We start from the raw sequence: 121,896 nt of genomic DNA, 5'->3' as shown, positions 1-121,896 counted from the left end.
GCTTGAAAGAAATCATGTCGAATGTTCTTTTTGTAAATACAGTTTTATTTTGTTTTCAATTAAGTTGATAAAATACTACTTTACTTATTTTTAAAAGTTAAGGTCGTATATTATGTGTTTTTTTTAAATTTATATCTGTAATGTGTGATAACTAAAATATTGAAAAAATGCAATACAACTTTAATATAGTATTTTTGTACCTACTACCAATATTTGAGACTTGTTTTGTAGGCGAAACTATTTCATGGTGAGGTTGTCTGTTTATTATTTGTAAAATTTTATTAAAAGAAACATTATTATCGGTTCAGTTAAAGTTGTGTGAACACCACAAACACTCCAGATATGAATCAACGATGTACTTTTTTACATACTGATTGCACTTAAAAACAACTCCATTTTTAAAATCTTGTAATAATCAATGCCAATGCTGCGAGCTCCTTTTGCACTGGATTAACTGGATTTTTCATGTCAATACAACTTTTAACATTTTTATTATGATAATACGATAGAACGTTATAGGGATATATATTTTATGGTCATGTTATTTCTTACAGCTGTACTAATAAATCCTTGTAAACTAAAATTGTAAGTGTCATCGAAATGGTTATTTATGATTTCACCGTTCAAAGAAACATGAAATTCAAATTGAACGAATTCTGGAGACCCTTTTGTCGTACCTACTTGTAGTACCAGATATATTGTGTGATCCCAAATAAGAAGTTAAAAGCCTTTTAACGTACGGCGTCGCTGGACAATGACTTTGTCGGGGCGTTATTATTATGTTTTATTCTCCCTCTCGATGCCTTATTATTTTATACCTTTTCTTTATAGGACGGTGTTTTCAATAATAAATATAATGTTTCTTACTTGATTGAACACTTCGGAGGGGCACTGTTTTTAGGGTTCCGTACCAAGGTGGTTGAGACAGAACACTGACGGTGCGACTTTGTCCATCCATCAGTCGATTATTTCACGAACTATTAATGCTATTGATATACCTACCATTAGGAATAGTTGTATTATTATCATCAATACCATGGGAGCCCATAATCACCACGCATTCGGGAATAAGTAGACGGGTTGGAGATGTAAGTAGATGTATTATTATTGAAAGGAAAATCGGGCGGTTTAACTTTTAAGGCCGAATGACGTTAGAACATATGAATAGCTTTACTTGTAAATTCTGAAACAGGTAAATCGTGTAAAATCTTAAAAAAGTAGAATACCATGATATATAAATTGGCTCGCCGTTACCAATAATTTACGGTATTAACATATTAAATGAATGGTTTTAAATATGTTGGTGTTGCTATAATGTGTATATATATAATATGTTGTGTTCCGTTGTATTTGTTGTACAATAAAGGGGAATTTATTTACAGACGCTGAAGTTTTACAGGTTTACTTTAATACTTTTTCTTAGCTCTACTGCACGTTCTCCGTTATATTCTCTTATTCGTCTCGTACAAGACCCGCGGGAAGTGGAGGGGTGGTTATAACTGGCTTCTTATCTACCGTCAACACACGGCATAAGTTTGTTTACAATCTGACAGTGTTGAACCGATTTTAATCATACTTCCATCATCAAAAAGCAACATAAGCTACATTGTAATACTTTTTCTTTTGGAGGAAGTACGGAACCCTCAGTGCAGTAAGACATTGCGTTACTTATAACATACTATTATGATATTCCTGTGATATCTAACAACTTCGGATGTTATATTCAATGGGCCTTATTGAAAGAAGTTGTATATCTAGTAATTAGGTGAACATTGTTTTTTCCCCATCTGTCATCAGTTCATCATCACATTTGAAAGAAGAAGACAAAACATTGCGTAGCTATGCAATTGCCTTTAAAACGCTTTTTATAAGTAAAGGGGTATACTAGGGCTATACGTAAGTATTATATTTTATTGGATTTATGACTCTAAAACTACCGACATTAGGCCCTTATTACTTTGACGGTACAGATTTTGATATATGAAAGCGATTGCTCGATTGCGAAGGAGCAAATCTTGGACTTAGGCTATCCAGTTCTTAATTAAAAAAAAGGATGTGAAACAACAAAAATGATACAATGTTCAAACATGTCATTAAAGGGTTACTGTTAAATTCCTAATATCAAAAGTTTACGAAGATGGCGTGATAAGAGGATGTGATAAAAGGATGTGATAAATTGATGCTCATTTTATAATAAAGTGTGCGGCGTGGGGGCTGGAAAGCGGGGTTTATGGCTAATATGGCACTACGAGCTCACGGCGTAGACTTAGTTGCATTTTGCATAAAATCGATAGTCTTATAGGGCGCTTGTAATAATGAATGCGTCTGCTGTGGGATCATACAAAGTTATCTTCATATATATGTAGATATTATCTATGTTCTTCTTCGACATAACCATGATAGTATGTGTGTACCTATCTTTACCTACTTGTTATTGAATATCATAAAAAGGTAAGATTTTTTTTATTTGGTCAAATTCAAAATTCATTTATTTCAAGTAGGCCTAATATAAGCACTTTTGAATCGTCAAGTCTGTCTGATTGTAGTGACTCTACCACCGGTTTGGAAGGCAGATTCTACCGAGAAGAAGCCGGCAATAACTCAGCAGTTGCTCTTTTCCAACATCAACATTTTACGTTTTAACATTCATTTTTCTATCTTGTGAGGGATGAAAGCGGAGCCGGATGCTTCCAAGCAACCTTGTCAATCTGGTCATATGTGTTATTATCATCAACAGCCTATGCGGGCAGACGCATTCATCATCGCAGTAGATGGAAGTAGTATCACAGAAGACGGTGCTGCCCGTTTCCTGTTAAATTGTCTTATTCGTCTCGTACGAGACCCGCGGGAAGAAGAGCAATGGTGACAACTGGATTCTGCCGTCTCCACATGGCATAGGTTATGTGTTCGTAATCATTAAACTCTGAAATCATTGACCCGATTTTAATCATTCTTCCATCATTAAAAACCTACATAAGCTAATTATTATAAAAATTAAGCTTAATTTGCTATACTCCGAGAAAAGCAGGAGAATCTATGTGGTGTAATTTATAATTTCTTCAATACTTATACTCCACACCAAACAGATCTACGCACGCTTCGCTCCGAAACCGGAGCATCCTTTAGGAGATGTTGACTTTACAATCAATATTTCTTAATTTTACATTGGATGGATTTTCGCAAAGTAACGTCCAAACATAAGCTGCATTTTATTTTATTATAATAAGATTTTAGCCTCAAATAGTGATATTTGTAAAGCAAATCTAAATTATAAGTCGTACAGAAATGCTTTGTGCCTATTTCAAAAATAACGGTGTTTGGTACATTTAAAAATAAGTCCGACGAACCATATACCTTCTAATACTAGTTCTATATAAAGGAAATATTTATTTGTAATAAGTAAACTTATAACTATTGTACTTATTATTGTTATTCAAGCTATATTTTATTTTAGTAATAATAAGCTATCAGATTTAAATTGATATTTGTAAAACAAGCCAGAAGAAAACAATCTAACGTGCTTCGTTATGAGAAAATCCTTCCTGTATTCCACTTTCTCGTCCATTGTGTGTACCATTTATAATTTGCATGAGGCACCATCATCTCAAGCGATGTACGTCCACTACAAACGCAGCAACTGTTGCCGCCACTGCTGCTTATTGCCAGCACAGTCTAATTTTCTAACTGGTGGTAGAGAGATTTTACGAGTGTTTAAATAGTAGTTGAAATAACTAACATAACGTTACTAATATTATTATAAAGTGTTAACATGTTTATTTTTTTGTTATTAAGTTGTCTATGTTCGCCTCAACCGATAATAATATTGGTCAAATTAGTCAAGACAGACGTCATGATCACAATGAAAAGGGTTAACACCTTATTCCACCACGCTACCCCGGTGCGGATTGGCGGACTACGCCTACGAGAACATTATGGAGAACTGTCAGTTTCCTAATGATCTTTTCCTTCACCCTTGAAGCACAACTCTTTTATAAGACTTTGTATAGGTACTTCACGGTCTGGTGCCGCTGCTATATACCCCTGCAACAGGTTTATTGTGGTCTAAAGATAAATAATAATTTGGTTTTAAAAATTTTTGAAATTATAAATTCCCATATTGCCCCCCCAAACATCGAACCCCTCACAAACCACACAGCTCACCGATGCGCCATCGTGGTCATCAAAAAATTATAATAATATTTAGGAATATCTAGATAGCCAAACAATTTAAGTAAATAAGCGGTATAAATGGAGCAGTTTGTAGATTCAGGGGGTGTAATTTCATAGTGCTAAATTGTGTATGCACAACTGCGTAATCGAATGGTTTGCCCCGACTGGGATCCCCTCGAGGCGGGATCGCAAGGAGCGCTGCCATTATGGCATCAAGTACTACAATATCTGTTCTCGTTATTTACTGGATTGGATTCTCTGCAGCGTTTTCATACTAAATGTATTCAATTATTCTTTGCAATTTTCACAGTAATGCACTAAATATTCTACTTCCTAGGATAACTTTCTAGTATTTATTATAAAGTATAAAATCAAGGAGAAACGGTTGCGATTCTCGCGATTTATTTATTTTTATTTGCCTGCATGAATTTCTACAAAGTTACAAAATAAGATTGTGCGGATAATCATCAGCACGGAACACAGGGCACGGATCTCTCATAATTATAAGAAGGGTTTAGGCCGTAGTTCACAATACCGGCCAAATGCGAATTGGTAGACTTTGCACGCCCTTGTGAACAATATAGAAAACTCTCATGCATGCAGGTTTCCTTACGATATTTTCCTTCACCGTTAAAGCAAGTGATATTTAATTTCCTTAATTAAAAAACGCACATAACTCCGAAAAATTAGAGGTTCGTGTTGGGGATCGAAATCGGTCCGCCCAAAACGAAGCCGAAGCATTACCTTCTCGGCTATCGCCGCTTTATCGTTTGTGTCTTTTAAGTTATTAAAATATAAGTTGCTTCAATGGTTACGAAAAACATCGTGAGGAAACCTGCATGCTTGGAATTGTCCATAATGTACTCAAAGGCATGTGAAGTCCACCAATCCGCACTAGACCAGCGTGGTGGATTACGGCCTAAACCCGTCACATTGTGGGAGGAGACCCATGCTCTGTATTCGGCAGGTAATGGGTTTATTTGATTATGTTGATGAAAGATGATGTATGTTTTAATGTCACGTTGTGTGTGTTATTCTGATGCCTCAATTAATAAACTATCTTTTAACTGTTTTTGAATTAAAAGCGGGTAAAATCACGGGTATAGATAAGAATATTTAAATGGCCAAAGCATGAGAGCACAGAAAAATAATAATGGGAGGTCATTTATAAGGATAATATAAAGGACATTTAATTATGACTCTCATTAAAACGGTTCAGCAAAAGTTACATTTAAATATTATATTTGGCTTAATTTATGAGATTTGGTTTTGCCACAGAATGTTTTTTTTATTTTTATTACTCAGACATGTAGGTATATTGTGAAGAACTTTGTCTTGACAATATACATGTATAAGTTAAGCCAAATATAATATTTAAACGTAACTTTTGTTGAACCGGTTTAATGAGATAATCTATTTGTAAACGAAATTTAAGTATCAAAAAATTTATTTTAATTTATTTTTAACCCCGAATAACCAACTTTACTAGTTCTAACATTTCTAATTTGGTTTTAAAAATCCTACACGAAATTTTTGAACGAATGCACCTCAAAGAGTATATGAGTTTGAAAGGTATCAGAAGCTGCCTACTCGTATGTTGGGCACAGAAAATAGTCCAATGAAAAAAAATTCGTTGCAAGCGAGTGTAGGTAGGCGTCCTTTCTACCGACGGAAGCTGTCATCACGTGTAGCCAGTAGACTGAGAGATGTAGAAAAATAATTAAGAGTCTTATTACGTATTCCAAATGAAAATATTTATGAATTAATTTATTTCATTGCTATGTATATGTACGTATTGTTTATTAAGGCAACCATCTAAATACATTTGATGCTTAGGTACTAAATTTTATAAATGATAAAAAAATTACTTTTAGCTTAGTTTCAAACTTGAAACAAAACTTGACTTAACAATTATTAATTGTAAAGTCAACATCTCCTGAGGATGCTCCGGTTTCGGAGCGAAACGTGCGAGGTGCGTGGAGGGTACATTGCCGAGGATCTGTTTGGTGTGGAGTATACGGATTGAAGAAATTATAAATTACACCATACAGATTCTCCTGCTGTTCGTGCAAATTAGCTTAATTTTCATAATATATTATTGATTTCCGCAAAGTTACCGCCTGCTTCTATCCAATATTTTAGCTAATTGAAAATTTAATGCATTAAAAATAACTCTTAAGTATGTGCAGTATACGCAGTTTGATGGCCAAAATTCAGAAGTGCATTATTTCTTGCTTCAGGTCACATTTAAGGAATTACGAAATTTCGACTTTTGGTAGGTTAGTTATGTTGACCACTTCTTATAAACATATATTCTTAACTTATTCTAGCTAACTATTCTTTGTACTTTCCTACAGGGACCATCGTGGGCAGGATTTTTCTCAGATCTACTAAAATTTATTTTGTTTATATATTTGCAACAAGTCACTTGTCAAATAAAATAATGTTATCTAGGCAAGATTTTTCCAATTTATACTGACAAATGTTAATAATAAGTTTCATAAAGTTTCACAAATAATCCCTCTTACAAAAATAAATTATTTCATGTATTTATAAAGTATGAAATCTTACTACAGTGTCTGGGTCTATATTATGAAAATAACTCTACGACGCCTCTTCCAAATTTAAAAACTGGCAGAGTTATATCCAAGCCCGTCAGTTATCCCGCCTTAGTATAAGTGCATCAAGACTTCACCGTACTCAGCGTCCAGATTCCTCCGCCTATTATTTTATGCAAAACGAGACTCCACTAGGAATAAATGTGTAATAATTTTGGAAACAATAGAGTTTTGTAGCTCGACGTCTCATATTTTCTGGCGTTGCAGCGGGATCACCGAGATGCAACTGGATAAGGCATGAAAGTTGTAAAGTGTTAGTTTCCATTACTTTAAATAGGTCACCGGAATAATGTTTGCGTACTGTAATATAGCGCCCTGAGGCTGTTTGTCATTGCTTTCTTTAAATGAGTTCAAATGTATACGACATTTTAAAATGATAGTGTTCATTTTTGTATTTCACCAACTACCGGTGATTTAACGAACAAAAATATTTATTTTGCATATTGTCAAGGATTTCACTACATTGCAGATTTCTAGGTAGCGTAATTTACATGTAGAATACTTCATTTTGTACGGTATACCATAACATAATGATTGCCCTGAAATTCATCGTTTTGTTGTAATTTTTTGTATTCTTCTGAATTTTATACGACATTTTAAAATGATAGTGTTCATTTTTGTATTTCACCAACTACCGGTGATTTAACGAACAAAAATATTTATTTTGCATATTGTCAAGGATTTCACTACATTGCAGATTTCTAGGTAGCGTAATTTACATGTAGAATACTTCATTTTGTACGGTATACCATAACATAATGATTGCCCTGAAATTCATCGTTTTGTTGTAATTTTTTGTATTCTTCTGAATTTTATACAGAAGATTATAGTTGTAATTTTTTTTTTTAGTTTAGTAGGAATAAAAAACAGTTAGTTTTTAATAAAAAAAGTTATTTATTTTATATTTTTACAGAAACAACTAACGATAACTATAGTTACGTAGTTAACAAGTGCTTGATTTTTTTAAGACAAATAGTTTTTAATATCTAGACTGAAATTGTTATCCACATCGTAGTATTGGATATTATGCTGGGTGACACCTATACGGTAGAAGGGATCATGATACATTGCGATCATATCATCAAGCATATTATAGTTTGTAATAATGACTTTCGAACTAAGCTCTTATAGTCAAAAGTTAATAGTCGCCCATAAAGAGCCGCCATTAACACATGCGGAAATTTAAACAAATTTTTCATTAGTTTTTAAGAGACTTAATTTAATGACACTCTAGGTTAGAAATTAAAATAATAAGCAGGCTATATTTGTGTATTTACTTGACTTGATAGATAAAATATTATAGGTCTATGCATTTTATACATTTTTGCTAGGTTTCATTACACAATCTATTTGTTAGAAATAATCTATATCTAACATAATTAAATAATTATTGTCCTCTAAATGTAACATAGTAATGTCTTGATCGGATAATTTTTGTTATTAATATAAAAAAAAAGTTGTAATACATGTTTCACCATAAGTGGCCTCATCACACTCATGCAATTCCAATGCAATTTTCCCCATGCTTTCTTAAGGTATTAACAATCCGTGGTATCACACCTGATTATACTTAGCAGCGTTAACGTCTGCGTCCTTCTTGCGACTAATTACAAGTCGTGACTGTTCGAAATAGAGTTTTTGATTGGTCGCATGCTTGACGCATGCTTGAACGCCGCAAATAAGGACGCAGTTTGTTTGTTGCGGTGTGGGCGACGACTGACAGATTGAAATCGTTTTACTCATACCAAGATGCAGCAGCACACCGTCCGATTGAGAGACATATCTTCCATGTTGTCTTTTAATAATCATATTGATTAAAGACCACTTGAATCTTTTATTTCGGCGTATTCAAAACTAATGCTTTTGTATGAAGGCGATGATTTGTATGTGATATACGCAAGATAAAGGTAAGATTTTGCTTGCAGTATCACACCTCGAACGCTATCCAAATACACTCGCGTCTATTACAGGAATATGCAATTTAACGATAAACGTGCACAGGCATAGACGCTGAAACTTACTTATTACTAAACACATACTCATCTGGCGAACACACTGCGAATGTGGTTCATATGTATACGCGTCTGTACTGTATGGTACCTCTCAAATCTACAATTCACAGTAAGCTTGCGCAGATTAGATAACGCTCATATAGTTTACTTCACCCTCTTTATACCACTCAATTATAAAGTACACTGCGTATTTAGCGCTTCTGACGCATTTTATCAAGATTCAATCGCAGCCAGTAAACTTTGCACACGTTTTACAGCGCAGACAGCGCACCTTCGTGCAACACGCATCATTGTATAAATTCGTAGTGTGAATACGCAGTAAATCGCGCATGGTGTGTAGATTGACTAGACATCACATCGCATCTCTTTCGCAGGCACTCGCCAGATTTGTACGGATCTGCACAGATCACAGAAAGTATCTGTGCACAAGTACTATGGGTACGAGTAGTTGGTACATAAACATGATTTTTATATTTTAATTAGTCTTACAACGGCCGCCTAATCTGTGTAACCGGTGTTTACTATTCTCCGGTTAAATAAGATCATGGATAACTGCTCCGGGCATTAACCTCACCGATAGATATCCGAATAGGTGCTTATAAAAATTCAATGCGCAGTATTCAATATTTTTCACTTTAATTACTAATCTAGTCAACAGTGCACATTTTGACAATCGCGTAAAGGTACTCTAGATTGGACAGATTACTGCGGCTGCCGATATAAGACAATTCAAAAATCATCGTATGTTTTTAACCATAGATCAATGAACTCGTAGTGCGCGTAATTTAAAAATATAAAAGTTAAAACTGATCGTGGATTCTATGTTGCACTATTTGTTTTTTATCTGTACCTAAATATAAACAACTCGGCAAATAAACGGAGAGCATACCTATTTAAACTATGCATGGAGGCATATCACGAGAGTATCACGAAGGTATTTGTTTTGTAGATACCTATTTATTTAGGTAAGATGAAGAAACAATTTGTAACGTTTATTTTAGCTACGCTTGATTTTTTCTAGCAAATTCTAATACTAGTACAATATTATGGCTGAGAAACATTATTTTCTTGTTATTAAAGATGATTATAATGATATCACTGATCATAGAAAGCAATAAAAATTGGGTAAGGGTAATAGGCGGAACTTGGATAACTCATAAATTCATCAGAATAATTTAAAATATCTAAATATTCTTTTAACATAAAATGTAAATAATTAATGTTTAAAATATTTCTATTAAAGGTATTATTTATGATAAGCAACATTTTAATATATGTAATATTTACATCTGATAATACTATTAGTAGCAGAATTTTGATATTATTACAGATATGGCACAATTACTATCGTAAAATCTATCAGTCTTTTATACAGATACATTCAGATAAGAATAAATTAGCCTCTACTTTTAATAGATTCTAACAATTACAACAAATTTTATACACTTTAACATCTAGAAATTTATTTTAATAATTCATAGAATTAAAAAAGAAATTTTTGATCTTTTTTGTTTATGAGAATACGGCCGAATTTATGTTTAATGTACTGCCTCGTTCCTCTAGTGGTAAGTATAGTCGACGAGAGATAATAAGATCCTTGGCTCGATTACTGGTGTTAGGAACTTTGAGTTGCCCTCCACAGTGCCTTGTTGAAGACGAGACCCATGGGTGCCGGTTATAGTTTTAACGTATCACCAGAAATAAAACCTAGAAAAATCCCGCAGCGTGCTAATATTATTTAGAAATTAGATCTTGGTCTTTCATATTAAAACAATGGTTCAGAAAAAGTCCTGCGGTTGCATTCGCGTTAAATTAAAAATGATACATTAATCTTTTCAATTCCATTTCCAAAGTATGAGAAACCCTATATTGTGGCGATAAAATAATGAACTTACTTTAAAAATAAGTCAAATTTAATAAACGCAAGTAATTTGCAATTCGTACATTAACCACATACTACAATTTGCTCTTTGGAAATCGTTTCAAGTTATAATCGTCTAGGAAATTCCATTTGACTTGCATTCAAAGTTACACATAGCACATAGGTGTACAAGTTAGCTTTTACTTTACCGAAATGCTCGGTTGCGAACTGGGATACGAGAAAAGTTATATTCGACGTTAACGCTTCCTCAGCACATTGGGCCTGTGGATTCTTGGCCGAACGATCGACCTCTACTGCAGCCAATGTAACTTTCAAACGTGTGTTCACAAATTTAATGAGTAAGATCGATTTTAATCGAGCAAGATACCTATATATATATATATACATATATAGCCCCTCTGATAGACTATTTTCACTTAATTGACTACACATTATCTATTTTTAACTTTTTTACACTGTAACAACTGCTATTTTTACTTCCACTGTTTATTTATTCGTTCATTTCAATAGTCAATTGGCACTACAAAACTCCAGTGAAGTTCTTAACGACATGTCAGCTAATGAACGCCATTGCAAGTAGATATGACGGATGAATGAAGCCTCGAATTGTTGATGACCTGGAAGACTGGGTCGATTCATAATCTGTAACAAATAAAAGTGTCTATTTTTAAAAGAACAATATTAACGCTATTCCAAATAATTTAATTAACACTAATATAAATTTGCAAGTGAAGAGTATCAAAATTTTCAAAAATGGATAAATATTCACCATTTATTTTAAACTATTTTACTTTAAACTTGCAATAAATCACAGCTAAGCTAGCAATGTTAAGCACAACGACATCAATTCTGTCTATCTAATAAATATTTCATTTGATTTGATTATTCGGAGTATCAATATCTAAAACTTCCTAACATTGTTTCAGTGTTTAATAGATTACTTCTTTGTACCTTTATTACAGTTTCAGTGATTTCTTACATACAGGTAGGTATGAGTATTAATTGACTGTTGGTATTTTGATTGAATTAGTTACTAAATTATTACCTACAAAATGTTTTAAGAGCTTGAAATTCAAATGTTTAACTGCAAAATACCCTATTAACAGAAATATGTATTACGTATACATGCTTTGCGAGCATGAAAATTGTTGTTTCTTTTTATCCTATGTTTATTATTTAAGATTTTGGATTACAAAGATGAGTTGAGAAAGTTGTAGGGTGCGAATAATCCATACACAATATTATCCATACATAATATTTGTTTAATTAAATAATAAAAATGTACCTAAATCTTTCCATTCTTCAACCTCATAGTCTCCAATAACTCTATTTTCCGCCGAACTATCCCTCCAACGATTTTTTTGTTTACCTAAAAGAAATTACATAAAACAATAAGTACACGGTAACATCCCGTTATAACAATTTGGAACAAAAGAGGATTTTCAGCCTGAACACAATCGTAAAGAATGTAGAGGAAACCCGAAATCTGTAACAATAAAAACGTACATTGGAAGTCAAAGAGCAAACAAAATCGTTTTTCCCACAATAATATTACTAACGACCCAATTGTACGGAAGCACTGGTTGGGGAAAGCAATAAATACAGAATTCACCGAAGACCTTTCTCGATCGGGTACAGGTCGACGATGAATGTATAAACAGCACGTGGGGCAACAGAAGTTTTGACTGCTATTGCCCTTCTGATCGTGGTTTACGTGGCTATATTGAATTTTCAAATTTTCCAATAAGCATTTCTACAAGGGGAATTGAGATGAACATGAAAAATTAATTTCAAATCTGATCCCAAAAGGGTTTCATTGGATCCTAACCCTGTTTTGACATTAATTATTCACGAGTTTCTCAATCTTATTTTTATCTTATTGAGCTGCGTGATAATAATAATATTTTACTGTGATTAGATAAATGGTTTATTCAGATAGTTACCTTTTTTCCTCTGTGGAAATGTCGGGACATAATTAACAGTGGTGCTCGTTGTGGAGGGCGCTGGTATTTCTGAACAAATCAAATTAAATAGCTCTGTAATAATTCACTGACTTTTCTATAATGTTTTAATATATTAGTAAAATGCTGTGTTAAATTAATTGTTTCATTACTAGTTAACGAAGCTATTAACAAATTATAATTACGAATTAAGCTCTTTCCTCTTTATCGACATAATAAATATATTGTGTATATAATAAACTGCTAGTATTAATTCAAATAATCAAATTTAAACCAAGAATTTAGATCATTTTCAACATAAGCTCTTTACGGAAAACTTTGCAGTGTTCTTACCATCTAGTCGTATGAGCCCATCTGTCTCTCCCAGAGAGTTTTTGGCTACGCAGCGATAGGAAGAGAAGTCTCTGGACGATACTTTGCGTATAGTAAGCTTCATTTTCCGGCAATAACTGTCATCGTTTAACGCTGTAGTGTACTTATTTCCTGTAAACCAAACGCTCGATTAGTAATAAATAATTAAGTGAGATTTTCGATTATTATTTACTACTTAATTAATTACAATTAATATTTCACCTTGAAAACTATAACTTAGTCTGAAAAAATATCATAAAATTCCTATGCATATTTATCATCGTAGCAAGAGCTGAAAAGTTAAATATATTTGCGCAATATTTTACTGGCCGACATTCATAGCATAATTATTTTGTGAATTTAAGTCCGGGATTATGACATTTCGTAGTGAGTTGCAAATTGAATCATATGATGCTTGCTATGTTGAGTGCTTTTTAGGTGTGCAATCTGATTACGATGTATATTCGCGGGATTATACAAGTCTGTAAACCTACTTATTATCGAGACCATAAGCTTTTAGGGTACCGTAATCAAAGCCCCTTTAAAACTGTAATTATTATCTATCTCTAATAGCTCTTTTATTCAAAAATTATCAAGGTCTGCAAGCTAAATTTACCAAAATTATAGATTAACTACAAATTATTCAGCTACCTATATCATACTATAGGTAGCATACTATGGGTGTATTAAAATATTAATAAAGAATTTAATATAATACTCGATTTCGAATACAACAAAGACAATATACCTAAGAATTAAAAACACAATTATCAACAATATCGAGATTTCTAAGCTAGGAGCCGCAACCATTTCATCGGCTTTGCCATTTATTTACAACGTATATCATTTTATAAACTCATCATAAATTCGACTCAAATTAGAGCATCGTAATGTGAGCTTAGATAATGTAAAATGAAGTAAACGATTTTTTTGAGTCAGTTGCTTACTGCAGAGAAGGAGAAAACCCCAGCAGTTGCTCTTTTCCAACATGAACATTTTACGATTTCAATTTAACTATTCTATCTTGTGATAAATAAAACAAAGCCTGGTCGTCAACCAACTTTGTCATTAAGAAATGAATTTATTTAGTATACTAAATGACTTGTTACTAACCGGATATAATCATATCACCGCGATCTGTAGTCCAGTAGTTGATGGAGGAGGGGTAGGCCTCGGTGTGACACTCCAACGTTACGTCCTGCCCTACATATGCAGCCTCCAACTGATTCGGGATCGATAGCATTGGCGGAACTGAAACACAAGTGTCTATATCTACCTATAACGTTAAAAAACGTTTAAATTTAATGTTAGCATTATTTTTATTTACTGCATTTGACTCTATGTTAGCATTTTCGACTGTCGGCCAAAAGTTCCTGGGTTTGATTCCTAGGTCGTGCTAAAGAATGTTTACCGACATTAAATTCTCAGTATCTACCAGCTCAACGTTTGGAAATTATATCTTCGTGCCTTGAAGAATACGTTAAGCCGTCAGTGTCGTAGTTGTCGCACGTGATAATAATAACTTAAAGTTAATAACTTTAAATACTTGAAGCGTTGATAGCCTAGTGGGTAAGGCTTCGGTTTTTCTTTCGTGGAAACCGAGTCTGAGCTCAGGCACACACCCCTGACTTTTCTGAGTTATGTGCGTTTTTAATTTGAGCAATTTTAATATCACTTGCTTTAAACGGTAAAGGAAAACTTTCTTCTCATTCTGAGAGGAGACCCGTGCCTCCTATTGGGCCGGTAATGCGTTCTATCTTCTCATTCTGAGACCCGTGCCCCGTATTGGGCCGGTAATGCATTCTATCTTCTCATTCTGAGACCCGTGCCCCGTATTGGGCCGGTAATGCGTTCTATCTTCTCATTCTGAGACCCGTGCCCCGTATTGGGCCGGTAATGCGTTCTATCTTCTCATTCTGAGACCCGTGCCCCGTATTGGGCCGGTAATGCGTTCTATCTTCTCATTCTGAGACCCGTGCCCCGTATTGGGCCGGTAATGCGTTCTATCTTCTCATTCTGAGACCCGTGCCCGTATTGGGCCGGTAATGGGTTGATGATAATGATGATGATGAAAAACTTTAAGGGGTTAGGCCCAGTAGAACATTTCTAAACTCTGAAAGATGTCGTTGATCGTTATATTTATTTATTTGAGAATAACAGCTGCATAATTTCTACTATAATGAAACATAATAATCAATGATAAATGAGAATTATACCCACGCCAAAAATTTATCTACATCATAATTTATCCGTATTTTACTTAAGCGAACCCCTGAACATGAGCCGTTAATGTAAATAATGCCTATCTACATTTATAATCAGCGACATACAAATGTCCATATTACTGTGCGCATTTCATCACAGCCGTTATAATGAAATTTGGCGACGAATTCATAAGAAAATCTCATTGGTTAATCGAGCGTAAATTACGTGAACATTTTACGTGTCTTATAAGAAATGCAGAGCGAATGTGCCGAGATACGGAATGTGAATTAGGGGTAAGGAAATCGTCTCATTGCCTTTTGGGAGGCGGAGGCGACGAAGCGGGAGCGGTACGGTGAACAGATAGCCTGTAGCCATTATCGCGTCCAGGCCGTATTCACGTCAGCGTAATGCTCTAATTGGGCGCAATTATGGCCGCTCTAGTGGAAGCCTCTGTCAGGTAGACGCGCTCTGTCCTCGTAAATACTCGTTAACGACGCCCGTTCCAAGAAAAATAATTTTTCTGCACCCTGACTACCGAACGAAAACGATGTGAAAATGGGCACGTACTTACGATGCATTTTAAAGAATTTAAGGCAAAGTTAACAGGGTGAAAGAAATTTGCCGGTGAAGACTGCTATGTCTTTATTAATTAAAGTATAGTAGGTGATTTAAACATTAATTATATTTATGTTTACCGGTATAATTTAATTCGCATGTGTTCTTTAAGATCTTGTTTTAATAATTTTGTAGTTTTTTGGGTCCAAATTGATTTAATTTCTATTATCTTAAGTATTTTATTTTTCCTACGCTATTATTAGCGTTTATAATTCTTAAAATTTCTAATTAGAGCCAAACTGTAGTCAAAGTTACTGTGACGACAAAAAGTATAAAGATTGTGAATTACTTGACTAAGGAATATAATGCATATTAATCAGGATAAAAATGTAGAAGGCTTTCACGCCCACTCACGGAATATACAGCTCACACAGCTATGCCATTTTCCCAAGAAGTAGACTAATTTACACGTGTTACATCCAATTTGGAAGTTTAATTGACATTGAGTACGTTAGTTCACAAAGTAACATGAGATAACGAAAACAATTGACATATTATACATACATTTATGCGACGTAAATTCAGCTAAATTCAACGTTGTTTCCTGTTTGCCTTAATTATCATTCATTGTAACTGAATATCATTTTAATTTAGGGGATCATGTCACAATGCGACAATATTTGTGATAAACTATTTTGTTATCGATAACTGGGGATATAATTAGACACTGTATTGAAATGTAGTGCCTTGTCAGTTATGTAGTATTTGGAAATATAATTTTAATAAAATCGAACAATTTTCAAACTCATGATATTAAATATGATTTATTGCTACACATATTTAATTTGTTAAGCTGGTGCAATGTAGTTTCACATTTCGTATAATTAGTGATGAGGTGATTCTCATAGCATCAAGTGCTCTATTTCAATTCAGTCGTATTGGATATTGGACAGCAGCAGCATAAGCAGGCGTTACTTTGCGAAAATCCATAATATATTATGAAAATTAAGCTTAATTTGCTATACTCCGCAAACAGCGGGATAATCTGTATGGTGTATTGATGTAGTTTATAATTTCTTCAACCCATATACTCCACACCAAACAGATCCTTGGCAATGTACCCTCTACGTACGTTTCGCTCCGAAACCGGAGCATCCTCAGGAGAAATTGACTTTACAATAAATTGAATGAAGTAAACAATTACATTACAATTATTCATTTATTACACCATGCAGAATCTCCTGCTGTTCGCGGAGTAAAGCAAATTAAGCTTAATTTTATATGATTTCAGCCCTTGAATGTTCTGCTGAACCTTTGGAACTGGTTTAAAGTTTGTAACATATTTAGAAAGACAGACCACATAAGGTTTCCGGAATCAGACGGGACTAATCTTAAATCATATATCAAATTTCGATCGATACGAGTACAAAGACGAAACGATAAAATGTTCTACGCTCACACCAAATTAACAACCCAAATCCTTTGATTGTAATTACCAAGAGATCAACGTAAACAAACATTTGCTACCCCATTTTCATTTCGGCAAACACGTTAATCTTTCGAAGGGTTTAATGATTACATATTTGACGGTTATTATTAATCGTTATTAATTAATTTTGAAATAATTATAGCGTCTATAATATATATTTAACATAAATTTTAGCTTAGCTTATAAAACAATTATGATCATGAATGAAGAATTTACCTCGTGGACCTCCTTACAGATTTTTTATAATTCAAGATTTAAAAACAGTAAACTTACATTGTACCATGAGGACGACTCTTTTGCTGATCGAGGGTGGAACGCCATTAGAAGCGATGCATAAATATGCTCCCATATGAAGACGTGATACTTTGGATATTGTAAGGTTTTCCCCATCCACAACGTTGACTGAAAACAAAAAATTATTTAACTTTCTTTTCCGAAGACAAAGTAGTAGCTAGCGAGATTATATTATTTTCCAATTCAATCTTGTAAATATTTAGGCTATGCGATGACTGTGCAATTTGATTGTATTGTACGAAACAATTGGTACAAGTTGTCATCTCGGGAGAAGGTCGCTCGATATCTCGAACCAATGGCTTCAGGCATTTGGTAGTAGCATGGAAATTTCAAACTCGCTTCTTTCAAGAATTCGAATTATTCGAAACGATCTTAAGGTATTTCTTTTGTTTCATCGAACATTCATAGTTTTTCGCTCGTCTTTTCGAGTGGTACGTAGAGATACGTAGTTTTCGATTTATCTGCTTTTATCGGTCGTTTCCTATTCTTTGTGTTAGGCTCTTTCGAATTTGCTGACATAATGATCAGTGTTGACTGTAAAACGTTTGCTACAAATGTTTTAAAATAAAAAGTTTCTTTCTAGTTTAGAATGAATGCAATTTTTACAGTTTTTTTAATTATTATTACGCCAATATCACGTCACATGGTAAAGTTTTTTTGTAGTATTTATTTATTTACCAAACCCACCTAAATTCCCTGGATCACCTGGTTACAGGTCAGGGCATACAAGGAGCACGTTCTGCAATGAGCCGCCCCGTGTCCAACAATCTGAGGCGTAGGTGTTAAGTCTCATGTGGTTTTAACATGCCCTTCAGATTTTAACATAGCGTTGCAATAATGATCCTTCGCGACAGAAATAAGCTCGGCGGTGATACTTCCTAAGATTGGTTGATTTTACTAGTAAAAATAATATGAGTTTATTTACCCCATTCGCTGTTACAGTTAAACTCTTGGCCATCTTCACGCCTCCACATGACATAGGGCTCGGGATAGCCGGTCGCTCGACACACCATAGTGACATTTGTGCCTTCACGAACTACCATATCCGTAGAGGTCATATTGTCAATAATCATAGGTGGAACTAAAAAGAAAATTATTATTTCAGCTACACATATATAGCCACATCGCGTCTTACAAAATTAATCTGATTCAAATCCTAGTTAATTCAAGAAACAGTCTATAAAATCCAGTATATCTCTAGGTATATTATAAGGGAATCCAAGCATAAAAAGATTGAAAATGTTCTAAAGACCAAACTTACGGGGTTACGAAGATTAAAATACTTTCGAGACATAAAGAAACTACCATGTCCTTTGGCGGAAGACGCAAAAAAGTGTTCCAGAACTCTCAGAGATCTAGATATGAAATGAAATTTCAAGACTTAACCGCAATAAAGAATCAGACTTGTTTCCGTAGCTATCTATTTATGGCAGTTGGCATTCGCCAAGTCTTTGCAGTGTTTGCGTGTCAGAATGATATTACGGTCGACAATATTTTACCTAGAGTTGTAAGTATTTTAGACGACATCAATAAAGTAGTATATTGTAGATAATCGCACCATAACTGTCTTTCGCAGTCGCATACATGTATTTTTAAACAGATAGCGAGCGGGCTGGTCACCTGATGTTAAGTTATTATCACTGCCATTGAACATCAACCATTGAACCTGCCAATTTGTGGAAGGCTTTTAAGGGATTTTTTTTTTGTGCCTGATTGAGATATTTAAACTTTATGGAAACATCACAGATAGTTATAATATTTTGCTTATGCATGAATAAAATGTTCAGGTAAAGCGGAGGTTGCGGAATACCAGCCATTCGATCGATCAACGAATACGGAAGGCCACTATTCTTCTCTTCAAACATGATTTCGACGACCTCCTGGCGCAGCATTGAGCGCTGTGGGCGGGTGCCCGACAGTCATCCATTTTGTAGTATATAATTTCTGCATTTTCTCCGTTCTTGCATGGTGGAACCTTGTACTTTGGTTAGTTACAACCCTAGCTACAAAGACGTATAACTTGGCGATCTAGCATTCCGGTACGATATCGCGTAGTAACAGATTAGCGGTATGGGTTTCGTATAAATGCCATTCCCCTTACAAGTTAGCCCGCTACCATCTTAGACTGCATCTTAACTTACCAACAGGTGACATTGCAGTCAAGGGCTAACTTGTAATCGATTGAAAATATGATAACTAGTAATATAACTCAAATCTTGAATAGCCAAAAATATAGGCTTATCTGACGGGGTGAATATTTGTCGTGCATGCCTTCCCTGTACAAAGTAATTAAAAAAAAAAAAAACATTTAAGTAAACTGATACAAACCTACAACTTGTAGATAGCCCTTTCTGGAGCGCATTGGATCTGTATTGACCTGACACATATACCACCCTCGGTCCACCTCTTGTACGTTTTTGATGTGAAGGTACCAGGAGCGGTGATCGTTATACGACAGACTGATGCGCGGGTTCTGAGTTATTATGTTGTGGTGAATACTGAGGATAGTTTGAGTGTCAACCCGTACCCATGCCACCTATATAAAATAAAAAAAACAGTAAACCCAATTTCGACAAAATATAACACTTTGGTAAACATTTAACGGGACCTTAATATGTTTATAGGAAACCAGTGAAATCATGTAGAAAATCATTGTAGACAATCCTCCAAATCATTAGCATTAATCTACCCTTAACCAGCCCACAACAGAGCATGGTTCTCCTCTCAGAATGTGTGAGGTCGACTAAGCTCTTCTCGTTCCGATAGAAAATTCCCTAAAGTGGACCGATAAAGGCTTGACAATTTTAATGACAATGATGATGATAATTTTCTTCATCATATGAATTTTCTTCATAATGAGAGGACTTCACACATCTTTGGGAAAATGATGGATGAATTTTCAGGGCATGCAGGTTCCCTCAATATGTTTTCCATAAAATAAACAAAACGAAATTTTAATTGCTTAAATAATAACGCACAAAACTCCGAAAAGTTACAGATCTTCTGAATATGGGTACATATTTATATATCGCACTAGTATTCTGCTGTCGTTAAGATAACAAATACAAACTCAGTTTAGGCAAAGCTGTAACAGAGGTTTACCAGAGTGGAGTGAAGCTACGCTAAGCTACTTTAAATAGAAAAGTTGATGGTGGTTGATCTTTTCCAAAAACTTTGTCTTTTCAATATTTATTGGATAATTTCGGGTTGCCCCACCCAACTAAAGAGACTACGATCTAGAACGTGAGAGGCTCGCACCACTGGAAAACCAACTGCTGTAAATACTAAATAGTTAAAAAATTAGTTGACTTAAAACTAATAACAGGTTTCCACAGACAGGTTTTTATATAAACAAGGGTACCTGGTAGAACCCAGCAAAAATGCAGCCAACTTTAACTACAAATTAAGTTTACCTAACATGCAACAGTTTATCTAATAGGTAGCGACGTACATTATTCATATTACCATAAAAAAAAACAGTAATTGTAAACATAATTAAGAATGCGAGAGACACTGATTACGAAATAATTGAATCTGTTCTTAGTTTCTTAAATGCATACTTCATTGAGCGATGTTAGGCAGCCTCCTGGTAAGTAATGATATGGTCGAAAGTGGAGTGCACTTGGCTAAACAGTACCTGGTCCCTCTTGACTTGAACAACAATGGTACAATATTGTTTATGCAATGGTACAATATTGTTTTGCAATTGGTACAATATTGTTTATGGGAAAACATAAGCTGGAAGAACATTGCAGAACTTTGCGGTGCGCATAAGTAACGTAGCAGAACGCCAAGTAGATACGTGTGCATGGAATATAATACGTAATGGTGCCGATCTTACAAGATGTCATTGTTATCATAAATAAAATGGACTTGGGATACCATGGATTTGCCTTACCATCGCATAAAACAGTTAAATTTTCAAATGTCAGTTTAAATAGTATACTTTGGCGTACCTAAAATAAATATAAGTTTTGAACAAGAGCGACGACTATTTTAAAATAATATCTATTTTTTTTGAGCGATAGTTTTTATTTTTAGCCCACGGAGCGTATCAACGTACACCTACGCCTGCATTAACAATTTTAGTTTCTTAGATTAGCAAGACTTAAAAGGGAAAAATAAAAATATATTTTTTATTAAACTGCGGTATTAGGAAATAAAAATTAACTTTAAAAACAATATTCAACCTCGCCCAGGAGGTTTTAATATTACCTATTTGCTTTCGCTCCATTGTTCACGTTTATCATAATGTTATGCGTATTAGCATCGTAATGTTGTTTTTATTAAAACTTTCTCACAACACAAGCCAACGCGAATGCGAATGGATAAGAAAATTAACTTACAGAAAGGGCTTTTAGGTATTTTTTTAAATTAAAAATCTTATTTTGTACCACGTGGCTACAACGTATACGAAACTTAAATCTATTAAATAAAATATTAACATGTAACACATATAATATTAAAATATTATATGTGTACTATTGAAATAATAACACATATAACTGGTCAAATAATATAAAAAAATCTTTTGGACGTCACTCTATAACCGATGCTGAACCCAAAACTGTTATTATTTAATTCGTGTCTGTCTATCTGTCTGCCGCGCGTCACGCTGAAATTGCTGAATGAATTGAAATGAAACTTCACACAATTTTTATCCCGAAATTTCGTTTAGTTCCCTTGGGAGAGGGGAAGAAAGTGTTTGATATAAATCAACTAACAATGCGATTTCGATTCTTCCTTTGGCGAATACTATTCTGTGTTAGTGAAAGGAGCTGAGGCTGTTGGATACCAAATTATCTTTCAAATTTCCACGGACGGGCACCCATCCATTTACTGACTTGGGTCAACGTTGCTTAACGATCGCTATCGACTAATATTTAGTGCTGCTGCTAAGCCACACATTAATGCAGTAATTTTTTATAGGGAATTCAAGTATCTCCATCTTCTGTATATCTATAAAAGCGAAAAGTCACTGACTGATTAACTGATTCAGCTGAAGGTAGGAAATTTGAAAGGTAGGTTTCTTTTAGGCCGTAAGATGTTCGTTCGACATTCGTTCTTATCTAAGAAACCATTTTGAGAAATTACCCCACTAAGTTCAAAGTTTGTATGAAAATCCTATATTTTTGTAGTTAGATACGTAGAAATCGGCAGTTAGGTTATTGGCTGTAAATAATAAAAATCTATACAGTATTTTATGTTGGAAAAATCTCCCCTTGAAAACGGTAAAATAGTCTACAAACCTGAAATTTAGAAAATAGGTTTCTTTTAAAGTATTGACAACAATTCAGAAAATATTCATCTCTTTGAATTTTGATCTTCGAACTTTTTTACTTTTGAAAGGGGCAAAACAGAGGATGGTCGTTTGTATGAACTATGTTTAGGTTAAAAATACATATATCAACCTTTTTTTTCGATTTCACATTTTCAGGGTGGTAAAATAGGCGGTGAAAGTTTCTCCTATTTTTTCATTACTACGATTAAGTCTACAGACCATCAATTTAGAAAATAGGTTTCAATTCATGCATATATATCAGTTAAGAAAATGTTTTATCCAAAACTAAAAGAAGAAAGTTAAACGGTTGCAAGTTTGCATGAAAGTCCTATGTTTTTGAAGTTACAGACGTAAAATTGGCATTTAAGTTAACACATAAATAAATGGGCATATAAGTTAGGGATGCACGTACAACAGACGAGAATTTTTAAAAGCGGAAACTGGCTCAGGAGCACGAAAAAAAATTAATAACCTTTTTTTAGGACTTTTATGTCAGAATTTTTTTAAACTTTGCTTTTATAAATCAAATGTAGATAATAGGATAAACTCTAGAGTATGTATTTCTGTCTGATTGTAACCTGATATAACGTATAAATCATGCTACTGATTATTAGGTTCTGCTGAAGATTAACGTAGGCGGTTCCGGAATTTCTTCTAATTTCATAGCAAATCCAAATTTCATCGGGCGAAGTCTCTGGCGACAACTAGTAGTATATAAACAAAGATTAGCCACTAAAAAAAATACTCCTTTGGTAAAATTACGTATATCGTTCAAAAGTATAGGTACTGCTGTTCTGTGTTCTTAGGGTACTGGTTATTAACGCGCTGGCAACATTCCCGTAACTGGTGAAGCGTCTATTGTGTATGGAAATATACCAAACATGTCACGGGTAGCGGAGACCGGCGGAACGTTGCGCGATTCGGCCAACCATACATTTATTCACTTTCAAAATTCTCGCGATGCAATTGGTCCTTGTTGTTGAGGAATGCTCATGCTCATAAACCTATTTTTAGATTTTCGACCATGCCTGGAAATGATATAAATAAAAGGCATAAAGCGAATTCTTATAATATATTTTAAATACCACAAAACCCCATTTATATTCCGCACTATTATTCGAAATTCAGGACACACAATGAGGTAATTCAATAATGTCTTTGTTCCATGCCACAGCTCCACAATGCCGTGCGAGCGTGGACTTATTTACTCGTCAAAGAATATTAAATCGTCTTCTAAAACTCTGTTCTGCTTTTACCACTTAAATCCGAGTACCCACTCTACATGCCACTCCAATTTCGCTAACTACCCGTCCTGCATGATTAATAACTGGTGAATCGTGCATTCTGAGTAAAGTGATATTAAGTTGGCTTGTTAAAACTTCTTGCAGAACAAATGGAGTTGTGTAGAATTGATGTTACATACCTTTTATAGAGACTAACACCCACGTTCTCTTATATTATTATAAACTTTTACTGTAATAGTGATATTTGTAAGTAAAATCTTTAGGAATGCTATGCTTTTGTGAATTAAAAGAATACTATAATATTCTTGATTCATAATACTACATTATTTTTAGATAGAACTTCGTATAGCAAATAGAGTTGTCATTAAAAATATCACCTGATTCCGCGGTGAATTAAAACATCGTGAGGAAACCTACAATCCTGGGAGTTCTACATAATATTCTCAAAGGTATGTGGAGTCAATCCGCACTGGGCCAGCGTGGTGGACTACGGCGTTAACCCCTTTTCATTGTGGTAGGAGATCCATGCCTTGTAGTGGGCAGAAAGGTTTTAATTAAAACCTATGTTGACTTCTTTTATAGTTAGAATAATTACAAATATCTATTTATAACTTTCTATTTACTATCATCATATCGACCCATTACCGGTCGGTAAATAATCTTTTTAAAAGATGCGTTGATCGAATGTTTTGACCATAGTCCAGATTTCAAATTGAGGACTTTGAGTGTTCATAATAAAGTTAAATAATTCAAATCGAAGTTCACTTATTGAAAAATTCCTAGTATGTTTACAAAACACGATTCATGCTGGAATTTAAAGTTAATTAATTAAAGCTAACATTGTTATCGGCTCCGAAACATTGTAAATAAACTCATTATTACTCAATTAATGTTCATAACGAAATTAGTTTATAATACCTTGTATCCTCTTAGATCCTCGACGACGCACGCTAAGAGCGCGTCCCTTCCCACCGTTACCGTGACGTTTGGGACCGGCTCCACGAAACGGGGAAACAGGGACTCTGAAACAAACAATTAAGTTAGAGTATAATCATTATCAATCCATTACCGGTCCACTCCACTGCAAGGCTAGCATGGACATTTTTGTCCCCGGTATTCTTCAGAATACAATTTCATCTTCTCCCACAGCTTTATCAACTCTCCGAGCATTGGCGCTTAAATGGAAATAATATGCGTGTAATAATAAACGTGGGCACTAAACAACCTCTCCCTACTATGGCAAACTGACACGTTGATTCCTTGTCAGGGAATATAATCGGGGGACATAATTGTTGTCTCCTTCCTATAGTAATTGTGCTGGTCTCCTCTCAGGCTGAAAATGGTTTAGGTTGTATCACAAGGCCAAGTGCGTAGGGTAGACTTCAACACGCCTTTGAGAACGATGTTTTCCTTAACTGTTAAAGCTAGTGTTATTTAATTACTTGAATTAGATTATACACACACTCCGAAAAGTAAGGGCCCGAATTCGACCCCCTGAATGGGAGGCCGAAGTATTTACCACTTGGCTAGCCTCCCTCTTTAAGTTTAAGTTATACCTATATAACTTTTACGTGCTAGCGTAAAATTATTTTTTGTGCGAATTGAATAAAAACTATGGGTAACCAAATCGCTTGTCGTATTTCCCTAAATATGTTTAGTCGCATCGCTGTTGCTTCACCAGTCGCATCGCGCGTCTTGTGGCCAGCACGTTAATCAATAACTACCGACTAGTATCCGGTATAATTTCGGGTTACGGTTTTATTATAACTCTTTTGTTATATTTTCCGATTCGGTACGTGTGTGGCCAGCTTTAGTGATAAAATATTCTGTAGTCTAGTGTTTGCGTTTGCCGCTATTTGTTCTATTTGAAACTCGGAAAGTAAAAGCCGATCAAAGGCTCTGTACAAAGTTCTCTGCTAGCTTTATTTGTACTAGAATTATTATGGACGTTTTTAAAAATAGGTTCTATCGCTATTGAATACCAACTTGGACTTAAGAGAAATGTATTTTTTGAATCGTTATATAAACTAACTAGCTATTGCCCGCGACTTCATCTGCGTTTTTTTTTGTTTTTAGAAAGACATGTGGCATTCAATTTAGGTGTAAATCTAATGAAATTTTTAAGTTGTGTATTCTTATATAAAAAAGGACTGGAGTAGTTTTTAAAAATAAATTTTTCAATTCACATAATAAACAATATTTATAAAGAACTGTCTAATCAGTCTCAGCTCCTTCTATCACTTACAAATAATATTGATCGTTGAGGGAAGAATCGAAATCGCATTATTAGTTGATTCATATGCTAAAGTTAACGAAGAGCATTTCTGACAACTTTTATTTAGTCCCAGCACTGAGGGCCCTATAAATGTTTACTTTATGTACTTAGGATAGCTAAGCCTTAAATGACGGGTTTGCTGCCGTCCCCACAGGAGTTCTGTCCTCTATCTCCAATCACATTCATCAGATCTACACGAAATTTGGGCAAAATTAAACACAAATTATAACCTCTAACGTACAAAAGTAGTTATTTAAATCGGTTATCATTTTACGGCGTTACGATGTAAAATCGTCAAACACTTTCGCCCCCTCTCCCAAAAGAATGAGCTTAATTTCGGGATAAAAAACATCCTATATTATTTAATACTTTCAGGATTCGGTGTACAAAGTTTCGTGATGATCGGTTTATTAGTTTTTGCGTGAAAGCGTAACAAACAAACTTACATTCACATTTATAATATTAGTAGGGGTAGGGATAGGGATAGGGATAGGGATAGGGATAGGGATAGGGATAGGGATAGGGATAGGGATTGTTGTTAGATTGTCCCACACTAAACCAACGCCTCGCGTTGTATGGAAAATACCAATCTAGTACTTTTTTGGCATACCTAACACTATTTATCGATATAATAAACGTTATGTTCAATTAGTCATAAATATGTGGCTGATTTTATTATATTATATAAATTTTATATATATTCCGGTAAATGTGCTCATAAACGTAACAAACTTGTTCCTCCGGCGTTACATTCCACCTCCATTCAATCTTTCTATTCTAGTACAGAACAGTGAGACGCCGTGCCGGGAAGTGGCCAGCCAATAGTTCATTCGTTCGGTCAAATAGTTGGCGCACTTAGAAAAGGGCTACGGGCTCATAGAAAGGCGGGTGTCGGCTATTTCAAAGAATCTGATCCCACTGTACAACTGCTAACGCCTTTTCGGGCCGGTGATTATTTTGTATGGACAAAATAATTTGATTAACTTATGTTAATTTTCCGTAACATTAATATCACTTTGTTTTTTAACTTCTAGCTATTGGATTTTATAGTACTATAAAAAACTCATTGGTAATGGAATTTATGCATCATTATTATTTTCGACAAGAATGTCGTCGATCTCTCTTTTCGTATAGAAATACTCGCTATTTTTTATTAATACAACAAACAAGTTCCTATGGTTCTGTCCCATCACATAAATTATATTACGGAGAGCAGTTACATAACGTTCTTATGCAGCCACAGCACTCAGGAAATTCGCTGTGTTACCGTAGGTAATTTAATAATTTAACTGAAAATAGCAAAATAGGTTTCTATCTGGTTTGTAGAGCATTGCCAAGTTCTGTTTGCCGTGCGCCCCTTACACGAAGTGGTTCAATGTTTTTAAAGTTCACGTTGCCCATTGTATACGGCAATGCTTATTTATTTATTCATCTGTTTTCTTTGAAGGGGTACGTACCTGGTTAATATAACAATGTGCAGTATTTGTAGCCAAATGTGTTTCTCATATTTATTATCGACTTGCAGAAGGTATTTTTTGGCAGGAGACCTGGCAGAGATCTTTACTTAGCGATAAGGCCGCCTTTTGTATCCTGCTTCATTCATTGAAGTGTTTGTTCTTTTTTTTGGTGGTGTACAAATAAAGAGTATAAATAAATAAATATTTTTACGGTCCGAGTAATTGAGAAATAAATCCGAAAATCATTAATTTTGAATTCCGCATGGAGTTATCTCCAGACAAACGAGTACGAGTATACTTGCGGTTGAGGCAAAAATACGCTAAGACATATTCATAATGATCTTAATTTAACGATCACGATGAGGTATACGTATTACGTGGTATGATACCTCGAGTCAAATAGCACAAAATCAAAAGATTGTAAGTGAAAGGGGAACGACCCTTAGCAATGACGAACACGACATAGAGATTGAGAGAGTATGATACCATAATGTCATGTAATAATAAGTATGACTGATCGTGAAGTTCTCTCAAAAAGTGAACCCTACTCGCAGTTGAATAAACGGAACCCTCGCGGTACAACGGCTGTCGGTCATTATTATTTCTCTAACTACTAACGTCATGAAAAATAAAAAAAGTCTCTAATTATTAGTATAGTTTTTTTGAAATATTGGCAATAAAACTCTGCAAACAAAGTTAGTGTTGCGGTTTTTAACAATAGGGATTATTTTTTTAATGTAATGTTAATTTAATGTTTTCGGTCAATAAGTTATGTTTGTTTAGTTTTAGTTCTCTTGCTAAGTTCCGTTTGTAAATATGACAACTCAACCAAACTTCATGCTTGTTTTGATTTACAGATGCTGAAGTTTTCCGTAAAATTTACATAAACCAATAATACATTCGGTTTACATTTTTATTTTTTCTTCAAATACGAAATCTTTGTATATTGCCTGTACGAAATCCGTGCTCAAGCTTGGCTTGGACTTACGTATCATTTTTTTTATTATTCGTTAGTCTTTGGAGGATATTTAAGCAATAGGAGTGAGGTAATATTTAATGTGTATTCCACATTTGAAGCATCACAACGTCAGACTTCGAATCTTATCAGCAATTTCGGCATAGCATTGACAACAATGTGCTTTATTACATTAAAGCTAAGATATTTCTTACTTTCCTAGATAAGTAAATATATCGCCCCGGCTTGACATGAGTAACCATTTAAGCATATGCAAAAAGCACGTCTTGCAACGTGCCGCTCTGTGTCCATCGCATCTAAAACGCAGTCTGTGATAGCCTCTTCATGCTGAAATGACTGAGCGCGTTTTGATGACATGTGGTGCTTAGGTAAATGAAGTGACTGTATTTTTTGCTTTCGCATTGACAATTTAAATAGAGATACATTGAAGAGATGTACACTCGAATAGTAAACGGAGAAGAAGGCGCAGGCAGGTACAGCTGGTGAAGAATAAATTATATTTTTGAGCGATATGAATTCTGGTGAATTATTTAACAAAATCCATCAAGTATTGTTGAGATTAGTTATCGCTTTCAAACAGACAGATTTAACAGGCAGATACGCCATAAGCTGTGATGGTGATTATTTGAAATTTCATTTGTATTCATAGAATAAACGTGGCAATTGCGTCGTGTAATGTAGGTCATATCGTTGGTTTTGAATATGGTTGCATCGAAAGGTTCATACAGGATGCCTATCGACCTAGTTCGAATCCACTTAATAACTTCGCGAAAAGCTCTCCCGGACAATAGATTCGAATGTTTTATCCGTAATGCAAATAAGTATGTTAGGCTTTTGAATCTGGAATATCTACAAAGTTAATGAGAATTTAAAAAACGGAAACAGGCGATGCTTGATATTATATTATTATTATTATTATTTAATAAATTTATAATTGACTAGCTGTTGCCCGCGACTTCGTCTGCGTTTGATTTTTTTTTTGATGTGGCATTAAATTTAGTTGCAGTTCTAAAAAAAATTAAAGTATTCAGTATCGCTAAGCCTTAAATGAGGGGTTTCCTGCAGTCCACTGAGGAGTTCTGTCCTCTATCTCCAACCACTATTCGGGCAAAATTAAACACATATTTTAGGTTTGCACAGATGGCTGGCCCTGTACGGTTTTGTCGAGTCCATACACCTTTGAGAAATACCAATATAATAAACGTATCAGAGACAAGGAAAACAACTCCTGGCAGAAGTTCTGCGCCAACATCGAATCTTACGACGGTGCTGCCAAAATCAGGAAAATTCTGGCCCGAGACAATAACCGTACACTTGGGTCATTGAAAAAACATGATGGAACATACACAAAGAACGACAAAGAGATGAGCGAAACACTGATTGAGACCCACTTTCCAGGCTGCAAAATAGTAAATGCACCAGACTGGAACAACTACGGAGTAAGAGATCTCAGCGAAGAAGACTGGACCCTCGCAAAAAAAATAGTCACACCAGAAAGACTAACATGGGCCATTAATACTTTCCACTCATTCAAGACGGGAGGAAATGACAACATCTTTCCAGCACTCCTACAATGGGGCCGGACCCAACTGACACCCTGGCTAATAGCTATATACAAGGCATGTATAGCCTACAGATACATACCACTGGCTTGGAGAGAAGTCAAAGTAATTTTCCTCCCAAAACCAGGAAAAAGTGACTACACCCTCCCGAAATCCTTCAGACCAATAAGTTTGACGTCGTTTCTCTTGAAAACGCTGGAAAGACTGGGGGACCGATTCCTAAGAGATGGCGCACTGAGGGACCTACCTTCACACCCAAATCAACACGCCTACAACACAGGCAAATCAACCAAAACCGCGCTACACTCATTTGTAACCAAAATAGAACGCGACTTAGGAAACAAGATATCAACATTAGGAACCTTCATCGATATCGAAGGAGCCTTTGATAAAACAACCTTTATTAGCATAGATAAAGCTCTATCACGCTACAACGTACACCCAACACTGCGTAGTTGGATAGGAGCGCTACTGGAGCACAGAATAATACAAGTGGATATAAACGGAATTACAAAGGGAATAGTAGCCAGAGGTTGTCCACAAGGAGGAGTGCTATCACCAATCCTCTGGAACCTGGTTGTCGACGACCTTATAACAAAACTCAACACAGGTGGATTTTACACTATAGGGTACGCAGATAACATTGCAATTCTCATCAGCGGTAAACTAGAATATACGCTATGCGAAATCCTGCAAAGAGCTCTGCGACTAATTGAAAGGTGGTGTCAGGAAACGATCTTTCAGTAAACCCTAAGAAAACAGAGCTGGTTCTCTTCACTAACAAAAGGAAACCGGATATACCAAAATTACCCACCCTGTTTAATACGTGCCTCACCCTGTCTAATGAAGTGAAATACCTAGGAGTTACCTTGGACAGCAAGCTCAGTTGGAAAAGGCACATAGAAGACAAAACAAACCAAGCAACTATTATATTACACCAATGCAAACGCATGCTAGGTAAAACCTGGGGACTAAAACCTAAAATAATGAATTGGCTGTACCATATGGTAAGTAGTAAGGAGTACTCTGGCATATGCTGCACTCATATGGTGGCCAAGAACAGAACTCATAACTACCCAGCAAGAACTACAAAAATTTCAACGACAAGCGTGTCTAGCCATCACTGGCGGCATGAGCACGACACCAACAACGGTGCTTGAAACCATACTAGGCATCCCGCCGCTCCACTTATATATAAAAAAAAAGGCTACACTTGCAGCCCTGAGACTCAAAACCCCAGGACTCTGGAAGAACACCAGCACAGCATACACCAAAATCCTGGAAGAGGCGTACAAAAGGCAACGCCTTGGAAACACTCGCTGCCTCTAATGACATCACCCTAAGGTGGGTCAAAGGGCATGACGGGAACCCAGGCAACGTAGCGGCGGACTCACTAGCTCGCCAAGCCACAACACTGAAGGTAGTAGGGCCAGAACCGATCGTACCGATTCCGTTCAGTGAGTACAAAACATGGCTACATGAACAAATACAAAGGGAGCATTCCCAACTTTGGGCCAATGCAATAGATTGTAAACAAACCAAAATAGCTTTCCCTAACCTAAACCAACATCTAACTAACAAACTACTCCGCCTGGATAGAAGCAAACTTAGGAAGATGGTGGGACTCATAACAGGGCATAGCTCCTTAAACAGACATCTTTCCATTATAGGTGACACCGACAGCCCTCTTTGCAGAGCATGCATGGAGGCGAATGAAACACCTACGCACGTGATGCTGGAGTGCACGGGTGTGACAGAGCAACGCGAGATCTACCTAGGATCACCAGCCACTATCCCAGAAGTCCTCAGCAACCTAGGCGGCATGCTGGGATTCTGGGACGAGCTTGGATGGCTGGAGTAGCGAGCAACAATGGGAAATTTCACGAACAACAAGCGAAGCGCTTACGTGCGGAAACTGCCCAGAGAGAAGAAGAAGAAGATGACACCTTTGAGAACATCATGGAGAACTCTCATACGCATACAGGTTTCCTCGCGTTTTTTTCCTTCACCGTTGAAGCATGTGATATTTTAATAGCTTAAAGGTGCGTACTAGGGATGTCGAAGTCCTACCCATTAAGCTATCACAGCGTCCAGTTTCAGTTAACATTATTACTAGCATGACCAAGGGTTAAAAGAACTGTCAAAGGACAGTACCAATTCTCCGTACCATTACTGACAATTTTTTGACAGTAAGACTAGTAGGTACCAAAATGTGTTTAAAAAAAAAGGAAGGTAATTAATGAAAGTAACCTCTACATTTTCCTGTATTAAGAGATATTGCCTGTGCCCAACAGTGGGATTTTATTAGGCTGATGATGACGGTGTAATTATTAAGACATAATTATTAAATATGGCCAAAGGGTACCACTAGGACCAAAGGATAAGGACACATGATCCTGTACTGGTAGATAAGCAGCAGCCGCGTTTTTATATATATCAACCCATTGCCGGCCCACTACAGGGCACGGGTTTCCTCCCCACAATGAGAAGGTGTTAAGGCCGAAGTCCACCACGCTGGCCCAGTGCGGATTGGTATTATATATTGCCTTTCTTTTCATTGTACATATGGGTAAACGTATAACTGAAAAACATTACCCACCCTATGTTGCAGTTGGTAAAAAGGGTGTACGACGATACATCAGCCAAAATACGGCACGTCCCTTAGGGCTTTTATAATTGAGTAAACGTCAATGCTAATGTGATACACATGTCGATATGAACGATGTATGAAACCCTGCAACAATCTATTTAGGCTAAACAACCTGAGACACGGAAAAATACCCGCGAATGATTGATGAGTGAGCGCGAATAGAACAAATCCATCGCAGGCCCATCAATCTTGGTGTTCCTACAGCCTTCTTGCGAGCGACGGTTTCGTCTCTAATGAAAGAAGAGCTTACTCAGTATATATATAAACAATCGCGAAATGTTGTTTCTAATATACAGCTCATGATAGATGGCCTGCGGTTCGGACTTTATTGGGTTTATTTATAATGTCTCCATCCCTGGTTATTGATATCTAGCTTAATACCATCGTACCGTATATTTTGTCAAGTAAATAAAGATTTACTTGACAAAATATACGCTACGATGAGGTTCAGTAGCTACAGTGATTAGTCCATAAAAAAATCTTGTCTATAGTAATGTGTAGAAATAATTTTAAGATGAGAGAAAAAACCTGCGGTATATAGTACCTACCTAGTTTGGTTGGTTATTTTTCTTGAAAATGTAAGCTTAATCTTTGTACAAAATTCTATGAAGATTAATTTAGCTTTGATGGAACTGTAAACATTTATAAGGGTTGATTTGTTCGATTGGCGCAGTGGGCAGCGATCCTGCTCTCGGAGTCCAAGGCTGTAGGTTCGATTCTCAGAACTGGAGAATGTTTGTGTGATGAACATGAATGTTTTAGTGTCTAAAATATTCATCAGTAATCTCAGTACCCATAACACAAACTATGCTTACTTTGAGGCTAGATGGTGTTGTGTGTATAGTCGTAGTATATTAATTTATTATTTATATTAATTCATCCAGTTCCACTATACAAATTCATTCTCTATCACACCTCTCCTGGCAGAGATTTTCTAAATATCCTTCCGTGCAACCTTATATCCCTTAAGTTAATTTGTTATCTGTCTTCAGCAATTTAGACTTTAGGCGATGAACCGTCTGTCAGTCAGACAGGGAACGGATTATATTGTACCTTTGTTAAATTATAAGTAGGTAGGTAAGTAGGTATACCAATATAATATTTAACTACTAACAGTTATATTTGTATGCTCTTAATAATTATTCTTGACAAATTAATATGGACCCCTTCATTTTTGGATCACATCACTAAAAGGTTTTACGCGGCATCGCACCAGAACGCTGAATCATTAAGCGGTACGTCTTTGTCGGTACAGCGGTAAATAGCCACGGCCAACCAGACCAGACAAAATAAATTACTGGAACTATAAATTCTCATATTATTCCTGTCATGTAATGAACCCAGGACCTCCCACTTCCCAGGACCTCTCAGGAACTCAGAAGTCAGGAGGTTCACAAATGTACTTGTAACTCCATTTCTGTCAAAATTATTTTCGAACAAAATCGTGCCGTGCTCGTGTGTGCTTATTGTTTAATAGAAAGGAGGAGTTTCTAATACTCACTTAACGAATATCCAGAACCGTAAAGGGTTGTTAATTAAAATCTACCTACTTACTCAGTCATTTATGTTCGTGTTTAACTGTTAATTATATATTAATGATACGGATGCCGGTAGCGAGATTACACGAGTCAAAGTGATTATGTAAGAATATTAAAAGCTGAAAATTGTTTGCACGGCGGCTGGCCTAGCATTTCTCGATGTCTGTATTTACCTAATTGGGCCAGCACAGTGCACTGTGACAAAAGTCCACGTTGTCTAACCAAGTAAATTAGATATCCAGGACCGCGTCGTCGCTCCGGCTATTCGCATTCGTTTTGCTTACCTCTTTACCCTAAATTAACTACCCTTGCTCATAATTGAAAAACCCGTCAAAGACCCATTACCCTATTAAATTTCGTCCAGTTTCGTCCAATTAAATTTTAAAAAGGTTACCTAACCCTTAAATAATATGCTCTGAAATTTTACATACAATATAACGTCCTGCTTAAAACCGTGTTCATTTTAATGTGCTCACTCGTGATTTATGATACCTATAAATAAGTTTTTTTTGTAATAAAACGTCATTACATTTTATTACAAAAAAATACATTTAACTGATGCGCTGGGTCGTATGAACATATCATTACAGTAAGCAGGGGTGGGTCAAAACTTTGTTATACTAAACTTGAAATAATTACACAATAATTTAAAATAAAAATTAGTTTTTGAATCAGAGCTGAAAAATCGGTACCAACACTTTAAATTAAAATTGCTTGCGGTTCAAGGATTTCTCTCATTTTTGTTTGATACTAATAATATTATTTGAAAATGAAGGTTCTTTGCTATAACAGAAATCGTTAACGCTATTTGTGTTAATCAATAGTAAAATTTATTTGATGAGACGGGATGGCTATTAACACCCGTAAGTTTAGTGTATATTTAGAGAGAAGACTTATCTTGTTTTAAGTCTCTTCGGATAGAAGACTGAAGCACCCAGTTCATGCACTTGCATTTATACAAACCTAGCCGTACCCACAGTTTAAACCGCGGTTTAAAGTCGTTTGGTTGCTTTGTTAAGACATGAAGGTAGGACGATATTTGGTGTGAAAAATACAAATGTTCTCAGGGAGTTTGATGTTTTTCCAGAACCATAAGTAGCTTATATTTCTCTTCGCCCTTTCAACTAACTCTATGCCAAATATCTAGTAGATTGGTTTGATTGACAAACATACTTTATCATTTACAACATTAGTTAGTATCATTATATAGAGATGCTACTAGAAACTACCGACAAAACTTGATGTAAGTAAACTTATCTTTTTGACGTGACAACGTCTTATAATTCGATGGAGGCGGCTGCACGCACGAAAAAAACATGACTCATGCGGCGTTACCTTACTCTGAGGCGTTCCATTTAAGGCTTGAAGTGCAAGTGCAAGCGAGAGCGCGGAACGAGCGACATAGAGGCACAATCTGCCTCCGCGTTCGGCAGCGTTCGACATCTGTCTCTCTCCTACTTGCGTGGTTTATGCAACCGCATGGACACTTGCTATATAACAATACATTTACATGTTTTCGTCAAGTATGAAGTGCAGTGAAAAGTGAAAGAGGTGTCAATTGTATATAGTAAAAAAAAATTACATAATTGTATTCAAGCTTACAAATAAAGGTAACTTGATCAATTCAATTGTGATTTCCATTTACTTCCTTCTCTATATACATACAAAATATGTATGTATCTATCAAACAAATAAAATTAAAATTTCTTTTGAATTCCATCAGTATTTTCTTATGAAGTTGTCACGTTCAACTATCGTCAGTAAACCGACTTTACAGACAATCGTATTTTTTTTCGTAACCTTATCTTATGTTATACGTGTATAACGTGTACATTATATTATATTTGTATAATATATAGGATAATAGTGTAAGATGTATGGCTGCGGTGACCATTTATATACAACAGTACGCAACACGATGTGAATCCAACTTATAGATTGCACGATCTTACTTGGCCAACCTATGCAGTAGCCATACTGCATAGGTTGGCTAATTTACATGAGACTTGATCAAGCAAACTTGGCTTTGTGTACGGGCCAATGTTTGTGTGATGTTTTTACTTGGAGCCACAATCGATTTTCGATTCTATCGACTTGACCATGTTGAATCCAGGTTGAACCAAGGCTTGAACCTTTCTTTTAAATGCCTGTATGAGTTTCTTCGTTCATTGCTAAAAGTTAATGGTCAATCATTGACCGCCGATTTCCGCAGTGGGCAATGCCCCCTGTTTACTGCGACACAGGCTGTGGGTTCCATTCCCACAACTGAAAAATGTGTGATAAACATGGATTTGTTTCAGTGTCTGGATGTTTATCTGTATATTATAAGTAGTTATGCAAGTATTTATAAATAATTCATAAAAATAATACATAGATGGCGATGTGTGTTAATTGTCGATATATATTTATTTATTATTTATATTTAAAAAAAACTTTAAAAAAAAGACGAATTTTTATTCTTTCAGTTTTTTTACACCACGATGTTTGGAATCCTATATGTCAGTGAAAAACTGATTACAACTGTATTTACCACCAGCTTATGAACGTCCCACTGCTGGGCACAGACCGCCTCATAGGAACCTCCTTACTCACAAAGTTCCAATGCGGGTTGGTTGGCTAACGACATCATTCTCCCTCCTAAACAAATATTGCAAATAAACTCTCCTGCCAACAATAAGTATGCAACCGTCATTACGAATGTTTGCTCAAGTTAGCAGTATGGTCATACTACTAACTTGAGCAAATCTTATCCTCAAGCACACTGGACATACTGGAAGATCTGCAGCCTGCGAACGTGTATATTTTGAAATCGAATCATCTGTTTTCCATTCCAGAATAGCGTTCTAAAAATAAAACCGATTCTGGCAAATTCGAACTGGCGAGTCGCATGCGGCTCTCAGCGGCCTCTGCGTGGGTAAATTCATGAGTATCGATTTTATGCAAAATGCACACAAGATTCACTTGAATGTCTATAGGTTATATTCGTAGCACCTATGGACCGAGCAATTACACGGGAATACGCTATCTGGCTTGTAAATGGCTGCAAATGGCGTAGAAATGTAAAGTGCTTTAGGGTGAAATTGTAATCATTCTGGTCGTTTACAAACGTGACACCGACTTATTAGCGTAATGACGTTTTTTAATGTATAAACATTATATTACAAATGTGAGTGAGGAATATTATTTTTAATTAGTGAGCCTTGCAGATATTTGGTTGCCTGAAAAGTCAGTAAGCCAATAAATGATTAAGATAACATGCCTATCTTTGATTTATTTATATTGTTTTCTAGTGTGATCAAAATATAGATTCTAATTTAATAGAGATAAAATCAGTTTTGTTGTTAAATTTTTAAAACTATAATGTAGTGAGATGAATTTTTATTTAACTAACGTTTGCAAAGCAGTGGCTCTTATTATATAGAGCCAATAGTCTAAGTAATACAAGGGCCCATGCACTTCTTCTATTGTAGATTTGTAGCATCTGGGCCCTGATTTCTTAAGACATGAGAAATAATCTTGATGCTATCGTGTGACGTCATAAATTATGTCCGATGTCTATAAAAGTACGTGATCTGCATAATGGATTAACGGATATAGAAAATTCACGAATGCCATGCAAGTATCAAATTTGAAACAGTCATGGCATTGACGGCCGATTGGCGCAGTGGGCAGCGAACTTATTTCTGAGGCCGTGGGTTTTATTCCAAAAACTGGAAAATGTTTGTGTGATGAACATGAATGTTTTTCATTGTCTAGGTGTTAATATGTATATTATAAGTATTAATATACATTATTCATTAAAAATATTCATCAGTCATCTTAGTGCCCATAACACAAGCTACCCTTATTTTGGGACTAGATAGCGATATGTGGATATTCGTAGTATATTTATTATTATTATATATTTATTCACCAGGTGCATACGTCACTTCATATTGCCATAATAACTCAGATGATAGGTCCTATATCTTTGTACAGTAACGTCCAAGTTAAGTCTTATATTAATAGTCAAAGAACCTATACCAAAAAAATACTAGTAACATAATAAATGAATGCTAAGAACTTATACTATTATTAGAGTAGTTTTTAGAGTAAGACAGTCTTGTAAGAGAATTAAGATTCATTACTGTCAACTTCTATAATGTACTTCTATAAATCGATCTATAGTTCAATACTGTCTAATTTCACTTCCTAGATCACTTAGTATTGCTTAAGCACCGTAATGCTGCCTTTATCACGTTTTACATACAACCTAGTATAAGCATAACATGCACGTAGCTAGATATATTATGTATACGTATAGAACCATGCTTTGTTGGAATTGTAAACATTAACACGTAGATAATTAGTGTACATACGTTTGTTTACGGTTAAACATAACGCATAGTATTATGTATTATGATCAACCGAGATTGTGTGCTTAAATTACTGTTATGAATTAGTCTAGGTAATTACCTAATCGTCTGGTACTTTGATATATTTTACTAAATTCAATAGTTTTGTGTTTGAGCCATCAAAGCTTTGTCAGTATCCGGAACTGAAAAATAGGTTCAAATGTACTTTGGCGATCCCGCGAAGCTTTTCTGACCAGTTCTTGACACTAACGCATGATAGTAATTGTCAAGTCCGCCAACCCACATTGGAGCAGTGTAGAGGGTCTTAGGCTTTAAATTCATCTCCACTAAAGGAGAAGAGGGCAGTGTCCAGCAATTGGATATCAAAAGTAACCTAACCAGTGTGATGATAAGAATGAATAAAGGTTTAAACATATATCGGGAATGCAGACTAAATCTAGACGACCAGGGGATCATATTTAGTTCGTAAATTACTTAAAGTTAGAATAGGTGCAAAGAAATTTGTTCCCTGGTATTACTGAACTAAAAATAAAATATGAAATCCCAAAATAAATAAATAAATCACTGCACAAAGAAAGAAATACGAAAAAGACTTTATATAATTAGACTCACACTGAAAGGTATTTGAATTAGAGGACCTTTTTGAAGGCAGGATTTTCATATAACGGAGTGAACATCAAAGTCAATGTTAAATATATAAATAATCAAAGGTGATCGCTCAAGCTAACATTAAAGATTAAGTAGTTAAGTATAGAACTTTTTTAAACCATGTGTTTATTTTTATTTGTTCTCTCCTCTAGACATATTTTATAATTTTGATCTGGTCGGGTGGGAGGCCTCGACTGCGGTTAGTTGCTACTCTATCGACAGAGACTTACCGCCATGCGATTTAGCGTTCTGGTACGATGCCGTGCCAAAAATAAATACTTATGGGCTTAAATTAATAAGGAGCAAACCCCAAATAAATAACTGGCGGACTGTGTAACTCTTACAACCAGGTGAGAGATTACGCATCAGGTGGTTTTATACCGACATGAAATTAAGAACAGGATTTCGAGTTCGTTAATCAGCATTAATCAACCGACACTGGAGAACATGAGAAAAGCCAATCTTTTAAAAGGCTATTTTTCTATATTCATTTCTACTGTCGATATTTCACCTATGTAGTAAATTTTATCACGCTCGCACCCATAAAAACGAAATATTAAACTGGAGTCCGTATAAAGCTTATAAAAATATCTGCATGACAGCTTGGCGTTATATTACGGCAATAAATCAGGGACATCGCGACAGCGGCGCGTAGCGAAGTCTGACGGCCCGGTGCCACCTTGTAGGCGACACCAATCAGATGCATAAATATTACCTTTACCTACAGTCTACACCTACGGGCGCCTACCTCTCACGGCACGACACGGTGATTCGAATCTACAAATGTCAACTGTTGGATAACATGCACTGGATTCAAGTTATCGCTCAGTGCATTGCAGCAATTTGTTTACCGGGAATGCTAATGCAATCAAACTATTTAATGAATTAAACTCCCGTAGCTGTTTATGGTGAAGTGAATTTTAGATATTTGTCGAGCGAAATATGCTGGGGACTTACTACGTACCATCACTTAAAGCAATAACCTGATACTGGTGAGTTTTTTTCAGGATTATAATCACTATAAGCTGTAATTACTGCCTGCGTTCACCGCACGGGTTCATAAAAAAATCCTATGGAAAGCGTTTGTTTTCCTGCAACAAAAAGTAGCCAATGTTACTCTGCGTCCTTTCAACTAACTCTATGCCAAAAATGTAGTGTATTAGTTGCTTAGTTAGGGCGTGGAGGTAGGACAAACAAACACACTTTCGCATTTATAATATTCGTAAGGTTTTTTAGGATGTAAAGGTAAACTGCCTTTTAAAATACTACTGTTGCGGAAGTCCCCAGAACTATACTTCGTATTAAAGTTACTGCAGATCGAAGTTTAAATAAAATGAATAACTACACATCGCCATAGTCTCAAAGTAAGCGTAGCTCGTGTAATCGGTACCTACTAAGATAACTTATGAATGTTTGAATGTATAATAATACATAAATATTTACAATATACGGATACGGACCCAAACACTGAAAAACATTCATTTTCATCACACAAACATTTTACAGTTGTGGGAATCGAACCCAAAGCCTCAGACTCAGAAAGTAGGGTTGCTACCCACTGCTCGATTCGGCCGTTAGTTAACCTCACTTAGCTACTCATTGATATCAGAATGTATGCGCTAAAATTAAAATAGTAAAATTGTGTTTAATCTTGAGACGAAGCCAAAATATGGGTGACTGTATTTCGCAGCTAACAATAATTATTAATAAATATAAAATGAACTGCCTTGCTGGTCTAGTAAGTTGCATGTTCCTTTACGGATCTCGGGGAGCTAGAAAGATTTTCCGTCAATAAATTTTGATTTATAGGCTGTTGCAGTGGCGTGCACTTCATACATGCACAAAAGCACTGCATACCCAAATATTTTTATATAACTGGTATTGGAGGGGATTTTTCCCAATTTATGCCATCTACCTGCTTTTTGCATACCCTGGTCGAAAACCCTATGCACGCCACTGGGCTGTTGTTACTAGGAAGTTAACTTTATGACTCCCCCGAAAACACGTTCAGTCTAAATTCGTTTTCTTTGAGGGAAATAATTTGGGCCGAACCCTTCCCTCCCCTTCTTTAAGGGATTAAGGGAAGAGTAGGTCGGTGTCCAATACCATAATTTATTGACCTGACAATAATGATGATTATTTAAATCATAGAATCAAGCTCGCCGAGTTGTTTTTACGTAACATCTAAAATACCAATTCTATCTTTCGAAAAACTTAAACAAAGCTCTATATACGTTTGCAGGAAATACAAGCCGTAAAGGTTTTTTATCAACAGCAAAAAAGAATATCGTCGAGGGCAGCACTCGTATTGTAAACAAGCAGTAAAACTTTAAAGCGCTGTGTACACCGGCAGCGCTAGTGTTTGACAATGGTTTCCGGCTCATATCGTCAAATTGGAACCGTACGTGCCCTGCCGTGCTGAATTACACGATGGAGAGAGCGGTGTTGTGTTGTGAGAGTGAGATTCACTTATAACATTTGCTACGTAACAATACCAGACACAATGTTGCATTTCAACCGTGAATAAAATACAATTGTGGGGCGGAAACCGCACATCGAAAAATCAGTGAGCGTCGCGTGAAATGCTACCGGTGCCGGCATCGGCATAGACGTCAAGAAATATGGCCAAACGTTGCGCACATACGAAATATATGGCACAATAGAACGCGGCCGTGTCGCGCCGTGCCGGGCGCTGTGACTTTTTGTTCATAACAACTGCTTATTTTGATAATCTTCGAGGCAATTCTTGTGGAGTTTTTGAACCCGAAACATTTATTTCGCGCATAGTCATCCAAAGTACAACATTGTTAGGGTTTTCTCTCATATATCATTATCATCATCCTTAGCCTTTACCGCTGCTGGGCCCAAGCCTGATGAAGTTAAATTTTCTAGGCGTCTAAACAAAATCTAAAATACAAAACAAAATAGTTCAACTCGCAAAAATATTATCTGGTAAAGCAGGTAGCTGTCAAAGATGAGAGAAAAGTCGGCCTGACTTTAAATAGCTTACAGACAATTCAGGGGACAAGTTAGAGTGGACGGGGTATTTAGTGGTAGAATTGCGAGTGAGATAGTGACATGTGAGTATAGCACTATTTAGACCTCTACTCTTCTTCTAATGCACATATAAAGTTTATAAGTGCCTCATTTTACTAACAAACTATTTGTTTTGGTTTCTCACAAAAACAGTTGTGATAGTTGCTATTAAATCAAACGGATACCTAACTTATTATTTCACGACAAAAGTTTTTTCAGTGTTTTTTTTTTTAATATTTTATTATAGTTTGTTTGCATTCCGTGACTTCGTTAAGCGTAGTGCCATTGGGGCTGACTTACGAAGCAACTGCTGTTAACTTAAGGGAGAAAACTTTGCTCGCAATATTCTCAAAGACGAAAAGACCGAGCAATGCAAATAAGGAAGCTTTATGTACATTGGGATTTCGTTATAAAAATATTGAACTTTTCCCGGAACTTATAAAAATTAGTTGGAAACTCGCTGAATATGTTTGCTGCACCACAACAAAGATGTCAACTAAACGAAATGCATAATATATTATCTTAAAGAAAGTTTAAAATGAACGGAAGATAGCTTATTTTAAAGAATTTTCTAGTTTAAGACAAAGGCGTTGCTAGTTATGTTTTCGTTATAGCTTTTCGGCAAATAGATTGAACTTCTGTCCCTATTAAATAATTTTTTTTTTGCAGTATTGAACCTACAAACAATTGTATCTAAGTGAAATGGCCAAAGCTCTGATTCGTCGCCCACAAAATATATTTTGTAACGTAAATTGTTATTGTTCATATGAGTATTTTTGAATTTTTTTTTTCGGCCTTTCCTTATAGACTACCTAACTTTTAAATCATATGTTATGAATATTAATATGTAATATAATCAAAATACAATTTGAAAATTCTAAAGTTCAAGCTAGAAAAGACACGATGCAAATGAAATCAGCAAATCATTCACAGCGATATTTTTTTTTAAATTCATTTAAAAAAAACTATCAGTCATTGGCATGACAGTTTCGAAATAATGGCTTATTATCTCCTAATTAACTTTCAATGGATCCAGTTGGTAAATTGGATTTCAAAATAACGACGCAATTGTATAGTGAAATCTACCCTTTTAAACTATTATTTGCTGAGCCGTTATTTGACGTAATTAATTTTAAATTGGTTTTAAAATCAATTATAATGTATTTAATACTATCGGATGCCCGGGATTTTGTGTGGTTTTCCATAGAAGCAATATAATTTGAATTGTCTGTTTTACACACGTTTATGTAGATTACTACATTGGTACTATTGATTTATGGAGAATGCAGTTTTTTCTTGGATTCGTAAACAAAATTATGTAAGGAAAATGGTCTTCGCGAGTTCGTTATTGGACAATAAATTGAGAGACTACGATTTTAATCAAGATATCCTTCGTTTGATACTTGGTTAGAAAAAAACCAATTAAAATCATTATTTGGAAAATGTTGTATGCCTCTTAACACCCTTTTAAATCTTAACGTTACGTGGTGGTGTTATAATAATAATAATATAAAATGCATATTTATTATAATCTTACAATGGCATCCTCTTAGACCGATAACCAGTTTAAATTTAAAAAATATATTTATAAAAATGTATAGTTTACTGCAACTACTGATAAATATGATCTCAATTCGCGTACGAGCTACGGAATAAGGACCATATAGCGACAACTCCATATACAGGACCGGACCGTCTACGAAATAAATTCTCAAAGCGACGTATATGAATGAAACACGTATTGCGGGTTAATTTGACGTAGAATGACAAATTTGCTAATTGACAATAATAAAGACTAAATTTGTACTTTTATAAACAAATTAAAATAAAAGACAAAAGACAAGACAAATAAAAATACCATTTGATCGCACGACTGGAGTAGGGACGTGACAAATAGCCTGTTGTTCACTAAATCAATGTTGGAGGAATTTAAAATCAAAAGTAATTTGCGTACGCGGAAACATGGAATGAGATGAATGTTGAGGAAAGTACGCCAGAAAATTCAAAAGGAAAGCAATGTGAAACGGGCGGAGGAAAATTGGCTTCATTAAATACAAGGGCGTTACAGCATATCTACTAGAGATGTTACGGATGTCTTATTGGATCGGATTCGAAATAGTAGATTCTATCAATGTTGAACTCATTTTTGCGATTTCCATCAAATGAACAGTTTAGTAAGGATAATAATAGAAGGACTCCAATCATAATCAAAATAATGAATATAAAACTATCATTTTCATAGGTGCATTTAAAAATAATTAAAATAAAAGCATTTTGTTACAAAAGTATCCTTTTTAAGATATAAGGTGACTTATACGGTCGTGTTATTGTCCCCCAATAAGTTATGATTCTTTAAAGATACTAAACTTCGAGGTCATAGGCATTTTGACGGATATGTTTATAACTTCGAAGTTTAGTATCGGTTTATTTTAATCTGGCTGTAGCGGTTTATTCAAATTAATTTTATTACTTTGTATAAGGTAATAATACTCGTAAATATATTTTATGAACATACCCTTTTAACTATTGGCTGTGATTTCGTCCACGCCTGTTTTGATATTTCAATAATCCTGCTGCGATTATATAACTTATAAGTATGGTTTATAAAATAATAGTAAAATTTTAGTACTCACAGACGTGATGCGTTTCCTTAAAGATTCAAAAAGATACAGACCTACTTGGATAAATATTCAAAAAACCGAATATAACATAATCACGGGTACGTATGTGTTATTAGTGCTGTAATTTCAAATAAATTGACGGACAAATTATAGTCAAACTAATTAGGTATGTGTGTTATTACTTAGAGTTAGTTGTCATTATTTAAAGTAATGGTTTCAAGTTAGGTAAGCGTTATGAAAAACATTAGGTTGATGGTGTACATAATATAAAAACACGTAAATGTAACAAAGGGTAACGTTAATATAGTTGAAATGTATTTTTTTAAAGCTTATATTTTTATTCTTAGGTCTTGAACTCTTTAACTCATTAAAATTTAAATAAATGCTTAAAATATTCATATTTGATTAACTCCAATGAAATAACTTCCTTGTGCGTAGTGCGAACATTCTAGGCCATATAAATAAACGTGGCACTTTATAATAACTTTGGGATTGTAATATAATGTTTTTTCATGTCATTTGACAATACACTGCTTAGCTATTCCAAAAGTTTTTCTACGTTTATTTGCAACATCCGGTAACAGGTATTTCTATCATCATCATCATATGTTAAAGAAATATTATAAAGTAGGTAAATAATTGAACTTTTGATAACTCTAACTTGATGAGACCCGGATATTTATTTTAAAATGATTAGCAATTTAACAAATTTTCCGATATTTCTTTTTTAATTAATAAATAGTTTTCAATAATTAAAATTATATTTAATTCACACCCAATTTTCATAACGTTGTTCCGGTGGGTATTTTGATATAAATACGAGTGCTTTTTCGATATACTTCAGTCCTATGTGGACTCAAATGATGCAAAGATACCTCCCGGAGTTTTAGTCTTTATCTCATATCAACTCATTAGCGGCCCACTACAGAGCACGAGTCTCCTTCCACAATAAGAAAGGTTCAGGCCCTACTCTACCGGACAAGTGTAGATCGGGAGACTTATGGTGGATTATATAGCATTTAAGAGAAAATGTGACTGCAATAATTTGAACAATAGAAGCAAAAATAAACTTGCAGTGCAATATACTAGACTACATAAAACAAGTAATTCATTTAAAGGAAATTGTATACAATTTTACAATAAATTACCAGATATATTGGAGATGTCTCTGAAAAAGTTCAAAGTTTGTATTAAATATAAGCTTATAGAAAAGTCCTATTATAGTATTAAGGACTACGTCAACGATAAAAATGCTTGGGTGTAAATTATTGCTCTAACCAGGTTGCTTCTTTAATTAGTTTTTAAAGGACAATGTGAGATGGTGATAACAAAAAAAAAATAACATCCGGCTAAGTTTGTTGTGGGTTTCTTCTTAGACCAGGGCGCGTTTGGAACCCTCGAAGCTTTAGTTTTAAGTTGACGAATTTATTTATCGCCATCAACTCACTCCTATGTCATATTTTACATGTAATGTACGCATCAAAAGTGCCATCTATGTGCCTATTTGAATTAAGAAATATATATTTGATAATATTTGACTTGACTTTGACTTTACATACACAAGTTTTTTTGTACTTTTAGCTTGCGAGTTCACTTACTTTTCTCTTAAGATTCGATAGTTTGTCGAACTAAAATTTTTAATTCAGTATAAAAAGTTAGGTTCTGTGGTTGCGTAAGACATTTTGCTATACCTTGATGAAGTTATTGTTTGGCTCATTAGTGAATTTGTTACTCACTCTAGTACCTAAGATGCCGTTTTATACACAGATTGCCGTTTGATAAACAGGTATGACTGTATTAGCAGCTGCGTAGAACTTCTGATTTTCCGTGAGATCAAGAAGTTTTATTTTAAGCTTTTTTAAAATGTATATTTTTCTTCAAATCAGTTCTTTACCTAAGATGGCCACAAAGAAACTAAAGAGAACTTAGTTAACTGTATACACAATTTGTTCAGCAACAATTTCCATCAGTTATTTTCTTAGTCTTACTGTTTTTTGTAATAATAACCGAAACACTGATTTTTGTGTCTCAACTTTGGACTTTCACACACCTTTCAGACCATCATATTATAGGAAGTTTTTTTGTAAATTCCTTGTTTTGCTGACCTATAAACTACCCACAAAATATAAATATCATATGACAGTTGTTTTTGGAGATTTCGAATGTGTCGGTAACCTTTCGCATTTATAGGTGTAAAAAACTGAAGTCGATTGGCTTAACGATTATCGGGCTGGCAATCTACATTTCCAGGTCTCGAAGACCAGTATAGTAATTAGTAGTGTGGTAAGAAACGGAACACTCATTAGCGAAACCCAACTTGACCAATTTTAATTTGAATATCATGTATTATTTTATACATTACTTCGTGCAAGTTTTCAGTAAAAACGAATGTGCGAATTAGTCTTATTCAAATTAATGTATGTTAGAAATTTTTTGCTCATATTCGTGAGTTTATTTCGCGTACGCTTTTCCTTTGATACTGATTGTGGTTATATTCGCAATAGCAATATGATGGTAATATAAATTTTCTGTTACAATTTGAATTAAAACAGAAGTAGGTAGGTATGTGAGCAAAACCACATGTCATTTAATAGTTAATCGTTGAATTATTTTAACGTAGGTACTTAGGCATAGGAAAAGATGAGCCTCATAAGTAGACCCAGAGTCCCAAGGGTAAGGTGAACTAGCAGGCGATGTAGAGAGAGATTAGAAATGAGGAATTTTTTAGAAAAATTAGAGTTACTGACATATATCAATGAATCAAATAGTGAACTGAATGGGAAATATAGCTCGGAGAACAAATGGACGTTTGGGTACCAACCAACCAACCATCATCCGCAGTGAAACCACAGTGTTGGTGGATCCTTCTCAAGGGGGACAGACGACACAAACAAGACAAAGGGAGCCGTTCTATACAAGCGGCACAAAGCTGGAGCGTGTTGAAATCCCTACGTAAAACCCTATCAGAGATCGTAAAATAAGTATATTGATATTGATGTTGTAATATTTATTTAAATAAGCAGGATTCCAATTCGCTGCCCACGCATCAGTAGTGTTTTCATTGCCTTGCGAGGGTGACATATGTTTATTTATAGCCGGCTGCCTACAAAGGCTCATTTTCTCAATTCGATGTATGTACGCCGATTTTATTGAGCTTATTTATTCTTTTTACCCGGTTATTTTTTTCATTAACTGGGAAAGCTCTTAAATAGAACAAATGGAAGCGGGTGAATGGAAGAATTCGGCTTCCACAGCTACCACATAGAAAAAATGTCCCACTGCTAAGCATAATTCTCCTCACTCATAGAAGAAAACGAAAGAGAAGAAGAAGATACTCTTTATTGCACGCAAAACATACAGGAAAAAAGACAGATAAAAGAGACATAATTCTCCACTGCTCAATAGGTTGACGAGCTATAATTTTCACATGCTAGTGACGTGTCAATATCTCTCCAAGAGCTGGTACAGAAGATTTGAACAAGCCTTTCCCAATGCCCAACCTTGAATAGCAACCAGAAACTCGTGATATGCAGTCCAGTAACATCACTAGTTGGAATATTATTTCATTATGCACTTTCACAACTACATTTTCTGGGAATAATGAAATAAAAAAGTTCACCGAGCTGAACTAAAACTGGCATAGCCAAATAGATGCAAATTCAATTAGGAGTAACATGAACATTCAGGTAAACTATAGCGACCTAATTACCAGATTTTAGAGAGAGCTCTGCGCGTCGCACATAACCGAGTAATCTACTTATCGAGAGCGATGCAGCGAGATCAAGTGTAATAACGTATCGATGATCTGAGTGTGCAAAATTGTGTATTTGCTCAAACAATTTGAGTAATACGTGTGAGTCGCGAAGCGCTATACGAGTTAATTATCTATTTGATTGTTGCCTTTTTCATATTATTATTTTTATTTGTGGAAGTTTTAAGCATTTCCACACATTGGTAGGGATTTGTGAACCCCATGTTCGCGGTACTACTTTTTACCCCCGACGCAAAACGACAAGGTGTGGGTGTGTATGTGTGTATGTCTGTCTGTCTGTGTATCGAATCATCGTGCATCGTAGCAAACGAAATCCCTCAATATGGTATAAAATAAAAGGGCTTGACCAAACACTATGAAAATTTAAAATCCAAAATGGCCGCCACAAAAACATTTTTTCATTACACAACTTGCTTAATATGTGAATCAAATGAGAGGGCTTAACTAGTAGAATAATGTACACGATATTGTAAGTTAAGTGTGTTTAAATTTTACTTATAATCGACGGACCAAGCAGATGGCCCATGCGAAGGTAGCTGGCAAACCATTGCCCCTTAACAGAGTAACACTTAGCAGAGCATGCAAGGAACACATTCTGCAACGCGCTACCCTGTGTCCACCAATTAAATGCGTAGGTATGAAGCCTCAGGTGCCTATATTTATATACAGACCTAAGCATATTTATTATAGTCGATTATGATAAAAAATACAATAAACAAATTGGGACGGGGAAAAGTTTCTTCTCATTTTTAAGAAAATTCAAAACATTCTTTAATATAGTCTATTTACATTTAACTAGAGTATGTACGTACCATTTTGTTCGATAACTTTTTGCCATGTTGTGGATAGGGACATAATCCCATTGCTATAGAAATTTCGAGGCTTCTAGTCAAAAAACCGCGACAAGTAGCTTTGGCAGTCCCATCGTGATGTTAACATGACACTGCCTAAAAAAATCTGAAGAGACTGAAACAGCTGGAAATCTGAAGGTGCAAGGTAGGAATAATGCCCTTCCAATCCCACCACACGCACTGCATCCCCTTGTTGCGAGTTAACCCGGGTTTCGGTTTCGCCACAGTCTGTGAAGCTTAACCGGACTTTTTTCGCACGTTCTTGTCGTACATGATTCACTTCTCATCACCAGTTCACAGCTTCTTCAAAAATGGTTCGGTTTCATTACGTCGTAATAAAGAATCACTAATTAGTACACGGTTCATTAGGTTTCTTTCAGTGAGCAGTGACCTTTTTTTGTGTACCCAGTTTTTTTCAAATGCACCAAAACTGTTTTGTGGTCAATTCCCAGTTCTTCAGCTACGTTGTAACTACTGATATGCCGATCTTGCTCCACTTTTTCAAAAATGGCATCCATTTTATCCGTAATAGGGCAACCACTGCGAGGTGCATCAATGACATCAAAATTTCCGCTTAAACAAAATTTGTGCTACTCTTTGTGGTCCATAAACATCGTAAATTTATTCGCGGCTTGCGTTGCATTTTTGCCTTTTTTGTAGTCATTCTTGTATCGAATTTCTTCATTACACTCAATCATCTATCTTAACAATACGAAAAACAAATAAAAATCACACATTAACGTAATTTGAATTATCTTCTATAAAATTTAAACTTTTAATGATACCAAAACCAGCCAGATACAAACAGTATAGCCAAAGATATTTTATTACAAGTTCATACATACTCGTAATGGAAAAAGACTTTTTCCCCAACCTATTATAACAGTTGTTGTGAATGTACCATACCTACTAACACTAGAATGTATTAGGGAAAATTAAATTTTGTATCTAACAATAAAATTGCCGAAAGATTTGTTTTTTTTATTATAAGCTATAAAGATTTTTATTAGACGCGCTAAATCTCGTTTCTGCGACATTCTCTTCAAACATACGACTAGCATTTCGTATTGAGCGCCCATTTTTCAATTTCAATCATACCTATATTTTCCTACATATACTTCATGTACGTACGTACGTACGTACTTCAGTACGTAGGTACGAAGTGTTGTTGTAGCGTAGCACAGGTTCTCAGTCTTTTTCGTTTACTATATTATGTACACTGTTGAATACCTCTAGGCTATGACTACTTTTTTGCTCATCTCCGATACGCTAAGGTTGTACTTTCAATAGGTAATATGATTTACAGAAGAAGTATGAAATGTAACCCATGCGAACCTTTTATTTTATGGCCGAATCGCGTAGCGGGCAGTGACCCTGCTTTAACCCAAGGCTGGGTTCGATTCCCAAAACTGAAAAATGTTAGTGTGATGAACATGAATGTTTTTCAGTGTCTGAGCGTTTTTGAGTACATTATTGGATTTAAAATTAGTTAGTAAGGAAAACGTGGCCGACGAAAGTGAAATGACAAAAAAAAATATTTTCCCTGCATGGCAAGTATAAGAACACACAATACGTAGTTGTGTTGTGTCGTTATGCAAACTTGTGTTTGCAAACTGCATAGCTCTCTATATGACTATCATGCGTTTCAGTTTAAACTTCATATTTTTCTTTTCTTTTCAAAGAACCGGCCTCGACTGACCGTGCCTATTCGACTCGTAGTTAAAAATTACTTGCTCCATTTAAATTGCCGAGATCAGTTCTTTAGTAACTTTTTTCATAAATTATGAGCATAACTATTGTAGTAACTTTTATCGTTAGCCTATATCTAGATTTTATTGAATTTTCTTGCTTTTTAAAAGTATTGGGATGTATTACATATGGATATATATTTAAACACTTTGTGCTTTTGTTTGTTTAAAAGTATAAATTTATTTATTTATAGTCATTTAAGTAAGACATGGTGCGGTAAGTGGTAATAGCCTAATCTTAAGGGCTCTGGTTTCAATTTCGGGGAAGCGTTACCAATCCCAGCACGCACCTATAACTTTCCTGAGTTATGTACGTTTTAAGACAATTAACATATGACTTGCTTCAACCCTAAGTGTTCTCAAAACTGTTCTCAAAGGCGTGTGAAGTCCACCAATCTGCACAGGGTCAGCGTGGTGGAACTAAGCCTTTCTCATTGTTGGAGGAGACTCGTGCCTTACAGAGGGCTGCTAATAGGTTTATATGATTAAGTAAGGTGCTATCTTTGCGCAGATCCTCTGCATAAAGGTTGCCTTAAAACAAAAGAAAATCCCGCAGATTTTGTAAGAACTTTAATAATAAAAATACACCAGAGGTTATGTACTCTTGGTATCATATTTTTAATACAAATACATGGTTTCTTCGCAAACAATTAAGTTTCATCCTTATTACAGCAAAAATATAAGAGCCAAGATTTTCTAGTATGCGCGGAACTCTTAATGATATGTTATGAGGAAAGTGAACGAGAAAGTTTTGCTATCGTGGCATAGCTTGTGTTAGTGGCTAATTTATTGCAATCTGAATTGCAATGGAGCGACATTCTTGGAAGCAAGTTCTAAAGGTGTTCCTGAGTTGGGTAACAAATTGGAACATAGCAAATAATCATACACAAGGTAAAAGCTAGGTAAGTTTAAGCCGTGCGCCGAAAGTTCATCCAACTTGCTCGTGGTAGCAATTTACTTCAGTATAATGGTCAAGATACTGGTTGGTAAGTTTATTATATATTACTAGGTGTTGCCTGCGACTTCTTCAGCATTTTTTGTTTTTATTCCTGCAATAATCGTTAGTTCTTTCGGAATAAAAGGTATCTGTCACCAGGAGAAGGTTTTGCTAATTTTTTTCAATGTCGGTCTAGCTGTGAATCCGTGCACAGGTAATAAAGGCTATTTTTTGAATATTGTTATTCCGGAAGTGTTACCTAGGCCTTTTTTCCGGGTTAAAAGTATTCTATGTCCATCTCATGGATGCAAGCTATATAAGCGCCATTTTGAAATATGGCGCTTATATAGAATCAATTCAATTATATAAAATCAAGATCGGTATAGAACTTTAGTCTAAAATAGATAATAAACATAAAAAAAACAGAGACTTTCGCATTCACAATATCCGGATAAATAAATGATTGTTATACAGTAAGATCTTACAATGCACTAATTTGGAAGATGGATTGATGGAATTTGTGGAAGTTTAAAAGTATCATTGTAGTATCGATACTACCATCTAAAATTTAAAAACGCAACTTTAACTAACTATGCGCAATGTCATCAGTAAAGTAGTTTTCTATTTGATTCAATTAAACTTTACACATTTTTGCATTATTTATCCATTACAAGCAAAAACTTTCGAGGTAAGTAGGTAACAGTCGTAATTTAAAGATGTTAATGATACAAACAAATAAAGGAAAGAGTATTCTTATGACAAGATATCAGTATGCAGGACTTGGAAACGGGATAGAATATCAATCCTGTTTCGGTTAGTAACCCTGATAAAGGTTCGGTTTGTTAGAAAGCATTTAATCAACGAACCGATTAAATAACGAAGACTATTTTTAACCGGTTACTAACTAAAATTTACGGGAAATTGAAACCGGTTCCGAGCCCAGTGTTTGTGTGGCAATTGGCATCGCAATGAACCAGTATTCCAGCGAGTAAGTTTCAAAGGCGTTCCCGAGTTGAGTAACAAATTGGAGCATGGTGCTGGTAACTCGCAAACAATCATACACAAGGTACAAGTTAGACAAGTTTTGGACCGTGCACTTAGAGTTCATCCTACTTTCGATAGTAATTTATAGTTCATCCGCTCAAATAGTTTGCACTAGGTACACCCGCAGGCGATTTGAGAAACTTTAAAATAATATGTTAATAGGCCGCCGAACCGAAAATCAACAATTTATATTGCGAGTGTACATGCCGATTCTTTGAAGTAGCCGACGCCCTCTCAGAACCAATCTGAATGTTACCCTCGAGATTAAAAAACAATTACAACCTTTTCCTAAAATATATTTTATTACATTAATAACTACATAACAACATTAATGGTAACATAATTCATTACTTGAATAATAATAGGGAATATATATTTTTTTTAGCGCGCGAATCATCGCGAATATAAAACGAATAAAACATCACGACAAAGGTACTTACACATGCAATTATAAATTGAAATTCTTATTTTCATGTTATTAAACTCTATGTAAACAGTCGACAGCTCTATAATTAATTGCTCTTGAAAGATACCAACGTAATAAACAGCTGCTATTAAAATTGTTTAAAAATAAAATACATAAGCGTAGGAAAACGGCGAGGTTTATAAGAAAGAAATTTTTATTAAAATGTTGTAGCATTATAACGCATTACGGCTTTTCCGCCGGTTTCACCCGGGTAATGTACTGCGACATTGGCCACGCGGACATCTTACTCATAGACCGCTCCCATACGTACGTTTATATTTTTTTTTATTATCGCCCAAACTATAAGACCAAATAACATGTTGTTGTATTATATAAGATTGTCTTGTATAAACTGACGTTTTTTGTAAAGGTAAATATTTCATGCCTTTTTTACTTAACTTTTAAATTTATTTTTACATAAAATGCGTTATAGTGGCTTATTTGTAAGAGACAGATAATCGGTTTTGCGGGCTTTTTGTTAATGTACTACAGAACAAAATATTTGTAAAGCATAATATTTTTGATGACTTAAGGCTTACAAATATCAATATCCCGGGCTGAAATAATAAAATTTAGTTATTTTAGTTATTATTATTACTCTTTATTTGTACACCACATGAAGTAAAAGAATTATTACAAGAAAACAGAAACACAAAAATAGAAGCAGAATACAAAATGCGGCCTTATCGCTTAGTAGCGAAGTTGCCTCAACATTTTCATTATTATTTTACAAGCCGATGTTGGAATGGAATGTATGTCGAATTTATCCTCGTGCTGGAACACAGAAATGTCAGGTTGACACTGATTTTAAATAACAGTCGCTTTGTGGTCGCACCTAACGTATGGCAGCAGATATCAACCACAAAATATCACGAAAACGCCCTGTTTTTTGTTTTGTCCATTTCAGACACTGTCCTATTGTAGAAAAAAGAAAAAAGGCTGCCGTGGAAGATATCCTTTAGTTTCGCGGTAAGAAATGTATAAATCGCCCAACTTTAGTTTGCAGAAATGTATAAATCAGACTCTGTGAGATTAGTTCTCGACATGACGCGTGTCTCTCACAATTGTAAATTGCCTCATATTATATACAATCGAAAAACATAGTTTTGCTAACACTATATTATTGTCTTAGTACGGATAATACATCAGCAAATAAAGTTTATGATTAAACACTTTTCTTATTCTTTTTATAAATTCATAGTTCAGTGCTTTCTTGGATAATGTACAGTATTCAGTTTGACTTCTATAAACGTATGTTAAAAAAAGTAAACCAAAATTATAGATATCGATTATTTATTAAATATTCTATCTACTTGGGTTTTTATTCTTTATTTATAAACCAACGAAAAATTCAATAAATACAATCTAAAATTAGTATTTACAATAAATATAAGCCGACTTTATCATAATTTTGGACCCCAGATTGGCGTGTTTTTAGTCCTAAGAGATAATAAGTTTAGAACAAAAATGGTAAAAAAAAAATTAATAATTCGTACTAATATAATATTATTAGTAAGGAACATGGCAAATCACAACACTATTGGTAGTTAACCAGTGCAAATACTTTTTTCCCCTTCCCAACACTAGGATAATAAATGGAAAGCAAGCGTTTATCGAATCTTGTCGTAAGCGTATTTATTGTAAAGGTTGACATGAACCTTTGAGTTCCTTATTGGTAATTTCGGCAAACGTAAGTTTTGTTGTGTCGGTGTAGTTAAGAGTTGAGTTAGCGGCTTGTTTATATGACAATTGGCGTCGCGATGAAACGACGTTCTCGCGAGTCAGTTCAAAGGCGGTTGCGGTAGTGGAATAAATTGGAGCACAGTGCCTTCGCGTCGCATATAATAATAAAATCAGACGAACGTATAGCAAATTTTGAAATTCCAAGGTTGGAATCATGCGTATGTAACTTGGTTCTGATAGTTTCTTGGGAAATAGAAGTAACAAAGTGAAGCGGTGATAGCCTAGTGGTTAGGACTTCGGCTTTACATTCAGAAAGCCGAGTTTGAATCCCAGCACGAAACTCTAGAATTTCTAAGTTATTTGCGTTTTAAGCAATTAAAATTCAAAAGTGCTTATAAAGTAGGCCTACTTGAAATAAATGAATTTGAATTTAAAATATCACTTGATTCAACGGTGAAGGAAAACGTCGCGAGGAAACCTGCATGCAGTCCATTAATCCGCATTGACCCACTCATTCATTGTAGGAGGTGACTCGTGCCCAGTAGTGGGTCGGCATTGGGTTAAATGATGAAAAGTTGCAATATTAAAAAAAAATATCATCCGCTGCACTCCTGGCTCATTGATATTTTTTAACCTCTTATCAATCCATTACCGGCACACTATAGATTATTATTAGCACGATTCCCCCCTACAATGAGAAGGGGTTAAGGCCGTACTCCACCACGCTGGCCCAGTGCGGATTGAACCATATTAAAAAATAGAAAGCTTTGAATATGGATAACTTATTTTCAAGCTGCAATCATGTTTTTGACTATCTTAATATAAGCTGTTGGTTTTAGTTATGTTGTACGCACAAGCTGACAGATATAAGTGTCGCAATCCTTTTTCCTTTGTGAAAAAGGATACAAAGAATATACCTGTCATTTTAGCTGTTTAGTTTAGAGATCCATGTCCAGACAGTCAGAACCACAGAGTAAGCAGTAGTTATGTTGATGCTATTTGTACAAAATAGTTCATCAATATTATCTGGAAACTTCTAGGTCGATTTTGATGCGTTTCTTTCATTACATAAAATTGCCCTCGGAGCTGGGCGCTGTATCACATATAGCCGTAATCCCACTATAAGTTTTCAGCATGGCATGTTATTATTCTATGCAAGTAGACGAACTAAAAAAGTAGTCTATAACTTTACTTACTGTGGGAAAGGTTTTGTTAATTTTTTTAAGGCTTTTCACCGAGTATGGCTACAGATATTCAACGGTAAAATACTTGCTTATTTTGTTATTCATCGTACTTAATTAAATATTTCATCCGTTTGCTTATTTACTGAGGACAGAGAATTGGATTAAGAACAATGAATATGGAAGATAGAGATCGATTTTAGAGAAACACTGAAATAAATTCAACAAAATCCAATAATACCCTTTTGAATATTCTACCACTCATCCAGCAAAAAGCTAATCCCCTGAATAATGGCGTTATAGATATCAACGTTGAAGCAGGCGTAGTGAAAAATATGCCAGTTGTTCCGCATTCAATGTGTGTATGAAATTAATAAAGCTTTTAGATAATAAATTTTGTTTTGTTGATCGCTTTATTGTTTTCATGGCAATTAGCTGGTAATATAACAGTCAATGTGGGTCCTATGCCAAATTTAGTAATGTGGCCTCGTATAATTTCATTATATTTGAAATGTAATGATCGCCGAATAGAGACCGTAAAAGTAATCCGTACTATTGTATCGATAACATGGCTGAATCCTTTTGCTTTTGTATGGTTATTAATTAAATAGAGTCAGTTTGGGATTGACTGCCTCTTTGGTTTAGTGGTTCTCATTTCCTACTACGGAAAGCAAGATGCTGGGTTCTAATTCAGGGTCCAGCCAATTTAAAATAGTCACGGCTCCGGGCCTCGGAGAGCATGTTAAACTGTCGGTCCTGGCCATATCAATCAAATTTGAATAGATATTAGCGCTCAATAACCATCTCATGTCAGAGAAGAGGTCTTTAATCAACGAACTTAAGATGATCAAATGATGATCCGAAATGATGATCAAAGATTATCAAAAAATTATATTTTAGAAACAAAACTGATCGTTTCCTTCATTTTTACAGAATAGCTACATTAAAAATGTTCAATATAAATTTGTACCTACCTACGCAAGGATATTCATTCATCTGTTTTCCTGGTCCCAGTGTGGAATTAATACAATCACAACTTCTTATAATATAGACGGGGATTTCTCTTAGTTTCATTAGTTTTACTTACTTCAATTCTCACACAAAATAGGATTTGGGAGATTTAGGCAATTTATCTCGTTGGCTTAAGTGGTTGCTTATTCCCCTGTTCTACACACACGTGTAATAAAATAGTGAAAAGTGTTTTTGTCTGTAATAAAATAAACCTTCATTGCAATACTCATGTGGTCTCGACAGATTAGTAATTTGTAACCTTACGATAAAATCATAATTAATTATTTGTGCACGAGATAAAATATTTTTTGCACGGACGCTGCACTTATTTTTTTTTTCTCTTTATTTGACTCGGGAGTTTTGTCATAAAGTTGACAATCACAGCATTAACTACGCCATGTTGTTATTGTCGCTTTGCTTAACAATTTATCAAGAGATTACAGATAGATTGAGTATAAAATAGACGTTAATGGGTGTTTGCACAATTTGGTAAGCCTCTTTTGTCAGCGGGGTGGCTAATAAACTGTTGCATATAACGACGCTGAAGTTTTGTTTAAGAAGGCTAGGTCGCTGCAAATTGTTCCTTTTACACTCCATGAACATAAAAAAAAATTGTGTGGAATTTAGTCGTCGAGTTTGTTATCATGAATCTAAACTTATTTGATGGAACATGACCGGACGGAGTCTTAAGAGCCTTACTATATAGTCTCTTCTCATTTTAATTGCCTTACACCTTTACATACTATTGTTTTGTACCATATTCTAGCCACTCGTGTGTGCCAAGTTATCAGCTGAGTAGCAGATTGGATGGTTGCATTTTTAATTTCATTCAAATGGCGAATATCAATGTTATCAAATAACCTCGAACTTTCGAGCTTAGCCAATCTAAATGCAGAATGGCACTCTTTGAATCAAATAGAATTACAAATTTATCAACCACACACGATATATTATACGAAAGGGGCTCACATACAGCAATCTGCTCAGTGTGCATTATAGTGATGTACGAGTCAATTTTAAATTATAACTGTATTTCTGCCTGAGTATCACAAACCGCCGCGCCTGAGCCCTATATCTGTTTGGAGCCATTAGCCGTTTGTTATCCAACAGCGCGTGAAAAAGAATAATCATATTTTGTATACCACATATCTTTTTTGACGTGTTAATTCCGTCTACAGCAGTAACTATATTCTGTAATATATCAAATCCGCCAATCGCAAGCTAGGAGTCGTTTCTAATATGGAAATAATTTTGTATTGCATTAAAACTCAAATTCTTTAGCTCGGGCTTTTGACAGGACGTTTGTGAAATACAAATCAGAAGTACAGGATTTGCAACTCTAAATCGAGGGATTTTGGGTCCATTTTATTTTAACGATACAGAGTTTGATATTCTAAAACAACTCCTTGATTGCGAGCAAGCAAATCTTATACTAAGGCTTATTATAACGACTAAGACACCGTGACGTATTACTTAATTAAAGACTGAAGTGTATCGAAAATGCTCTCGTATTTCTATCAAAATACCCATCAACTCAACTTCATGAACATTGGTTGTGAGTCAAGTATAATTTTAATTGTTTTTTGAAAAAAATTATTACTTAAATAATAATTATTAGACCATTTGTAAAAATCCTAGTAAATTTAATTTATTTAACTATCTGGCAAACAAGAATTTATAGTAATTAGAAGTTATTTACCCACTTCAAAATTAACTGTAACACTTATATATGTCGATGATTGCCGTTCATCTTTACCTATTATAAAACAAAGTCCGTCAGTCTGTCTGGGCGCGAAAAACTACAAAAAGATTTTCATACGGTTTTTACTAATGAACAGAGTGATTCACGCGGAAGGTTTCAGTGTAAATTATATTATAGTGAATTGACTGAAATATAACAATGTTTGTTAAAGATGTCATACCAACTTGGAAAATAATTGATGATACATAAAATTATGTACTCAATGTTAAAGTTATCGTCATTATCTACAAAAAAATCCGCGAGGCTATCTGCTTACTGTTTTAGTTAAGTCACAATAACAGCTTTTTGTTGTAATTTATTAATTAAAGACGGCGACAATGTAAAGGTAGTGATATTCCTTTCATGACATTAATCCTTATGCAAATAATTAAAATGTTAATTAAGATTGATTGTGTACCTGTAAATTCCTCTTTAAATTATTCTAATTGGACCTATCGCTTAAAAGTTTTGACGAGTATTAACATGCTAAAATAAAGAAAATACTGCGATATAATTTAATCGGACCTATGGCAGTCCATTGAATTGTAATGCATTAAGATATTATAATTTTTTTTTTCATTGATGTACCCAATAGACTCCGGAACTACCGGGCCAACTTTAACCATTTTTTTCGAACCGAAAGCTTTTTTCGAATAAATTAGGGATTTGGAATATTGAAACCTAAAGCAGCAAAATGTTGTCTTTATAATTCGTTAGGAACTTGGAGCGCGCTGAAAAAAGTATTGATGAGAAAATAAAAGCTATGTATTGATGTTTAAAGTTCTCTTTAATACCCAAAAACAATCACCAACGTCAAAACTGACGATTCCCGCGGGATCTGTAAATTACCGCAACGAAGAACGCGAACTAAGTCACGGGCAACAGCTATTTAAATATATTTTATTCGGAGTGCATGTTCACTCGATACACAAATACTTGGACAATTATTTGTACTGGAATGGTTGAAGCATCCGGTTATATCCAATTTTTGTGAAGATCTAGTCAATATTACCTATTCCAGATAGACGATAGAACTCTTCAGCGGACAGCTGCAGCAAACCACACTCTTAAGACTTAACGATATTTGATATATGCAAACATGTTTCATAAATGAGGGTGGGACCGTAGCTCTTAATAAAAAAAATGATTGTGATTTTTCCTTCCAAGTAGCCTTCCATCCACCTTCTGCATGCAGGTCAACTATGAATTCGATTGATAGTTTAAAGAGATTAACTATGAATCGAATGCATAATAACGTTTATTAGATTGAGGATTATGACATTTCCCACACTTGTAGTTTATACCGAAAGGAGTGCAGAAAACGAATATTTCTTAAAAATGTGCATAAAAAATACATTTAATCAATAAAAGAACAAAGCCTTGGCAAAATTTGTGATTGTAGAAGTATAGTCCTTGGTAAAAGAAACTTAACAACGATCAAACTTATTATTTAAATTAATTATGGTCGAATTGATCAGTGGGCGACCACTAGTATTATTAATACACGTGTATTAATAGGGGCTGTGAAGGATGCCTGATAGTGCTTCAATTCTCCAAAGATGGTCCCTCTTATTTAATAATTTGAATCAGCTTTGCTTACACAGAGCAATCAACTCTTACTTGGCCCTGATACTAGATATATTATGTATATATCTGTAAAAATATTATTTCCACACACCAAATTTGTTTATAAAATTGCGTAACTATCTTTATTACCTGTTCATAATATTATCTGTGTTACCTCTTTATCTGTCTGGAACTAACAGTGAAACAAAGAGGACACAAATACTTAACTTTTAGTTCTTTGTATGTATACATTTAATGTACTGTCGTATTATAAATATTATTTATTGTTATACGTCAGATTAAAATAACTTTTTTTTGTTGCAGTGTCGTGATTGTTATAAACCGACGTCCGATGGTAATACGAAAAGAATGATCTCAGTAAACAATACGCAGTCAGTTAATTATCCACAACACTGTCATCTGTCAGTTAAAAGCTCAATTGTGAAAATTTATTTGATGGATTTATGCGGTTTTTGTCATATTATAAGTTGACAGGTAAATGTAAATTTTTACAATTACATCGAATGCAAGTTGATCATGAATTCGTATGATATCTTAAATAACATACACTGTAAGTTCTTAGGTTATCGGAAAGCCCTTTCAATATTTGCCATTAACTGTAATGCTAAGCAATAATCAAATATGGATTGTTAATTTTTTTTTTCTATTTACCATCTCTTTTTTTTTGTTTTTTTTTTCTGTACCTCAATCAAGGAATAATACAAGGCTTTTTTATTTATTTATTATTTAGTTTTTCAGCATTTTGATAGATAGTTTGAGAGAGCTGATTGAATTAAGTTTAATTTCGAAACATCTTTTCGCTATAGTGAATGACCGAAACAGTGATTAATACCGACGCCGCACTGCTTCGTTCGCAGTCGTTACAGGATTTCTTAGCATAACATTAATAATTACTAATTTTTTCATAATGATGTATTGAAATTTTCTCTTTTACCAATAGGGTATATCATTGGCATGTGGTCCGATAATCTGCTGCACAGTTTCGTTCTGCTCACAGAATTTCGCACCGCGCGAATAATAACGCGATGATACCGAAGAAGCATCTTCTGTGAGTAGTTACTAAAACAAATGCATGAATATAATCATGCCATAAAAAGTGGCGACACACGGTGCGCGACGCGACTTCCCATAGGTATATTTTTTCTTGAAAATTCACGTGACACTATTTGTCCCGTGGCTAGTACGTCAGAAAGTATTGTTTAATTGTTAAAGGCATTGTTTAATTACGGAAAGTAAATTTTTTCTTACTTGTCTTATATTATAAACTTCTTCTATTTCTTGCTATCTTTTTGCTACTTAGTGTAAAGATTATTTTCATATTGTTAAGAACATAAAAAAAAACATTTACATAAGGTAAATCTTTGTTTGTTCTGCTTGTTTTTTTTTTTTTTTTTATATAATTAAAACTAAAAATTTATGATAATACGTATGACTATACGTAGCACATGACAATATTAAACTAGGTAATGGGACATATGTGCAAATTGCAGGTTTTGTTGTCAAGTATGCATCACAAGATATGATGCACTTCCTGCATCAATCTTCTTTACCTATAATATGGTACCCTTCCAATCAAGAACTAATCTCCTAGATTCGTGCTATCTGTATTAGGCTACATCAACACGTAGTATAACATACAATCACAGTCAAGGACAGGTCCATAAGTAGAAAATCTAAATAACAAATAAGTAATGGCTGACTCGATAATATTATTTGTTTCAAGCTGTTGTTTAAATACTGACTTTATAATTTATATTAGAATCATTTTAGAACTCTAACTTGGCTTTACCTACAAATTCAAGGCAAACAAATTTTTCGTTGTATAGTCTTCGGAAATTCCTTCTAAAAATTGTGAAACTCTTCAGAATTTATAATGGAATTTCCGAAGCTTGTGTTGCAATGTTGCTCAACTTTAACAACCTTAAACCTTAGCAACATAATTTTGTTCCAAGTTTGTTACTCAATTAGTTTTTAAATAATGGTATGTACTTATAATTTTGAAAATCTCTTTATGTGCCTAATTAACTCTAAGTATTATGTGAAATATCACCTCCGTATTATTATTTTTTCATAAAAAAATAATATTTCTATCATCTGCTCCTACCCTGCTATAGTTAAAGTGTCAGTGGCCATTATCGGGTAACGAGGTCATAAACAACATAAACCAATGCATAGTCCTAAGGAATCATTTAGTTTTTATCAATGCAGTTAACGTGGCAGGTTAAAAAACACCGCAGTGAATGTGTATAAGGTCGCCACCAACAGCTAGTTTAAAGTAATAATTAAAAATTGTGTTATTTAATATTACATTCAATAAGATAATATATATTTTCGTTCATTCACATATTACTGTAGAGATTTTTCCCTGCGTACCGTCAGATCTGAGGTGATAATGATAGATTGTATAAATATACACGACCAAACCTAGTGGTTAGAGCTTTAGCTTACTCTTTGGGGGGACCCAGTTCGATCCCCGGCACGCATTTCTAACTTTTCGGATCATTTGCTTTAACAGTGAAGGAAAAACCTACATGCCTTAAAGTTTTCCACAAAATTCTCATAGGCGTGTGAAGTCCGCACATAGTCAGCATGGTGGACCACGGCCTATTGCCTTCTCATTCTGAGAGGAAACACAGTAACAACACGTACTGTAGCAACACGACCAAACTTGTTGTACGTCTACGCATTTATACGCAAATAATTTATGCTGTAAAACAATCCCAATGTTTTGAACATATGTTATGTTTTACAAATTTTGTTTATCAAAAAGACCCGCTTATGTCCTTATATAAAAAAAAGTTTAGTTATATAGAAGACTCGTTAAATTGAAACCGTAATTGATTTAAATTACGTTTTACTACGTAAAAATATCGGTCTTAAAAATTACTTATAAACGAAGTTGATATAAAAATTTTGTTCAGAGAATATTATATCGTATCAGTTGTATTTCTTAAAGTTTCTTGAAACAAAATCGTCTTTGAGCCTTTTATTACGTAAAATGATAACTTTGTTTATCAAGAGTTCCAGCATTAAGATGCTGTCGAAAGGAAAACAAGAGAATAAATAGCACAATTTTATTAAATTTAACCGTAGCGACGAACAATGTTTTTTAATCGAAGAGTCGAAACATTATATTATTTTATAAGATTTTTATTACATAAATTTTAAAATTTTAAAGATTTTTATTGATAACTTTATAAATAGGCTATCTGTGTTCGCAGTTTCATATAAATATAATCTATCCAGTTTATAATATTTGACTTAGTTAAAATAAATACCTTAGTAATTATCAACCGATACTAATGAAACAAACAATAAACGTAACCAAACTTATTCAAATCACTGAAAATCACATCCAAAGTGGCTCAGACGGTTTGGAGAATAGCAAACACACGCACAGACAAACAGACAAACAGTCTCACTACGGGTTTATCACAAAATAATATGTTTAGATGGATTGTTTACTTTGTTATTCAATAGTTTACTTACCATCGGATGATGTACCAGGTCTGGCAATTACCAAAAGAAACAATAACAAGGAAGCGATCGAAGCATATCTCTGGCAATTCATATTGGTTTTAATATTTAACCGATCAGCATTGTAATGCAAACTTTTCCAACTATTAGAGTTATGTCAACAGAAGTGTTGTCCCGGGTTTGCCGATGCAATGAAGTTCGGTCATTGATTCGCTAGCTTGACGTGGAAATCGTTTCGATTAAATATTCATTGGTTGTGGGCCGACCAAGCGAGCGAGCGGTTCGACGACGACGTGGTCGCGCTCGTACGCGATATAGCAACGGGTGCGTACTGCGGCCTCGGAGCACACCGGCTACGGACTGCCCGCGCTACGTCGAGCCTCGCCGCTTTGTCTACGAATCTCCTAAACTCCCGGCGCTTGCGTAGCCCCGCCTCGCTCTCGAATGAAAGGACGGAACATTGCCAGTATTTGTAACAGTTTGCGTCAAATTGATATAAATGGAGACGGTTTTAATAAAGTGTAATTGACTTTTGCCGACTTTGCGTCGCAATAATTTCGGCCACGCTAAGACGCCTCGGGCAGGTGCGGCGTTAAATATCATCGGAGTAACTTTGCTTTTTGCCATGAATAATCTCAAATTTAAATGAATGTTAATTATGATGAGATTTTAAGTTTAAGGAAATATCCGAAAGACTGATGCTAAGTAACATAATAAATTTCCCGTTTAAACTTTTATAGCTACATAATTAAATATGGAATTTCTTTTGTAGTAATTATTTTTCCTTTTCCTTATTAAAGCTAATTTAAATCGCTGTTGAATTCATTATATCATATTACGTTAAAACTTTTGCAAAATATCTTTTTTTTTAATTGGTATTGAGAATACACTATGGAGTCCTACAATATATCTGTCCGCACATCTTAATTAAATCAATATCTGATTGGAAAAACCTACGATTAGATATGGTATTTATAGTATTGAGAATATGGGAATATTGGACAGTGAGTTTATTCCAGCTATCCAGTGTCTATCTCAGTTAGACACTCATATAATTTCTTTAGGTTTCTTTAAAACTGTTTGGATACAAGCAAAATAAAAGCTAGTCTAAAAACAAAACTAATCCTAAATCCAGAAAGTAGAAACTTAATATCTAGTTTATAACTAATAGTATAGCTTTAGAATTACTTTTCTCGCTAAAACCTCAGGTTTTGTTTCGTGTAATTAACTATGTGCACTGTTTTTGTCTAGAATATATACTGATATTGTTACAATGCTTTGTTAAGAGTTTAAGCCATTTGCACCACCACCTGTTTCCATAATATAATCTCACATCTTTGAGGTGTAATTTATAGCTATTTAATATAATCACATAAACTTCACAGTGGGGAGCAAGTGAGAAACAGCAGGTGACACGCAAAAGGCACTGACTTCACACGTTATACTGATAAAAGAGGGATAATATTGAGATATTTACGTTGGTCTGTGTACTGTTGTGGTTGAGAAAAAAAGCTTCGTTTTAATATATTCAGACTATACGTAGACTAGTGTACTAGATATTAACTGCAAATAGCCTTAATTCTTGACAAAGCATTGTAACAATATCAGTATATATTCTAGAAAAAAGCAGTGCATATAATTCATTACACGAATCAAAAAATGAAGTTTTAGTGAGAAAAGTAATTCTAAAGCTATACGTAGAAAATCGATACTAAGTTTTTAGTTTAAGAATTAGTTTTGTTTTTAGACTAGCTTTCATTTGCTTGTATCCAAACAGGTTTAAAAGAGACCGAAAGAAAGTAGACGAGTAACTTAGATGAATACTGGGCAGCTGGAATAAACTCACCGCCCAATCCCATATTCACATTATTATAAATATCAAAGCTAATCGTAGGTTTTTCCAATCGGATAATAAATTTATTGCGACCTGCGGACAGATACATTGTAAGACTTTATAGCTTATTCCACAAGGTAACAATAAAAAACAAGATATTTGCATAAGTTACAATTTAAAACGATAAAATGAATTCAACATCGATTAAAATTAGCTTTAATAAGTGACGTTTCTGTGAGGGAAACCGCAGGGCACAGCAACTTATATATGATAATGTACTATGTAGGAGAGATGACATAACAGCAAACTTTTGTAGTACGCTTTCTAGTTTACTGAGATACGAATGTATCGGTGAGTTTTAGCTAAGTTTGACATAAAACAATCTCTTGATAACTCACTGTATAGGTATAAACTCTGACTAAAAATAATTTTTGAAAACAAAGAATGAATTATTATATAAACCACCCACTTGCGTTTTGCAGTGATAAAGCTTTGTTTGGACATGACAACTCTTAAGTGTTGTACATTATGATATAATGTTCTCAGTAATAAAAATGTTTTTAAATAAAACGGACACTAGGACCGCAGTACATAAAGTTTCATGGGGATTTATAAAGTCAAGGTTACAATAGTTATGTAGCTAATTATTGATTTCTGATAATTACAAGTGTCCAATTCCTTACTAATGGGTTACTTACTAATTTACACAGTTTACCTACTAAGTTAGATTATTAAGTTATATGGGTTATTATGGAGTAAGTAAACTTAACGAGTTCTGGCTCGGATCCGATTCAATCAGATGAAGGCGATGAAACCAAGCGTGGACCTCTGGTTTCCAAAGGGTCCGTCTGATGTGGTCGGGCTACCTCGTTGCGAGACAACCATCGCTGCATTTATTTACCAGTAGGGGGTTGCATTTCAAGCACCTTGGGACTCCAACATCGATTCTACGTGCCATGAGCTCGGCCCATTGCCACTTTTACTGCGCGATCCGTTAAGCTATGTAAGTACTAATTAGACAAACACAGCATAGCTATGCTAGTGAGAAGCTAATGACGGATTAAGTTATTGAAACACCGAAAGTGATCAGTGGATGTTGTTTAAAAAACAAAAGTATAGTGTAAACATTCTAAGAACAACTTTTTATTGGCGACGGAAATAACGAGAAAGTTTGGTCGTTTCAAATTCAATATATTATGGGCGCGTGCTCTCGCTCAGCCGACAACGAAACTCACTCGAGCATTGCTCACAGGAAATTTATTGTTTTTCTAAGGAAATTTTCTTCACATAATCCTATGTAACCGTTGAGCTCTTAGGAAGATTTGGTAAAGCGAAAAGACCTCTGGAATAGTAGATAGCAATAAGGATAATAAAATATATCTCTTAGTTTTTAACATTCAATACTTAAACACACGATTTATATACTTACTCGTATTTTCGTAACTGTTTCATGCATAAGTTTTTTATCGGGCATATAAAGGTTCTACAAAAATCGTTAGTCCGTGCTCACGTCGCGAAGAAACGTGCGCGCAGGGCACTCTTGAGACTGATCCTTCAATGTGCTCAGATTAAATTTGTTCACATAAAACGTGTCCCCTGGTCGATAACGTCGGAAATGTGCAGATATCGCTGGGCACCATATGAAGGTCGCGATAGGGTGACGACTACGTGTCGAGCCTACTGAACTTTTATTTCAAACATCGCTGAATCTCTTCGTTCATTTTATCAACAAAAATAATATTATTGTCTTTCTCTATCTTCTAAGGAGTGAATAACGTGGAATAACTAAGAACAAGGCACGTATAAGTGAATTGAAAAGAGATAATAGTATTATTTTTCACATACCTAGTCCTTGATTATCTTCTTAATTTCTTTACAAAAGAAACAATACATTTATGTTTGAACTCTCCTGCAATTTATTTTAAGCTAAAAATCTTAAGATAGGTTGATATCTTAAGAGGCTTTGTCAGATAACTATCCAATTCTGTGGAATTGATTTATCAACCAGTTTCTTCAGTACATCGTAAAAGTTGCACTGATCGAAAATCCTTGAAGGGAGCAGTTCGAATGCAAAAAATGGACACTAGGCTATCACTAGGCTATAGTCCCGTGTCGTAACTCCATTAGACCAGCCAGGTGACAGGAGCTTTTAATTATTTTGTGAGACGGTGTAAGCCAACTTATACTGAAGCATGTTGCTGCATGATAGAAATATTAAGGCCAAAAAGAACATCCAGGTACGGTCGGGCCATTGAGGTCGCAATTTACCAATAGCCCACCATAGAGCCGTTTTACAGTTGCCCTATTCTAGGTTTAAACACCGATTACGAATGACGAATCTTTTGTCAAGCGGATTTCCTAGTTATTACGCCATTAAGTAACTTCCGTCCTCGAGTTAAAACTCATGCGACCGCACTCCACCCAGCCGATTAAAGTAATGTAAAGACCCACCAAAGAGGGGCCACTCAGTGTGTAATAGTGTAAAAAACGAACACCTTAAAACGTTATCGGTTAAAATGTTAAAAAATAAAAGTGCCCTTAGATTTATCGCATTAAAAAGTATTAGGTAAAGTGCTCTGACTAAACTTTTATTTCGTGATCGCGAGAAGAAACTTGTACATTTAGGTATGAAAAATGCGAATCATTCTCTGAAAGCAAATCAATATTCAAATATAAAAAGTTTGTAACGAACTTTTACAGTAACGAAATTCGTTTAAGCAGTTTGTACTTACCTACAATTTTGCTCTGTTACACGTTATACAAGTTATACTCAAAGGTTCGAGTTCTCGTTATTTGTATATTTACTGATATTGGTTATTTTGATATAATTAGGATACGCATAATTAATATAAGTTTCTAATAAGTCTGCTTTTGTAGTAGGCTAACGTCGTTATTTGGATTTACGTTTTTAGCAAATCTTTAAATTCTTACTATTTTAAACTGTACATACGTGTCGCGTAGTACCTATATCAATGTGATTAGTGAAATGTTGATACTTTATTCTGTTAATTTATAAAGTTTTGATACTTCCTTGCGTTCTCTTGGAGCCTGTGTAAAGTTAAGTCCTGCTTAAGATATTGATGAATAATTTGAAGGCTGTTTTGAATTTATTTATCGTTTGTTAATGATAAACTTTCTTTGCAGTAGCTACCTACTTCCATACAAATTAATAATTCTTTCAATTTGTAAATCGTATGTTCGAATTTACGGATCACAAGGTTGCGGGTTTTATCGTGTTCAGTGTTTTAAATTTATTTATCTAGTAAGATTTACTTAGTTTCCAGCCTTGACTTCAATTAACGTGTCCAAGCTGTATTTTAGAGAGTTATAGCATTGTATGCTTAAGATGTGGCGCGCGGTTAGTATAACCGTTAACATGTGATAATAACCGTTAAAGCCCACCGATAGGCTAGAGCAGCGTGGAAGGTCTAAGCTCTAAATCCCTTTCTCCTATTGTATGGGTGAGCAGACCGGTGACCTATAGATAAATAAATAAATAAATATACTGCGACAATACACACACCGCCATCTAGCCCCAAAGTAAGCGTAGCTTGTGTTATGGGTACCATGATGACTGATGAATATTTATATGAATAATATATATAAATACTTATAATATACAGATGAGCACCCAGACATTGAAAAACATTCATGTTCATCAGACAAACATTTTCCAGTTGTGGGAATCGAACCCACGGCTTTGGACTCAGAAAGCAGGGTCGCTGCACCAGTCGGCAGTCAAAGTCACTATGACGGGCTTCTCTATCTTATAGGTTGAGGATGATGTTGAATTAATATATCTAAATGATTTATTTAAAAAGAGAAATGAGTATGACCTTGATTGTTTTTTTTATAAATAAAAAAAAGTCCAGCTGAAGGTACGCAAAAAAAAGGTTATGTTTTTCGTATTTATATTTTGCCCTCTACAAACCACTGATATATATAAAATATACTCTTAACATTATTATGATGTTAGCGCGCACTCGGGTCAGGTATTCGGAAAATCCTATATTGCTCAAAAGTATCTTCATACGGATGTATTCGTTAATAATATTGTATATTGCCAAACAAATAGGGCTGAAAGACGATAAGCGTAAAAACGGTTTCCTTATAAAAGGGATCCGTCTCGACTAAGCTTTGGGAACCCTTTTCCCGTCTTCGCAAATCGTCGGAGATTAAGGGAGAAGGCAGACGCTCACACCTCCGCAATATTTTTTCTCGGCTTAACTGTGTACAAAACACTTATACTATTCTCGAAACGTATTTGAGTTGAGGTCTGAGTTTTTTATTAGGGGCTGATTTTATTATTAATTGGTAGAAAAGTCCATCAAAAAAGTAATCATATACTTGATGTTAAGATGTTACTTGATGTTAAGTGAATTGAATCTAAGAAAAATCACCTATTTCTTTTTGGTCATATTTCCCCAAGGCAATTGGGAGAATTTGTAAGGCAATAATATTCAGATATATACGTTTAATAATTTCGTATTTCAAAATATGATAGAGGTGTGATAACTACAATGATTACAAGATGATTTTTATAAAGCAGCTTTCGATTACACTATAGCGTACAGCTCGTATCGTAAAAATAAGATAATGATAAAGATTAAAAATGTTGGTTGGATGTGACGCTACCTGCTGAAACTTTCAGTTGGACCTGAAAAATCTTTTTGCATTTGATAGCCGGTTGGTTAAGAAAAGTAATACCTGACATGATTTTATTTAGCTAGTAAGAATGATAAATCATAAAGGTGAAATTGCGGGGCAAGGCTGTATATTGCATTACAGCCACTAAAATATAATGTATGTTTTGAGATTAGGGTTTCTCCCTAAATCTGTCATTACTGCGAAAACGTTACATATAACAGTTTATACGTAATAAACTGATATATGAATCTATTGCATTCAAAATCCGTTTCTGTCGTCGTCTTCTCTAGATAATTTCTTATTTCCATTTTCACTTGTAATACGCAACATTTTAAAGTGACTTTTATTTAGAGCTTTTTGTGACAGAGCTCGTCCGGGGAAGTACTACCTCCATGTTTATTGCTGCTGCTAAGGAGTATAGTCGTAATGCTGTGTTCTGGTCTGAACGAAATGGTTCCCGGTCTGATTACGGGCACACGAGGCTTAACATCTACGCCTCAGGTAGGTTTGATGAACAAGAAACACATCCTGCAAAGTGTTGCCCGGCAACACTTTGCAGGATGTGTTCCTTGCATGACCTGGGAAGTGTTGCTCTGTTTTTAGGTCTGCTTGGTCCATCAACCTACAAGGCCCTTTACAATCTATTCAGATTAGGTCTAACAAAAATATTGAAAATATTTTTATGGATTGTATTTTCGTATATATTAAAAACAGCTATCATTTAAAAGTTTTAAAAGAGTTGTAAAATCAGACTGTTACTTTTATCTTATTAATTTCTGCAGATGGAAATAAAAGCATTTTCTCGCTCGTCACTTTCAGCGTAAATCTTTTTACACGCGCCGCTAAGAGCGTTAAAGTTTGTTCGTTTCAAATTCAATATATTAAGGGCTCGTGCCCTGGCACAGTCGACACCGAAACTCACTCATGTGTTACTCGCAAGCAATTTAATGTTTTATAAAAAAACTCGGGTTTTATAAGGTACATATCTCCTATCTGCCGTTGTGAAAGAGTTCGAATAATGAATAGTTAAGGTTGTCTGGTTTTCGCGAATTATAGAAAATTAAGTTTTTAATATACCTATCTGTTTTTAATATATCACAGAGTTTTCGAAATTTTTGGGTGTACTGCAAATTATTTAAGCAAGCGAACTATACTCGAATATTTACTTAAACCTTCAAATTATATAGCTATGCATCAAGTATACTACGCGAATCGCTTAGTAAAAACTTAGTTCGTTTCTTTATTAGAAACAAAGTTTTATAATCTGTATGATAAAGCATAATATTTGCCCTATTCTCATATTTGTATTTCTTTCTACTTTTGGTAATTAAATAAAAAACCAGACGAAGGAAAATGGTTAACCCAAATTAAAAATAATTCTAGGGTTGTTTTTTCAATGAAAGAGGCTTTTAAGTGATTCATATTCATATTTAACGCTTTATTAATAACATGATAATGCAAATTAATTCTTTAAAAAAATAATTCGCACTTGGTCTCAATTCTTTTGTACATGAATCTCTAAATTAAATGGACGCGTATAATTATAGTGCTAACCTTTTTCATGAATATTTAATCGGTTTCTACACGGCATCGTAACGAAACGCTAAAAAAAATGGCAATAATCACATCTTTGTCGGTAATTAGATATATCTTAATCCTCCCACCAGACCAGACTAGAGAAAATGCAGTTTTTTTATTCCTGTACAAATTAGTCCTTGACTGTAATCTCACCTGATGGTAAGTTATCATATAGTCATAGATGGTAACTGGCCAATCTGTTACGGGTATCGTATTAACCTGTACCCCTAATTGGTTTTTCCGCGACATCGTGGCGGAACGGAAAATCGCTTAGCGCGTCTTTGTCGGTTGGGTGGCAGTAATTAAAAAAATTCCTAATAGCCTCTGCTTGGGATCAACCCTGGAACCTTTACTTATAATACCACAGCGGTCAAACTGCGCCAGCGAGATCATCTAAAATCCGTTTAGTTTAGTTTAATTTGGAGATTTAGTTTATTGTACAAAAGAATAATCCCCAATATCAATCGATCTACTTCGCTGTGTCTAATTTTGTTTTTTATTGCTTAAAACTACCGTCCCATCGGTAGCATCTATCAACTCGGATGCGCCAAGGGAAGAATAGGCAAACCACAAAAATATTCCCTATAGCATTCCTACGAGTTCTCATTCGTATCGAATCTAGTCAGATTTTTCCGCTTTTTCCAATTTCTTTGTTTACGAATTCCTTTGTAGGATGTTCGTACCTACATACTATGTGCACAGAATAACTAATATTAAAAAGAAGTAAAATTTGTTCGTTTGTGCAGATTCAGAGGTAGGTTCTCTGAAAAGTCTGAAACTAAAAACGATTAAGAAAAAGTTACACTAGTCTAGAACCTAGAATTTGTTTATAACACTTTTTTTTTACATAAATAATTATACTACGACAATCAAATAAATAATCATACATCGCCATCTAGCCCCAAAGTAAGCGTAGCTTGTGATATGGGTACCAAGATAGCTGATGAATATTTTTATGAATAGAATACAAATAAAAACCAATAATATAAAGATATACCCAAACACTGAAAATCATTCGTGTTAATCACACAAACATTCATGTTGCTATTAATAATCTTAACCGTGATCTAGATAAAATTAACACTTGGAGCGAGTCGTATGGATTGAGTCTAAATCCTAATAAATCTCAGGTCGCTATATTGGGTGGTCCCAAGCAAGTAGGGAAGATCGTGCCAAGTAACTTACCTCCGATCCGGCTTGGTCCTACAGTTCTGGCTATAAGTTCAACTGTCAAAAACCTTGGCATACACATTGACTGCTCTCTAACTTGGGGAACTCATATAGCTGTTGTAAGCCGAAAGTTATTTGCAACAATTGGATGCCTAAGGCGTTGGAAAAACTTTCTTCCTATAAAAACCAAAATCTACTTAGCTCATTCTCTTCTCTTACCAATTTTGGATTACGCCGACTCTTCCTATCCTGACTTGTCTGATGAGCACCTCAAGAAGCTTGAACGTTTGCAAAACCTTTGTATATGGTTTATCTTCGGACTACGTAAGTTTGACCACGTGTCCGAGTACAGAGCCCGGTTGAAATGGCTTCCGATCAGGCTGCGCCGCAATTTACACTTTCTTTCATTTCTGTATTATGTTCTATATAACCCCCATGCGCCATCTTATTTAAAGGAGCGTTTTTCCTTTCTTGGCTCTAATATTGAACAGCAAAATCTAAGATCGTGTTCTGACAATCGTTTACATATCCCAGCTAGTCACACACGATACTATAGTAATTCATTTACCTGTAAGTCCGCCAAATTGTGGAATAGCCTTCCCTCTGAAATTCGCAATTCCAAATCCCTACCCATCTTCAAAACCAGATTGTCTAAGTATTACCTAGCAGATTGTGTTTATGAGTAAATAGTATTAGTACAAAAGATTGTATTACTATGAGTTACATACATTTGTTTATTACATGTATATGCATTTGTTTATTACATTTATTACATGTATATGTATATGTATATATATATATATATATATATGTATATATGTTTATTTTATTATATATTTATTTTATTAATTCTTATGTGTATGTTATATAGTATGTAGTATATATATATTTTTAATTTTTTTTTTTTTTTTTTCTCTTGCCTGTGTATGTTTCATTGTTTGCACTGTCCCTCTTGTTTTCTATTATTACTTTCACCAAGGGTTGTCTGTAAGAGATTGCTTTTGCAATAAGGCCGCCTTTGCACACAACTGTATTTAACTTTTTTTTTTCTATTATTATTTTTTTTTTAATTGTTTGTAATTTTACTTATTTTTTTTTTTCTGTTTCCTTGTATTGTTTCTAAGTTTGTGCAATAAAGTATTCTAAATAAAATAAATAAACATTTTTCCAGTTTAATTAAAGCGCTTGAAACGAAAGCAGATTTTCTTATCATAATTATTATGTGTCTTAATTGTTTATATTGTGTCTTAAATTATGTAAGTCCAAGTACCAAAGGTTTTTTTTTAAAATTTAGTTTTCAGCATCATCAACAGTCTATAACAGTCCACTGCTGAACTAAAAGTCCCTCTTACCTCTCCCAAAAAGGGTATTTGCCCATAATCGTTAGGCAGGCGGATAGGTGATGGTAGGAGTAACACAAAGGACGCTGCTGCCCATCCTGAGTTATATTCTCTTAGTCGCCTCATACGACACCCAAAGGAGGAGGGGGGTGGTGACAATTATATTCTGTTCTGCCGTCACCACACCAAATATATAAAGACGTAATTTAAATATTCTCTTTGGTTTTAATTTTATTTGTATATGGTATGGCCTAACAAATTAAGCTAGCCTTTTAGCTTAACAATTTTAAAAGAAGAATTTTGTTATAATTCTTTAAATAAGAAAAATCCTAAAACCCTTTCTTATGTTTTCAATAGCCGCCCTTCGCTGTCACTCAAGAGACATCACGTACATAGGTTTAACATTATACTTATATCAAAATGCGCATTTAATATTATTGTTTGTAATACCAAGCAACAAAAGATGCAATAACTCGGAAGCTATTACAGTAAACAGATGCTTTTTTATATTTTCATAAAAGATGACTCGGAGGAAGCGTTCTCGCTATATTGTATTTAAGGTTACCAAAAAGCCATTATCGTGGGGCAGCACAGTGTAGTGAAAAATACATTTTCATAGAACAACAATTCCATTTTATTTCAAAAGAAAAACGTTTGTATAATTCAACCCATATTACAACGTCGTTTTATCCACAAAAATTTGAAGATAAAGCGGTCTGAAGAAACGAACGGCATTATTTTTTTTATTTACTAGAATCCAGTGCCGATGTTACTACATATTTCCGAAAAATATGCGTTTGCCGAATCGGAACCTATTAAAATTTTAAAATATAAATATTTAAAATTGAATTTTAATGTTATAAATACCCAAATTAGACAATTTTACAGTATTTTCTTACTTAGGTATATGTGCGTGCTTATTAACTTCCATCTAAGTTTTCTTAATGTTCTTGTTAAAGATTCATTTAATATTTTTTTTCTTTTATGAACACAATTTTTTTGTTATGGGTACATGCGATATATTATCTGAATTCATTGATCATATAACTAGTACTCCTATTAGTGTATTATCTGTGTCTTTGACTGTTTGTTATGCAATTTATTATTTCTTGTGATATTTGCAGAGATGCCTACACTGATAAATAGACACACGACCAGAGATCACGGGATCAACGATACCGTTTATAATCCAAGTATCAAAACAGCATTGAGCTTTAGCTGAAGCGATAACCTACTTGTGTAAAGTAAGTTAAGCCTATTTATTTCCTAGGATTCAAGTAGTTATATTTCTTATATTCATCATCATCATCATATCAACCCATTACCGTCCCACTAAAATGCACGGGTCTCCTCCCCCAATGAGAAAGGGTGAAGGACCCAGGACACCACGCTGGCCCAGAGCGGGTTGGTGGACTTCCTTTGAGAATATTATGGAGTCCTATCCACTAGGCCATCCCCGCTTCCTAGTTTTATTTGCTAGAGTACGTTCGTTATCATTCTTAAGCAACTATCTTCAAAAAAGGTTATTATTTCGGTTGTTTTTTTATGTATATTTGCGCTTAAGAGTTATTCCTTCTTTTATAAGCGGATATGTACAGTTATTTTTTGGTGGACAGTATTTTACTCTTAAATTGCATATAGATGAAAGTTTAAGTGTAGTATGTAAGTGATGTAGATGTAATGAAGATTTTCGGCGATAAACAAAGGAGCTCTGAAAAAAATTACAGCAGATCAACCGCGATTGCTGCTGTCGCATAAATATACATTGTTTACGAAATCGCACAACTTAACATCACCGCGCCTTTACACTCGAAAGGGTTACGCAGGCGAATCTAGTTTATCGGGGTTCACGCACATTTTCTTTCAAAGTTACTAGTAGGTGCAAACTTTTTTACGACTGGAAGCTAGTTGCAGCCGATACAAAAATGTATTACTCTTTAGTTAGTATAAGATTTAAAATAAAAGTTGTCTTTTTTTTTTTGTTAATAACTTTGTTTTTATTAAATTAGCTTCACAGAGTTTATACTCACGTCAACAGCGAGTACTGGACAGCATTTTAATAAAATAAAGTTTTGTATTTATAAGCTCTAATTAATCTTTGAAAATAACAGACGTTAAATAAATAACACCAGCATTATTTATGTATCAAATTATTCATCAATATCCAAGGCCTCAATTTAACAAAGGTTCGGAGAGAGCACGAGATAATTTATCAAAACTTTATTGAAGTTGAAACAATACATCAAGGCGCTAAAACATCGTAATAGCCTCAAGATTGATCGTTCAAACTGCAAACATAATCGGACGAAGGTATTGTGTGGCCGCCTCTTGCCGCCTATGCCTGAACCAAACAAAGGCGATAGAAAATACTGATCTAATTGTTGGCACGTACAAAGCGAATTTTTCATAAAATTATTCAGATTCATTTAACAAAAGATTTTTTTCACAACTTATTGCAGAAAGGTATTTTGTTTTCTCAAAAGATGATCGTAACTTTATATAGTTTTATTTTGTACCCGTGACTACTTCTAGGTTTGATGCACTTTATTTCTAATCACATGGGAAATAAAGATATAAAGTATTTTACCTCTTTGTGCCACTACAAGTTAGCCCTTGACTGTTGTGGTAAATGGTGAGCTAATCTGTTGTTGCAAACCAACCGGTTTCTATGAGGAATCGTACGGGAAGGCAAATCGCTGGGCTCGTCTTTAATGGTTGGATGGTAACTGGCTACTCCTTAAGCTTTTGTTCACACCAGACCAGAGTAAATACGGAAATTATAATTCCCACATAGCCCCTGCGCATCTGGTCCCACAAAGCTATCACTTGTTATTTATAAGTGTAATTATTGTTTTTGTTTTATTTATTTTGTTTGATTTCAACTACGTTTTTTTATATTTATTTTGCTTATTTTTAATCCCTTATTTTGTTAATGTCTTTAATATGAGTTCTGCCCTGCAATAAAATGTTGTTTTTTAAATAGTTAAATGTGTATAATGATATAATGTGCTTTGAAAAATAGATTACTATTTATTTATATAAATTTCATTATTGCACTACTAAAAATAATACCGAGCGTCTCTTCGGACCGCCTTAATCTTTAAATTTTCGTTCATAAAACGTCTATGTAATATGGTTTTTATTGGAACGCTTTTCTTTTGAAATAAAACGGAATTGTTGTTGTATGAAAATGTATTTTCAGAACACTGTGCTGCCCCACGATAATAGCTTTTTTGGTAACTTAAACACAATAAATACAGCGAGCACGCTTGCTCAGAGTCATCTTTTGTAAAAATATAAAAAACCATCTGCATATAAAGGATTCTGAATCGTTGCATCTGTTGTTGTTACTACCAGGAAATTGGTTAGTAGCAGGAACGGAAGATTATTGTGCACTCATAGGCAGCAGGTTTGACAGCTCAATTTTGATATAAAAACACAATAACTTGCAAAATTTTACCTAAACAGTACATCAAAACCAGTCCCCAATGATTCAAAATAACAAATATGTATTAGATAAACATTACTTTTTTTGTAACGATAATTTTCGAACTATGCTGGCCGAACCGAACGACTCTTATTGATTTTTCCTTTTGTGATGACTAATTATTTGGGTGAAAATAGCCGGCAAAAGTCCAGCATGCTTTAGAAGAACGTCTTGGCTGAAAAATTAACGCCAATGGGAAAAATACCCCATCGAGGTTCCATGCAGCAGCGTCCAAAGTACAGAACACTTTATGGTTTCTAACCTCTGACAAGAGATGACATTGCAGGAAGAAGAAGGCGATTTGTACCAGTTCATTCTACCACAGGCCACTAACAGGAAGTTCGTTCTTAAAATCATATCGTTTACTCCATTCGTCACGAAAAAGTACATTAATCAGTCGATCACCGCAATCTAGAAATATGCTAAGAGACATTCAAATTATCATAATAGCATTGATGGTAATCTACATAAATACAGATTCAACAAACTATTTCAGTGTCTATATCATTTTATTTTATTTCATTGTAATAGTGATAAAAACCAGACCTAGACGGTAAAATATATTTTATTTATTTAAATTGAATGCGTAAACCACGGGAAAAATGCAATATCGTCATAACGCGATATAGGAATTACGAAATAACACGCCATATTTTGTGAACGGTACAATGCGCTCGAATCGAAATTTTGTGTTCGCTTTGAAAATTCCCAGATAAAGACATCAATCACCTTGCTGAGAACATTCAATTCCCGAACGACTACAACAAGAAAAGAAATAAAACTCTTTAATAAATGGCATAATCGAGTGGACTAATGTATAACTAGAATAGTAAGTATTTTTTTTATTTCGATGAAAAGTTAGCGGTTGACTTTGAACTCACCAAGCGGGTTACGAACCAGGACCAACTAGGTAAGTTCAAATTTAATGATAAAGAAACACAACTAAACCAATTCCCAAAAATTTTGACTGACTGTTGATGTTACTGATTTGTTGTATTGTTGTAATTACAATATTGCTTTGCGTACACCTTTGTGGGTAGGTAGGTTCTACGAGCAAAGCGTCCTACTGGACCAGATATAAATTAGAAATTATAATCCAAAATTTAGTCAGGAAACCATTCCGGGATCTTACACTTCAAGGTCACAGTGCGAATAGCTGAAACATGGGTGCGGTCCTAAAAATAAAGAAGAAGTTCAAAAATGGTTTCATGATAGACTAACAAAGGGCATGAAGGATCGCTTTGGCGTAATACAAAAACCACAAAGTAACTATACTCCCATTACATTTACGTTTGGAAGATATTTTACAGAATGATAAATTTAGCGCGCACAGATAGACAAACTCCGCGGTGACACATTAAGTACGAGAGGATTAAGTTGGCAGAAATCTGGCTATCTGAGAGTTTATTGGCGAATGCTGCCTTAACCTGAACAGCGCAAAATTGCATTATTGTGAACGTAGTAATAAAATACGAAATTTAAATTACTAAATATCACTAACCATTATTATATAAACAAAGTTTTTTCATCAAAGTTTATCTAATCTCAGAAACTACTCGGAGATTATCATTCAGTTTTTCTTAATTTACATTAAGGTTGATTCCTCGAGGATACTTAATTTGTTTTCAAAGTCAAAGTTTTCAAAGTCAAAAATATCTTTATTCAAGTAGGCCCATAGGTGGCACTTTTGATGCGTACGTAAGAATTACACGGTAGTGAGATGATAGCGATAACCACATTCGTAAACTTTAAACTAAAGCTACGAGGGTTCCAAACGCGTCCTGGTCTAAGAAGAAGCCCACAACAAACTTAGCCGGGTGTTTTTTTTTTGTTATCACCATCTCACAATGTCATTTTAAATTATTTGAAGAGCAACCTGTTTAGAGCAATAATTTACACCCAAGCTTTTTTATCGTTTACGTAGTCCTTTATACTATAATAGGACTTTTCTGTAAGCTTACGTTTAATACAAACTTTGAACTTTTTAAGAGACATCTCCAAGATGTCAATTGGTAGTTTATAGTAGAATTGTATGCAATTTCCTTTGAACGAATTATGAATTTTATGTAACCTAGTATATTGCACTGTAAGTTTATTCTTACTTCTAATGTTTAAATTATTGCAGTCACATTTTTTCTTAAATTTAGAAATGTTTTTATGAACGTACAATAAATTTTCAAATATGTACTGACTATACACTGTCATATCTTTAAATTTATCTCTCAATGACTCTCTCGGACACATTTTGTAGATAGAACGAACAGCCCTCTTCTGCAGCACGAAAATAGTGCTAACATCAGCAGCATTACCGCAAAGTAAAATTCCATATGACATAATGCTGTGAAAGTAACTAAAATATACCTGTCTAGCAGTTTCTACGTCGGTCAAATGGCGTATCTTTTTTACCGCATAGGCAGCAGAACTAAGCCTGTTCGATAATTATTAACATGAGGGCCCCATTGAAGTTTAGAATCTATCGTTATTCCTAGAAAAACTGTCGTATCCTCCAGTTTCAGTTCCTGATTATTAAGTAGTACAGTGGTTTTCACGTGTTTAACATTAGGTAAAGTGAATTTTATACACTTGGCTTTTTTTCCGTTAAGAACCAAATTATTAGCTTCGTTTGTGTAAACTTCACTAACTAATAAGCAGTAAACTTCTCAGGATGATGGAATTTTGCCGATATACTTTACAGCTATTATTATTTAACCAACTCACAAAAAACCTTAAAAAGTTGTAAGTATAACAGTAAATATACTATGTGTAATTAAAAAAAGTGCTTAGCTTTTTAACATTACACGTGGAACGACTATACATATTTGTATACGACTTCATATGACTTCGGTATATATTATAGAATGGGTTGCTTTTATATAAATACGCCTAATTAGAAACTTTATAAATATAATATTATAACGTGATTCATATAGAGTTCGTAAAGTTTGGCAAATTAATTGCCTACAAAATATTTATTACAGATATATATTTAAACAATGCTGGTTTAAATAAATTTAGTAAGCCACCAGATCAATTTTTTGACGAATAAACTTAAAGCTTTCAATATTGCAGAAATATATTTGAATTGGTTGATTTTATTTTTTCAATGCGTGTTTGATCTGAATATAAAAAATATGAAATGTATTCAGTATTAGCAATCCAAGCACGTATATGGAGACCCTATCACTTCGCTCTTTAGATACTTGCTAGGCGCTGCATGTGTTGGGCACCTTATTTAGCAACTGATATGCTGTGGCATTATTCTCTATCGATACTTCCATAATACCGTCCTAATATTATAAATGCTAAAGTATGTTTGTTTATTACTCATGTTCGACTCAACCATTGGCGGTTCAATGGTTGAGTTGAGTCTTTATGAAATTTAGCAAACATGTAGCTTGCATCCTGGAGATGAAGACAGGATTATATTTATCCCAGAAAAGCTGCTGGTAAGAGTTACTCAAGGGATTAAAAAAATAGCAATTTTTACCCATGCATGGTTAGACTTATCGTGGTAAAATTTTGCATTAAAATAGTTTTCTTCCTAGAAACGGCAATAGGATACATTTTTTGCCGGGAAAATAAAGAGCTCTGGTGGGATTTATCTGACCGTTTTTTTTTGTTATTTTTAACCAACGAATACCTACTAAACTCTGGATAGATTAATAGACTCAAAAGAGTCATTGTATACAGACCTAACCACTTTTAGTAGTATAAAGAAACGCGTGAAGTTGTATAGTGAAAAAAATAATAGGAATGTTGATACGTTTAGAACAATAAAACGAAAATCGGAGATATCGATATTCGAACGTGCCTGGGCAGGTACCGCAAAACGAAGCGACGTAGGTACGTACACAATTCGGATCGGCTGCACCACTCAGTCTCGATTTTTCTTTTTCCATAACACTATCCTGCCAGTTGTGATCTATCAGTTCCATACGAAACGAATGATTGGCAAACCTCGCAAAATAAAGTCTCTAACGTTTCTGCGAATTCATACCCGTGTTATGTTCTTGTCAGATTTTCAAATACTGTTTTTTAAATGTTACAGCAATAATTAAAATTTACTCTTCTTATACTATGGAGGTATTGTTTTTACAGAACTGTGATAGCCTTATAGTTAACACTTCGACATCCCTTTCGTTAGTTCAATCGTTGGCACGCACCTCTTCCTTTTTGTAGGGTTAGTTATGGTGCACAGAGGCTATATAATATCAAGATACAATAAAAGGGGTTTTCCTAAAAGCCATTTTTAGAATTAAAAAAATCGAATTAACTATTTCTACATATTTTTGGAAGTTCTATGACTTTTATAAAACGGACTACAGGCTTTTACTTAATAATATACTTATACCTATCTTATCTCGAGCTTAATTCAGATTCATTTAAATCTGAAATAATTAAAATGGTTGAAATCAACTAATCTTTACTAATGTTATAAATACGAAAGTCTTTGTTTGCTTATTTGTTTGTCATTCCTTTACGCCCTAACTTATTTAAGTTATCATCATGATTTTTCTCATAGAGCTAGTTGAAAGGACGGAGAGTAACAGAGGCTACTTTTTATCCCAGGAGCACAAATGGTTCCCACGGGGTTTTTGAAAAATCGTAATAAAACCGAAGAACGCCGGCAATAGGTCTTTAATCAGTAAAAAATAAAAAGAGAAGACTTTCATTGAATTAACGTTGTACTAAATAATATGTAGAACTAAATACATTACCTGGGGTTTATTAATAACTATAATAATGCTGTTATGTTCACCTCATTAAAGAGATATCCGATCAGTCAATTTTCAGCGCTTCACTTGAGTACATTTTGGTATTCGATGCGCCATTTGTAGTATTGTATCTACTTAGTAATACCAAGGTACGCCATCGTAAATCTGAATTTACTCTAGGAATGAATTTAAATAAGGCAAATGGTTCTACTTGAATTGTATAGAAAGTCCGATTATATTGCACGATTTCATTCATCTTTCAATTGTGAAGTCGATCGTGTGTGACGCATACGGACGTATTGTCGTGCAAAGCCTTGAGCCATTCCTATTGAATTGAAAATTTCATGTCTGTAACTCGGGTTTGAATTTTGCGGTATAAACGCAATAACGAAAATATATTTTTCTTGTTGTTTAAACTTGACCAAGTTGTCACTTACGACTACAAATGAGGGAATATAAAAACATAAACAATTGGTCATATTTTAAGTCTAAAATACTGGTTACGAGAGAAACAGGCTACATCTTCTTTTCTATTTCATTCTTATGATGCATTTTTACTTACTTGAGCTTTAACCAGAGTTTCAGACATGAAATTTACAATTCAATTGAAACTGTTCAATGCTTTGCATGCCAATAGCTCCATGCGGCACACACACGATCGAATTTCCAATTGAAAGATGAATTAAATCATTTAATATCCTTTCTATTATATTCAGACTAAAATAGAGCTGTTTTCTTAGATTTTTTGTGAAACGGATGAATCTAGGTTTACTTATGTCAGGATACAAAATAAAAAGTTACATTTTAGAAAGAATTTGCTACTCTAGACGAGTCACGTTAGGCCCATTTGTATATTTGCACATCACAATAAAAAAGCTGATGGTAACGTGCTGGGAGAACTCATTAACAATTAACACCACGGCCTCGGAAAAAGCATTATCAAATAAAATAAACAGTAGGTATATTAAATAAAAAAAAATAAAAAAAAAAACTAGCGGACCCGCGCTTCTTTGTCCGCGAATGAGTCAACTTCAAAAAGTAGACGTATGTTGTCGCGGACTGTTTTATAGAACTTTGAAGAAACAATTCCAATATACCTACTTACTACATATTTCCGTCGTTTCGCGTAACGTTTACCGTTCACGCATCTCACGCATCGGAATCTCTCAAAAATGATATTTTGTCGTGGCGTGATGTTATACGTGCCTTAATTGATACTACACATCCATACAATCCAAAGCAAATCGAAATCAAAACAGCATTTTCTGAGATTAGCGCGTTCAACCAAACAAACTCAAAAGCTTGATAATATTTCAACTATGCCTATCCAAAAAACCACGTCAATCTATAACTCTGTTGCGCGGATTTTGAAAGACAAATTCGGAAAAAATAGCGATGCTATCCTTTAGGAGTTGTTTGCTTTTCCGGGATAAAAAGTATCCAATATGTTGACCCGGAATATCAGTTGCAACTATCCCAAAGTTCAGTAGTTTGGGTGACGTGATGCCCGGACGGACAGACAGACAGACAAAAATTAAATAAGCATCCGCCGGTCAAAAATGTACAGATATCTTCCAGCTACAGATTTATTATAAGTTTATATAAACTGACTTTGTTTAACAACTAAAAATAAAGAAATAAATATTTTATACAACATTATTAAGTCGGTGCCACACACTCAAATTATTACACCTAGCGTTATAGTGTTTTGTTATCGATTGTTAGCGCGCAATATTATATATTAAGGGTACATACTGATAAATAAATAATTATTCAGTAGTGTAAACATAAAAAAGATATGGAAAGTAGGAATCATGAAACCTTTATTGCAGTTGAAACAATACATCAAGACGCTAATATATACCCGCAAGATGGATCGTTCAAACTGCGAACATTATCGAAAGACGGCATTGTGCGCGCCCGCCGTCTTTTACAAACTAGACAATACTTCTGCCTATCGGAATAAGGCCTTATAGAACTTTTACGTTATTTTATTTTTATTTATCAATGTATGGAAATATACTTATAACATAAAAAAACACTGTTATATTCTGGAGCCCCTTGCTATCCGTGAAGTTGATTCATCGCAAAAGAAACCACAAGTTAAGAAATAATCCCTTATAAATACGTGTTGTTGTTTATGGCAATAGTAAATAATTATCCTTATCCGGGTTAAACCAGTGCCATAAGATCAAAGTATTCGAACAGATTGAAGTATATCGGTCTCATAAAAATGCCCAGAGTAACTCAGTATGTGATAAAAAAAAGCAGTGCTTGTAATAAACCCAGAAATAAGGAGATCCGTAGATAAACTCGGAATATTTACCTGACTACAAATGGAAAATTCATATGTACGTATTAAAAGTACCACAAAAGTGCATTCTCTCTTATCTTTGAATAATATTGATGTCCCTTTTGAATAATATCAACGTATAATATACGATGTTATAGTCAAAACTTTTTTTAGTCAAATAGTATAGATAAAAAATTCTATCTTTTCTATCTTTTCTTTCTTATCTTTTCTATCTTTTTCTTTTTTTAACTCACATTGAAAGTTATCGTTTTATTTTTGGTCTCGGGTAAAATAAAACTCTTTTAAATTCTTGGTCAATTAAGGTTGTATCGTGAATATCTATGCAAGTGACATTTTTATTTATTTTTAAGAGCTTTTATAACTAAACGGTTTATACTGATTTTACTGAAATTTAGACAAATCAGATTCGAAATTTAAACTGATATATTTGGTAGAAAAGATTATAAACTTGTCATTCAGAGGTTTTCCAAGCTTTAATGTGCCATACATAAAAAAAAACTCCTTAGCTACCTAAATAAACGTGTTTACAGACCAGATAACGATTAATGATAGCTCATAAACTGAGAATATTAATTATATTCTAAAACTTCCAATCTTTTCCCTTTTTTCTACACGGCTCTAGGCTTTCGTGAAAAAAACAAATATATTTATTATTATAAATCTACTAGCTTTTAAAAGATTTTCGAGAGTGATTCGCATTTTGCTAAATGTACAAGTTTCTCTTCGCGATCAAAGAATAAAAGTTTCTTGTCAGAGCACTTTACTCAATTCTTTTTAATGCGATGATCTAATTCTAAAGTATACTTTTATGCTTTATCATGGCACGTCACAGATGTGTAAACACCATAGTCCGTTTATACAATTGTGATGGAAGCGTAAGATTAGACTTTATGACTTAGAGTAATATATAAGAGGCGTTTGGTTGACAAGCACTATCAATACCTCCCTTCCTTCCTTCCCTATTAGACATAATGTATGGGTTTCTATACGTCATGATTCAGCGTACGTTCAGAGGCTCTTTTCAAGTCGCTTATCAGTGGATAGCCACCTCGAGAGGAATTTTGCCTTTTATCTCCAAAGTTCATCATTCCCAGGAATCTTAACTTAAAACGCTCATCCGGTACTTTCTGATCACAAAGAGATAATCTCTGTATCAACCATAAATATGCTGACCCCACAATGTGAGATACGGGTAAGAAGAATAAGGAGTGATTACTGGCCATACGCACTGTTCGCAGATTGGTCCACAGCAACTGTGGGACATAAGTTGAAAATAGGTCAAGGAGCTTCCCAAACGCTGCCCATCAGAGTTGGGTACGTCGATTTACCTCTTTATTGAAATTGGATCTATCTAGCTGAACCGTATGTATAATATACTCGTCTACAATTTCGAGTAAAGAGATCTCAAGTATTGGATGAAGCCCGACGTGAGCATTAAGCAAAATCCTCGTCTTGTTCATGTTTATCCGTGTCCAAGTCTATTTGAGACTGATTTAAATAAATGATTGCTCAATTTATCTCTAATTAATCAAAAAAAAAACTGAATAGTAAAGTACTTTATGGTAAACTAACTTTCCTCCTCACTAATTGTCAGCTTCCATAAGCTGCTTTTAGACAGTTTGAGTGCCTGGCTTTCACCACCATTGTTGGGCCAGCAATGATGCGGTATTTATTTGCTGTTGCGGAAAACATTCGATTTAAAAAGCCAAGTTACTACGGAATATAATCACTATAAATTTCATGTAAAATAAGTAACGTTCGTAAACAAACTACAGCGAGAGTTAATATATTTTATGTTTTTCGTAAGAAAGGATTTTCCTACGAAAACGTCTTACGGGGAGGCATGGCATGTTGAAATCTAACCTAAAAGCTCGTCTTCTAGTGGCTGGGTCACTTGCTTCATCCGCAACTCAGCCAAGTTGCCGAGGCTCTTATCTGGGTCTTCATAAGCCCCACATACTCACTTCTTATTCGAGAACTTCTCGTCTAAGAAGTGAGTATGTCTCAGATGAGTATACTGCCACCCTACAGTAACGTATACGGCCGATAACATTTGCACATTTTAACATTATTAAGGACAGGAAACATTTTATAGGATCATATTTAATCGGAGCATATGGAGGGATCAGTCTCAGGAGTACTTTACGCGCACGTGTCCTCGCGACGTGAGCACGGACTAACGATTTTTCACTGAAAGTTATTATTTTGCGATGAACGACTTCATTTTGAAAACGACTTTATTTTGAAACGTCGTCGTTGTTATATAAAGCATTTTATGATTCTCTGAAAATGTCATATATTACATATATACTCGTACATACATATATAAAATTTAATATTTTAGCTATTAGTATCTAATATGCCACCAACCCACCTTGTTGTCAATGCTTTAAAACATCTCTGCCAGGATAGAGAAGGCATGTGCCCAGAAGTTGGAAGTTGATAGGCTAAGGATGAATATTTATTTACGGTCTATGTATTCTTTATCTTTATTAAACTGTGAAAGGTTGGACCCACTTGGCTGCTATCGTTCGTACATAAACTAGTTGATAGTAAAATCGATCATCTAAGTCAAAGTCAAAGTTAAATATTTCTTTATTAAAATAGGCACATAGATGGTACTTTTGATACGTTAAGTTCATATAAAATATGTACAATGTATATTTTACCATGGTTTTTTGTAAATTGGCTTGAATATAACGATCTTTTCTAAAGATGTCATACCGACTTAGAGTGAGACCTGTAGGTAGCGCTGTAATTCGTTTCTAGGTTTATTTAAGATGTTAAAACCTCTAATAACCGATTCGGTGCAGACGAAGTTACGCGGGTCAGCTAGTTAATGTATAAGAACAATCATTTTAAATACTGCTCTTTTGGCTGAGGTATAAGGAATGCCAACAGCCTAAGCATAAACACGCAACTAAAAACGGAAATTTCTATTCAAAGTTAAGATGAAAGTTTTAACGAAGTGCTAATAAAATTTACTTTACAATACGTAATGTCAAATGAATCGATGGAATTCAGAGAAAGGAGGACCCTAAAATGTCTTGAATTTGAAACAAGCAAACTTTGACGTTTCTTTCAAGACGTGGAAAGATTTTGTTTAGAATTCTTATTTTCTTATTCTCTAACTTTTTCCTTTGCTATTACTTATTATGCTGTTTGTATCTACTTTAGGGCAACTATAAAAGCTCGGCCTTTAAAGTTTGCGTGGGGACAAGAGTGGCGATAATTAATAAGGCTCTTTTAATTTTATAGAAATATTCATAGATTAATACATGTTTATATTTAATTAAAAACAATTAATATTTATAATAACTTAAATATAATGATAAACTCAATATATTTCAACAATAAAGTGTAACATTTTATTTAGCTCTTAACAAAATACCCACATTCGTATTTTTAGATTCCGATTGCGATCGATGCATGGGTAATAAGACTGCTTCAATAGTCTATGAGTGGTGAGATAAAAACAGTATTTTGTGGTCCTGGGTTGCCTTTTCAGCACCTTGAGACTCTTGAGCGCTTAAAACACAAACCACGCATATAAGAAAACAAGATAAATATAACTTTGTGATAGTTTTTGGGTCACGTATAGTTAGTTTGCAGTTTAACTATATGTGATTAATCTTTAGCCTATAAGTCTAAGCTAACTAAGTAGTACTTAGCGAACCATCATACTGATCATGGAGAGACGATATTAAGCAGGAGCCGTTGAATCCAAGTGGTACAAGACTGGAATAGCGAACATCGCGAAGTCGTGATATTACAAGGGCTAATTTGTTATGAGAAAAAAGATGATGTTTGTTGAAAACCAGTTTCTTAGCAAATTGATTAAGATAACTAAGAGATTGAGAGGTTTACATGTCATTTCTACAATATGACCCACCGCGGCGTATCTTCCGCTCTTAGCTCAACTCCTAAGGATTGTGGCGTGTAGATAACAGTAGTAAATACCCTATTACCCTTTTCGGGATTTGGGCTTTTAGATGCAAAAAATATTTTTCAAATCAAACTTGTAGTTCTAGGTATCTGGAATTAAATAAACTCCGCAACTATATTATTAGTATAGATTTTAACATTTTAGTATATTATAACAGTTAGGTAGATCAGTAACTAATCAAATATTAATTAATCTAAAACTATACCTACTTAAAACATAATATACCGGTTTGTGTTATTACTTTTAATCTCAAATCCTAATTAAAACAGTGTATGTATGCAAAACGACATATAGCATACGAATATTTTCCAATTAGTAGTTAATTTATTTAATGTATACGTGCTTGATTCTAGAATAAAGCATTTCATCGAATATCAATAAGCTGTTGTCCTATAAATAACAATTGGATGGTCTCAATTCTCACTTCTAACGTTTTTCGATATTAAACAACTTTGAAATTCCTCGCCATCCGTGAAATAAATATTGTCAAAGGTGTGAGCGCTTTTGGCCTAATCTCCGATGATTTGCGAAGACGGAGAAAGGGTTTCCGAGGCTTAGTAGCGACGGATCCCTTATATAAGCGACCCGCTTTACATCCACGCTTATCGCCTTTCAGTCATATTTATATGCCAGTAATAATTTACAAAAAGCGAAAAGTGGCAACGGGATAAGTGGTGATAGCCCCGTGATCGAGACTTTGACTACACTTTTGGGGGGCTGAGTTTGAATCCCAGCAATCAACTCTAACTTTTCTGTTGTCTCTTCCTTAGTTATGTGCGTTTCAAGAAATTAAAATATCACTTGCTTTAGTGGTGACGGTAAACATCAAGAGGTAACCTGCATGCCTTAGAGTCCTCCATAATGTTTTCAAGGCGTGTGAAGTTTACCAATCCGTACTATGCCGTGGTGGACCCGTGCCCTGTTATGCCGTGTGTATGTGCCCGGCAATGGGTTGATAGGATGAATCATGTAAGTGTTGAATATTACAAAAAGGAGCCAAAACAATCGCATAATTTGATTTTATTACCTTTATTGATTTATTTTGCTGATCATGTTATGAATAGCTCAAATAAGGTTACCCTGAATAAATTCAACTATTAGGTTTGCTAATCAAAATAATTTCTAGATGGCTTTTACAATAATTGTTATTGTTATTTATGTATTTTACTGTCATAATATATTTAAAAAAACCTTCCTTAATATAAAATGTGCTATATTTTTTGTTTTTTAAAATATAGCACATAATATATTATGTAATATAGTACAGGCAAAAATGTATAAAAGCACAGTTTGGCCCTCTAGGTACAGAACCCTAAAAACAAATAATAAACAACCTGTACATAACATTTGGTCATTTTGTTTTTAATTATCATTTATGTAAAATATTAAAGAAACCGTTATTAGAAAACGCAACATTGCTTTAGGTACAATTGCAGGATAGAGGCTTTGGATTTTCCATTAAGAAAATGGTTGCACTGCGAGAGGGATTAAATATTCTACAAGGCCTATATTATAGGAAAGACGCTTTTAATTAAAAATAATAGGTTACAATCTTAGAGAACAGCCTACGAGCATTTAATTGAAAATCGACATTATAGTATAGAAAAATTTGAGTAGATTTATATACGGTTCTATTTATGAATGTAAAACCACGAGGTAAAACCAATGGTTTGTACAGTCTGTTTATAACATACGGTGCGTTTTAATAGCAAGTCAATAAGAAAGATAATTTAATAGCTGACATTTAATACTTGCCTAATTTAGGTTATACAACAAAGTAAAATATTTTTAGCAATGATTTAGCGTTGTAAATTCTGGTATCTATTATTTGATAAAGTTAATTTATTCTGCTAAAATTACAAACCTTTTTTTTGTATTATTGTAATTGATGGGGTATCATCAGTTTTAGCGAAGATAATAAATATATTAATAAGATTTGCTGCTAAGGATTCAGCAAGAATGCAATATTGAAAGAAAATTTTCTTAGGAAAACAATAAATTTCCTGTGAGCGACGCTCGAGTGAGTTTTAGTGTCGGCTGGGCAAGAGCACGCTCGCTTAATATATTGAATTTGAAACGGACAAAGTTTAACAGTGTTTTCACTGCGTGTAAAATGTTTTGCTGTACTCACAGATTTATATGTTAAGTTTTAGATAGTAAAAAAAACTAGCGCCATCTATTTGAACTTCTCTAAACTAGCTCCAGATGTTCCCAGTTTCAATCTGCTTCCCACTCGGTCCTTAAGCATTACAACTTATTATTAAAAACGTCATGTTCAAGGTTGTTATGGCTACTAGATTTAATTTTCCTACTGAATGATTATGAAGTAGTATAAAGTAGTCATATATTTATAATTGTCGATTTTTTTTTCACACTAAACCTAGATCTACTCATTCGGTGGTTAGGACTTCGGCTTCACTTTCCGGGGGCCTAGTTTGAATCCCAACACGCTTCTCTTACTTTTCTAAGTTATGTGCGTTTTAAGCAATTAAAATATGACTTACTTCAACGGTAAAGGAAAACATCCTGAGGAAATTTGCACGCCTGAGAGTTCTTCATAATGGTCTCAAAGGTGTTCCACACACCTCTGAGACCATTATGCCCACCAATCCGCACTGAGCCAGCGTTGTGGACTAAGGCCTAGACCTTTAGACCTTTCACATTGTGGGAGTAGACCATTGGCTTAAAGTGGGCCGCTAATGGGGTATATTGATGATGTGACGATGATGGTGATACAGATTTACTCATACCTCAACGTTTAACAACATTTTAGTGGCAACGTATTAAATTGAATTTACATTTGAAACCTGAATAATATGATCCCAAACATATTCAGTTACAAATAAATAGTATCTCATAACTACGAGCATAGACAAAATTTAGTTATCATATATTGTGATCAAATATTGTTCTTATGAGTTGGACTCATAGAATTAGGTAATAGATAAATTACAGTCTAATAGAGGCCTAATATAAATTTAATATGAGGCCCCTATTATACTGTTGTTGCATTCGATAAATTTACTAGTGAAAATAAAATTGAAAACGTATTTGCAAAATTATTAAACGAGCCGAGCTAAGCAATGAACATTTTAGCCAAGCGGTATTTCATGAAAATCCCAAAGCTTTTTAAACCGTCCATTTATTAATAAGGCTTAACATTGAATAGTATATTAGTTAAGCTCAAAAGAATTTGAAGGTACCTTCATAAATAAATTATGGATTAACATAACTATAATATCCACAAATTAAAATTAGATCTTATTATCACTACAGGTCTACGTGCTAATCCAGCTTGATGTGAGAGTATTCTAGGTCTTCTCCAAGAATAGGGCCATCAAATGCAAAAAAACAAAAAAAAAAAACAACTGGTAGTTCCGGAGATTGGCCCGTTACAACAAAAGAACAGATTTTTTATAATTGATAGACAATGAATAATATATTTTTGCTTTGTTCATCAATCAATTCTTAGTATCAGCCTGGAATTTGGTAATTGGCGGCGATTCACACCAGTGCCTCGGAGAGCACGTAAAGCTGCGCCTGATATCGTTGTATCGTGTTGGAACTACCATCCCATCCGACTATGAGAGAGAGAGAGTAGACAGTACACCCGTGCTGGCGCACACAATTGTGCACTATAATATCTCCCGCGTAGTTTGAAAATCTGTGTGGAGGTTGGCCACGGTGGCCGAAATCGGTAAGGGAAATTGTTTGTTAAGAGTTTAGTTAAGATGGAGCGTAAGAAAGAGCACGCTTGCCATGAAGATGTCTTTTACTCTAGATTAAAGGGTTAGGTTTACCTTTAATATAGAACAATAGACATTTTTATAAATCCAATTATAGAAAAGGTGGTGGACAGATACGATTTTGGCGGTGCGTTTTAGAAACGAGAAAGTCAAACGCTTTTTACGTGTCAGTGGTAAATCAAAATGTTATAACCCATGGACACGTATTTGACACTTAATACCACAGTTCTTTACAATGCCTATTAGTTATCACGAGTCCCTTTGGAATAAAAACAGAATTCTGCTTAGATGCATACAAATCTTGTTTTGTAATCAAATTCAAATCACAGAATACGAGAATTATTCTGTGTTATACCCTACTTTTAAAAATATTCGTGACAAGAGATAATTAATTTAAATACTTTATTAAATATCAAATTCTATTAGCAACCACAAATTTCATTTTTATCATATTACATTTCATGATTCATGGTCGAAGTAACGTATTTCTTTTGTGCAGCATAACAATTTAAACAAAATTCATTTATCACTGATAGTAATTTGTTAGTTGCCAGACAAGTGACATCGTCAAGCTTTGTTTTATGCAGATAGGCTATCTGCATCGAATATTGCTTGCGACTTCGTCCGCATTTTTTTCAGATTTTGAAATCGTTATAAAAGTACTTCCGTCTTCAGGATGTAAACTATATCTTTGCAAAATTTCGGCAAGGTCAGTTTAGCTTTGCAGCCGTGGTTATGTAACAAAAGTTTTTTAACGATTCCCGGGTATGTTACCGGAAAATGCACCGGGCATTTTCCGAACAAACAGTTACGAAATAAATTTATTAATATAGACGTCTCAAGGCATTTATGAAGCATTCATACATAAACACATATATTTATATATGTTTCCATTATTCGAGGCGATGATGATAACTACATTCGTTAACTTAAACTTAAAGCTCCTAAAAATACCTAAAAGAGGGTCCAAACACGACCTGGTCTAAGAAGAGCCTCCAACAAATCTTAGCATAAGCTATAAGCTGCGGATTTAATCAATAACGGTGCATTGGTTGAGTCGAATTTATGATATTAGTATGGATTATTAAAACTGCTTGTTCTATATCCATCAGCTTTTTCAGACATATATGGGATTTCAGAAAATAATCTGCGATTCGGAATCGGTACCTCATGGAGCAATCGAAATTCGTGAAAATGTTACACAAGCTTTTTCGTCTTCTTTTTTTACCGCCAGCGCACTGGAATTGTCGATCACAACGAGTACAATAGTGTTATCGGAAAAAATTAAACGGTGCAGTTTGAAACGATTGTTTTTTTTTACTGAATTTTTACACTTCTTTTCCAAGATTTTGCTAAATTCACGAAAAAGTCTAGTCTACAATTATTTTTAAGAGGATGATAACATTTTATTTTTTTAACCAAATCGCTAAGAATATCTGCCATACATTATTCAGTTAGTGCCAGTTAATTATTCTAACATGACAGGTCTTAAAGTAGAGCTGTCCTTTTCCCTGTGTTTCTGGAGAAAAAGGAGAGCAAAACCTTTAAACTTTTAAATTTAGTTTAGTTTGGGTTTGGTCTACAACAGAATTGGCACCAATTTCCACGTCGTAAGGTAAGATACAACTTTCTAATTTTTTTCCATCTTATTTATTGAATTTGAACAATTAAATTTGTGTCATTTAAGAGTAAGAAATTAATAATAAAAAATGAAATATTGTGTAATAAAATGTTTTGAATTTGAACAGAGCAAATCCGAAGTGTACATTTCATTTTGCTATAAAGCGCTTCACGTTGCGGTTTTTGAACCGTTGACAGATCCGTGAATAGTGCGACCGAGTATGGATAGACTTTTCAATAAAAGTTTTAGTTTTTTTTACAGAAAGCGTGTTGCAGTCTGTTTTATAGCTGATATTAAGTAGGAAAAATTCGCACGATTGATAAAATGACATAGGTATTTAAAATATTCAATTCTCTAATTGCCTCGCCTATTTAGTCGTTAGCATGTTGGATTATAGACCACGAGTTTCTGGCATTAAGAAAACATAAACAAAATTCAAGAAATTGAAAATTTCTACATGCTTGGAATTTAGAAGTTGTTGCGTAGCGACTGCCCTATCCCCGTGCCTCCGAGTCTTCGGTCGGCGTCAGTTCTGATTCTTATTAGAAATATTGTAATAGATATTTCAGCCCACCAATCCATATTGAATAAGCGTTGAGAGAAACCCTCCTTACTAAAATACAGAAGGCAGGGCTCAGTTGTAGGGTGTTAATAATCTGTGAATTTTATTAATTCTTCTTCTCCAAGTTGTGCACTCTTGACAGAATGGTAGTAACTGGCGAGATGAAATACATGGCAGTAGTCTTCATAGGATCATACCGCTTTCCGCGCGAGTCATCCCCACTTTTGGCAATTGGCAGCGTTACGTCCCACCACAGTGGTCTGTATCAACGATCTTATTAATATATACCTACTGCCAATATGCTGTTAAAATTTATACGTTTTGCCAGTTTTATGGTTGTATATAAATCTCAACATAATGCTAAATTTACTATACACTAAATCTAACGTTATCCATTTCAAAGGGGAAAAAAGCAGGCTTAACTGCCTCTAAATACATTCCCGTGTTTAAGTATTACAATAAGCACATAATGGAAGGTTTTATTACACCATAGCCGTTAGGTGCTTAAACGATTCACATTATCTATCATAGATAATATTCTGGAATGTGTTCAGTACATCGGAAATCCATAATCTTTCAATATCGCGAAGTTAACTGGGGTTTTGTTCCCAGTGGTTGCACGATCTGAATATCAAAAATGTGGGAGTAGCCATCAGTAATCGGGACACGTTTATCGGGACCCTATCACTTCGCTCTTTATTCACTTGCTGGGCACCATCTGTACATTGTACCTAATTCGGTAGCAAATTTGATTATACAACAATCGTCCTTTCTTTTGTTATTAAGGTTTCGGATCTCAAAGACAACAATGAACTGACTAGCTTAATTAGTACACAAAAGATGAACGCTCAAAAACCACTGTAAGAATTGCTAAAAATACAAATATGAAGTATTACTTTATTTCATATATTTATTAAAACATTTTTTTTTTAGTTTTCGTCTGAAAATTAAAATTTATTTTAAAATACTTAAATATAACCTAAAGTTCACGCCAGTACAGTAAGACGCCATTTCGGACTGGACGTCATTCAATGATTCCCTCATAAGCTATATGAACTGCTCATTTGCAGTTCATATAGCTTATCTGTATTTAAATTCCCACCACTTTTTATATTCCTTTGGCCTTAACATTTGGTCGAAAAATTTTTTTTTTACTTATACTAATACCCGAAATTAATAACCAATCTAATTCAACATCTGATTGTAAATTAAATTCATACTGTCTGTAACCGAATCTCGGGTTTGTTAAAAAAAGCCAGAGTAAGTGCTCAAAAAATTAAATTTAGTTGACCGTGTGATTCACTGACTTGAAATCCTCAGATTATATTTTATACCTACTGAATATATTAACGATAAAAGGTTTATGGTAAAATTAGATGTTATGCTTCAAATATGAGCACGTTGGAGAATGTTTTAATGGCCTCTTGACAGGATCTCACAGAATTCTACACGTCACGTCGTCGCTCTGATTTTACAAGCTGTTATGTGTTTGCTATGAATGTTCATGAAAAGCGTTTTACTATTATTAAATACCCTTTTTTCAACCAACACCAAATTCATACTACTAATGAAGATTATAAAATTGTACACACAGATACACAGATGGACTTAATAGGCTGGGGATGCTGTTAGATGGATAAACATTGATCATGTTGATTGGATAGAAGCAGGCGTTTCTTTGCGGAATTCCATGATATATTATGAATAATTGTTAAGTCAACAATTATTCATAATATATTAAATAAGTTAATAACATAACATCACGCTACGTTAAAAATAAGAGTTAAATCGAAGAACACAGCTAGTTTAGTTGATTGAAACCTTAAAATTTTTATGAAAATATTACTAACATTTTATAAAATAGAGAAAGTTGTCTACTAAACCCTCTATCATTAGTCCGGTACGAAACCAAACCATAATAATTACTTGAAGAATTTACATTTTATGTAGGTCATTAAAAATGAATCGGGGTGACATTAAACGGCCGTTTACAAACTTTTCTAATATGCGCCCAACCTCTGTCATCTCATAAAATAATGGAGGTAATATCTGAAAAGTTCCGAAGGTAGTCAGTTACTAAGTTTCTCGCACATTGCCGCAAGGGCGACCTCTAGGAACGAGAGAGGCCGAGGTTACGAAGGCGTTAGAAGATTGCATTTAATTATTTTGTTTATTTCACCATTTATGATGAAAAGGGAACATAAAACAATATTAATTATTGATTGAATTTTTGTTTTCCGATTTCTAACTACCTAAAAAATGCCTGCTTTTAATGAATTTGTATGTTGTCAATACAAATATTGTAAGATAACATACACTGTCTCACTTATACATAACATTTTGACATTGCACGTGAAAATGTAATTTAAAAGACAAAAGGCAAATGACACACAACGCTGTTCCAAAATCCACGGTTATGTGCCGCTTGTGTCCAGCGGCGCCCTGCGACGCGCTTAATGTCATCTGTCCCCCTGACCAACGCTGAGCTAACCAGTGCGGTGCTGCCATTCTAGCACTTTGGAACCCCAACGTCCATCCGTTCTCCGTGCTATGTGCCCCGCCAATTGTCACTTCAGCTTCGCGACTCGTTGAGCTATGTCGATAACTCTGGTTCTGCTACGGATCTACTCATCTCTGATTTCATCATGCAGAGATACTCCGAGCATAGCTCTTTCCATACCCCGCTGAGTGATTGCGACCATGTTCCGGAACCATAGGTCATCACTGGCAAAACGCACTGTTCGAAGACTTTGGTCTTCCGGCACTGAGGGATTTTGGGCGAAAAGATGTTACGAACTTTCCCGAAACTGAGTTGGATTCGGCGGTTCAGCTCGTTCTCGATATTAGCCCTACCTAATTGAATCGTCCATTATATCTATCTATCTTAATTATCTTTATGCTTTTATTTAATAAGGTAAACAATCGCAAAAGGCAACAAACATTCTTATGTTATCAAAACCCGTCAATCAATCTGAATAGGCCTCTAAAAAATTCTTTTCGATTATTTATAATATGGAGGTCTGAAACACTTCATTCGTCAAAGTATCATTATATTCTTCAAGCACTACAGTTAGTCAAATAACCTGACGCCGTTTGTTCAAATAAGACGCCTTCTAATTTACATTCCGTATAAAAATTGCGCAAATGTGAATAACAAAATAAAATTTTCTTCTTTTCTGTTTCGTAAGACAACGGTTTTTCGGCATTATGTAGATGTTTATAGCCTAATATAAATTGATTAATAAGTTAACATGAAACTTCTCATGCTTGTTGTTAAATGACAATAATCTACTATGCGAATCTAATTTGCAATCGAATGTAAATACTGAGTGATCGAATTGTATAGTCAAAGTCAAAGTTAAATATTTATTCATTCAAACAGGCACATAGATAACACTTTTGATGCGTACATTACATGTAAAATATGACATAGAAGTGGATTGATGGCGATACCTTATAAAAAAATTACCTATTTAGCAACTATAAAATCCTAAATGGTCAATAAAACGCTCCAAAAAAGTGAAGTCTCGCTGTCCAAGTGCTTTTTCTAATATCTAAAGTAAGGTTTATTTAATTTAAGCACTTAGCCGAACAGTAGTCGCCACAATATATTCGCTTACTTAGTATTTCAGTTACTCAAAATCAGTAAATACAATACCTTACCTAAGTTAGAACGACCCCTTTATTTATTATTATTAAAACGCATTTAAACTTGCATTGTGGATATAATGGAATGAAATGAATGAAAATTTCTAAGTAAATGAATGCATTTTACGTTATTTTTTTATTGCATCTCTAAGATGCAATAAAAAAATAACGTAAAATGCCACTTAGTCGATTAAAAATCGCCTTTGTATTGTTAGTATAAAGAGTAAATTGTCGCGTGATATACAAGCGTTCCGACATCAAGCCAAGTCAGGACCTCGGTCGGATCAACAGATTAACTTCCTGTAGCAGTATGTCAACCAGGCTACCAACAAAGATTTACGTCTTTGTTTCTATTCTTTAAAAGTATTGCCTTTTATTGTCCTGATACGACAGGCTTTATCTATCTGTTATTTAATTCGAAACTGCCTTAAGAGAATTGGCGATCCGCGGCAATTACTTCTTTGTTAATTAATTAAGAACCGCTATTGTACTCTATAAGTTTGTTTTCTTTGACTTCAAGCTTGAAACATCGTGATCTATAAAGTAATGCAATATTATGTCAACATAATATACTCGTATGTTGTAAAGGCAATAATTGTATTTAATTTCAAAACGATTATCTTCAGTAGCCCATATTAAAAGTTCACAGCTGGACTCTCAAAATGGGACGTTTTGCCCATTATCGCCACGCTGGGCAGACGGGTTGGTGATCTGTGTATGGTGGTAGGAAAGGAAGGCCGATGGCATAACCAGTAGGCTATCACCGCTTTTTACTTTGCACACCGAAATAAAAAAGTTCAAATTTTAAAACGTTTAAAAGTTTAAAAACTTTATTTTTCTAAGCGTTTTTTATTATACCGCAATAATTTAAGTTAGTTTGTCTCAACCCTCAAAATTTCATTTTTTCTTGATTCGGGCTGAAAAATTTATAGCTATTGTTATAAAAATAGATAATAGAAATATGCGATCTTTATTATATGCGACACTTTATTTTAAAAATAATCTTGACACATGGACAGACTGTTATCCTTGATGCTTTTTTTCATTCATTGATTATGTATAGAAGTTTAAAATAAATTACATTATAATATTTTATAATGTAAGCATATTAATATAGACTACATAGGTACAATCATAAGAAATGACTCTTAAATAAAAAAAAATATATAATATATATTCCGACGAATTAAGAACGTTCTCCTTTTTTAAAGTCGGTTAAAACTAAACGAATACTCTGATAAAAGAAAACTAAAAGTACCCGATATCCTAATTAGATTTAATCATTGTGAGTTACGAAATACATTGCTAAACTTGCAAAGCTATAATCATTTCAAAGCTTTAAATAACGTGAAGGGAAAAACAAAGCTATTTGCAGAACAGAAATTAGAACGAGGTACCTACATAAAAAAGTTTTCGAATAATTCACTTGTTTTGAATTTATTACAATGTTTATTATCCGGGCCTAACTGTCGTAACTGTGTATTAACATTTTATTGTGTTAACAGTATTATATAAACAATCTTTGGGCTAAGCAGCAGTGTCACAGTATAGTATAAAACTTAGATCTTTAAAAAAATGCAACGAATTTAGATGCAGTTGTTTGATAGTTTGAGTGCTTCAAGAGGAAGATTTATATGTATAATAAATGCATAATACGAGTATTGCAGAGAAACACTGATATAATTCTAAAGGTTTTTAATATGATGTCCATAAAAAAGTTTAACAAAATTTATAAGAAAATAAATATAAGAAGCAAAAATAAACTCGTTGCGCAGTTTACTAGGCCACATAAAATTGCTAATCCATTCAAGGGCATTTGTATATTATTTTATAACAAATTACCGAATGAAATCTTTGAGATGTCACTCAATAAGTCAAAGTTTATATAAAACGTAAGTTTACAGAAAAAATATATTATTATGTTAAGGATTACTTAAACGATAAAAAAGCTTGGGTGTGAATTGCTCTAACTTCGTATCTTAATATTAATTTACTGTGAGATGGTGATAACAAAAAAAAATTACCCGGCTAAGTTTGTTGTGGGCTCTTCTTAGAGCGCGCTTCCAGGGCGCGTTTGGAACCCTTGTAGCTTAAGGTTTAATTTGGCGAACGAAGTAATCAACATCTCATTACAATTATGTAAACATATATGGATGAACGCTTCATAAGTGATGGGCTTGCATGAATAAAGAAATTTGAATTCGAATTTTATGTCGTAAATAAACACATTTTTTGCAAACGCTGGCTGAAATCTAAGAGGTTAACCAAAATAATGTACCAGAGTATAGTACAACTTAAGTACAAAATAGTCTGCGATGATATATGTTTATATCCAAAGAATAAAAAAGAAAAAACTATGGGTAATTTACAAAACTATTAAACAATTCAGTATTCCTTATCCAGTTTAATTTTAAAAACTTAGACATTACATATTATAAGTTCTAAACTTTAAATTATGACCGAAGCCACTCACCGCTCGCCGCAACAAAACAGTGGCTACTTAACTTCTGTCACTCAACTCTTTTGAAGTTCCTCATAAATATGCAAGTCTGAAGCTGCCGTTGGTTTACCATTTTAGCTAGGCGCAATATGTTGCTGGACTTACAAATACAAACTTCACTCGTTGCATAAGTATACAGTTTGGAAGAATTACAACGAACAGAGATCATAAATATTCAGGGCGGATGCCGGCAGATTTCCAAATCAAACGAAACAAACATTTTAATTAAAAGTGTTGCCGGAACGGTTAAATAAATTCTTATATAATAATATCATTCAACTATTTGACGACAGTTAATTGGTAGATCTGTATTTTGAGTTTTAACAAGGTAATTACTTGATGGTGCGTATCACTTTTTGAAGCGAAATTTCGCGCTCCATTCCATTACATAGTTCGATTGTCAAAGAAATGCTGTTTAATTTTTTCATCTGACTGGACTGGAATTTGTGTATCCACTATTGAAACAAACCACCTAGAAGAGTAGTTGAAAGTATAATTGTGTAATTCTAGGAGTCAATACTCACATAGTATTGTTATACTTGACGTTTCAAAAGTGCTTATATTAGGCCTACTTGAATTAAATGAATTTTGAATTTTTTTGAATTTTATATAGAAAATTTGGCGAAACTATTCGCTTATATATTATGATACATATTAGTCAGTTTACAATAGTGTTGGGAATCTTCCGTATACATTTATTTATCTTAAAAATGAAAACAAAGTACCTATAATCTAACAAAAAATTAGTGTAGTCATCCAATCACACCAATAAAAATTTGTCCATAAGTTAAGGTAAATATTTAGTGTACTCTGTATACAAGCAGTATTTACTTATGAACTTTTTTAATAGATTCCAACACCAGGCAAGTCAGGATCTCAGTTGAATCTTATGATTAACAAGCTGTATCAGGACTTCGATAAGTTCATTATTTTCGTCTTTTAAGCAAACTTATTTAAAAAATTATTTCAAACATATTCAAAAGCAAACTAATGACCCAGTGAGTCTTCTATCTCATCAGCAAAAAGCACAGAGGGTTTCCATGTTGGAAAACAATATACCAAGTAGAAAAAGTAAAATAAAATAATAAAGATTTTAATAATTAAATTTATTGAATTATAAAAATATACAAAATTCAATTGAAAACACTTTTTGAAGCGCTTTGAGATACAATTACCAATCCCTGCATTGCGCTTAACTAAGCGAATAGTTGTATCGGTGGCCGATATAAATACAAATAAAGAGTTCATTATAATACAGTCTACCTCGGTTGGTAGGTATTCATTCGCTGGTAAAAATTGATTGTCGCGTGCTCCAATCGGTATTTTTCTGGTTCCATTGTTTGGAATTACTCAGCACTCAAAAATGAATAATCGTTATCGATTTTCGTAATAAATTGTTGCGGCGACAGAATTTATAGGCTTTACCTTTCGATTAATTGTGCACAATTATGATGCTGGAACTTCAAACTAACAGCTATCTGTAATTTATAATAGTTAAACGTTTGTTATCTTGTGATTGTTAATAATATATGTTGCAATGTTATATAGTATATAACATTGCACTGCAGGAGTAACGACCTCTTCCAACGGGATTGTTTATCCAGGATTTCCAGGCTGGGCGCATGGGTCAGTGATCTGAGTAGATGGAAGTAGCACAGAGGATGTTACTGCCCGCTCTCCGTTATACGCTAAGTTGCCTCGTACGTTATCTGCGGGAAGAGGAGGTTACATCTGTATACATATTTGTGCTCAACACGCGGTACTCCTCATGCCGATGCTTTTAAAATTTATAAGGTATGTATACTTCGGGCTTTTTTTATGACGTTTATTATAGATGAGCGCTTGACTGCAATCACACCTGATGGTACGCGATGATGCAGCCTAAGGTGGAGCGCGCTTTCCTAGAAGATGCCTATTCACTCTTGATTTAAACGTCCTCATTGTAGGCACTGGGGAAAATGGAAGCTGGAAGGTTATTCCAGATTTTGATACTGTTTTGTGTTCAGGTTATTATGTAACTCTATTTACTTAAAACCGGAACGCTTGTTTATTTTCTAGTAAGGTTAAAGTATCGACATTCTAGAAGAAAAGACATTTTTTTTTTTAAATAATTAGAATGTGAACATAACATTATATGTACGGAAGGTTAATATATAGTTATATCATGATTTAATTGACGATACTTTTTTTTTATAGTGAATAATTCATTGACCGACCAGACAACCCACCTGATGGTAAGTGGAAAACAATTGCCAATAAACAAAGCAACATTTCGTAGGGCACGCCCGAAACACATTCTGCAAAGTATTGCCCTGTGTCCATCATTTTTAACTACTACATCTTTACAAGGCGAAACTACAAAAAAATATACGTAATGTATACTCTATTATGAATGCAGACTTATTAGTGCTACGCTACTAATTTTCAGTATTCAGCTTAGTTACTCATTCTGAAGAAGTCAAAATAATACGAAATTGAAATACTTTTTTCAACAAAACGAAATGTTCGCACCTGATCCTGCAAACAAAGGCTCATCATGTGACACGGAGTCGCGTAAATTGGCTAAGATATATACTAATCCCGAGATAAAGCGGTAAGCCGATGTCGCATTGTTTGGTATATAAACACCTTTTTACTTGTAAACATTTTGTTCACAACAATTTCCAACAATGGTCATAATTTGCCAAAATCAACATGTTGACATCCGTTGAAATAAAATATAGCATTTACACTTTATATGCAGTAGAATGGTAAAGCTCAATGCACATTGTAAAAGTATGACGATGGAAACTTATTCCACTTACTATACCGACCGTGTGGCCTAATGGATAAGGCGTCGGACTTCGGATCCGAAGATTGCAGGTTCGAGTCCTGTCACGGTCGATTTTTTTTTCGGTAAACCAATTTAACTTTTTTTTTACCTCCAGTAATAGCTGGAAAAGTAAAAAATTAAAAGAAAGTAATATTTATTTTCATTTAGTGATTACAAATCCATATTTTATTTTTTTCAGTATATCGTATGGCTTATTCAAACTTTGTCTTTGTCACTTGACGTAAAGTGTCAAAAGTTTTGTTTAGGCTATCCGAGACTTTTCAGAAGGTGATGAAACAGGCCCTTAGTTTAGTTCTAGCTTTATTTGTCACAGTTCCAAGACATGCGAATGTCGTATACGATCATGTCAATGGCCATGCCTAAACTAGTTATAATGATAATGTTGCAAAGCCGGGTGTTCAATGAACGTAATATGCGATTTGTATTCACGATCGTGTTGTTTATGGGCCATTTCTGCGTCCATTGACTAAACAATTTACATTGAATCACCACTTTGGTGTAGATGGTTCTATTGAAACACAACTATAAAGCTTTTCTCTACCCATGTAAACTAAATTTTGATAAAAGACGATTAGTTTGGGGTATTTTAAAGTGCTAATGATATAATCCAACTTTCTCTAAACGAACCCAATAATTGTGTATTTTTAATCCAATATGTACAGGATACCTGAATTTTACCTGCTGGTAAACTAAGATAGATATGGATTTAACCCCCTGGGGTATGGAAGTTATATTAAATCCATATCACATACACTTTTTTTTTATGTTTATAGACATAGCGCTTGACTGCAATTACACCTGATGGTAAGCGATGATGCAGCCTAAGGTGGAGCGCGCGTTTTATTATGATCTGAGTTATTAATTTATTATTGAAATGAATATCATCCATTACTATTTACACTAATAATACACATTTTAAATATTATCACTCAAAGCCCCAATATAAAAATGAAATAAAATTTAGTCAAAAAAGGTCTCCGACCGACCGACGGAGGAAAGTAGACGCTCCATAAAGTGGGAGTTAAAAAAAAAAAATACACACCTTATGGTAAGCGATGATGCAGCCTAAGGTGGAGCGCGCTTGCCTAAAAGATGCCTATTCACTCTTGATTTGTAGGTACTCATATTGTAGGTACTGGGCAAAATGGAAGCTGGAAGGGCATTCCAGATCCTCGCGGCACCGCTAGGATCTGGAATGCCTTTGGATCAGAAACGAAGATGTGTAGAGCTTCCTACGCGTACACTTAGGGATGCAGACAACTACGCGACATCGTATATCCAAATCGATCAGCGGCACGTCTTTGTCGGTATGTTGGTTGGTTAAGTAGAGGGTCCCGAGTTTGAGGATTTAGAAATTAAAATAATTCCCGAATTTTCTCCGGTCTGGTCTGTTAGGATGCTTTGGCCATGGCTAGTTACCACACTACCGAAAAAGACGTGCCGCTAAGCGATTGAGCGTTCCGTTACGATGTCGTGTTTTAATCGAAAAGGTTTTAATATTACTCGTGCTTCCATACCTCTAACAAGTCAGCCCATTGCCTTCTTAGACTGCATCGTCACTTACCAACAGGTGAGATTGCAGTCAACTCAAAAAAAGGTTAATATATCGTAAGTAGTAGAACCTACATTTTTCCGTCACGAAATTTTAATATAACCTATTGAGCGGTTTTAAAAAAAAAATGGTTTTTCAACATACAGCGGCGTTGGGCTGAATTTATTTTTTGTAGTATTTATAGATTTCTAGTATTTAAATCGCATAGTTTCAATTTATTTCAACAATACAGCGGCTGCTCAAACTTCGCACACCCGGTCTTTGGAATTATCTCATCCATATGCAAGACTGAAAGTTTCCAGTGGATACTTATATCCAATTTCAGTAAGGCTACATTAATATTATAGCAGTGATCTTACAATCGCAGCTTCTATGGTTTCATAATAAAGTTGCCTAAAGTTATTTTAAGTAACGACCGTGACCATTTTCAGTAATAAGTAATAATAAGATATTGACCGCGAATTCATCCGCGTTTTTTACTGTTTCTTTAGAATCCCGCGGGAACTGTTAATATATATATATTGAACTAGCTTTTGCCCGCAGCATCGCTAACGTTAAGTTTAATTTTGATTTGGTAAATTTTAACTACAAAGTTTAAAAAAAAAAGTCTTGCTGCTAATACAAAAATATAAACGTAAATTACTTAAAAAATTAGAAACTTTCGTGTTAATTTTCATGCCTTATATTTTATTATATTTCTTTATTTGTAATCGAAAACCTAAAACCAAGGTTTCATGGATGTAACTTGAAAAATAAATTGATAAATGAAGGATTTTATACAAACTTTCATCCCCCATTTAACATTTTTAGCCCGATCCGTCAAGTAGTTAGAGCTGTGCGTTGATAGATCAGTCACCTTTGCCTTGTATATATATAGATATCCAATATTTCGGCAAGTTTGTATTATTTATCATGCGGTGTGTTATGAGGAACAAAAATCATTAATTGTTTTTTTTATTTATTGCACTACAAGGTAGCCCAAGACTGCTATCTCATAGTGGTAAGTGATAGTGCAGTCTAAGATGGTATAGGGCTGACCTGTTCGGAGTATGGCTTTTACATTAAACCCCTAATCGGTTTCTAAGACACGCTAAATCCCAGCTACTAAAATTCAGGTTAAAATTTTCCTAAACTATGGCCATCTATAGGATTAAAATTCTATATGTGCCAAATTTCATAAACATAGGTGCAGTATTTTAAGGTGCCCAAGTGAAGTGCCCTAAAACTCACTTGAGTGGCTCTACGAAAGCGTAGCAATAGCTACAAACATTTGCCATTTCTGGAATGTGTACCAATTCCATACACTGATTTCGGATTCCGTACCAAAAGTTCTACCTGTTCGTGTCATAACTTCTTATGCCACTAACTACTGACTTGAATTGGAATAGTTAGCCGTTGCAAAACGTTTGATGTAAATGGAGGAGTAACAAGAAAAATTAAATGATTCGTATTCGTACCTCTGTCAAAAATGTTGCTACCATTTGCCGTGCAGACATTGGTTTTAAAATGTGGAGACTAAATATTTAACATTTCCCAATAGCACAAAATATAAATAAAAATTGTAATATATATGATCTTGAAAACGATATTAGCCTAGTTGTTAAACTAGGTCCTCTTTTTAGGCTTTGGCTTTCTGGGGAACCGAATTCGACCTCCGCACCGCTTACTTTTCGGAATTTTACTGTGCGTTTTTAATTCAAGCAATAAAACATAACTAGCAAACGCTAAACATAAAGGTGAAGGATAATATCAATAATCATGGGCCAACCTAAATGCCTGAAAGTCCTCCATAATCTTCTTAACTTCCTTAACGAAGTCAAAGAAATTTCACTTGGTCAGCTACTGCCTTAAATCATTTCATTTTGTGACAGGAGACCCGTGCCCTGTATTTGGCCGGTAATGGGTCGATGATAAAAATCTCGGTTTCCGTTTTTCTTACCACCTATTGCATTATGTGTACCTTTAAATCCTTAAGGAGGGCTGAGTCATGTGCTACAAGTGCTATCAACTTCATTGCAGCAAAAAGTGTCTATATATATATAAAACATATAAATATATGAGATAGTATTACGTTTTATGTGAGTATGACCTAAAAGCGTTTTAGTTAGAATAAAGTTACAATACCTACAGCAAAAGCACAAAAATCTCCTGGATCAAAATTTTATAATAAAGTAACATACACGTGGCACCACTGTTTAATGCCGCGTGACACAGCTGAACATGAACCCCTCAGGTCCTGCTTGACGTCAGCTAAGCCAGGAATTCAGGCGGGTCAGCGGATTAACTACCGGTAAAAGTATGTCGACCAGTCTGACAACATTTCACGCTACTGTTTTCAGTCTTTTAAAATCGATTGCGAATTCTTTTAAAGTCCATTTTGTTGTGTGTACCTGCATAAAATGTTTCAACTTTTTCCAGTTATGTGTGATGTTTTGCTCACTAATAAGCATTGGAATAGCGGGGAGGATATAAATTCTTATTCTTATGTAATCTAGGAGAAATTACTATCAGGTCGAGGATAAATAATGTATAAATGTACTACGACAATTAACACATCGCCATATAGCTCCAAAGTAAGCGTAGCTTGTGTTATGGATACTAAGATGATTGATGAATATTTTTATGGATAATACACATAAATACTTATGATATGCAGATAAACACCCAGACACTATAAACATTCATGTTCATTACACAAACATTTTTGGCACCCACAGACTTTGAAAGCGGGGTCGCTTCCCACTGCGCCAATCGGCCGTCGAATGATGATGACTACAGAGCGATATATTTAAGGTAGAAGAACTACCTTGTTGCTCTTGCATGTTCAACTGGATCTCACGAGGTTCTGGGTTCATTCCCCTCATCAGGTCATTGAATGAGTATTGGGTTTTTCTATCAAGAAATTCTTAGCAGCAGCCCGAAGTTTGAAAATAGCGGTGATACACTGCCGTGCATTGGAGAACACGTTAAACTGGCGGTCCTGCGACTGACCCCTTCAGACCATGAGAGTGAGGGAATAGATAGTGCATCTGTGTTAGTGCACACATTTGTGGTCTTCTATTTTTATCAAATTTGTACAAAATCTTTTACAGCATATATGTTGTAGAAGAAATGATACGCTATAGCGTATTAGCTTATATGAAGTTTGGCACGCATAGCTTAGGAGATAATGAATAATCAAAATTAAAATACGTTCGGAGGGGAAGTTTACATCGATTAGTAAATTATACATTACGTGTAAAGCAAAAGAAAGAAAGAAGAAAAAAAGTGTGAGCGCAACTTAGCGGCTTTTGACAATTAATATTTATGACGAGAATTTTGGGTATTAGTATAAAGATAATCATAAATATTTCCAAACACACGTGTTATCTTCAGCTTTCCAAACGGTATATCTTATCATCCCAAAGTGAGTTCAGGACCAAAACCTTCAGCTTCTAAAGTCTTCCTCTATTTATCAAGTTTCTCAAGGTTTTGTTTACAAAATCTGTGTTGACTTACACTTGTTCTTTATCCGTCGTAATCCGGCCTCCACCTAAACATCGTTCATTCGGCACCTATCGTTGTGTTAAGATAAGAAAAGGGATGTCGTAAACTTCAAAATAATCTTTTTATTCCATGTACGTTGGCGGGATTTTAACTCTGTTTTAGGTTTCTTCTGTTTTCACATAAATATAACGATAAAATATATGAAAGCTAAAAAATACAATAGCTTTTTTCGTATCTTTATTAATGCGCAAGGGTGTTTACTCGTTTACTTGGTACCGATGCATGTCACGATAAAATCAGAGATAGCTCGCATTTTTCATCCAAATACCATATTCAATATGCACCGATTATGCAGAAATTTCGTATTTGAATGAAGAATGCAGTGGTTTATTACGTACAAGCCGTTATTGGGATTTTGTAATTTGCCATTAAAGTGTGCCTTATTTCCAATGCCTCTTAATAATTTATCCAATATATTTCCGTTTACGAAGGTACCTATAGGTCACGTCATATTTACCTATTCGTACCTACATTTTTACCATTTTTGAAGCCTATATTTTTTTTAATATAAGTATAATTATTATTTTTATTATAAGTACAAATCAAAGCATGTTTTATAAAAATAATAGTATGTATTAATATATTTCGTTTATCTCGAAAACTGCTTTAAAGATTGGATCAGAAAATAATATTTTAACGGAAGAAAATTAAACGCGTTTTTCTCAACTAACATTTGTTATTATTATGTGATCTTATTATTTGAAAAAGCTGTGATTGCCTAGCGGTTAGAACTTTGGCCTCCCTTTTGAGGTGACTGAGATCGATGCCCGGCACGCACCCCTGACTTTTCGGAGTTCTGTGCGTTTTTAATTTAAGAAATTAAATATAAAAACGTCGTGACGAAACCGGCATGCCTGAGAATTTTCCATTACGTTCTCAAACGTGTGTGAAGTCTACGAACCCGAACTTGACCAGCGGCCACCGACGTACTTGGCTACCCCGAAACCCTCCTTATTCTGAAGGGAGACCCGTGCCCCGTAGTGGATCGGCAATGGGTTGATCATAACGATGATGACAAAAGTTGGACAGTGACGAGGAATCACCACAAACCACAAGCTTCGGCGATCTTCATTTTGCTACATTAATACCTGTAAGATCGTCCACGTGTCACAAAATAATTAGTATTTAGCTGCTTTCAAAAAAACTAAATTAAAAATAATAAAATTTTAAAAAAATTAACAAAGGTACAAAATTTAAATTTTATGACTTTAGTGATTTCTTCCAGGCAACCATTTGAGAAATGGATAGAATTATAAGTTTAATTAATTACAAAAACATATAAAAAATAAACTAATACATAATATTAATGCTACGTTCTGCTATTAATTAGAAAATATCTAGTGAGTTTATTTAGTATAGCAGAGTCATAATGTTAATTTATAATATAAAAACTGGTCGGAGAAAGGACGCAAAAATATGTCCAAGTACTAAAGTTGGATACGTAGAATACATGCATGACTACGTCTTGCACTCCCTCATCATGTATAATTAACCGTTAAACGAACTATCGCGAATAGTAAACGAACTTAGTCCTGAATGTGAAGATAATTATAATGATCACATATTTTAATATAATCTTCGTACGGTCCTTTAATATATCTATGATCTTAAGTAACATTAATTCTGGAAGCCCCAGATATGAAACATTTGTTTGACCTTAAAGCCTTTTCAGCCACATATTTAGGTTCGTGTGACCCGAAAATCTGTCTACCTTAATGTTAATTAATTAATGATAACCAGGGCAGCTCGCAGACATTCCCCAAACGCTGAGAAAATAAACATGAATTATACTCGGTAGTAATAGGTACTGACCAACTCTATGTTCCACGAAATAATGAGCTATTTCTCGCCTTACTGATAAATTGTGTTGGCTTAGCGAAACCTCATTGGTTAGCCGGATAAAAATGGTACCATTTATGAACACTACGTCTCAATCTGGAGTTACAAGAGAATTCATATAAGATACGATGGTATTATTGAAAATCCATCGAACTATATATTTTTCAATTTTGTTATTCGAACCGTGTCTCATTGCGGCGCTGGATACAAGTGGCACAAAACCGTGGCATGTGCAAACCCTACCTACAAAGAACCTATGACCAGCAGTGGACGTTTTTCGTTTGAGATGATGATGACAATGTTTTCTTGTTATCCCAGTACAAGTCAGATGATGCAGATTAAGGTGGTATAATGGGCTAAGGGACGTTGCAGTAAAATATAAGCCCCTGATGGGTTTCCAAACTACATTGTACCGGAAAGCTCAAAAGCTTGGCGGTTCATCGTTACTGGTGGGATGGCTACTAGCCATGGCTTAAACTTCCAACCAGATCACACCAGTCAATATTTAGAAATTGTTGATTTCCAAATTGCCCCTAAATCTGCCTGGTCCTAACGATATAATTAATTACAAAAGATGGTAGTCGTTTCAATTAATGTATAAGTAATTGTAGTCAACCATTAAGAATAAAAAAAATATGAAATGAATTCCTACAGAAAATTATTATACAATCATCTACTACTTTTGAGCATTATATTATTTTTTATCACTTTAATTTTGAATAATTTTGATCTAATTTAAGTTTTGTGAATATTAATCTATCCCAAGCTTCGTAACTCTATAATAATGTTACTATAACATCGCCTTGATCCCAAGAGATTTAACCTCTATTCAATTTTGGCTAGCCGTTTAGGGTACCTACTTGTGACGCAAAACCACTTCTGGCCAAGTTAATTAATAATAACTGGGTAACTCCTACGCTAGTTTGTAATAGCACGAAGGAAAAATATCTTTTACAACGTAGCATAGGTTATAATCCTATGCGCTTCGAAACAATACGGCACATTCGTAGTTGTCTCTATTTTACATTATTGATGCAAAGACTTTTTTAATGAAAAAAGAGAACAGAATTTTCTCGACATAAAAGGTTTTTTTGAAATTATATTACTCTGTTCTATTTATATGAATAAATCAGTTGAATATCGTGAATATAATGAAATGAATATGAAACATTACTCTCTTTTCTCAACAAAGAAGTTCTTGGAAGGGCTACAAAAATAATTCAATCAATGGTTAAAGGGTGGCTGATGGCGGTAATGCAGGAGATACAGCTTCCTGTCCTTGATCTTTTCAAATTCCACTCCCGCTTTCCTGTCTGCGTGTGAAGGAATAACAAATCTGCCACTAGGGGCAGGCAGACTTATCATCCAGCACTCCTACCCACTCACTATAGCCCAACCCGCCAGGCTACTACATGAGCCTCACCGCCAACGTTGGAGTCAGTAAGCAACGAGCTACGCCGCCTTGAACTGACGCCTCCAGCAATAAAAATATGTAGTTTATTTGCTTACCACCCCCGCCAGGTCTATTCCTAGCTGGGCCGAATATCTCCCAATGATAACAACGAACCATCCACAATCTGACGGTCAGTGATTCATTAACCTACCACCTTTGCTAGCTTCAAATTTAGTCGAGTTTATTATCACATATTTAGTCCATCCACTGGGACCGTCCACTGTACCTACTCTCACTCTTCAGGATTAGTCTTTGACTGATCCAAACGCTGCTCATTACATGGGTGATGAGCAGCGTTTGGAGAATGGTACTCAGAGATTTTTGAAGAATGACATGGCAATAAGCCTATATTTATTCGAATTAACCCGACTCAGCCTTTCAACCGTTCAGCTATTGTAATGCTTTATTATTGAAAAGTTGTAAATAGTCGATAGCAAAACACAGCTTGTATGGTTAATTTTGTGGTTAGTACGGCAATATGCGATTAGAGTGGATAATACGGGGAAACAGGCTGATAGATAGATTGCCCGAACGAGGCGATGTTACGTATAGCACGGGCTGTGAGATAAATTACGCAATTAATCCTTCGATATTGCTCTTTGTAGTGATCCATGCTGCTATTACTTTATTAAACAAACATATTATTCAGTTTTAATTCGAAATTGGTGACTAAACTAATGTTTATATTAATTATTATCTCTATAAAAACATAAATTCCTAGTAATGATCTGACTAGAAATAAGGGTATCTTAAGTTATTAGAAGTTAAGAGAAATAGTCTCTTAAGTTAAGAGAAAGTATTAAGCCAGGTATTAACTTCAATACTAACAATGTCCTGGATGAATATTATTATTAAGTACTGTCCGATTATTTTACGACATGAGAATATAAATAATCGGCAGGAGCCTGGAAGATTTAAAAAAAAACCTTGTATAGACACCTGTCAGTTAATATAACATTGTAACAATAGAAACCTTTAGTTTACTGAAAACGAACATTTGCTTTAAATTTTGCAAGTTTCAATTTACACAAAGTTTTGTGTAACTGAAAACCTTATCGTCTAAACTGAAAGTAAATTGAAAGACTCGGCTTATTTTCTCGTTAGTTAATGACTATAATTTAAACTTGATAATAAGGAGCGACAGTGGGCTTTGTTTATTTTTGAAAGGTGAAATTGCACCTAAATGAATGCTTATTACGAAACGCGAGCGTAAAGAATAAAAACAAATTAAGTAGCATGACATTCAGAAAAGTCTGACAATTCATTGTTTTTAATTTTCATTTGCTTATGGTTCGCTCTCACTAATAGTATAAAGCTAAACAAAATATTTTTCAACCTGAACTTTTAGAAAATTTTAAAACAAAAAAAGTTTTGTAATTTTTAAGTGGTACTCTCTCCCATATTACTAGCAGCAAGCTATATTATTAAAGCACAGGACGAAAAAAAACTTTAACAACGCCTGTTAGATGCCCGTAATCTTTAAAAATGCCTATCTATGCTAAAACTCAGCGATTGTGGCAATGTGGAAATTGCACCGTAGAGATTTTGGGACGTATTCCCTACTCTTCTAAATATGGCGGGACATGTTAATTATTTTACGGGAATTATTTGACACGGGAATTACTTTACGATGGCCAAAGTTACATCTAGTCCGCACACTTTTGTATTTCATTTTTCTTAGATGGAGCTGAGACGTGACGAGACTCTTAAACGCGGATCGAAAAAGCATGGATTGATAGATTTTACTTGAAATATGGTGCTGGAGGCGGATGCTAATTCTGGACTGAACTCAAGAACAATGTCTCTATTTTGAACAGATTAAAAATAAAATTCGGTTATGCAACATATGACTGCAGCAGATGCGCGACTACTTCTTTCCTACTAGCAAATGAAAACAGAAATCGAATCGAAGAAAAGAGCCTCCGCGTCCGTAGTTTAAGATGTTGGCCAGACCAGGTAAGAGAGACAGTCGACGCACCTATTGTAGTGCTATTCAAACACCACAGGTACTAATATGAAGATTTGGCAAAAAATAGTGAAGGAAGTGTTATCAAGCCACGATCCTCAAAATCGAGGCAGCGTAGCGAGAAAAAGTGACTGAAATACATGCGGCTGGTCAGATATTTATCCAACATACCTCGTCAACGTGTAAAATATTCAAAATGTTCCATCACTTGAGCGCTACGAGGACAAAGACCAAGCGATCAAACTTATTCCACTATTTACATCACGGGTTACAGAATATAAGTAGAGTTTGAGGTAATTTTAAGTTTAGCGTTTAGGACAAATTTTGGTCACTGTTTGTCCCGCAAATCATCGTCAATTTTAGAGTTAGTCAACATATCTTGGTGTTAGAGTGCGTCTTACTAGATTTGGACATTTCTGAATTTTGTTATGTTTTTTACATTGCCGTTGAGTTATATTCAGTGGCATCTACAGCAAAAAAATGGGTGTGAGTAGTGTACACACGTAAGAAGTGAAACTTATTTATGACATATTTTTTATTTAATTATTACAATTAACTAATATTTACCACATTACAGAAATGACGATGGCGAGTAACAGAAAAAGATGGCGTGTAACGCAAAAATCAGAGGCGTAACCAAAAATGTGACGGTAAATTTTTTTCCAACGCCGTTAAAGAAATTTTCCTTCAAATTTTTTTTATATTACAGGATAAATAAACCCGTGAAAATTTTATTTGGATGCCCTGACCCTAGAATGTTGAGATATTGTTATGAAATCCAGCCATCTATTTTCTCTCGCCAACGTTATATAATGTGCGACCTGCACCTGCTGCTAGATTATAGTAAGTTAAAGAAGTTCAACCACCATTCAATATGCTATTTAAATAAATATCCTCCAAAACGAACCATATTATACATCAATATCTGAAAACTGTGTACGTATTGAGCTGAACAAACCTTATTTATAGTTTAAAAAAAATTTCAATACGTAATGAGTATTGAAAATTTTATAAGCATTAATTTTCGACATGTTGGTATCGAAACATCCAATATTGAATGACCCTGTATTACTTATTATATGCTTTCCGACGCCAACTAACATAATATGTTATAGTGGTGTGGCGTCAGTTGGCGTGTTAAGAGTGTGTTTCCGGTCTCATATATAATTGAATAATACAATAATTATTCCGTAACATGGGGCGCAAAATATAAATATTACAGGCCATTCATTTAATAAAAGATAGCACCTAGTACAAATTGATTCAATTAATCACTTTGTAGGTACTGTGTTAGGTTTTCATGTTATTTTGTAGTTAACTTACACAGAAACTCGCCTGTTTAGATAACACCCCGCGAGTACATAATTGCAATCATTTGTTACCTGAAGGAGTAATAAAGTTTATGAAGAGACGGCTAGACAGCTACACACGTCACATGTAGACGGTTTGCAATCAATACAGCAATAATCCCTGGGGTAATTTTTGTATATTTTAATCCCTGGATGAGTTTAGCGACATGGTGCGGAAAATGTCAGCCAGACTGTTCGTCCCAAAACGTATGTCGTGCAACATGCCGTGCATTTCTCACTTAGAAAAATGTTGCCCAAGGTTCTGGTAATTTAAGTACTGCGTACTGTTAGACTCTAAATCAACAACAACAAAGACTAATCGTTTATATATTATTTTATATATTTTCTCCAATTATTGACTTGGACTTTGTTCGTGGTATAGAACTACAAAAGGTCTTTCAGCATTTCGTGATTAGGACTTAAGCAGGTAGGCAGGCAGTAACCAGGACTTTAATATTACGCAAATCAATAATAGTGTGCAAGCAATATGTATGCTAGTATTTAGGGATGTAACAGTACATATTTATTTTCCACACTACAGAGTAAAATAAATCACCTGTTATTAGTTCGTGAGGTTGATAGCTAGATTGTACAGTTAAACACTCACAAAATTCAGCGGATCAGTGATATATGTATATATAGATACATGAAGTTTCGAAGATGTGAATTTATACACGAACTTAGTTTAATAAGTACAAGTTATATGGCCTTTTTTGTATAATATGTAGCATACTGTACTTATTGTTGAAACCTCTGTAATAAAGAGCCTCGGGCAAGAACAAAATATCTGACAGATTATTCATAGCACACATAACAGCCTGTACAATCAGAGCAACGGAGTGACTTTGAGGACCCGGCAAGATCCTGTCAAGAGGCCATTAAAACGCCCTCCAACGAGCCCATCTACTGGAGTACCTCTAACTTTTACAATAACGATACTTTTGTTTCTTTAGAATACTCAGTACCTTGAAAAAAAGCTATTTTTTATTGCAATAGAATGAAGATAGGTACTTTAAAATATGGTTTGTTTAATAAATAGTTTAAATTGAAGTTTTTGTCATGCAAACTAGAGCCTAGAGGTCGTAGTTCGATACATTCCATGTACATGGTTAAAGACTAAAGTATAGTACATTTTCAGTTAGTTTAGCTATGGTTACATTTCAATGTATTTTAACAGTTATCCCTTGCAAGGAATTAACTAAATTATCGTTATATAGGGAAAAAATTTTGGCTTAAAGACATGTATTAATTTAGGCTTTTGATTAATTGATGACCCTTAGCGCTTAAACAAGCTCTAATGCTTCAGTGGCAATGGGCCGGTCATAATATGTCTCTCTTGGCTACCTGGGCTTCCTGCTAAGCTTCTGGAGTGAGCTTGGCGGGGTGGAGTGACCCAACGGGTAGCCATACCAGTGGCACTTCATGCAACGGAAGGTCCCGGCCGACCAAGTACGGAGACAAGCCAAGGAAGAAGAAAAAGAAAGAGAAGAAGGGCAATGCGGAAGGAACTACAATTCCGCTGAAGGTTGCCCGTCGCATGAGTGCACCAGATTGTCTGCCAGTACGGAGAAGGGGAGAAAGTTCGTGTGGCAAATAACATCTGCTCCATACAATTTCACTTCATGATAATCACTTTCACTCTACAAAAGTATAACAGCAGTAGTTTAGTTTGCCAAATTGTCTCTTCCTGTAACACTGTTCTACGAAGCACGGCACCTATACCGTGTTCATTGTCGTCATTCAATGTGCTATTGGATAGCAATGCTCAATGGGATCTATTCAATGACGGGTGGGCAGATTGTAACGTTAATTGTGGAGCTACTCTGAGTATATTGAATGACCTTTATTTCAATATTCGCAGTATATCACATTGTGCACTATATTAATATCATGTCTTTTATAATGTTTATGTCATGTTTCATTCATTTGTCTTATAGTTATCCATAAATTTTGTTGTTACATTTAGTTAGTTAAACTGGCCCTGCCGTACTAACAAGATGTAAAATAAATAAATAGTGTCAGAGCTTTTCCGGGTAAGTACTACCACCATGCATTCTCCGCTAAACAGCATTATTGCAATACTATGTTCTTGTATAAAAGGCGTAGCTGCCAGTGAAATAACAAGCATTAAGGCTTGACTTTATAAATTTAAAATGCATATAAAAATATTCGGAACCGACAAGTTTAGGAGTCAGAGCTACCATCTCAGGCCGCGTAATTTATAAAATTGATATTTCCTCCAAGTGAAGGTAAAAACACTTTAAAAAATTTAAATTAAGGCTTAACCCGCTACCATCTTAGACTAGTAGTAGCAGACAAAACAGTAGAAACCACTTATAAAGCTTGAATAGTTGGAAAATCCAAAAGTGCATGCCTCATAATCTCATTCATTACAATAAAATTGAGATTATTTGTAAATAATATTTAAACTACATCTAATTATACCGTGAAAAGTAATAGGCTTCTATTTCTCAAAATACTGAAGCCTATAAAAAACCAAGTGTGACCATCCATCGATAAGTGAAGTATTTCGCTCGTTATCGTGACCACAAGGTACGGGATCCGCACATACAGACACACGGACGTCCAAGACAGAACTTTTTTAAACAATTTTTTAATTAGTTTAAATAATAAAAAGAGATTTAAAAATATCACAAGTGTTGAAAATAGTGTTTATTCTCAACATGTGTCTATTTATATTCACTTATAAAAGCAATAAACAATAAAAAAACATTTTAAGTTGGAGAATCACTCGGTGTGCGTAAACTGACAGTAATACCCACCTCAACGCTTCGCTTATGAGGCGTGCAAAATGTCAATTTTCTAGTCAAATAATGATTGATGATGATACAATTAATGCAAAGTATGTCAAGTAGACATAGTTCTTTACTAGCAGACTTTGTTAAGCACTTTCCAAAGAAGAAAGGTAGTTAGTACTTATCGAAAGTACGGGATGTACACATAGGTACTAACTAGCTTTCATACAATGGCGATTACAGCACACTGCTTTTAATCAAAGCTTACTCAAGCCGTCGCTCACAGTTGCTTTTGTAAATCGCAGCCGGGAGGCACTGGAATGGCTCATATTCCCCCATCTTTGATTTTTATCAAATTGTTGCTGAGAACATAGAAAATCCATAAACTTTCAATATCCCTAGCTAACTTGGGATTTGTTCCCAGGAATTACTTGATCTGAATATCAAAAATGTGAAAACAGCCGTCAGTAATCGGGGCACGTATATCGGGTCCCTATCACTTCGCTCTTTACTTACTCGTTGGGCGCCATCTGCACATTCAGCCTAATTCAGTAGCAAAGGTTATGTTACACTTTCGGTTCCTCTTATTACGTTTACAATAAATGGATAGTATAATATATACCTAATAATACATACTTCTTCTTCTTCGTCGTTGCATTTTTTTTAAATAGTAATAATTGAAGAACCAAACAGCACCCACTTGGAAAAACACGCTGATAAACCGAGTAACACTTCGCACAGAACACGTCATGCAACGTGCAGCCCTGTGTCTAGCATGAGGCTAAGGTGTTAACCTCGACACTCGATTCAAGTCGGGAGGTACCTAGCAACCAACCATACCAGATCAGAGAACATTGAGAAATGTCCGAAAACCCACCCTGGATCTCACTCATAAAACATCAAATGTGGGTTGCCAGTTTTTGGGTTAGAAATGAAATGAAATAACAGTACTCCTTATTGCTCACCGAATACATAACAATAACATACGCGTAAATGACAAATCTTCAGTTAACAATGGAAGATCATGGAATTCCGGAGAGTAACGCCTGTTCTATCCAATGTTCTAAAAATTAAACAATAAGTTTCCTGGTAATTTGAGGTGATTTATATATAACAAGAGCTCTCGTAAGCACTATTATAAGTTCGCCTTTATTAAATAAACAACAAGTATCTACGCTATTTTATATCATAAAATTGGGAGGAACTATCAAGTTTTTATTAATATTGTCCGATTATTTAGCAAAAGTAGAGATTTATAGACAGAGATAATACTTATTTCAGTCGCCAAGCAGCATTGTTGCAATTTTATTTAATGAACGTTCATAAGAACATTTCTAAACTTAAGAAAATATGTAACTGCAATAATTTAAACATTAGAAGTAAGAATAAACTTACCATGCAATATTAATAGGTTACATGAAATTGCATACAATCCTGCAATAAACCCACCCATTGACATCTTGGAGATGTCTCTTATAAAGTTCAAAGTTTGTATTAAACGTCAGCTTATAGAAAAGTCCTATTATAGTATAAAGGACTACGTAATCGATAAAATAGCTTGAGTGTCAATTATTGCTCGAACCAGGTTGCTCTTCTAATAATTTTCAATCGCAATGTGAGATGGTGATAACAAAAAAAAACCACCCGGCTAAGTTTGTTGTGGGCTTCTTCTTAGACCGGGACGCTTTTGGAACCCTCGTAGCTTTAGTTTTAAGTGCCACCTACTTGAATAAAGATATTTTTGACTTTGACTTTGACTTTGTTGTGTTTCTGCGTATTACAGGCACATGCGGCTTAGCATCTACACCTCAGGTTACTACTGTGTTATCTGCTTGGTCTGACAATTATTACTATACTGATGCCCGCGTTCTTTGTCCGTATAAATGTAAAAAAATATTTTGTATTTTACAAATTACTGTTTGTTTACCTGAGATATAAGTAGCCTATGCTACCTACTCTCCGTACTTTCAAAAAACTCTATACAAAAATCAAATTGATGGCTAAGTTAGTGAAGGGAGGACAAACAAACAAAAAAATTATTGAAGATAAAAGAAGATTTAGTAATACTAAATTCGAACATTTAACCAATTAATTGTACAGAAGTTTGTATATATCAGAAGTTCAAAAACATTTGTATGCATTTTTTCGTACAAAGATACACATTTAATATTTAAGAAAAAAAAAAGACCCGTGCCCTGCAGTGGGCTGGTCATAAGTTGATATGATGATAACTAAATAACCTTTGAGTATAAATTCTGTAAATATAAGACATATAAAGTCGCTTACATAAACAAGGGCGGTATCGCAACATGTTGGTGTCTGGGGACGGCTTTCGACGCAGTCATGTCGTTGTGTATGCTAATGAACAAATTTGAGGGTAACAAAAACTGCTACACGTTTTAGGTGTTAATAGTCTCCGTTTAAACGTTTTATGGAGCGAAATGTGGTGTGTACCGACATGGACTGAATGATAAATTATTCTGTAGAGAAAAAACATATTTTCCAATGCGCGAGTATAAGTTGGTCCCTATTGAAATATGAGCAACCTGTGAGTATAAATGCTGAAAAACTTTTAGGGACACTTAATTAAAAATAACGAGGATTCTCTGTTATGATTGTTCAATTGGTTGATATTATAACAATAGTAAGTAATTGTTGTTTAATAAAAACCATGGCACTTTGTGGTTCAAAATTGTATTGAAGATTGTACTTAGATTTTAAAGGAGTCGTTGTGTGCTTTGCTATTAAAAAACCCAACGATACCCACCACAAATTTATAACTTTAACCCATTTAGATTAAAAACTCCGACTTGCGC

General features: G+C 34.6%; 1 protein-coding gene and 1 non-coding gene across 2 annotated transcripts; one reads left to right on the top strand and one right to left on the bottom strand.

Moving 5' to 3' along the window:
- Positions 1–11,235: 11,235 nt before the first annotated feature.
- On the bottom strand, positions 11,236–64,864 carry LOC120626911 (lachesin-like). The gene is made up of 10 exons (XM_039894702.1): positions 64,691–64,864; positions 24,981–25,084; positions 19,866–20,073; positions 18,463–18,618; positions 17,517–17,645; positions 14,108–14,245; positions 12,977–13,126; positions 12,626–12,694; positions 11,968–12,051; positions 11,236–11,324 (listed from the first exon to the last, which is right to left on the bottom strand). Exons 1-10 carry the CDS (start codon positions 64,770–64,772, stop codon positions 11,236–11,238), a joined length of 1,209 nt encoding a protein of 402 aa, XP_039750636.1. The 5' UTR covers positions 64,773–64,864.
- A 39,732-nt stretch (positions 64,865–104,596) lies between these two features.
- Trnar-ucg lies at positions 104,597–104,669 on the top strand. The gene has a single exon. It is a non-coding gene; the product is annotated as a tRNA-Arg (tRNA).
- Positions 104,670–121,896: the final 17,227 nt, after the last annotated feature.

Source organism: Pararge aegeria, chromosome 10 (genome assembly GCF_905163445.1).
Source record: "Pararge aegeria chromosome 10, ilParAegt1.1, whole genome shotgun sequence".
Lineage (NCBI taxonomy): Eukaryota > Metazoa > Arthropoda > Insecta > Lepidoptera > Nymphalidae > Pararge > Pararge aegeria.
Note: the sequence above shows the minus strand (reverse complement) of the source record. Positions and strands in the feature narration are given on the sequence as shown.

Excerpts from the sequence above, each read along its gene's own strand:
- LOC120626911 (XM_039894702.1), bottom strand. The coding sequence starts at position 64,772 with ATGAATTGCCAGAGATATGCTTCGATCGCTTCCTTGTTATTGTTTCTT. Across the intron at positions 14,246-17,516 it reads AGTCGTCCTCATGGTACAAT|TTCCGCCAATGCTATCGATC; the intron begins GTAAGTTTACTG and ends CTTGTGTTTCAG. Across the intron at positions 12,052-12,625 it reads ATTTCCACAGAGGAAAAAAG|GTAAACAAAAAAATCGTTGG; the intron begins GTAACTATCTGA and ends AATTTCTTTTAG.